Source organism: Cheilinus undulatus, linkage group 9 (assembly GCF_018320785.1).
Source record: "Cheilinus undulatus linkage group 9, ASM1832078v1, whole genome shotgun sequence".
Lineage (NCBI taxonomy): Eukaryota > Metazoa > Chordata > Actinopteri > Labriformes > Labridae > Cheilinus > Cheilinus undulatus.
Window position 1 is genome coordinate 23,920,467 of NC_054873.1, and position 119,179 is coordinate 24,039,645.

At 39.2% G+C, this 119,179-nt stretch overlaps 2 protein-coding genes across 2 annotated transcripts; one reads left to right on the forward strand and one right to left on the reverse strand.

The window, feature by feature from the left end:
* Positions 1–4,451: 4,451 nt before the first annotated feature.
* si:dkeyp-59c12.1 lies at positions 4,452–6,381 on the reverse strand. Its single transcript, XM_041796248.1, has 4 exons — positions 6,314–6,381; positions 6,174–6,227; positions 6,021–6,097; positions 4,452–5,554 (listed from the first exon to the last, which is right to left on the reverse strand). The coding sequence occupies exons 1-4, from the start codon at positions 6,360–6,362 to the stop codon at positions 5,129–5,131; spliced, it is 606 nt and encodes a 201-aa protein (XP_041652182.1). The 5' UTR covers positions 6,363–6,381; the 3' UTR covers positions 4,452–5,128.
* Positions 6,382–43,949: 37,568 nt separating this feature from the next.
* Positions 43,950–102,390, forward strand: slco3a1 (solute carrier organic anion transporter family, member 3A1). The gene is made up of 10 exons (XM_041795709.1): positions 43,950–44,622; positions 58,925–59,381; positions 90,588–90,686; positions 90,768–91,040; positions 91,781–91,945; positions 92,064–92,262; positions 96,122–96,290; positions 96,786–96,958; positions 97,049–97,113; positions 100,663–102,390. Exons 1-10 carry the CDS (start codon positions 44,470–44,472, stop codon positions 101,013–101,015), a joined length of 2,106 nt encoding a protein of 701 aa, XP_041651643.1. The 5' UTR covers positions 43,950–44,469; the 3' UTR covers positions 101,016–102,390.
* Positions 102,391–119,179: the final 16,789 nt, after the last annotated feature.

Genomic DNA, 119,179 nt, shown 5'->3' on the forward strand with positions numbered 1-119,179 from the left:
CCAGCTGCTGGGAAGCATCCCCACAGCATGATGCTGCCTCCACCGTGCTTCACAGTGGGGATGGTGTGTTTGTGGTGATGTGAAGTGTTTGGTGTCCACTAACCCTCTACTGCATAACGTTGCCCTCAGGCAACGAACCAGTTTTATTGTCATTACACTTACCCCTATAGTTTCTTGGTGTTCTTTTTTTAATATAATATCACAAGAACTAATTGTTAGCAATAATAAAAGGATTGGTAGTGGTTGTGATATTTTATAGGGGGGTGGGGCATAACTTTTTGGAGCCAAAACGGCATAGGATGTGGCGCCAGAGATCAGCAAGTTAAATACTGTTATTTCACATGATAAAATTGAAATAACTTCATAAATAAAAATATGTGCATGTGCATTAATATGTTAGGAAGTATCTTTTATTGTTTAAAGACATTTCATGATATTTTTTAGTTACCAAAAAGGAGTTTTTTGGTTCGTTGCCTGAGGGCAACATTGTGCAGTTAGGCCACTACCGTTAGAGTAATTTTGATGAAGCAGTGGTTCTCAACTCTGGCCCTGAAGACATCCCACCCTGCATGTTTAGATGCTTGTCTTCTTCATTACATCTGGACCAAATGATCAGCTTGTTTTAAATCCAATTAATAAAATAAATCAATCAAAAAGAAGCAAAAAAGGGTCCCAGGGACCGGGACTGAGAGGCACTATGTTACAGTTTTCAGAACGCTATTATTTGTGATTAGTAATTTAATAATGAGTATTTTAAATTGGTCATTAGCCAGTCAGATATTATTTTTGATATAATTGAGTTAGCTATGGTGTATGTGTAGATACCAGTGTTCTGTGAGTCCTTTTTAGAAGGCTGGAGAAGTCCTATTGTGACTCTGTATGTTTGACTGTCTTTTATAGGAGATGGTCTGTTTACATCTACCACTGCAACTGCACTGCATCCACAGCAACAGCTTTCCTTGGTTCTACACCAAATACTGTAGCAAAGACACACTGGGACTGAAACAGGTTCAAATAACACGTTATTCAGACTCACAGAATCACTTCTACTGACATGAGCAGACTAACTCCTGCATGTAAACATGCATTCAGACCTACAAAGGCATAGAAAAGTACATTTGTTTCCTCACACTAGGCTTTGCCTACTTATAAAAAAGGTAATACAGGGGTAGAGCAGGGTTAAAAACATGGAGTCTTCATGGGCGGAACCATTCTGTCCGTCACTGATAGATCTGACTCCATCTTTATAGGGAAAAGTACTGAACATGTGTATAATGCAGTTTAAGCTCTAAAAAACAAGAAACTTTACAGTTAGGTTCAGATTATCTTTTCCTTTGCCATTACATATGTAGAAGGTTAGTTAGATAATAAATATTTATTCTCTAGAGTAGTAGTATACTGTTTTAGGTGACCACAGTACTACTACTATCATATGAGTAGTATACTGTGGTATATCAATAAAAATAGTAAATGGAATGGAATAAATGCTTGATTATAGAATATATGAATATAAAATTGTTTTTTGATGTGCTGCTAGTTAAAATATAATGTAATTTATTTTATAAACTGCTTATTTGTTTTATTTTGTATATATAGTAAACCATCATGTTTTGGTACCCTTATTGCACATTGTTGCCCTGAGGCAACGAACCAAAATCTGGAGTATGGGTGGTGGTGGGAAAATTTTTTTGGTTGATCTCTCAATTAGGACCCCCAAGCTACCAAAAAGAAGGGTGAAATATTTTTTTCTCAAAAAAATAAAAAGTCATGCAATAGAGGGCTAACATCGGGCTTTGTCTTAAAAAGCACCATTTTAGTCTCATCAGACCACAAAACTTTCTTCGACTTGACCATGGAGTCTCCCACATGCCTTGGTGAGCTCCAGTCAAGTAAAAGCCGCTGTTGAAGACTGTGGTTATTTGCCACTCTATCATAGGTGTATCAGTTAGTAATAATCATCATTATTACAAATGAGGGCTGCTATATCATAGAAAAACTGGAATAATTAAATGTAGGACTTCAGTGTCACATTTTATATTCTGTAAAGACAAAGAATAACATGGTTAGCTAATGACCTTTGTGGAGCATTTAGAGCCACGTGCTGCATATTGTGACACTCAACTGATGATATGAACATAACATGTGAGGTGAGAAGCACATGCTAAGACTGCTATGCTTACTATGCATTTTCATGACACCCAGCCAGCAGTTTATATTGAATATAAAATGCTTGTAATGTAGTATTATTCCCTTTGATGATAAAAGCATATCAGTGTGCTATTTTTGAAAATCCTTGCATGCCTATCACATGTGAACAGAGTGCATCTTCTACTCAGCATGACAAGCAGTTGCCAGCAAGTGTCTGAAAGGTGTGTTTAATTTCATGGGCTATTAATTTAGATGCTTATTAATATGCTAAAGCTTTGCTTTAATCACATTAGTATGCTTACAGGTGCATTCAGCTGATAGACGATAGTAACACAACCCATCTGCTGCTTTGATGGAGCAAAGGTTCTTTGGTCCTTAATTAAACTACGCTTTGTCTTCTGTTGTTTCTCACATATAAGTGTTTATCCAGAAATGTCTCTGCTTCCCTAAAGTAACAGTCGTTACTGTAGCACCTAAATACACAAGGCACAGCAGTAGCTGTGAAGCTGGCGGCAGCTCTCACAGGTGAAACCTCTTTGTCAGGTCTCTTATGGGTCCTGTTGTGAAACGACCCAGACGGAACAGAGACTGTGACAAGAGCCTGCAGGGCTAGACTGCCCCAGTCTCACTTTGTTAACCTGTGCCTTGTTCCTGTCAGATTCCCCATTCAAAAGAAAAGAAAATGGAGGGTGCTAGCACCAGCTTACTTGCCATTTGCCCTCCCATGCTGCTTCCTTATTAGCCAGAAGACGGACATCATCCTTACACCTAATGACAGGGACCGAGAGGAGGAACAGAAGAACGGACATTTCTGTCACCTAAAACTAGAGGTCAGACCAAGTTTACTGGAGCAAGCCTGCCAAGAATGAGAGGAATTTTATCCAGAGAGGAATTCACAGACCCTCACTCAAAATGAAGATGGATCTTTTTTGCACGGTTTAAGATCGATGGAAAACAAATCAGAGAGAAGCATTTTGAAGATTAACAGTTGATATTATGTGTAAACAAACTCCTGCATTAATATTTGTTGTATTTAGTAGACATTAAGAAGCTTCTTTAACCTACACTGACTTTTTTAAAACAATCTTTACACCACAAAAAAGTTCCATATCACTTTTATCTTACAAAGCACAGTACTAAGGTAGCATTAATATGCACACAATGAAATAAGAAATGGATAATATCTACCAGAGGATCATATTGAACTTGATGAAAGTTTGTGTTCAATAATTTTCTATAACTTCTCTCATCTGGGATGAATTTTTCACCACTTTCCCTCTTTCCACAAAGCAAGTCATGACATGTGTAAACCAGCCTAGATCAGGACATCCTCACAAACTGAGTGACTGTGCAAGAAGGGGACTAGTGAGAGAGACTAAAGACACCTATGACTACTCTGAAGGAGTTACAAGCTTCAGCAGCTGAGATGGGAGAGACTCTGCATATAACAACTGCTGCCCAAGCTCTTCCCCAGTCAAAGCCCTGTGGGAGAGTGTCAAAGAGAAAGCCACTGTGGAAGAAAACTCATTAAATCTTGACCAGATTTCACCAAAAAGCATGTGGGAGACTCCATGGACAAGTGGGAGAAAGTTCTTTGGTGCTTTTTGGCCATAAGACAAGGTGCTATGTTTGGCAGACACGAAACACTGGACATAACCACACAAACACCAATCCCATAATAAAGCATAATGGTGGCAGCATCATGCCGTGGGGATGCTTCTTAGCAGCTGGCCCTGGAAGGCTTGTAAAGGTAGATGGTAAAATAAATGCAGCAAATATAGAAAAATCCTTGCAGCCAAAGGTGCATCTAATAAACTTACTTGAAGGGGGTGAATGTTTATGCCATCACTTTTTTCACTTTACATGTCTTTATTTGATTGACATTACTTTGTAGAAATCTGTTCACTTTGACATTTAGGATGTTGTTTTGTAAATGTTTGTGTAAAGTAACCTAGGAATAATCTGTGCAGAGTGGTGTGCCATGAAGTTGCAACAAAAGCCCAGCCTTATATGATTATGTAATAAGTAAGAAGACCCCACCACCACCACACACACACACACACACACAACCACACACACTCAGAACTGGTTCAGCTAAATAACCATGCATATTGCATCAGGGTCCTAGAGCATCTCTTCCACAGCCTTAATCACGTCTTTTACCAGTTATCATTCCTTTGTTACTGTGGAATTGTAGTATCCTCATGAGAATCCATTAATAATGACTTAACTGGTAAAACAAGCATTTTGACAATTTTATAGTCAGCATAAATAAAAATCAACATTTAGGCACCCTTTTATGCTTTATTAATTCCTTGAAGTCCATAGCACAATGTTAGGACAATCAATGCAATTATCAACCCATAATCAATAAACTGTACAGAGTAGAGCGCATAAATGAATACATTTGTGCTGTTTTCCTTTACAGTGTTAAGACTTCAATAAATACAAATATCTTTAAAATCTTTAATTAATGACAGGATTTAGCGTGACACTATTCTGGACATACAAAAGTCACATTTACAGAACTTTAATTTTGAACATTTTCTTGGTAATAATTTTTAGTAACAAGACTTTTATTCAGTGCATAGATTGTCTTCCATAAGAAGTTTTAGCTTGTGTCTAAACTTCCACATTTTTCATGGCAGGCTGCCAACCATAGTAAATAAGTGTCTTTATGATGAATGACACTGCAGTTTCGACTGTCTTTTGTCCTAGAAGTGCAGTGATCTTCGAAGCCTGTCACCAGAAAACATCTGCTACCATGACATTGTTTTGACTTCACGAAGCCTCATGGCTTTTTCTTCTTTGAAGTCTTTCATACGTCTCTGGAGTCTGTCACAGTGAGGCATCTTCGGCTCAAGAGTATGTGGCTCATCTGGCAGACTTTGATGTCCCGCTAGTTTTTTGCACATGCAGTTTTGCACATAACCTGTCTCATGCAGTTCAACAGAAAACTTCCTGTTCTGTCTCTGTGTGACTAAAAGGAGTCGGTCCGTCTCCTGGCAAACACTGCTGACATGCTTTTAACTATTCCCCTGAACCCGAAAGGTTTCTTCATGGTCAGTTTAGCATCCTTCATCCTTCCCACCAGCCCATGAAACATCATGAGCACGCTGTGGTAGTTCTCTGCCGCCGACACCTCGTAGAAGAGGCAGTCTGTTTTAAGAGCGAGCAGGCGGCCCTCCTCGCTCAGCACCATCCTCCTGTGGTGGAGGTCCCTTTTATTACCCACAATCACTATGGGCACTTTGTCTGCATTCAGGTAGTCTTTAGTGGACTTGATAGCTTGGATCAGCCTGCTCACAGTGTTGAAACTGGCTCGGTCACAGATGCTGTAGACAAGAACAAAGCCATCTGCCCACTGAACCTTCTTCTCAAAGAGTGACATCTCCACAGATGAGTCCTGACAGATCACACAGAGGAGGTCAACACAGAAAATCTTTCATTTCAAACAAAGCATTTTCAGACTAATGTAGTGTTTCTTTATGGCGTTGAAACAATTAACAAAAATGTAACAATTAAATCTAGAATGTTTTAATGCTTACGGTGATTATAATATAAAAGCCTGTCTAATTTGGGGATTTTGCTTGCTTTATGTGTGTTTTTTCTTTCATATGGTAAGATGTAAAACTTATTTGCCCTCCTTGGATGAACAGAGTCATCTGAGTTTGAACTTTCTTCCTACAACAGTTAAATTGCATATGCATGCATGATTATGATTTATCAGGATGTCACATTTGTCTTCTGCTTTTACTTTGTTTTCCATGGAAAATCAAAAGTTTTGATTAAAAACAAGTATTGAGAGTGTTTCTACTCTAACTTTTTTTAAGCTCTACTAGTCAGCAGAATAAACAGCATTGCATTTTTACCTCAGATATGGGAGAATCCCAAATATTGAGAGTTATTTCCCTCCCGTCCAACACAAAAGTGTGACTGTAGATAGACTCTGCAAGATAAACAGTATAGGTCATTGAAAGTAATTAAGTGAAAATGTTGAAATATTTACAGAAAGTGAGACTTACCTATATCTCCGTATTCTCCAATGAATCTCCGAGTTAAGAGGCGCACAGTCAGAGCTGAAAAAATATTTAACATGCCATGAGCAGCTGGATTTTTTTTTTCTTAAAAAAAAAAAAGAAAAAAAACATTTTTACACTCTTACCTGATTTCCCAACACTTTCAGTTCCCATCACAACAATGTTAGCATCCATGTTCAGTGCAGCAGCTGTGTGTTGCCACTCAGCTCTGCTGTGTGTGCTGCAGGCGCACAGCACTTGTTATAGGACAGGGCTCAGTGGGCGGGGAAACAAATCACTCATAGCAACAACAACAACAGCACCAGTAATTTGATTATTTCTCCCTCACGTGGTCAAGCTCATGTGTCTGTTAGGCTGTATGTCATTGCTGAGAGCTGCTGAGTGAAGAAAAAAGTGGGAAAGAAAAAAAACCTGTTGATGTCATACTGGTGCTGTATTTCACCATGTGGACACCAGTTAGGTTTGATTTCCTATGTTTGTATAGAAGTTTATTTTATGTCTTCTTAATTTCAACTGTTTTTTCTTTTGTAGGCTTTTACTTTGTTCTTTGCTTGGGACTAAACACAGCTCTTTGCATTAAGATTAAACAATGTAGATGGAAGACTGGGGTGGTGGTCCCCATTTTTTAAAGGGTAATCTGTGTTCACAGATTATTGGGGTATCACAATACTCAGCTCCCAAAAAGTTTACTCTAGGGTGCTGGGAGGAGGTCCTGGCCGATTGTTGGACCTTAAATTCAGGAGGAACAATGTGGACTCTGTCCTGGCCATGCAACAGTGGACCAGCTCTTTCTTTACCCCTGCAGGACTTTTTGAGGGTGCATTGAAATTTGATCATCCAATCCACATGTGTTTTGTGGACTTCAAGAGTCCCCCACTTCAAAAATCCCAGTACTGTGGGAGTATGGGGAGCCTTTAGGTCCCTGTATGACCAAAGTGAGAGTTGTGTTCCCATTATCTGCACAAAGTCGAACACGTTACTGGTGCATGTTGGCCTCCGCCAGGGCTGCCTCTTGTCCCAGACTCTGTTTGTGATTTTCATGGACAGGATCTCAAGTTGTGGGGGAGGTGGCTTTCAGGTTCAGGAACCTGAGAATTCCATTTCTGCTTTTTGCAGATGTTGTGGTCCTGTTGGCTTCCTCAGCTGGGGACCTCTTGCAGGCATTGGGACAGTTTGCAGCTGAGTGTGAAGTGGCTGGGATGTGGTCAGCACCTCAGAGTCCAAGGCCATGATTCTCTGCTGGAAAACAGAGGAATGCCCCCTCCGGACAGGGAGTAAGTCTTTGCCTCAGGTGAAGGAGTTTAAGTATCTTTGGGTTTTGTTCACAGGTGTGATTTAAAAGAAGCGTGAGATTGACACCAATACACCATTGAACTGTGTTGATAGACTGTGATTCCTGGAAGAGACCCTGATCCCATGCTGTGATTTCCAGTACAGAATCATGTCTGTTTTAATACAGTGCTGCCTGAGGGCTCAGAGATCACAAGTATGCAATACTCATCTTTGGTCTTGTCCCTTGGGCACAGAGATTTCTCCAGGTTCTCTGAATTTGCTGATGTGTTACGTACTGTAGATGGTGGGCTATTAAACGTCTTTGTAATTTTACATTGAGAAACATTTTCTGAAATTGTTTCATAATTTCTTAATGTAATTCGCCATGGATTGATCACCTTCTGCCCATCTTAACTTCTGAAAAACTATGCCTCTCTAAAGTGCTCTTTTTATACCCCTTTATCTATTCTTACCTGTTGCCAGTTAAGCTAATTAGATGCAAAATACTCAAAGGTTTTTCATTTGCACTACTTGCTTTTCGGGCCTTTTGTAGCCCCATCCCTAATTTTTTTAACATGTGTTGCTGCCATCAAATTTGTAGTGAGCTTATATTTTTCATGAGATTGTAAAATGTCTCAATTTCAATATCTGATATGATGCTTATGTTCTATTATAAAAAGTCCCCAAAACATGCCTGTGAAGTTTGTTTCTGAAAAAACACTCCAGTATTGGATTCCTGTATGTCGAAAAAACCCTCTGTTACAGCCCTGCTCAGAACGAGCTGTTTCTGGGTCTGTGGCTTTAAAAGTTAATGAGTTAATGGCTGACTCCGCCCCTGATTCTGCCCCTCACAGGAAATGGATGAGGCTTTATGGATGTGGCTCTCCTGATCCTCCTCTCCTCCTCTGGAAGGAGGGCAGAACTCTTGCTTCCATGCAGGGAGGGTCAATCAAACCTGGGGCAATGCTAACTCCTCACATGACATCATGAAGGGAAAATCTGAGAATGGCTTATTTCAGCACACATTTATGTAAACTGGGGCTTCACAGCAGTGCAGGGGTTAGCGCTGTTGCCTCACAGCAAGAAGGTCCCTGGTTCACTTCCCGGTCAGGCCCTTTCTGTACGGAGCTTGCAGCCCCCCCCCCCCGCATGCGCGGGCCTCCTCCAGGCACTCCGGCTTCCCCCACCAAGAACATGCTTGTTAGGTTAATTGGTGACTCTAAATTGGCTGTAGGTGTGAATGTGAGCGTACCTGTCTGTCTAAATGTCAGCCCTGCGATTGACTGGCAACCTGTCCTGGGTGTACCCCGCCTCTCTCCCATTGACAGCTGGGAAAGACTCCAGTACCCCTGACCCCAGTATGGGATAAGCGGTATAGAAAATGGATGTATGGATTTTCTGAAAACTGGAGAAAGGGAGGGATTCTTTGGGGGATTGTGGACAGGCCAGGGGCACATATTTTTGCTAGAGATGCCTGAAAAAGTGTATTTTGCATAGTATGTGACCTTTAAGTAAACTATTGCAGATAGGCTAATTAATACAGGGGACATATGGCCTCACTTGGATGGCATGGTTAGATGTGTCACACTCCAGTCAGAAGCCTTAGATGTTTTTCACAAGTTCTTTACTTGACTGTGTAGTTTATTCCAGCTTCCTCACACAGTGCTAAAACATGCTTGTTGAGTGTACTGGGACCTCTAAATTGCCTGCAGGTGCGTGTGGTTGTCTGTCTTCATGTGTTAGCCTCCTGCTGATGCTGTAACCTCTTCCACACACACCACCCAACAACCTGTGACTCTCTCCAGGATTTCCAGATAAGTATACAGTAGATAAACACAGTATAGTCAGTTTAAGAACTGCTTAACTTCACCTGTTATAATAACCTCCCCTTTTATTTTCTCACAGGGTGCTATTGCTGATTTACAATGTTCAGTCTATTATTAGACATGGTTGTTCCTGGTAATATTACATGTGTTTTTAACTATTATTACTGTCATAGTAAACATGCAGAAGAAAGTAAGATTAAGATTGATTTTTGCACAGGGCAGCCATACATTTATCTTCTTCATTGCTGTTTGTTTGTCTCCAACTCTATCTTTTTTTCCCCTCTATCCCCTTACAACTTCAACACAATTTCAGGAGATGGCTGGTTCAAGTGAGTCTAATAAGGGGTATTTCCTTATCTCTGTAATTTTCCTAATTATGTTTTATGCTGTTGTCATGGGAGATAAATGTTGGGGTCTTTGTGAATAAAGATTGCTCAATTGAGATAGTGGTTAGATAGATGACTAGAAGAATTTCTGGTCATATTACCATACAGACTTTCAGTTGAAAGGCAGCAGTGTTTTTCCATCATACCCTTGGGTAAAGTGTTTAGATGTGTTTTAGATGTGTGAAGATATTTTTAAATTTGTTAACCTGGGTTTTAGTGATTGCTGCTGTGATTCCTTTGCTCATGTTGTGGGTGGATTGTTGCTGTTTTAAATGTTAGATGCTTTTGCACCATGAGTGAAGTTATCCACTTTGATAGGGACTTCACTCCTATTGATACAGACGTCTGTTTTGCAGAACATTACCTGGCTTAGGATTTATCTCTCTACTTCGTCCATGCCAGAGGACACTCCACTCTGTCACGGATGATCAACGTGAAATGAAAAAGCCAATTAAGTATTTAAAGTTTGTTTCAGTGCGTTAATAATAATGTTGTAAATACTTAGGCTATTCACACACAAAGCAAAAGGAATTGACATTTTGTTGTGTTAAAAGTATACTTTAATGTATAATAAAAGGATATTGTGAGTGTTAAAATTAACTCTTTAAGAAAGTTAAAATTGTAATACTTTCAGAAGCGTAAATTTATTTCAGAACCTGTGCGAATTATTCAAACCCCGGGAAAGTGTTAAATTTAAAACTGGGAGTTAAAAAAAAAAAACATTGACGACTTTGCTGTAAATAAACGGCATGAATGCAGCCTCCTACCGAAGAATTATGGGCTGTTTTTCTGCATCTCTTTGAGACAAATCAGCAAATCAGTCAAATAAGCCCATTGCCCTAATCTATATTTTACCAATTTAGTCATATCAATTTTCTACTTTATCTTTCAACACAGTCCATTTAGGAAAATATTTTCCATTCTGATGCTGCAGTACCAAAGGCAACCACAAGGAGGAGGTACATTTCAATAAATTACTTCACAGCCAATCCATGTTGTTAGCAGATGACTTTACTTTGCCTCCCGGAGCCAGAAAAGGCAGAGAAGGCATGCTTGACCCTGATTGGCTGAGCAGAAGCAGACCCTCAGATAATTGGCTCGTTGTATAGTTAGACTGTAACATGAGCCTCCCCATGTGTTTGTGTGTGTGAGTGTGTGATTTGTCTTTATCCTTTCCAGCTTTAGCTACTCCTCTGTGGGATACAATTTTCTGATTTAATCTAATTACTCTCAGTAACCTGTTTTTTAGTTAGCATGTAAACACAGAGCTGCAAATAAATCTGTGTCTTAATCTCAGATCAAGTCAGGACCAATTTGAATATACACCTCCAGTAAATGTTGCTCTTTTTTCTTTTTTTCATTTACCCCTAATTTCTTACATATTATACCATCCTGCTGTAATAAAGCGAGTTCTGCAGAAACAGACCCCGCATGCCTATTTAGGTTGCTGCAGTATAACCAGATCACAGGGACTGCCTGTATCATCTTTGATATCACTTCCCCTCTGTTATCTCATGTAAATATGATTATTCTGAGGGTGGAAGCTCACAGAAGATGGGTTTTCTATTATTTGGCTGTTTCTATCCTAAAGATGGATGTTCTAGCAAAAATGTAAACACATTAGGTGAGGTTTAAGGAAAAACTTCACCCTCAGGTACTTTGTTGGAGAACAAAACAGACTTAATTGTTGGTGGAGCGTGCCTTAAGATAAATGTTATCATTATTATTTAGCTTGTAAGTTGTCGCCCATTGTACTTGAGAGTATGTCACAGTGGTTCAAAAAAGAGGAAAAAAAAGGGGGGGGGGGGGCACCTGCAGTGTTGGTGGGGCAACAGTGCACAAAAGTTGTGACACATTGAGAGGGGTCTGGCTGCAGACCGAACATCTCTGATGACCACTCTCACAGACTGTTCATCTGAGATGCCGTATAACAGAAAGGAAGTGCTGTAATATGCCGATACAATGTATTTCCAGCTTAAGATTTTTTTTTCTTTTCAATTCAACTTTGTTCATAAACAAAGTCTGGCAGTTACAGTCATGAAGTAACCACACTGCAAACACTACAGACTAATGCTGCGTTCCAGTTGTACTGGGAAGTCGGAAATTTCATGTGGAACGCCCCCTGAAGTCAGATTTCCGACTCGGAAAGTCGGACGACCCTCACCAACCCTCACCGACCATGACGTCATAATCCAAGATGACAGCGTCGTGCATCAACAGTGGTGTAAGCTGTCTTAATGTATTATTTATTAGCACTTCTGTTTTGTTTTTATGAAATTAAATACGTGGTATATGTAGTACTGTCCAACGTTTTTCTGTGGACATGGTACTATGGTGTTTGTATGTGTAAAATACCGTGTTATATGTTGTTTTCAACTGGTATAGCTAACAACAGCTAACAATGGCTAAACGTTACAACAATAGCAACAACAACATGTTTTCCGACTTGTTTACTGGAACGCTGTCAACTCGGGTGTGACGACATTCCCAGCTCCAACTTCCGACTTCCGAGGTAAATGGAACGCAGCATTAGAAACATTACAGAAATTAAACCAAGGAAAAGGTCAGAGGTCTAATCTGGGATTCAATTAAGTAGTTACACAAACAGTAGCTAGCTTTAGTTTTGTTAGCTTAGCTAAAGCTAACATAGCTACATTTGCTACGTAATTAACATTGCTATAAAAGCCAGTGTCGCTAAGTAAGCTTTAGCAACCTCAGCTTTAGCAACCATAGATAGAATATCTACGTAGCTTACATAGCTGCTATGTTAGCTTAGCTTTAGCTCTGTTAGTGACGTAGATCCATTATCTGAAGCTAAGTGAGCTTTAGTAAATATAGCTAAAACTAACTTAGCCACATAGATAACGTAGATGCATGGCTTTCATAGCTGCTTTATGCATTTGGCTTTATGTAGCTACATAGCTTTATTACCTAGTAGCTTATGTAAATAATGTAGCCACATTAGCTACATTAACTGCATTAAAATGTTTTCATGGAGGACAAGGTGTTTCCTGTAGAAGACTGTTTCAGGTTTTTAGCTTTTAACTTTTGGTATCCTAACCCTAGCTTTAACCCTAAACAGAACTTTAATCTGATTTTATTTTGAAAGATTAAGCATGCATTTCCATTCTGAGGTATAGATTAACTTAGTCTTATGTCTTAGATGAACGGCCTGCAGCCGGACTGTCTTGCATTCATTCATAATGAAATAGATATAGGTTAAGATTAAATTAAATTTATTTTGTGAATATTCCAACCAAACAAAGTTAAAAAAAAAAAAAAAAGAAAAGAAAAGAAATTTTGAACTATTAACTATTTAACAAAAGAATGTCAGTGAAAATAAACTTTACACTGAGACCATGTGTTTGAAGATATCAGTGAGCTTTTGAAGGTCTTTGCCATATCAGCCTAGAGGGCCAAGCAAGAAGGGTTTAGTTTGATCTAACTGATAGCTTTTTTTAGTTATCACCAAAATGCGCAGTACATAAAGGTCATCCATAGTGAACAGGTGTTCCGGCACAGCTTGTATGACCTTGACCTTTGACCTCCTAAATCTAATCAGTTAATCTTTGAGTCAGAGTAGAAACTTGTGCAAAGTTTAAACAAAATCTGTGTATTTGATTTGTGTTGACAAGCAAGGAATTAACATGAGGTCCACTGACCTCGACCTTTGACTGGCCTCAGCTCAGAATGAAAACTAAAATAACAAACTTATATTGAGCTATTCACAGATTCACAATTAATAGTTTCAATGTTAGCAATCATGTCACAATGCTTCCAAAGTTTCAGATTAACCGGTGGATTTATTTCCTAAGTCATCGAACAACACTGGCCTTTATCATGACTACTCTTCTGTGTGAAATTCATCACTCACATCAGAGGCGCATTGAATTTCCTGGCAAGTGAAGGTGCCACATTCATGAAAATTCATCCTGTTGCCGCAGCTGCAGGGATACCAGAGTGGTGAGAAATGCCTCTGCTCCACAAGGCAGACAATTCAGAATGACACAATCCTAAAACAAATGAATATTCTACAAAAAACCCAGAAAAGATTATATCCTTTAGTCATTTATTTTGGCTCTCTCACTGTGAGTACTTACAGAGTAATTTAGATTTTGTGCCATATTTAATTATGCAATAATCATGCCTTATTATAGTCTGTGACTCCTCTGTGCCCCGGTAAGACCCTAGATTTGTCTCGATAGATGCTGCACACTACACCTCAATCAACGCCAGTGAGTGAAAATTATGTTAAACTTCACTGCCAATTTACTGTAGTCTCCAGTAACAGAACTTATGCAAATGGGCTTCTGCACTGGTGGTGTTTGAGGACGCAGGGTTCCTCTGTCACAGTTTGTGCTCTGTAATTGATGCAAAAGCAAAGGGAACTTTAACTCCACCGAACTCTCAAACTTCATTTCCTCTCTGACCATTTCTGGCATTTTGAACACATTCAAGATTTCAGACTGAAAGACTTTTCTCAAATTGGAACAGTTTGGATTTTATTGATCATTTCCATAACTGATTTGCATTTCTCAGAGGTTTAAAGGCAAGCAGGACTTTGGAAAGAGATTCCTGGGGTTTAATCATGCATAAAGAATAATGTAATAGTGACAGTCTTTAGGTCAATACCAAACATTTTTTTACAACATTAAAATTCATATTTTCATATTAATTTAAGCTACACAACCCATCTGCACCATTCAGAGGTATGGCAGTTATATACTCTCAACAAGGCCTTTCATCAGAAGCTGTTTCACAGGAAACTGCTCCGGCTGTGTGTGCTTATGCAAATAAATCTTCTTAACAGACTTAACTCACACTCAGTGTGTGTGTGATAATTCCACATTTTTCTGTTCAGGGCTGGAATAAGGAAATAAAATGAAAACTGTCCTCTAGATAAAAGGTGTTCACTGGAAGGTCTTATTTAAATTTACTCTCCATTTGCAATTCTATTTGTAATGTGCCAGTGAAAAGAGAAGACTGGAGGAAAGGGAGGCAGCAGAGAGATGCTCAGCTAGCCAAAGATGTCTGCACAATAGATCTATATTTATGTAGGCTCATTTAAAAATATCAGACATCATGAGACACAGGGCATAAGTTAGTGATACTAACCTTGAGAAAATATTTCACCTCAGTGAGAGTCTGAAGAAGACAGCACAGTGCATTAAACCCCGATCCTCAGGGTTTCTTACTTGCATGGCTGGGACGGAAAATCGCTCCTTGTATTAATCTCTCAAACCAACACATGCATTTAGGTTTTCCTTTTCTCAGCCAAACGTCAATTTCTTCCCATCAGTTCCCATTCATGTGACAAAGATCAGTGCACATGCAGGCAAAATGTGGAATGAGGAGTTTTTTCTCAGTTCTTTTATAGACAAGGCTGCCCATTCAGGGAGATAAAGGGGAGAGCTTTTCGGGGCCCTGCTAAAATGCGGGGCCCATATAGGTCAGCAAAATCATGGTCAAATGTAAAGTTAAGCTGTGATAATTTTTTTTGTACTTCACTAATCACTCTTATCAAAGCAACAAAATATGCATTTTATTGATGTAGTTCAGTATAGACTTTTAAACACATTGAGCTAAGCTATAAGTAGCATCTGGCTTAGACTTATATCAAATCTAAGCCATCATCTTCACAAAGGACTCCAGAAAATAAAGCAGACATAAAGAGACAACTTCAATGGAAAATAATTACATTAATTGGGAAAAGAGGCAAAAAAGGCAAAAAGTAGCGAGCTGAAATGAGTGAAAAGATATAAATATTTTAGTCGTTTTGCATTATTGTATTAGTATTGGTGCTTTTTTTTCAAAATGCACATAATTTTTAGGCATTAGCAGTAAGATTGGTCTCTATTTTTCCCTATATTGCCTATACTACAACCAGGCACAAGAGATTGATTGAGATAATTTTGCTCCGTATTTTTGGGCTGTTATGTGGTCAATCACTACTTTTGATGCTTTGATGCTGGTTGGTGCAAAACACATACATAAACTTCTGTTTCGTTTTGTTTTTCAGGCAGGAAAAATTTCACGCTCCAAGAGCTTGAAGAAGAAAGTTGACACAGAAAACTGCATATTTAATCAGAACTGGACTGATGAGGAACTGTTTACCATGCATCATATTTATTCATAACAGCTGACAGGTGGAATTCTGTGAAAAAACAATTAAATGTCAAGTCATTTTTGGTGAGTCTGTTTCAATATTAATCACTTTTGGGGTTGATTTAATAGCAGCAGAGATTTAAAGCCAAAACATTCCCTTAAAACAGCAACATCTTTTTCTTCCTCCTCACATTCTCTGAATATAATTTTCTTCTGGGGGCCAGATGGAAAGCTTTAGGGGGCCTGATATTGCACCCAGTCGCTGGTTGAGTTAGGTCGTTCTTCTAGGTTCTGCGACTCTATCCACTGTCCTCCTCTCTTAAGGCATAAAAAGCACAAATATGTATATGTAAATTCATAGAGCTGCTTTTAATACCAAGAAAGTATTCTTTCATACTATTTTTATTTTTTGGTGATCTGTGGAGGGAGGAAACTACTAGGCACATTGACTTATTTAGAAACAGATGTTATGGTCACTTCCAGAAAAGCAGAAGTAAACATTCACAACCTAGCAACAATGAGCGCCAGAAGTGCTTTGAAACTGAGGCTGTGGGCATTTCTAGTGCAAAAAAATGCCACTAAAGCTTGAATATGTAACATTAAGTGAGAACCGTGTAGAATCAGCTCTACTCCCCCACCCTTCCTGTTCTTCTCCATGTTTGGGCTTCGTAGCTTCGCCCCTCTTCTCACATACCTCCTTGTGAATGTGCACGTCCGCTGAAACGAATACTGACGGTGGCAAAGCTCTTGTGGAGTGATTTTGCTCCACTTTTCCACTGAAATCAATGGCTGAATTACAGGTTAGAAAACACTTTGTCTCAGCATGAACAAATTCTACAGAGGACCGAACACTGCTAGTAACTCCGCCATTGTATTGACTTCTCACTGAGCTGAGGCACAAGCGCACCTACTACAGTGGCCAATAGGAACGCTCCCTCTGTCCTGACTGGCTGCAAGTACCAACCTCCTCATTGGCTGGAGTATCATCCTTGCTGGTTTTTCTCAAGTGAGAGTGCAGCACAAGGAGGTGTTGCAGAAGTGTGTTAGTCTTTTAGATGGCTTCAATAACAAGACCCTGACAGTTTGTGTTGTTTTTGTGGGCATGCAACACTAAAAATAAATCGCTTACTACAGCTTTAATGGACTCAGGCCCTCATTTTGCTCAAAAATGTCAACAAATGATACAGTATAGCTTTCTGCATGGCACAAGCTGGTCATTTGCAAAGTCTGGATTAAAGCTTTCTATGTGTGGGAAATTCTGTTATAATTTTAACGTTTGTGCACTAGAAGTTTTATTGTGCTCATCACATCATACTTAGCTTGTTTTCCCATTTAAACTTACTGACCCTTTGATCATAGTTGGGTTCCATAAAGTCTCTTAGCTTCTTGAGTGTCATCAATAAACAGCTGTGGTCAACCAACACCCCAAATAAAATGCCACTTTGTGGGCACTACAGCTCGCCCTTTCACCAGCTAATGGTTTAGCTGAGGATGATCAGGTCAAGCTCTGCAAACTTGGCGTTTGCAAAGCCCTCTGTCCTTCCTAACAGTTGACAAACTCAAGGCTTCATATACACAGTAGGGAAATCATTGGGTGTTGTATGGTTGGTTATGTCCATCATTTATACAATCTATACACCAGATCAATAGTGAAAAAGCTACCGATGGTTGTCCTGTCTAAAACGCTGATTAGCTTCAAACATGTGCAGTCTAAGTAAGACTGTCCAGTCTTATAACATATTTCTGTCTGATTTTTGTGAAGCAGTGACATTTTGAATAGGATTATTTGAACATTTAAATGTTGAGAACAGATCATATATATGGTACACCTGCAGACAAAGATGCCATCAGAGTCAGAGTCAAAAGCAGAACTGTTTCTTCTTCAGGGCTAATCAGTTGCTTGCAGCTGACAAAACTGAAGGCATCCATCATCAGTGGCCACTTACACACTAATGCTCTCATTAGACAGCTGTGATACAGGGCTGGAGAGGAGGGGAAGAGCAGGCCATTAGCATGTCATTTCCCAGACAGGAAGGAAGCTTTCAGGCTTGCTCCATCAGAATTATAGGATGAGGAAGAGAGACCAGGGCATGCCACTTTTTATTTTCAGAGTGAAATCAACCCCAGTTTCTCTGCCAGCATCGAGAGGAGGAATGAGTCCGCTCCAAACAAAATCCATCAGACATGTAGAGTGATTTAGAGTAATTTAAGCTTATATTAGCCTGTTTTAGTTAGCATTTATATTACAGTTATACAGTACTGATTTCATTTTGCTAAATTCCTCAATGAAAAATCATCTTGCCCAGACTGCTGCCCCCGTACAGCAGAGTTAGTCAGGCAACCATATGTTCACATGTTGCTTTCAGTTTGGTACCGTTTGACTTCAAGAAAGGTTGTGTGCTTACTCGGAAAAGTGCAGCGTGAATATTTCATGGTATAAACATGGTAAGTGGTATGTAATGGTCCCTGGAGACTCCTTCGAATTTCACATAATGTCCTCTCCATCACTCCAATGTTCCCTCTCAGTTTGTGCCCCAGGGCAGGAGAGATGCTGAATGTTTCCCACACCTATGCCCTTTTTTAAGATAATATTATAGATACAGGGCAAGAAAGCACTGACTTTTTAACTTTTTTGTTGTGTTAAGCCTCAAGAATGTTCAGATGGTCTGTAGGGAAATATATGTGGATTTTATACATCTCAGAGTAAGAACAGAAAGTTTGTTAAACACCTTAAAGAAATTTAAGACACTTGCTGAGAAACAAGCTGAGAACATGTTGGAACAAAGAGAATAGAGATGTTAATTATCTCAGTGTTTACTACATATATGACAGCATTTTAAAAAGGAATTTGCAAAAATGTATAAAGGGGTAATATGATGTTGACCAAAGAAATCATCAGCAGGTTTAAAGCTGCTGAGATATTGTTGTGTTTTAAAGTAGCTATGCAGATGGAAGGGCATCCAAGAGGAGATAAGGTGCATTTGATTACTTAACTGAGCCAAGATTTATTTGTAGCTAATCCAAGGTTTGTTAAATCCCTTATTGAACAACAAATGCTGGTGGCTAAGCAACTTAATCTCTAACATTCAGGGCTTTACACAGACATGAGAAGTATTCTGCCAGTAGGAAAAGGTACTCAGCTAAGGAGGCAAAAGCTTGCCCCTCAGCTCATTTGTTACACTTTGCACCAAAGTGAGGCACAAGTAATAACAGGGAATCTGGGTATCCTCCCCAAGAAAATTTTGAGCATCAAGCTCCTAATTGACCTATGGCTAAGTCCCGCCCTCAAACATGATGAGCCAATCACAGTGCGTATACCACTCCAATACACTCGGACATCAGCTGCCTCGACGCCCATTGAAATGAATGGGAGAAAGTCCGTTTTTGTCCAATTTTATGAGGGTTTTTTTTATATTTTAAGTTTAAAAATGGTCAAACGGTGTTCATGGGGTAAATGTGACTCCAACACAAGGTATCCTGAGAGGCTGGGCGACGGAGTGCATTTTTAACCCTTTTCTAAGCCGCATCTAAACTGAGAAAAGTGTCTTCTCTGGATTCAAGTTTTGTGGTAGACCACAACATCAACTCAACGTGGATAAAATTAACAACATCTGTTCTAAGGTAAGCCAACATCGTATTTGAGGCAACATATTGTCACTTTGCTGGAAAGAAATATAAAGTTATCTTTAACATCTCTAATGTTAGCTAAAGTTAGCCTAACGTTAGCTCCTAGCTGCGTTGTTCATTGTCTCACGTTGTTTGTTGGGAGTTCATTGGCATTTTTTGTTCTAGTTTTTGTACTTTGGTGATCATACATCATTGTTAGCTGTTGTCCAAAGGGCTCTCGTTAAACTAACATCAACATCAACATTAACTTGTCTGTAATAGCCAAGATAACAAAGGTTGGCGAACGTTATGCTGAATGAGTCAATGTAAATATACTATAGCACCATACTAATGGAGAGACACTCTTGGTAAAGATGGTAAAACGGCCATTATATTTCTGTCATATTCTGAGCCAATACCTTAACTTCAGTGGCACTTTGATGCTGATCCTCTATCTTGTGGTCTGAGATTGTAAAGGCAACGAGATGCGGTTTATCACGTTTGCACTGGGACCTGTAAATTTGGGCTTGTAACTGAAGATTTTTATCGACCCTCTCAACAATAAAATGATTAATATATCCCTCCAATGCGTAGTTTAGACCCTTTTGGTGACTTCTGGATGATATGTGATCTTTCTGTCTCTAGAAATCATCAATGGCCTCCAGTGAAATGTCTCCTACTGTGACAACTGCAATAGCGTCTGTCACTGAATGTTCATTGTTTGTCCGAGTGAGAGGAAGGGGCGTGGCTTTGCCATAGGTCAATTCCCTGCAAGCTAAGGAATATTTGAGCAACAACTTGTGGAGGGAATAAAAGGATAACATAGTTATAAACCAATTATTGACAAAAAATTCCATCTTCAGTCATGATGTTCAGAAAGGCAGTTTTTTAAAGAGTCAAAAAATCAGCCCATGATGAGGCAGAACAATCAGCAGACAGACAACTAGAGGATACGGCAAGAAACTGGGTTAAAAAGGCAGGAAAAAGTCATACACAAAGAATATGAGAGGGAAGAACACCAAGGAAACGCTATGAACTGGCAACATGAGGGGTGGACACTGGGGTTATATACATGAGCTATTAGGAGATAACGAGACACAGGTGCAGGTAATCGATGACAGGACTGAAACAGAAGATGGGAAACATGAGGAGCAGGACCTGGAAGACAGAGACAAAGATGCAAAATTACTGAACAAAACTGGAAATACAAATACAACTGAACAGATATAGAAATATGCCTTTATAAGTGACTTATGAAGCTTAGCGTCAGTTCATGCAGGACACAGAAGTCTTATGACCAACTGAGATCAGCTGATCAGCAGCTGATCCCAATTATCACCTCCCAGCTCCCAAAACCAATCCCAGCTCTTTCTCGCAACACAACGGTCCCTTTAGGTATGACGCCATTCTCAATAATCCCTGCAAGGCAATGCGCCACACTGCTGCTTAACCTCCACCCCAGCCTCCTCCTTTATAGCGTAAAGATGTTGCACTCTCATATTCAGATTCATGTTACAATGGATTCATTGCTTTTGAACTAATCTTATTGTATTCAATACGTACATATATAAATGTATCCATGTATGTGTCTTCAGCATATTAGGGTTTCTAGCCATGGGCTCCCTGGAAAGTCAAAGCATGCTACTTGACTAATCAAGTGAGCATCTTATACCCTCTTTGCTAAGTAAAAATGTATATCCACTTAGCAGTAAAAAGGTTAAATGTATGATGATAGTGTTCCTGACTGAAGATGAATTGTCACTTTGTGCATAAAACTGACTTTACTGTAAAATTGATGTGTTGTTTTCACACGGTCATTGTAAAAATGAGCGGTTTAATGTTAAATAGAGAAATGAGAATTGAGTTTACCCTTTAAATACCAGGGTTAAATAAAGACTTAGATAATAACCTCATACAAAATGTTAAATGGGTGATTTCCCACAAAAGATAGTTTTATATTTAAGTAGCTTTTTTTCTAAAGTTGCTTTGCTGCTCTCAGGTTGTTAAAATTAGTGTCATTCAAATGATATAAAATCATGATTAAATGCATGAATGGTCCATCCATCCATTTGTGATTTCGGCTATTTTGTTTGGCTTTTAATGATGAAAATGATTCAAACTGATGTGTATTTTGACAGCATTAAATCATTTCCTTTTTCTTGTGGGTCACAGCTCTTCTTAGATATGTGGAGGGGGGGCTCAATTGATAAAAGGTTGGGAACCACTGCTCTAAAAATCTTTAGCAACAAGCTTAACTGTCTAACAACATGGTGGACACCTCCACTGATGAAACTCCTGAAAACAACACAAAAAGAAGAAGCTTTGCTCAGGATTGCAGTATTTCTTTAAAAACATTGGACAAAATAAAAGTGAAAGGGCTTGCCTAACCTCAGATTTATGCAGCATTTTGATAAAATTCAGCAGTCAGGTTGGAAATATTGCTGTTTTGGTTTCCCCCATAATCTTCTAGCCCTATTTTTAGATGCAGCTGTTTTAAGCATAAAAAGATTATAAAGATTAGTTTTACAAACCCACCAAGCCCCCACCCAGAAAACCAAGCTGTTCTTCCACTTGTGTCACCCAGGGAAGGTGCACTTGCAGAATGAAGGCATAACTATTATATATATAACTGCAATGTCTGATTTAGCTGCAAAACTGAAGGGTTAAACACCCGACGACATTATGTCATTCTACCAATATACACAGGTGTAATTTGCATTTAATTGGATCACTCACCTAGGGAAATCACTGCCATTAACAGTAATGGTACATTACATTATAATGCTATGTTATGGTTTGTGGTGCAAACCATACAAAAGCTATGTGAAGTCATCTTGTTGTGGTTGTAGTGTCCAGTATAGAAGAGTTGTTTTGGCTTCACTGAGACCAAGAATACAACTGAGACTAAGAGTCACATGAATATCTTGTGCTGTGCTGGGCAGAATTTGCGAGTGAATTATCTCCTCCGCTGCATGAAATCATCTTAACTGTGGACAGCCTCCAGTGACAGAGAGCCTTTTGGATGTGGTGTCCAATTAGTCAGCTTTTCAACGTGAATTATCAGCCCACCACATGCCAAACACTGACAATCAAAATGTCAGCGACTAAAATATCTCCCTCGCAAAAGGAGCCATGAAATCTGCTGAGTGAACAGATGAAGACTGCAAAACTGCCATGATGTGACTGTGGATGGTTTCATAGTGTAGGGGTAGTGCTGGTGGCTGTTTCTCATAAAGTTGGCACATCCCTCCATGTTGATAACCCCACCCATCCTAAACAAAGCTGTTCTGTAACTTCCCCTCTCAGTCCGGAGTGGAGACATTTGATTTATGATCCTTTTCCTCTATAGCTGCCTGCTGTAGCTCAGCCATAGAAAAGAGGCTTTAATTAAAGGGGTTATAGGCCTGTGGTAATTCACATTTCATAAGAGGTCACAAAACAAAACACATACTTCTGGCTTAAGCTCTCCGTATTTAACCCCCTACTTTTCAGCAGCTGGTTTCTACTGTGCCCTTTATTTTTGCTCCAGGTGTTTTTTACCTTTTCAGTCAGGTAACTCTAAACCTGCAGTAACCTTTTTCCCTTCTTGTTGCATCAGGCCACAATTGCATGGAAATGATCCTCTGAAAATGGATTCATCTTTGTTTGCAGTTTTAAAAAGTTCTGTTCTTAGATACATTAAGATAAAACCCTGTTCCTTTCACAGAGCCTGGGTTGTAAATGTGCACAAATAACTAACACATGAACGTTTGTGTGGACAGATGATGAGGTGGGGTCACTACTGGAAAAGGCCCAGAACCTCTAAGAGGGTAAATGTCAAGAAAATGTTTACTGGATGTAAGCAGAACAAACAGAATTGGGAGTGTGCTGTTATTGTAGTCCATAGTTCATGTGCATGGCTATCGAGTGAAACAACATGTGCATGTCTCCATTTTCACAGGGTTCTCTAAATAAGCAGTTTAAATGACAATGAACACAGTGGCAGTTTTCAGTTTGCACGCAGCCTGCGTTTTTGCTCTGTTTTTTGTTCTCCACCACCTCTTTTTGAGAATACCTGCCTCTTTAGAGGCTTTTTCCTTAGTTAACCAGCTAGCTGCTGTATGCTGTATGTCCATGCTGTTTCGTGAGCTGTCAGTGTATCGGTTTCCTCCCTTGAACAGCTACCTGCTTTGTCTGACCACAACTCTCTGAGAGCAGTAGGAGGGAACAAAACATCCAAGTTTCGGGCCAGATGCTTAAACAATGAGAAGAAACTCTTTGTAAAGCACCATCTGAGGGAACCAAGAGATGTCAGTTGGTCACTGGCCTTTATTCAGTCAACTAATGCATTTTAGGCAAGGTGATGTGAGCATCATTTGGTTTTTATTTCCACTTGAAACATTGGTTGGTTGGTACCTTAGTGAGGAAAGAATCTGTTCAGTTGTTTACATTATCTAACATTACTTCCTTACCTTACACTAGAATTATAGGAGAACAAATGCATGCATCTTATCATAAAGTGATGAGATCTCTGCCCGGATCATATAAGATTTTTTTTTTTTTTTGCCATTGAGAACATTTACTCCCATCCAACACAACTTCAGTACATCATCAAACTTTCTTTATGTCCTGCTTTTGATTTAGAGACCTTGAATATGCATTTTTATATTACTGTCAAATACCAACAGTATGTTGACATTAATAAATCCACCACAATATGTAGAATTTTTGCACTGGGTTTTGATGAATACCCACTAGGGATGTAACAATATCAAAATCTCACAGTATAATACCTCCCGAACAAATCTATAGAATGTTATTTATTGCGGTATCAAAAAAATAAAAACAGTTGCATTTTGAATATTGCAATATGGCAAAAAGTTCCATAGGTGTACATTAGGCTAAAAAAACATCATTATATTTAGGCTTAAGCATTTTTACTAACCTTCTAAAACCTTCTTTGTCCATCACTAAAAATGGCTGAAGGCCTTTGGGGAGATATTGTGATCTGTTGAGCCCTCCGCTGTTGTGGGAAGAGCAAGTCTTTTGGCCTGGCTGGATTCTGGTCATCCCATCTTCACAAATGAAAAACTGCACCTCACAAGATGTTTTTACTAAGTGTTGTAGTCAAGATCACACTATCCAAGACTAAGACATGCCTGAGACCAGAGTGCATTAGGACCAAGACAAGACCAAGACTCTCAGGGGTCGAGACTGAGTTGAAACCGAGACTACAATAAGACCAAGAACATAAAAACCAATTTTAAAAATCATTGAAAGATTGAACAGTAAAAGAGTACTCTCTCTTTAATTTTAGTTTGCCTTTAAATAAATTTGACAGCAAACTGCAATATGCCTGCAACTTCTCTTTTCAAAGCAAATAACACCTGAATTTAAGCTATGTTGTTTTAGCAAGTGCTTCTCCTTATTATCACATAAATGACATTGAAGAGTTAACACATCAAAGGTGGTCTTGACCAGTATTAAGGGGAAACCAAAGTTTGATTATTCTGAGACCGAGACAAGACCGAGTAAAAAATGCTCTCAATTCCGAGACAAGACCAAAACGTGGTCACATAACCAGTCCTGGGACATAAACCGTTCTCAAGTACTATACCATTTCTATTTCATGGATTATTTTAACAGAATGAGGGAGAAAAGCAGTTAAAAGTGACTTTCCTGGTTTGCGCAGAAGCTACTTGTTAACCATTCTGGGATCAATCTATCCCAAAACGGACAGCAAGCAACAAAGGTAGGTGTAGCTAACCAGAACATCACTACTTTTTTAAATTATTATTTTGATTGTGAGCCCCTTGGTAGCAGATTGTGTGTTTAAACAATAGGCTGCATTTTTTTTTTTTTTTTTTTTTTTTTTTTTTTTTGGAGGGGGGTGTTTAAAATTAATCAATTTACAATAAAAGTGTGAAGGAACAAAACAAAAGATGTCACACAATGAAACTGAAGAGTCTTATAGCTGTCTGAGGTGTCATTTGTACCGCAAAAGACCTACAATGTAAGTTAGCAAAAAAGAGTATTGCAAAACAATCACAAGTCCACTAGTTAATTCAGTAGATCATTGAATATTGTAAGCATTTTTATACAAAGATCACATTAAAATGAAAAATATATATTCCTTGGCTCCTTTGAGGGTCTCCTAAGGGTTAAGTTTGGGCTCAGCTGTGGAGAAAATAAAATACTGCAGAGGCATGTGACTAGTGCTTAAGGTTATACAGGTTTTTTTCCTCTCACTCAATACAGAGCATACAGTAATTCTCTGTAGAGCAACTCCTCCTCTGAGTGTTAGATCTGTTTGTCTTTAGACATTTAAATGAGTAAGAACAGGATTATTTACCAATAAAAGAAGAGCAATTTGGGATATTTTCAGGAGTTGTTTGTATATTTCTGTTTGACATCTTTATGAAGTTGTAAATTAAAAAAAGCAGGTAAGGTTATGAAAGCCTAAATGGAATGAATTCTCTTTGTCCATGCCTCTTACATTATGGGGCCTCACCTGTGTTTTTCTGGCGTTGGGAGTATGCTGTTCATGTATGCAAATATTGTTTTGACAGACAAATGTGAGGCCAGTGTAACCGGTCCATGTCTAAAGTGTCTTCTTGATGCCTCCCCTGGGCGATCTTTTTTGTCTCTCTTTTGTTTCTATCATGCCCCACTTGTAACTCAAAACTTTCTGAGTGTGTTTTGTTCCCATGCTCAGCTGGTCCAAAGTGCTGCTTATTCTTTGCTGACTCTTTGTGTGTATGCAACCTAACTCGCCTTTCAGGTTTTAGCAGATTTGCATTTTTTTCCTCCTGCCAATGCATTCTGGGTCATACCCATGAAGCAGGTTGGACTGGTGTTTTAAACATCATCACAAAGATGTTCACAAAAATATGCCCTAGTTGAAGGCGTCACCTCTGCTGGGTAGAGCAGCTCCTCCTTTGAAACAAATTCTTTATCATCTCATGTTCCAGGAAAGATCATTTGGATTAAAGCTGAGTGAATAGCAGGGTCTTCAGCTTCATGAGGAACGGTTGCATCTGGAAATGAGCACATGTATTGCTCGGCTTTATTTACCCCTGGGAGGAAACTAGACCATGGGACTCTTATATGCACTATGTCTGAAAGCCTCTCCCCTGCAGCAGCAGCACAGACGGATATTACTCTATTTTAAAACCACATGCTGCCCTCTCTATTGATACCAGTGTAAAAATAGACAGCCGAGCGACTGCATGAAATGGTTTAAATGTAGAACAGACAGCGCCTCACTATATTTAGACAGGACACAATCACAAAAAGTGCCTCGTGACATTTTAGTAACTCCCTATTGAAGCTGCAAATGCCATGTCCTCACATTCGTGCAGCATTTATGAGTTCAGGAGAGCTTTGCTGATGTCTGAGGGAAAATTGACTTTGAGGTGTAATTTTTATTTCTTGTGATTCCTTACAACTGCAAGCAAAATTGAATATGGCGGTAAATATTGTAAGGCAGTTTGAGTCTGGCCTCCAAACTAATCTTTCTCTTGTCAGTGTTGTAAGAAATTAAAGATGAAAATTCTCACAGTCACAGTTGGTTATGAATCCTATGAAGTCCCACAATATGAATGGATAAATTAAACATTTATCACAGATGGCTTTTAATTACATTTCAGCAGCTGAAGAAGGAACTTAAAACTGTCTTTTTCTTGGCTTATAATGTGACTAAATATGGCTGAAGCTCTGATGCTCATAAATGGGGATCTGGAGAAATTGGCACATGCAGGAAGTATTTCTATATTTCCACTCAAAATATTCTCGCTGTGTCTGTGAGTTTTAAATAAGTGTTGTCCTCTGCAGAGGCCGCTCCCTCCAGGTGAAATCCAGGCTCAGCAGTGCTGTGCAGCTGAGTGATGCAGCGCCTGAGGCCAGACCAGCTGATCATCGGTCTGAAGGAGACAGCTCTGGGCTCAGAATGAACCAGGGAGCTGTCACTGTCTGAACATGCACAAGAATTCATGGAAAACTGGTTTCAGTCTGAGACTGCGGGAAATGAGAACTGTACAATAGTTTTTTTGCTTGTTTGGTGAATAGTAATCAGTAATGAGGCGTTGTTAGGCCTCTGATATGCAATTATTTACTTCAGTTATTGGCAGGTAAGGACCAGCAGATCTGCATAACTCCCTTCACAAATACCTTATTCAAAATTATTATATTTGTTTTCTCAGGTATGCAAATTTTAACCTAAAATCTCCTTACGTGTCTTTGCTCTCTTTAAGACTACCTTCAGTAGAAGCAACGGGGCTTTTCCACTATGACTTTAGGCATTGCTGATCCTAACCAAGCCATGCTGGTTTACTTTTCCATTGCCAGTTTGGCCGAGCCGGACTACGCCCAGCTGCACCCAGAATAGTCCTGCTCATGAGTAAGGCCAAGTGCGCCATGTTGACGTCACAGTGGTTTGTTATCATTCGGGGATGCCTTTTAGTCATGTTTAGGTAGCAACCACTGCACCAGACTTTAAAATTCCTGATGAATTACACAAAAGGAGAAACTTTGAAGAAGAAAAAATGGGTGCTTCTTCTTCTGGTGGAAAAAAAACAATTCTTACTGAAGCACTTCAGTAAGAAGCCATGTCTGGACAAATCTCCAACATGGCATCAATTATTACATCAGACATTCTAGAACTTCTTTCAAAGTGAGTCTTGATTGCTTCAGTGCAAAATGTGCCTCTTTGCAGATGATGTGGTTATGATCGTGCAAAAGAGATAGAACTCTGGAAGGCAGTGAGGTGGTGTTATAGACAAGCCTTATGGGCCCACTTGTCCATTTGGCCCACCTTAAACATTTGGAAGATGTTAGACTTTCCTTGTCATGTAACTATCTATCGGGAGAGAGAGAAAGCTGCATGTGGAAGAGAGAGGCTCAAGTCTTAACAGGTGAAAATCAGAAAACTTCTCAAGGTTTTATCACCAACTTTTTCTCATCAATATCATCTGCACTGACTATCACTGCTCCTGCTGAGAGTCATGTGGGATTTTACTAATTGATTAACATTTCTTTATGACAAGACAAAAAACATCAAATTAACAAAAGGGATGATGGGAGTTAGTGCTAAATGTTCCTCTCTGATCAGACTGTCTTTCAGTTATCTTAAATCAAAATGATTCTGATCTCAGCTTTGACAACATGCGTTAATCTTTTCCCACTGACTCTCTCTTTCTCTCTCTCCTTCTTGCTCTCTCTTTCCATGACCTAAAAAAAATATTTATTTACATTAATTATCAAAGGGAGAACATTTTCCTGCACAGAAGTTGAACAGTCCTCTGAGGATTCATTTATGCATTGTCAGTAGTAATACAGCTTACATTTTAATTCTACCTATGGTTTAAAGGCAACATACTTTACCCTTTGAGACAGGTTTATATTGGTCTCAGAGGTCCCCAAAACATGCTTGTGAAGGTAGTTGCTAAGAAAAAACTCTGGTATTGGATTTTTACATGTCTAAATATCCCTCTGTTTCAGCCCTGCTCAGAACAAGCTGTTTCTGTGTCTGTGGCTTTAAATGTTAATGAGCTGTCTGACTCCTCCCCTGACCACACCCCTCTCAGGAAATGGATGTGGCTTAATGGATGTGGCTCTCCTCAATCTCCTCTCAGCTATCAGCTGAAGGCGTAACTTTCTTCCAAGTGGAGAAGGCCAACCAAACCTGGGGGCGGTGCTAACTCCCCACATGACATCACAAAGGGAAAATCCAAGAACAGCTTGTTTCAGCTGACATTTTCTGAAAGATGGAGAAAGTAGGGAGGAAGGAAATGGATTTTTTATGATTCTCCGGGGGATTGTGGACAGGCCTGGGGCTAGAAAAGCCTGAAAAAGTGTACTTTGCATTATATGTGACCTTTAAAGCTTTGGTAGTTACCATAGTTCGGTTTCACAGGGTGACTTGGCTTGACTTCAAAGATCGAGGAAGGAGCTCTGTCATCTGGCAGGAGCCCGGAATAAAGCAGCTGCTACTTTGCATCAGAAGCAGCAAACTGAAGTGGTTTGGGAATTGAAAGATTATCTGAATGTCTGATTGGAATAAAACCCCAAGACTCAGTCTACACCATAAGAGTAATGTATCTCGTCAGGTTTGGATCCTTGGAAATCTCTGAGGAGAAGCTGTCAAAACATTCTCCAGCAAGGCACTAATTTTCTGAGTCTGCTACCCCTTCAACCTAGCCAAAGAAAAAAAACACAAGATAGTTGTTAATCACTCAGCAAAGATGAGACTAAATCCAAATCAGTCACATTGAAGAAATGAAGCTTTGCATAAGTTCAGTCAGGAAGACCATATTCCCCATGTGGGTTTAGTAGTTCATGGCTGCACTGTTTCATGCACTCCCTCCTTCTGCTCTGTCACATCATAATCAGTAGTTCACATCACCTGGTCACACCTATCCAATAGCACTGCTCCACTTCCTCATTGTTAGCCTATCAAATCATTGCTGCCCTTTTTAAATCTGGCTTTCTCCTTCATCAGTTCATTCATGGCGTGGTTCCGAGTGACCCTCCACCTCCCCATCACTGCCAAGTCTTCAAGTCCATCAACATTCATGAACAGGGCAGATACCCGTCGATCTCGTTATGTCCTTGTGGAGTTCAAGTGCCAAAGAGACTCTAACAATAATTCAATATCACATCTATGTCAACAAATATTATTCATTATCTCACATGTAAAAAAAAATGTTATCTTTAAATCAGTCACTGGTCTCTCCTGATTGAAACTCAATACAGTCATCATCAATACAGTTAAAAGTTGTCAACAAAGTACAAAACACCTGATAAAATCAGCATAATCACTGTAGCACAGTCTCATTTCAAAATCTGATAAGTTTACACCATTAGCAGAAAGTCCTCAACAGAATTCAGAATCCATCGCCATGGCAACCATTGTGGTGTAAGAGAAAGGCTGAAGATTTGCGAATGGATGCCGAGATCCAACGACAGAGGAGATGAGCTGTGAGACGATCATTTTGCTTCTTTAAACACCGTCAGCTTTGTACTGCGACTGGATTTCTTTATGTTGGCATTTCTTGGATCAGTGTTTGAGGTCAAGCAGTCATACAGAGACTAAAGCTAATCTGGACAGCTGCAGGTGAGAGACAGACACAAGGAGAGTCTGTCTTGAGCTCTTTTACTCGAGGGGAAATTTGTCTGGGACCAACTGGGTGGTGAACCATGGAGCGTCAAGATAGGAGGCAATTAGTTCAAGGAACGGTTTATGCCTCGTTTCACAGCGGTAATGTGTGCAGAAAAAATATCAAGAAAATGCTCTTAGAAGAAAATTATAGAGCTTACTCTGTGTCTGACTGAGTCTTCTCAGAAGCTGCAACAACAGATATTATGAAAACCTCTGGATTTCAACATCAAGAGGGGATGGTAAAGACATACAAAGAAAATTCTGCAGAAATTTAAATTTTGCAAAGTTAGACATTATCATTTTAAGTATTAGATTTGATTATTAAATTTTCAAGTACTTTCTTCTGTCACCATCATACAAATGTTGCTTCCTGCTTAACTACTGTAGGCAGCATGACTGTAAATACACTTAAGAAGTCAAGGTTGGTAATTATGTTATGTATCATTCCATTTTAAACACAGAAAGCAATCAAAATTTTAGAGTCATCTTTTAAATTTCAGTTTAAACGTTAAATGCTGCACTGGATACTCTGTTTTTGCAGTGTTGCAGAGTCCAAGTCATTTTTCTAACCTGGATTGCAACATCAGCTTTTCCCCATGTGGCTCAGAGTGGGCTCTTACGTTACATAATATACAACAAAGTGCACTCAGTAGAGTTCAGATCTCCTCCGGGTGTGGCTCAAGGCATGCGGGTGGAGAACGGCATCCTCATTACTCCCTCTCCCATCCCAAACACGGAGGAGCTGAATCTCCCTTATGTCTCCTGTCTGCTTAAGACAAGATAGCAGGGAGGATTTCAAAACAGAGATATGGTCATCTTTAACTCTGATTCACTGTAGAAGCAGAGGATAAATATATAAATATTAAAAAAGAAAACTAAAAAGAAAAGGGAAAACACATATTTTTTGGCTCAGTTTTGGTGCCATAAAAATGTTAAATCTCCAGTAAGTCATGAGCTGTCTTTGTTTGGTTCGTTTCTTTCTTTCTTTCTTTCTTTCTTTCTTTCTTTTGTAAAATTAATGCTCCAAAAAATAGGAAAATAATGGAAGACAATTTAATTCAGTCTGCAAGAGAACTATTGCTTGGAAGAAGCATACAGCAAAAGCTACACAGAAATGGTTTCAAGAAAACAAGGTGAATGTTCTGGAGTGGACGAATCAAAGCCCAGACCTCAATCTAGAATTTGTGGCTGGACGTGAAAGGTGCTGTTTACACCTGATCCCTGTGAAACCTGACAGATCGGAGCAGAATGGAGTAAAATTACAGTGCCCAAATGTGCAAGCCTGTTTAAATCTATACACAGACTCAGTGCTGTGATTGCAGCCAAAGATGTATCTACTGAAAACTGACTTGAAGGGGGTGAATATTTATGCATTCACTTTCTTTAGATTATATTTTATTTGCTTATTTTTATTTTGGTAGAAATATGTTCACTTTTACATTAAATAGGTTTTCTTGTTTTTGTTTTTGTCAAAAAAAAAAAAAAAAGCCAAATAAAATTGACCATGATTGCTTTATAAAAGCAGTTACAGGGTTAAACCTCCAAGGGTTGAATAGGTTTTATAGGCATTAAAACTGCCTCTATTAATTTAATTAACCCACAAAAAAACATTTCAGAAGCTGCCAAACATAATATTTATTCTTGAAGGGTCAAACTAACTAATGCTGGGCTGGTGCTATTTTGACCCAGCAGTTGAGTTATAAAACAAACCAAATTGGGTTATTTCTAACCCATCATTTTTTAGTGTGTGGTGTCCACAGCCAGAGGTGTCAAAAGTATTTACTTTAATTACTCAGGTAGAAGTATAGGTACTAGGGTTTAAAAAGACTTCTGTAGAAGTTGAAGTATCAGCTCAAGATTTTTATTCAAGTAAAAGTGTAAAAGTAGTGGTTTCAAAACTACTTAAAGTATAAAAGTAAAAGTAATGGGGGGGGGGTGTAAGGAAAATGTAAGGAGTAGAAGTAAAAAGTAGGCTGAAAAATAATTTCTCCAGTAAAGTATAGATACCCCAAATTGCTACTTAAGTAAGGTAAAGAAGTATTTGTACTTAGTTACTTGACACCTCTGTCCACAGCAGAATTTATACCATCAGTGTGTAAATGTGTGTGTGAACAGGTACAAGAAAAGCATTCTGCTAGCTCAAGTCAGACTTTAGAAATTGATGAACACAAGGCTGTTTGTAATCAGAGTAAAGGGACCAAGGTTTGCAAATAACCATCAAACAGGTATTAATGTGCATAAGGATATTAGACTGAAGGATCCAGGTGTGAAAAAATTAGCCATGGCTAGACAGAGACACACAGGCATATACAAACATACGCCACAGTATGATCCCCTTAAAGTGAAAGATGGCTCAATTTCTGTGAACATGTTCCTACTTTGGTCTGTAAACACTGTAAAAGAACAGGTAGTGCAGGCGTGTTCCCCTCAAAAGTTTAAACAGGAAAAGTTATTAAACAGCTGCAGCATTGTTTGCTCTCCCAGTAATTTCTCTCATTTCTCCCATTTCCCAGTATCTCCCAGCAGACGGGCTGGGCTCCTTTTCCACAGTCCACCCTTTTCCAAAAGCTATAAATAGCAGCTGTTTGAGAGGGCAGAACAATAGTCTGCTGCCTTTTCCATTCATACATTCCTGGCTCCGGTCCGAGGCGTTCCGCCCACTGCCTGTTACTACCTGACTCATGTCCATGCACGTCTACTCTACGTAAACAGTGGAGTGCACACTAGCACACACAAACTGGCACTTTTAACAAACTCACATATTTCTGCAGCATTTCTTCTGTGCTATTGTGGTGATAGTCAGAAGGCTCTAAATCTGATGTAATAATCTGAGTATTGAGTTATTACTTATATCTGCCAGCTAACTATGAAATAACTAAATAATGTCTTTATCTTTATTATGCTTTGAAACAGTCAGACTTCTGAGAGACAACACTAGATTAAAAACACTGCAGATCCAAGGAGAGAGTAACAGAGACTGAAAGGGAAACAAAGATGAACAAAATCATTTAAAATGATGGCCGTTTGAAAAAGGTTAGAAAAATGAAGCTGGAAGTCAGCCAGCACTCTTCTGAACATCTGCCAGGACAAACCTGTTGGCTAACACTGAAAAAAAAATGTATTTTAGAGTATTTGTTTCTTTTCCTCATTACTTGCCAGTGATACTGCAGTCAAATAAAAGGGAACAAAAATGGGCCTTTAAATGTCCCTTATATTAAAATGGCTTTACAGTTAGGAAAATGAAGATTACATGAGGCGGGGAAATTAATCTTTGGCTTTGTCAGGTAAGCTATTGTTGGATATGCCCTTTGATAAAAAGGTGTTATAAACAGGTGCATCTAAAAAAAGTAAAATATCGTGTAAAAGTTTGTTTTTTTTTCCTAGTTTATACTTCAGAAAGTTAAATTTCCATATATTCTCGATTCATCTCATTCAAACTAAAACATTTCAGGACTTTCTTTTATTTTAATGGACGGTCACAGTTTACAGTTAATGAAAATCAAAATTCAGCTATCTAGAAATATTTGAATATTGTGTAAGTCTAATTCGCAAATGTTTCCTGAGCCTTCATTTTCTCACTTTGGTTCAATACACACAACCACAATCAAGGGGAATACTGCTGTCTTGACTGTTGTCCAGAAGACAATCAATGACACAAGGAGGGTAAGCCACAGAGGGTCCTTGCTGAAAGAGCAGGCTGCTTACTTTGCTGTATCAAAGTATATTCATGGAAAGTTGACTGGAAGAGAAAAGTGCCTTTTCAAGCAAGACTCGCCCACAGACACCTGCTAACAGTGAAGCCAAAACTACCAGAAACTGGTTTGCTGACCATGGTATTACTGTGCTTGACTGACCTACCAACTGGCCTGACTTGAGCCCTACAGAGAATCTCATGAGGAAGATGAGAGACAACAGACTCAACAATACGGACAAGCTGAAGGTTGCTATCAAAGCAGCCTGGGCTTCATAACACCCCAGCAGTGCCACTGACTGACTGGCTCCATGACACGTCGCAAAGATGCAGTGATCTCCAAAAGGAGCTCCAACCAAAACTGAAGGAATAAATAAGCATAAAATTCCTGAAGGTTGGCAATTCTGTAATATAAATCTCTGTTTTGGTCTCGTATTTTGTGACATTCTGATATTTTGTGATAGTGGATTATTGATTATTGTGAGCTGTAAGCCATAATCATCAACATTTAAACCAAACATTTGTGAAATATTTCACTTTGTAATGATAAATCTAGAATACATGGAAGTTTCACTTCTTGAATTAAATCACAGCTGCTAGCCACTAGTAGCCCCTGTAGCTGTTCTAAATAACTACTGCTATGCTGCCATGTTGCTCTTTAATCTGATCTAAACAACACTGGACTGATAGCAGCTATAGCATCTCATAGGAACAGTGTAGTACAGCACTGTTTTGATCCAGAAAATAAGAAAAGTTTTCCAGAGGCTGCGTCATGTTCTATCCAACACAGGCTGTTTAATGTAGCTCTCAGACTTTGGCGAAACCAATCATCATCCTCTAGTTTTTTCAGTTAAACCTACATCAAGATGATGTGAACCCCAGCACATAGGTAGAAAAGATGATTAACATCAAGCAAATCATACCTTACATAAACTAAACAACAAAAAAGCTACATACAAAAAACAAAAAAAGAAGCTGGACCAGTATTTAAGACAAACTATTTGCCATGCAAGGATCTCTACTCATTTTTGTGTAAAGAAACTAAATGTCCTCGGCCGACAAGTTTATGCATAAGTCAATGCATAACTCTACATTCCTTGAGGGGACATGAAGTATAAAAAAGTTTCAGGGTTGATTTGTTGTTCAGGAATGAGCAGAGTGAAGTAATAGTGTCACTCTGACTGAATAATCACTCAGCATATAACTAACTTCAGTTAATGTCCTGAACACAAACTCGGGCGTCTGTGCAGCTGTTAAGTTTGGGAGTCTTTGGACAATCAGTCTTTGTATGACTGAAACAAATGTGGCCAAATCAGCATTAGATTTACATTTCTCATAGTGCTGTGCTTTTGGCTTTCAGTATTTACATACAGCTCTCAGTTGTGATATATCAGCATTCGGAGGGATTTTGGCACTCAGCACTGACTCAAGCCTATTCTGAAACTGACAGCTTGATGTTTTACGTTTTGCTTTTTTCCCCTGCAGAAGAGTAGAAAGTGTTTCTGTGTGGGAGTGAGCAGGTCTAGGGTGAGAGATTGTCTGTGATTGATGATCACTTTGCATTGGACACCTGCCAAACCTTGGTTTGAGAATAAGGGGGTTGTTGCCATGAACCACAGACCACTGTTAATTTAAGCTGTGATCATTTATACCTACCACCGTGGTTCAGGTCATTGTGGCTCTGAGGAAGTGAAAGACAGACGGTTTCAGATCCTCTGAAACCGAGTGTCAGATAGATAAAATGTAAACTGTGGAAACTACCATTTACTTTTAAGGGAAAAAGTATTTGCCCCCTTTCTGATTCCTGAGTTTTTTGCATATTTATCACACTTAAATGTTTCGGATCATCAAACCAATTTTTATATTTCGCAAAGACGACCCAAGTAAATAGAAAATGCAGTGTTTGTATGGTTATCTAATTTTTTAAGGGGGGGGGGGGGGATCCAAAACTATCTGGCCCTGTGTGAAAAAGTAATTGCCCCCTGAACCTAATAACTTGTTGTGCCACCCTTGGCAGCAACAACTGAAATCAAGCATTTGGGATAACGGTTGATCACTGTGGAGGAATTTTGGCCCACCCTTCTTCACAGAATTGTTTTAATTCAGCCATATTGGAGGGTTTTCCAGCATGAACTGCCATTGAAGGTCACACCACAGCATCTCAGTTGGCTTTAAGTCCGGACCCTGACTGGGCCACTCCAAACCCTTAATTTAGTTTTTCTTGAGCCATTCAGAGGTGGACTTGCAGGTATATTTCAGGTCATTGTCCTGCTGCATAACCCAAGAGCGCTGGAGCTTGAGGGCACATACCGATGGCCAGACGTTCGCCTTCAGGATTTTCTGGTAGACAGCAGAATTCATTGTTCCATCAATCACAGCAAGTGGTCCAAGTCCTGAAGCAGCAAAGCAGCCCCAGACCATCACACTGACACCACCATGTTTGACTGTTGGCATGATGTTCTTTTTATCAAATGCTGTTATTTTTACACCCAATGTAACAGGACTGAAACCTTCCATAAAGTTCAACTTTTGTCTCGTCAGTCCAGAGAATATTTCTCCAAAAGTCTTGGGGATCATCAAGATGTTTCTTAGAAAATGTGAGATGAGCCTTTGTGCTCATTTTGGTCAGCAGTGGTTTTGGCCTTGGAACTCTCCCATAGGTGCCATTTTTGCCAAGTGTCTTTCTTATGGTTGAGTCATGAACACTGACCTAAACTGAGGCAAGTGAGCCCTACATGGCCATGTCGTTATAGGTTCTTTTGTGACCTACTGAATGAGTCGTGGTTGCACTCTTAGAGTGATTTTGGTTGGCCGAGCACTCCCGGGAAGGTTCACCACTGTTCCTTGTTTTCTCCATTTGTGGATAATGGCTCTGACTGTGGTTTGCTGGAGTCCCAAAGCCTTGGAAATGTCTTTGTAACCTTTTCCAAACTGATAGAGTCCAATCACTTTGTTTAATCATTTGTTCTTGAATTTCTTTGGCTTGTGGCATGATGTGTTTCTTTTTGAGATCTTGTAGCCTACTTCATTTTGTCTGACAGTTTCTATTTAAGTGATTTTTTGATCAACAAATCTGGCGGTAATCAGGCCTGGGTGTGGCCAGTGAAATTGAACTCAGCTTTCCATAAACTGTGCTTAATCACAGTTAACTCATGATTTTTTAAGAGGGCAATTACTTTTTCACACAGGGCCAGAGAGGTTTGGATTCCCCCCCCCCCCTTAAAAAATTAAATAATCTTTCAAACACTGCATTTTCCATTTACTTGGGTTGTCTTTGTGAAACATAAAAACTGCTTTGATGATCCGAAACATTTAAGTGTGATAAATATGTAAAAAACTCAGGAATCAGAAAGGGGCCAAATACTTTTTCACACCACTGTAAATCCACATGTAGTCACTCAGTTGGATGTTTATCCTTTTATTGATTTTATAAATCAACCATGGTCAACCATGGGTTTTCTTTTGTTGACAAAAAAAATGTACAAAAAAACCTTTAATGATAAAACAAAAAGAGATTTCTACAAAGTAATGTAAATTAAATAAAAATATGTAAGGTAAAGTGACTGCATAAATATTCACCCCCTTCAAGTCAGTATTTAGCAGATGCACTGTTGGCTGCAATCACAGCAATGAGTCTGAGTACTGGTCTCAGTCAGGCTTGCACATCTAGACACTACAATTTTACTCCATTCTGCTTTACAAAACTGCTCAAGCTCTGTCAGGTTGCACAGGGAATGGGCGTGAACAGCCCTTTTCGTGTCTCAACATTGGATTGAGGTCTGGGCTTTGACTCGACCACTCCAGAACATTCTCCTTGTTGTCTTTAAACCATTTCTGTGTGGCTTTTGCTGTATGCTTGTCTTGAAGGCTTTTGCTGTATTGTCTTGCTGGAGAATAAATCTTCTCCCAAGTTGTAGTTCTCTTGCAGACTGAATAAGGCTTTTCCTATATTTTATCATATTCATTTTACTCTCTAAAAGCCTTCCAAGGCTGACTGCTGAGAAGCACCCCCACATCATGATGCTGCCACCACTATGCTTCACAGTAGGGATGGTTTGTTTGTGGTGATGGGCAGTGTCTGGTGTCCGCTAAACATAGCATCTTGTCTGATGTCCAGAAAGCACAATTTTAGTCTCATCAGACCAAAGAACTTTCTTCCACTTGGAGTCTCCCATGTGCCTTCTGGTGAACTCTAGTTGAGATTTAATATGAGTCCTATGCCTTGGATTTTTTTTTTATCCATACCCTGACTTATGCTCTTCATAAACATTTTCTCTGAGTTGCTTGGAGTGTTCTTTTATCTTCATGATGTAATGGTAGCCAGGAATATTAATTACCCGTTGACTGGACCTTCCAGGCACAGGTGTCTTCATACTACAATCACTCGAGTCACATTCACTGCACTCAGGTGATCCCCATTTCACTAACAGATGGATAGTTTATTGTCATTGCCGAGTAAACGACAACGAAATTTCATTTGGCAGTCTCCTGTGCAGTGGTTAGAAATTTGCAGCCCCACGTCATCCATCCCACTGGCAAGGGAGCAGGCGCCTGCTAGTTCTGAGACTACTAGCACCAATCTCAGTTGAATTAGGTCAGTCACTCTAAAGGAGGTGAACATTTATGCATTCACTTATTTTACATTATATATATTTTTATTTAATTGACATTACTTTGTAGAAATCTGTTTTGAATTTGATATTAAAGATGGTATTTGTAAATTTCTTTGTCAAAAAAGGCAAATCGTATTGACCATGATTGATTTATAAAATCAATAAAAGGTTAAAACATCCAAGGAGGTGAATATTTTTAACAGGCACCATAAATAATGAAGTCTGCAAGTAGATATATCACATGCCCTCATCCATATTTTTCATGCTTTTATGAAGCATCTGTGCTTTTTTATGACTATGTTCTAAATTCTCAAGTAATTTCAGATGTTTTGTAGTTTAATGACACCAGGCTGAGGTGTTTTGAGGCAGGCTGGTTGATCAGTGTGGATGAACGTGCTGCTCCAGCAGCTGTTTGTGGTGCTGATCAGAGGCTGTCTCAGATGACATTTTGATGTTGTTTTCCTGCATGGTGACATTAATCTTGTGTTGTGACAATGACTCCAATGGCTGAGTGTGTCTATACATGTTTATGCAAACAAGTGTGCTAGAGTATGAGTGTGTGTTTAAAGTTGTTGTGCCACTGCCTCAAATAGATAATAATAATCTGAAAAGAAGAAAGACACATCACCACCATCACCTAAATCATCTTATCAATTGTGCTGTGATAGTAAAGTGCTAAAAGTTTTTTTTTTTTTAAGTTGAATGTCACTGAGCTGTTTCCACCTCTATTTAAATGCTCTGTTTGGTTCAAAAACAGATTTCACAGTTCATGAATTACCAGCTCATCTCAGTGACCTTTAAATGTCTCGCTGCTGTTGCTGCTGTGCAGAAAATCTTTGCAGCTTTTTGCACAACATTTGTTTGTCATTCTGTTTATTTCCAAACCATCATTATCAAATTATGTGGTCGCGTTACATCACAACCACTGCAATACCTCATCCCAGACATGCTGACAGGATGAAAACCCAGCAATAAATGTTGGAAACATGCTGTGCAAACATGCCAGAACCTTCCATTACTAAACTGAAGCTCTGTTGAAGAGACAAGGAATAATGAGAATAAGGTGTTTAATTGGTTATCTGGAACATTTTCTTGGTTTAGTAATATTTTCAACAGAGTTAGATCTTCTTCCCTGCTCCTGTCCTGAACTGTCTGCTCTTCTTTCACCCGAAAAGAATTCATCCAGGGCACATGGAGCCAAAGATAAGCATTTTTCAAAGTTATGTAAGGTGTTACAGGTGAGTGTCAGTCAGAGGAAAAATACAACTGAGAAACAAAGTCATTTTTTTCAGTTAGTTGATCTTCTAAATGCAAGCAGGTCTTCAGAAAACTCTTCAATCCTTCAAGCTAAGCTTGGCCACCTGGCTGTTCAAAGATTTTATTTTTTCATGTACAATAAAATAACCTCAGGCACTAGCCTACTTTATATGGTACTTCTTCTTCTCTGGCAGTATGATAAGGTTAGCAATAGAAACTCTGTGAAGGCCCTATAGGCAAAAAAAAAAAAAAAAAAAAAAAAATCTGAGCTGGCCCCTCCAACCAGTGTCCATCATTTTTTAAAGATTACCTGACCCCAACCAAAAATACTGAGCAAAAATGTGAGCCTTAGAGTTATTTTTAGATCATGATATAGAATCTTTTCATTTCAAAGAATAAACATGCAGACCAATGAAAAAAAGTCAAAGAGCAAACATCATGGTGGAATGTTTTGTTTCATTTTATGTTATTCATGTGTATCTCTTACAGTGAAGGCTTGACTGGCAGTATCCAGTCATCTACTGTTTTAATAGTGGATGGGGCTCCTTAGGGGGTTTCCTACTAGCATTAAAAATTTGCTTGTTTTGAACCACTGCTGTCGCTAAAAGTTTTTCAGCCCTTGTGCTGGTACTTTGGGCTCCAAGCAGTTGCCTCTCCTGTGTTTTGACAGAAATCCCCTCTGGAGGTTAATCCAGAAAATCGAAATCAAAATGGTAATTTACTTTAGATTTTTCATCTCCACCAGGAAATCAAAGTCATAATCCTGGTTGAGCCATGTGTGCATCTTAAGCTTATATCATACAAACACTAACTTAACTAATTCAAGTGCAAATATTTGTCAGGTGGATCTGTCACACTCTACAGCTCACAGTATGTGGTACCTTTGCACATTCCTGTGTCATTTTAGGGAGCAGTTAAACAAGGTCTATATTTGGACTCATTGTTAATCAACCTGTTCTGTCACTTTGGTTGACCAGCATGCTGAATGTTGGGCCTTTTAAAGACTCCCTCATTGCTTCTTAGAAAAAAATCATACAGTCTTAAGATTACTTATCTATATTTTGTTGTTTAAAATACATCTTTTAACATCTCTATAGTGGTAATACCCCAAAAATCTCCTACTGAAATTGTGTGATTAATTAAAGTCCAAATTAAACAAACCATACAAATATTATTGTCATTTATTTTTATCGTTCTGTGATGTTTCATTGGTTGAGTTCTTAATTAACACTATAAATAGAAGTCTATAAGATATCTTAATCAACGTATAGGATCATGGGTAGTCATTGTTTTTAAGATTTAACCATTCATATCTTTATTAATAGAACTGTAAGAGATCTATATATACCTAAAACAATCAGTGTACTAACCCGAAAGTTGTTTGTGATCAAATAATTTAAGTAAATATTACTTTAAAAAACTAAGTTTTTTTGCATTACTTAAGTCATTTCAGTGTATTCTACTATGATAATGTGACTGTAGAGTGTACTTGTTGTTTTGAGTTGAATAAACTCAAATTTCTATTTTTTTAACTTAAACTTTGGTTTTACCTATAATATCAAATGCTTCAAGGTGTTGAATTCTGATTAGCTGGTTGAATTCAAACTTGGCTTGTTTGAAAGAAAATTGTGCAATTTCTTTGTTCAAGCATCTAAGACAGAAGCTAAGAAGACTGGTTTCTCCCTCACTTGGTTCTAAACATCTTGCACTATAAAACGCAACACCATATGACAAATCTGCAGTTTTCCCAGAATGCCGTTGGGCACTAAACCTTTATGCACTGTTTGCTGCTGCTGTCTTGGCCAGAACACTTTTGAAAAAGAGATTTTTAATCTCAAAGTGGCTTTCTCCTGGTTAAATAAAGGTTAAATAAATAAAATGCACCATGAGTAAAGTTGCTGCTTAGAATGAGTGCTGGATGGCACACTGACATTAATGAACTATCAACTATTGGTCCAGTGGGTCACTATCAGCCATTGTTACGTCCGCCAAGGAGGCTATGTGGTCGGGTAGGTTTGTTAGATTGTTTGTTAGCAACATAACTCAAAATGTTATGGATGGATTTTCATGACATTTTCAGGAAATGTCAGAAATGGCATAAGGAAGATTAGATTTTGGGACTGATCAGGATCACCGTCTGATCAGACTCTCTGAGTGCTTTCACTTCTAGTTGTAAATGGTGGCACAGTTAGTCCACCTTAGGTGAAATGATAACTTTAAAAAACTTTTACAGAGAGTACTTTCTGAGATTTTAAGTTAAATCAACTTGTGATTTTGTGCAATGGGCTTAAACTAATAAGTGTAATAATTATGCAAAGCAATTGACTTTGCAAAAGATTTTGAGTTAAATCAACTTGGCATTTAGTTTGTTGTACTTAAAAATTTAAGTTAAATTCACTCAAGTTTCATTATAAATTACTTAAATTTTTTAGGGCAACCGGTTTCCTCAAAATTTTTAAGTAAATTCAACTCATCCGGGCTTACAGTGTGGGTAAAATTTACCCTTTATTAACGTGCATTCATTTTCATTAATGGCACTGATCAGAAGCAACTTTTTAACCACAGACAATGGACAGCTAATTAACCACAGAAAGAGACCAAGATCACAGGTGAAAGATGATCTGTCACATCCAAAATTGTCTTAGGATTGATCACTCAGACCGGAATTCTCCCAAACATCAGATTCTCCTTCACTCAAAGCACTGAGAAAATCTATTGACATTTCACAAAAATTTATCTATTTTATTTCCTGTAGTATCCATGTTTAAAGCGGACATATTTTACCCTTTTAAAACAAGTTTATATGGGTGTCATAGGTCCCCAAAACACGCCTGTAAAGTATGTTGCTGAAAAAACACTCTAGTATAGGATTTTTACAAGTCCTAAAAGCCCTCTGTTTCAGCCCTTCTCAGAATGAGCCATTTGTGCCTGTGGCATTAAATGTTAATGAGCTGTCTGACTCCACCCCTGACCAGAAATGGTCAGGAAATGGATGTGGCTCTCCTCATGTTACAATGTTACAGACACTTTTATCCAAAGTTAAGAACCTGACTGGGATTTAAACCATCAATCTCCCAGACCAAAGTTAGCAGGATAGCCCACTAAGCTATCCAGCATCTCAGCTGGCAGCTGCGAGGAAAATCAGGAGAGGAAGGTGGAACTTTCTTCCAAGTGGGGAGGGCCAACCAAACCTGGGGGCGGTGCTTACTCCCCACCTGAGGTCATGAGGGGAAAATCTGAGAACGGCTTGTTTCAGCACACATTTTCTGAAAGGTGGAGAAAGAGAGGGTGGAAGGGGTACATATTTAGTTAGAAAAGCCTGAAAATTTGATTTTTGTATAATATGTCGCCTATAATATGAAGTCAGACACAATTGAAGAGCCATGGGTAAATATGGCAGTTTTGGTGTTAAAATTAGTCAAAATGCCAAAATGTTATTCATAACTGTTGTTTTGTGTTAAATGTCCGTCACAAAGTCCAAGATATTTTTTGGCAAGTTCTAAGAATCCTTCCTGTAAATTCCTTGAAAATGTGAGGGTATACAATCAACGACACAATAGTTGCAGTAGTTTATGAATTTGATTGACATGTCGAATTATTGCTAGTCTCAGCCGGTTTTAGCCCTACAGTGATCCCCACTAGCAGCTCTGAGACCCAGTAGGCCTATTATAATCATACAGCCTCTATAATCCCTGTAGGGTTATTGTGGAGAAATTACGCCTCAGAAAATTGGCAGTGAGTCACTGTAAACCACACATACACATTCACACAGAAGCGGCCCCTCAGGACTACTGTAGTGAATTTTTAAGATGTAAGTTGTACAGACTTGTGTAGCTGCTGCACAGCGCCTCCTGGGCCGTACATGTGCTCACAGAGGAGGAGAGTCACAGGGAGAGAGAGAGGTGGGAGCAGCGACAGGGTGCCGTCGTTGTCCACGAAGGACCGTGACAGTCCGGAGCGGCAGGAGTTAGAGGAGGAGGAGAAGAGGACTGTTAGCAGACTCCTCTGCCCACACCTCAAACACAAAACCTCCCCCGCTACGGAAACATGCGATGTGACAGAGATTTGCGCGTCCGTGCTTCACTTGTGCCTTTGCAAACACCTTCAGGGAGTTCACATGTTCACGCGCGTCGACGAGGAGGTCATGTTTAGGCGCAGATGAGCGGCAGAGCCTCGCGGAGTTTGGATGTTTGTTTCCTAGCTTTGAGGACATTTTTCTTAAAGAAGCGGGAGAAAACAGTGACGAAAGGAGTACCGCGAATGTAGTCTTCAGGGGGAAAGCGAAACACTGTAGCCTACCAGGCAGTGTCTTCCTGCGGTCAGCCTCCTCCTCCTGTGAGTCTATGTTTTGTGTCTCGTAGTGAGTGCGTGGTGAAAGTCAAGGGAGGATGCAGGTGAAGAAGCACTCGGACCGGAGCAGCGGGGACATGCTGGGGGGAGACGGCCCCCGTAAAAACTCTTCATGCTTCTCAAATATCAAGATATTCTTGATATCGGAATGCGCCCTCATGTTGGCACAGGGGACCGTCGGAGCATACCTGGTGAGTGCAACACAAGCCGAACTCATGCAGGACACCTAAACACTCAGCCTGCACTGAGGCTGACACGCTGCTGCTCACCATAGGGCGCATTTACGACTTATTGAATTCAGTGTTGTATTCAGTTGGTTTTACATATGGGATTTTGCGTTGCTTTGCACGCTTTTGTCCAAACTACACAAAACAGAGCAATGGCCGGACATGGAAACCTCTGGGCACAGTCAAGAGATTTCATGCTGCTCAGCTGCCCTGTGATTGTTTAGTTGTACCAAACTATCCTGCAACTGTGTACGATTATGTCTACATTATATATCATGCATCAGACTGTGCCCACTATTAATCACTCAGGCAGCATTAACCAAAGGGCAATCTTTAAGCTCTGCTCAGCAGTAATAATAATAGTTTTATTATGTTAAAAAGGGCAGTAATAAGCTGATTTCACCAAAAAGTCATTCAAGGTCAAGCCCTCAAAATCTTTCCAGTATGAAAGTTTGAGTCATCCTTTCACTTTTACTATTACTCACTCTCATAACTAATCAGATCAGACAGAGAAAGGCATTGAAGAAGTCTTATCCTCTTTGAAAGCTCAATTTTGTCTTTTTGTGATGCATTTGCAAAGAAAATAAAACAATTCTCCACTCTTACAGTGTATCTAATATAGTAAAAAAAATACTCAAAGTGGCCAGAAATATTCCTCAAAGTGTGCCAGAGGAGCTCCACAGCCTCAGGCATCCACTGTGAACATTTCTACATAAGCAATGTTTATTCTCCAGGAATCACACAGCTCACTTGCAAATCATAGACTAACCCCCCTGAATGCCTTGGCCATATTAGGAGTGGAACATCTTATCTCCTCTGTTAGTGGACCTGCTGAGCATCAAGCACCCTGCAGCTCACGGTCAGTTCCCAAGACAAAGGCAGTCTTCCTCTTATATTCTGATGAACCAAGAAATGATCAGTTTTGCTTTTTTATGTTTTTTTAACAGTCTGAATACTAAACCTCAGGTGAGGCTACACAAACACGTAAAGCTTTCTGACCCGCTTCTGTTCGTCAACACAGCACTGCTAATTTCCATAGGCAGCTCATTAGGTACCTGCTTCAGCTCCAGACTGCTCCACCAACATGAGCTGCTGCAATACCTCTGATTGGATGATGGGGCTTAAGAGTGTTTGCTGGCAGTGAAGGGACAAAACTCACCTTTCATCATGGCTCCCTCGCTTTGTGTGAGCTGCTTATAGCACAGGACACTTATCCACATTGTCCTGATTTAGCAGCGTGACTCTAGGCGAGCAGACAGGAGCCACAGATTTGAGTTTGATATCATTGATAGCTGATTCATGAAGGGCTTTTTTGGTTCTCAGAAGTTCTTTTGCTACTGAAACAGCTTCTGTTTTTATTCTAGTGAGCACAAACTGCGTGTGTGGTTACACATTTGCTGCTCAAGTAAATAATTTTCTCTGTGATTTCAGCAATCTGACTTTTATGTCTAATTATTAACATTTGAGCTCCCACTAGTGATAATTTTTATAACTGATTATTGTCATGATTGCTTAAATTACTGGCATATCATTTATCTGTTTCTAAGAATGGGTGTAAAAAAAGTCGCACATTCACAGATCCTGGGTTGACATCTTTGAGTTTTGTCTTGACCAGCTAAAAATCTAACAAAGAAATATGACAAAGCGAAGCACTACACCCTTATATTTGACAAAATGGGGGCTAAGTAATGTTTTAAACTATAAACTTTTAAATTAGGAATGAACAAAATTATTATCTAATAATGCACAAACTATAAAAAATCAAATTAATCTCAAAATTTTCAATGTTCATGCCTTTTCACCACACAAAAATAAATAAATAAATAAAAATATTGAAATAATTGTGTTTTAAAGTGCTTTTTTGTAAAGGAGCAGACCTGAAGCTGTGTCCGTTCAGACATCAGCCGCTACCAGAGTGATAACTTACTGTGATCTAGTTCATACCAACATATTTTGACCAATTACAAAGCTACGTTTTTACCTATGTAAACATTTAATTTTCATCTGATAATGATGTATGTATAGCATTCCCTTGTGCTTTTCTGCAGCTTTCATCAGTTTTTAATTGTGTGACCCCTTTATCTTGAGCACTGGGAGCATCTATTTGTCACTTCGTTGAAATCAGTACCTGAGGGTCTGTGCTCTTTTACTTCAGTAACACTTCCTTGATAGGAATCAAATCTGACACTCTGAGCTTGAGCTGTGAAATTCAACTAACACCTGAACCTGAACTGTGATCATCTCAGCTTCAGAAAACCTGTCAAACTGTGCTAACACTGCATCACACATTGTTAGAAGGAGAGAGACACCCAAGTTCTTCAACTGCACATTTTTCATCCTTTTTAAAAACAAACTAAACCTCAGTATCAGCTCTGTGATAACTGAAATATATGCATTTGTTTGTTTAGTTCCTTTTTACCAGTTGTGATTAGGGTTTTGCGTGTGAAATGATTCTGTTTGATTTCATAATAAGAGAACGGAAATCTCCAGCAACACTTGTAATTTAGAGAACAACTTTAGTAGACCGACACGTTTCAGCATGTAGCCTTCGTCAAGGTCATCCATGGGATCTATTGGATGACCATGATGAAGGCTACATGCCGAAACTGTCGGTCTAATAAAGTTGTTCTCTAAACTACAAGTGTTGCTGGAGCTGTCTGTTCTCTTCAGGACTCTCTCCATCCTCCATGCACCTTAGAAGTTGGTGAAGTTGTGCCAGAGTTACCCACTTCAGCTCTCATGTGCTCATGTGCTTGTATTAACAGAGTACCTGTCGTCATTTACCCCTGAGGAGGGTGATTAAATTTTAAATGTCTTAATGAAAATGGCACAGCCATGTCAGCACCTTCAGCTTAATGTGACAAAAATATAAGATGTGAATAGGAACACCCTGATTGACTGGGAAACAACCGAAATCGCACTATTTTTATTTAAATTATGTGATGAAAATATCAGAAATAATACACGGAGGTATGATCTGATCACCTGGTTAAGCTGCTGTTGCTGCTATGATAAAATACACCAACTTTTGTTTTAAATTTCTTCCAAAAAAATCAATCCAGTGTTGAATTCCTTGTTGAAAGCAGCAGATTAAAGCTTTTTTTTAACCTTTTTTTCTTTTTGGCTTATTTGCCTTTATGAGATAGGACAGCTGAAGAGAGACAGGAGATATGGGGGAAAGGCGTCAAACATGCACCGTGATCAGGAATTGATCCTGCGCTCAGTTTTAGGCTAACTCTCATGAGCTGTTAGCTGACATAATGTACTGTGTGATGCATTTAAGGTCCACTTTGTAAAAAGTCTATGAGGCAAAGAGGAAAGTCCTAATGATTTATTCAACTTCAAGAAAAGGATAGTTTGGTTCTTGATGAGAAACTTGATTAAATACAGTTAACCTGGCAAAGCAGATTATTAGCCGCATTCTTTGTTTGCTGTAAGGTGGATCCATCTTGCAAAGTTTTATATATTGTACATCCCTCGTCCTGAGTCTTCTTGCTTTTTATGTTTTTAATAGGGATGCACAATATTGGATTTTTGATGATATCCCATATGCAGATATTTACAGATTCATTATAGCCGATACAATATTTAAAGATGCTTTTTGGATGAGAAATTTAAGTCATTTTGGACACACTTTAAGGTTTGAGGATGACCAAGGAAACAAACTTTAGTACTTAAAAAACATTCCAGAGTTTAAAGAATGAGGATAAATAAAGAAAAAGACTTAAACTGACTAATTTATTAGTATATACGGACAAAGTTTACAGTTGATATAGGCTATGCTGAAATATACGGGCAATGTATTGGATGTAAATATCAACAGAAATTTTGATATCTGCGGGTACCGATATTTGCCTTTTTAAGCTAATAACTGCAGACGCCGATACTAGACCGATAAAATCGTGCATACCTACTATGTAACTGTTTGCTCTGTTTTGCCTTTTAAATAGGCCTTATAATTTGTTGCTGTCTTTTTATAATTGCATTAATGAATTCAAACAAATTAACATGTGATTCATGAATCATCACATTGTCTAGTTCAGTTGTCCTTACTATAGGGCTTTGGTTCCCAACCTGGGGTTCAGTCCCATAAGGTGGGCATCAGTGATTTCAGAGGGGACATGAGGCTTTGTCTGCTGGTTGTCAAAATTCGGTTTACACATTTTAACTAAAATCAGTGTACCATACTGGATAGTGCATACAAGGCCTTCTGGTAGTGACAAGTGTGTATTGGCCTGTTTTACTGGAAACCATTTAAAATGTAAGTATAACCCCCGGCTCAGAGCTAACTCAGCCCATTACCGTAATTCAAAAAGTGCACAGAAAGTGGGCAGTTGGGTACTGAGAGGAGGGAGGGAGAAAGGATGGGGTTTTCCAGTTGAGGCGGGAGTGACAGTGATGTGCCCTTGTCAGAGCGAGACACAGACAGAGTCCCACAGCACTGCTGCCTCATAGCGATCTTTTAAAGTGGAGTAATTTTCCCCTCTAGAGTCCCCCTGATGCAGGCTATAGTGTGGTGGCGGACCGTGGTGCCTCTGAGCACTACCTGTTCGGGTTGTTTGCTTCAGCAGCGGCGTTGCTACAGCCGGAGCTCTCAGAGCCGAAGCAGTGCAAGAGAGGATGGGAGTGGTCTCTGAATGGGAGAGTCAGTTAGAGGCGGTAACGTTTTACCTTTTAAATAGAGTTTGTGATGTAGAGGTCAGTTTCTACGTCACATAAGCTCAACCTTTACAGAAAAGATTTTTCAAGGTAGATGTCTGTTTGAGCTAATTAAAAGCTGTAAAATCCAGATTTTTATTATGAAATTATCAAATTACAGGCAGTATAGGACGGTTTAGATTCCGTTTTGGCTTAGCACGTATCGTTGGGCGGAAGTTATGAAGTGGCCTTATTTTCCACCGATAAATACACCACCCCCTGGCGTGCATAGAGCCCATTGCTATCTTGGAGGTTTTATATTGCTCTGTTTAACAGAGTAAAGGAAAACAGAATGACCAACCGCTAAACCAGCTGCTATTTCCTAACAGCAAATATGAGTGTTATCAGCTGATCTCACTCATAGGTGATTGGTATCGGCTGCAAGAATAAAAAACTGATCGATGCATCAATAGAAATGAATTAAGTTGGCAGATGTGCTGAAAATGACAGCATATGAAGATAATACAACTTAAAGGTATAACATGATAGAGGCAGTTTGTCAAAGACATCATTACATAACTCTTTAAAAAGCTGGATTCAGATCCATTGAGGAACCTCTTGCTAACCTTCAGTTAACCTTCAGCCAGTTACACTTCATAAATCTGATTTAAAATGTTTCTAAGTAGCCAAGGTTTCAAGTATGAACAGCTGCTGTGCCGTTTCAGCACTTTCCTGTCAGAGCTGAACCTCAGTGAGCTTAAGTGTCAGCACTGAGCTGCTTTTCTTTGCTTGCTGATGGTACAGACACTGTCAGAGCGTCCTGACAGAAAGTCTGTGAAAATTGTGATTCCTCATACTCAAACAACACTGCTTCATTCAGTTCACTGATTGGATGTCGCACATGACATGGTTTGTTTTGTTGCCATGCAACAGATTAAACATTTCCACAGTGTAAGAACATGTGGCTGTGACTAGAAGCTCAATTTTTCCTGTATAATTTATTCTGTGTGTAATCCTCCTGGAGCGGGGCTTGTTAGCTCGGACGTGTTGAACCTGGAGACATGGGTTTAACTCCTGCAGAGTTGTTTTTTTTTTTTTTCACTGCTGAGCTTGGAGCTGAGGCTGTCACTCACTCTGTCGCTCAGGCTTTCTGATACAGGACTGGATGTGATTGGATGAAGGTAGGGCTGCCTCTCGCAGTGTTTCTGTCCGTGTACCGCTGGGGCTACAGTGTCGGCTTGTTGGCGTTGTTTCTAAGAACTGGATGAGACCACAGTGTGATCAGATGCCGGCCGGGCGGAGCCAGCCAGGCGTCCAGTTTGTGAGAAAGAGCCAGCCAAGGGGCAGAGATGTCATGACTCATTCTGGAGTTTTCTGTCCACTTAACTTTGGCAAAGCGCTGGAGCACAAACCGCTCCCAACAATCATCCTCCCCACGCTTTGATGTGGAATGAAGGAGTTGCTGCAGATGTGTTCAGAGCAGCTGCAAGAAAAACCTGCTGTCACTTCTGCTTCCTAAAAGCCACAGAGGACAGGCTCTGTCCAACTGTAATGACAGAACAAACAGACACAAACATGTTTATGTAGTTAATAATGATATTTCCTGTACTCACCTGATGTTGAATAAATCACCTCTTAAAGCTCTAAAGACTATAACACCGTAACATGGTGTGATCAGATAGATTAAGGTATGTACTGAATTAGCATTTTTACATCATGTCTTAATAACAGTCGTTACTAAGGTTGGAGGGCCCAGACATTTTTTTCATCTCAGATCAGAAAGAAGTTGCTACCAGAGCCGAACATCTTCACTTGGCTCACAGTTCGATTTTATTACAATTATCAAGATATCATCATGCGTCACAATTTGTCACAGTTTATCGAGACGGACTTCATACCTCACTTATAAACTAAGGGTTATCTTATGGCTAAATAACATCAAATAATAACAATAAAACTTACAAGAAATACTCTTTAGTTTGTAAAAGGTTAGAATTTAAAAATTACATTACAGACAGCTTTTTAAAAGGCACTATAAACTAAACAACCTCATTTTTTAAAAAATACACGTAAAATAACAGTTTTTTTTTATTAATCTTTAGTGAGCTAGTATTCAGAATATTTTTGTAACAAATTTTAATTTAACAGCTTTATCACCTATCTTCTCCCTTCCCTCACTCTCATACACCTCCTATTTAGTGAGAGAAATTGGTTTTAGAAAAAATGACACTTGAATGTCTGCATGATGTGTAGAGTGTAACATCTCTGCTGTGAAAAATTGTATTAACTGGTATTTCATTAAAGAAACCTTTGAAAATTGCATCAGCCCTTTTGCAGTTTAATGTAAATTTTGATTAATTGCTTAGCCTTGCTTAAAACTAGTGTAACTTTAAAGGAACGTTGCTGGTAAATTGATCATATTAGTTCATTTATTTTCCATGTCATCCTATGGTAGCTGCACTTCACAGATTTGTGTTCTGACTTTTAGTAATGTTAGGCATTACTGCATTAGGATCTTGATGACACTGAGACATACAAGACATGCTGGTTTTGACCCCCAAAGGCCAGTTAGTTTGTCCAGTTTCAGGGCTCCATGCTGAATCACATCAAAGTTCTACATACGGCTGTGCTGCCATCTGCCCACAAAGGTCACTGCTGAGCAAATCACTCCCTCTCTTGTTAATCCGAGCAGTTTCAGTGCCCACACTCTGGTCCAGTGTTGGTACCAGTTGTGTCTGGGCTGACGCATCCGTTTAGGAGCCAGTGCCTTCATCCTGCACCTTCCGATGATGTCACATAAACTGTTGCCTACAGCAATTCCACGTGGACAAACCACAATGTGGCAGAGTTGATAAATAAATCTTTGGAGCCATACCTTTAACCTATCAGCCGGGCTTGCTTTGTCATTACGCCCTCATTCAATGCTGCAATGCTGCATTTGTGTGTGGCATGGAAAATCGCCTACACATCCATTCTCTCACAGTCACATGGATGCGTTTGGGTACCGAAATATGATGCTGTTTGATTTTACATGAACCAATACTCGGTAGTGTCGGCGGAAATCAGTCAGTACCTGTAAAAGTGCAGAATTTGGTACCTATCCCTACTTCAAACCAGACACACAGAGGGTTGAGCCTTAAAAGGGCCAAGTAATCCACTGTTGATTTATCCAGTATACAGGTGTGAAATTGCAGTTCTCCCGTGATCTTGTGCCTTCTTGTCTCAAGCTGCTCAGGGCAGTGCTGTGTTGCACAGCCCTCTAGACATGCCTCTAGTTTGCAAGGTCGCTTGCCTTTGATCAGAGCAAAACCGTCAGCACAGCCGGTGTATGAGAAAATTATGGGTAAATTAAGCACAGAATACATCCTTGATCCTGGCACTGAAGGAAGAGGCATGCTTCAGCTCGGTATTGTTGCTCATACACATGCACAAGCACAGGCACAGGTACTCTATATGCTTTGTATAATCAAAGCAAATCAGTACTCTGTCTTTTATTACAAAGAAAACCAGGTGTGTTAGAGGGCTGTATTTGACCAAAATGGCTCAAAACAAGGCCAAAATTGATTAAAGTTATGGTTACGTTCTGTGTTTTTCTCCATGGTGCTGACTCTGAGACTGACTTCTTGTAAACTAAGCCACAGGTGGGCCGTATAATAACATGATGATATAGCCTACGTATCAGAGGCTATGTCATGTTCTGTGCTCAGGCCTGGAGCAATGTCAGTGCAGGTCAGTCGTGCTTCAGCACAGTATTGTCAGGCATCTGGGGCTTGTGTGAATCTGCCGAAAAAAACTACAAAATGAAAAATAAAAATAGAAAAGAAGCCTTTGTAAAGATAATTTGGTGCTTAATGCATGGTCCTTGATTTAGTTTTAAAAGTGAGTGTTTAGATGAGATTAACTGCTTGTTTTCTTGGACCATAGTAAATGTAAAATTGAAGTCTCAATTATGTCTAGTTGCACAGGAAAAGAGAATACTTGTAATCACTTCCACGTTCAGCCCTGAAGCACCAGGAATAGCTTTTTCCTGTTTAAACACACCCTGATCCAAACCCACTGTGTACATTAAATTTGGAATAATTGAACTTTGGATGGAAAATTTTCCACAAGCAGATTCTTGCTGAGATGAAGTCACTTTCCTCTTAAGGGGATGTTTGTGTTGGCAGGATCTCTTTTTTTTTCAGGGCTCAATCAAAACTCCTTAACAGAACTGGCTGGGGAATGGAAAATTGTGATGCCCTTTCAAGGATGCTTTGGGACAGATCTGAAAATAGCCTCAGTAACTTCAAATGTGACAATGTGGTTCTCATGGCACAGAGAGACCGTTCCCACATAGCATAAGCAAACACAGCCATGTTTGGCTGCACAACAGATTCATTTAAAATCTTTGAATGTCTAAAACAGTAATGAACTTATTGAACTTCTGCTTCTTTGTAATCAAATCTCTGACCACTGACAGTTAAACAATAAGCTTGGCAATTATTTTAGTGTGTGTGAAAGTTAGTGGTAGCATCACAGTTACTGTATGTGGATGACAGCTGCTGAAAGAGAAAGAAGATTGTGATGAGTCTTTTTCTATAGACCCACACATGTAAATGTTGCTGCACCCAGCTAATCAGAAACAGAGCTCTGTTTCCAGGGAGGAGCCTCAGTACGGGACATCTGAAGAGCTTGTTATTCAAGATATTCCACTGGAAAGGCAAAGTATGTGTAATGCTAGAGCAATGCATAATTCCTGAAAGGGATTTTCCAAAAGAATTCAACGTAGCTACTGTTTACAATTAATATAATTGTGCCATTCAAATATCTTTTTTTCATAATAATATCTGATCAAATGACTCTAGCATTCAGCCTAAAGATAAAATCTCGTATTTTTTCATTTAAAAAATAGTGTAGGTTCTAAATTGATTTACTTTCCCATCAAAAGAGAGGGTTCTAATGAAAAAAAATACTCAAAAAACAGTTTTGCTATTATTTTAAAAAATAAAATTTAACAGAAGTAAACTGAATTTCCCCTTTTGAGGTTTTAGTGTAAGCTGTCAACTTGTCTGTAAAAGTGAGCTGTGTAGTTTCAGGAGAGTATTAAGTATATGAGAATCATAGGGAACCATATTGTATTTTATTGTATCAGATATTTATATTAAGTACAAAGTTTACATTTTTTATTTATTATTTATTCATTTAAACTAGAGTTTCTGCTAGACTTTGCTTTAACATTATTTTGCTGCATTAACAGCAGCAAAACGCATACATTTTAAATTCTGTGATACATTGATACATATAAGTCTGCACTAAACGGGACTGATGACACATTTTTATTTCCAAACCTGACCCAAAACTGAAACAGTAGAAACCAAGCCAACAGTAAACTTGAATAATTATTACCCTGTTATTAAAAACTGGTAGACACATACACTTGATTAGATCCTGGAAATGACTGCACAAAGACTTTCTCTTATTTTTCTTTGTGTAAGTGGTTTAAAGTATCCAAATGAAAGCTGCAAGCTTTTCCTTACACACGCAGTCAGTCACACTATACGTCTACGTTAAACTCATAAACAACAACAGTTAGTTTCACATTAGCACCGTTAGCCTGAGCACTTTGACCGCTACCATAGCTTAGCAGCTTACAACAGCCAAATACCATCCTCCACCAACAACAATGAAGCATTCAAACATAACTCCCCAGTGCTCTGTTAACTGGACGCTGCATTAAAACTCTGCATTTCAAATGAAAAACGAGTCTTACCGTCAGTTGTCCAATATCAGTCCTCATGATGATATAACTGTAACCTCTGCTAAAACTGTAAATCCAACCATCATGGTTTATTTGGACTAGTCCCAAAAAGACAAAAGCTTCACAGCAGATAGCCCGGTCCAGTCCTCCTCTCATTGATGGCTTATCCAAGACTGCTTCTGCTAATTAGCCAGGACATCCCGAGCGATCTTAACCAGCTATGAGGAGGAGAGATGGAGCCCTCGCTATCAGCTCCAAGTGGTCCATGCCGTTCTGCACGATGTGATCCTGTGTTGACTACAATCCAGCTTTATCTGAAGATTGGTCATTGGTAGATTTATCAAAGTTCGCCTTTCTCTATCTGCTGTTGCATCGGTGTTTCAGCCGCTCAGCCATATAGTTCCCTTTGTTTCAGCCTCTTCATTACTCGCAGCGATGACTAACTCAAAAGCCTTTGGTTAACCAGGAAAACCTCCCTTAGATTAAAATTCTGCTTTCCGAGGAAGTTCTGGTCAAACTTTCCCTTATTGGTATATAGTATCCAGCAGCTGAGAACACTCAGAGATAGGCTTGGTTTGACATCATTCACGTCATCTTGCATACATACACAACTTAATTAGCCATGTGCTTGCTGTCTGAGGAGATAAACAACCCCAGCACCGCAGGACAGTAGGTGTAGTAAGATTAGGCTACTTTCAGTTTATATTAAAGGATTCTCGCAATATCTTCCAGGTTACACAAAATAAAATATGCAAGCATTCAGTATTTAATTATCTGGTCGTTGGCATGTTTTCTGGTGGACATTTTGGCCGTAATAATTTTATCTGCCGAACATCCGCTTTTGAAACCGGCCAATAAGCGGCAAATGCCTGCTAATGGAAACTCAGATATTAACCGTTCTAACATACAAACAGTCACTCAATGTATAAGGTAGAACAGGAGCATGATAGAAATAGGCAGTATTGCCCTTTTTATTGTCAGTATTATCTGCTTTTGTAGTTATGCATGATATTGTTGCAGGATATTAGTATCTGTAGATATTACCCTAAAAGGTAAATTATTGGTATCGACAGATGTGGAAATTTCTGCCAATATTTACAACCGATATTTGGCTATAAAATCTGCCTATATCAGTTGTAAATATTGGCTGTGTAAAAAGGTAAGTAAGTGGAGTTTTCTGCTGGACCAACAGATCAACATCTACGTCTTTTTTGATGATCATCTTTCCTTACATATGAAGTAATGGTTCTGAACTGGTGGATCCTGACTCCAAAAAAAGTGTTTCCAGTGGGTCGTGAATGTGTGCAGGAAGAAAATATGCAGCAAAAAGTGTGTGTTTATAAAGCTGTAAGTAGAACATCTGTACATTTTTTGTGGAGGAGGTGGTTCTTGTGATGACGAGTAAAATTATTTTTTCTCTAGACTTTATTTCCTTTTCCAAAAATCAAAAGAATGCATTATATTCCTTGAGAAATTGAAAATATTTCCTTGGTGTCTTGGGAAAAATGGAGTGAAATAGGATCATTGCAAACTTGCTCTTCTGTAATGATGTGCGTTTAAAAACATGTTTCTTTTGTCCTGTCTCTTATATATATCCGACTTGGTTTGACTGAATCCCTACATATTTAAAGTGACACTAAAAAATGCAGAATCAGAACCCGGTGATCTGGATTTTAATATTGTGTTTAATTTAATTTATTGTACAAATTGTACCAATCGAGGATCAGCAGGCTTTGTATGTTTTCCTGTATGCAGGGAAAACAGTTTGAGAGGAGAGCAAAAAACAAATACTGTAGAAGGCAATCTACTACAATGATGTCCTGATCGGCTGTAACTTAACCATTTTTTTGCTTTAAAAACAGATATCTTTACGGAAATTAAGTTAAAAATTCATCCTAGGTCACAAAATTTCAACACAAATAAACAGTCTGCTTGATTCTGCTCTATGAATACCAATCAGCATTTAGGTTTCCTGACTTCCTGTAAAAGGATCAGAAATGAGTAATCTGACCTCCATTCAACAAAGTACATAAAAAAAATCTTTCCTTCTCCTTTGAACTAGCCGAGCAAAGCATGCTCTGAAAATATTACAAATCTAAAAAATGTGTCGCATTCAATTGACTTCAACCTTTTCAGCTATATTTTCTTTTATTTTTATTTAACCTTTATTTGACCAGATAAAGACCCATTAAGATAAAGCGGCAACCTCCGGTCCTAAAAAATGATGCCAATGCGGAAAAAAATTGCAATATGGCGAGTGTCCATTGAGGCTGGCTGCAGGAACACTGTCTGAACACCTGTTAAACAGCCAGTTTTTACCCTAGAAGTAAACTGGTTTACAGCCTGGTTTAAAAGACCAAACATGTCTCAGTAGCTAATGTCTTAATGTGCTCTCACTGTACAGGGGATGAATTTTTTTGTACCACAATCCTTTTGATTATATTTAGGGAAAACCTCACTGCGGACTGATTGGCGCATCTCATTTGCTTGACAGATAGCTCGACAGGCAGAGGCTAAGTTTCTGTCAGCCAGAATGCTAGCTAGCTAGCTGATAGGAGTGGGAAGGCCGTTAGGTTGATCCAAAGTTTGGTTGAGACAGCGATTTCAATATGGAAGCTGCTGCGGATTGGCTTCAAGAGCTGTCTGAGTCCGCCTATTGTAAGCATACGGCTGATGTCATACAGTGTTTGTCCAATTCTTTCTTCAGTCTATGACTGAGGTCGAGATCTCTTTCACAAGGGTGACCTGGCCAAGAGGTTAGCAGCACACATCATAATAATACACATCCAAGAGACAGATAATAAACAATATGTTAAAACAGACAATAAGCAAGAGGAATCCTGTTGCAAAAAGACATTTGGGAGGTGGTAGCAGTTACTTGAGACTATGTGGGATAAATGATGCCAATCATTATGATGTTTTCTGAAATTGCCCTGGCAGGAAATCCACAAACATGTTGGTAACATATTTTAAGTCCTTTTTAGATGTACTACAGTGTACATATATATATATATATATATTTAGTTAGTTAGATGGAATAGCACTGATGAGCAAATAATTTATAAAAAAATTCTGACTGCAAGCAAAAAAAGCTATGACAAGGAAATGGTTCAGACATCCACCATTAATGAATGGATATACATTATATATGAAGTATATGCAAAGGAGCGGCTGCCATTTTCCCTGCAAGTCCAAAAGGAAAGATTTTACAGAATCTGGAGCAAATGGACTGAGTATGTCAAACCCATAAAGCAGAATTCACTTAATTTTATAGAGTTAAAAGATAGGAACATCGTGTTATACTTCTCTGTAACCTCAACCCAAGTGAAGCCTCTGTGTCGCTTTCTTTTTACAGTTAAACTGTGACTCACAGGAAACAGACCAGCAGATGGTGATCCTGGGATGTACCTGCCTCTTAAATTGATATTTGAACAGTAAATACAGTGAAACAAAAATAAGGGGCTTCCTGAGAGCTGGTTTATGCTAACTGCTGGCCTCAACAGGATTACTATAAGAGTCAGGGGCAGCTATCATCATTAGACAATTGCCAGTTGGGTTTCCAGATTAGATTGACCTAAACCAGTAAAATCAGGTTGAGTTAAGTAACAGTTTAACTTACCTGAACATTGCTGAACTGTTTAGATTGTGTGTACAATTTAATGATATCAAATCACAATAAGAGTCGAGGTAAAATGACTATGTGTAACAGCCAATCCAGTTACCGTACAATCAGAATGTGGATTAATGAGAAGCAGCAAAATTACTGATGATTATCTAAATAAAAAATCCTGTTATCAGTCAGTCAGTCAGTTAGTGACCCTCCTTCCTCACATCTTTGTTTTGTGTTTGAGCTCTATTGTGATGATTTTGTGTTTTTACTGTTTGTTTCAGGTGAGTGTGCTGACCACCCTGGAGCGGCGGTTCAACCTGCAGAGTGCTGACGTGGGAGTGATAGCCAGCAGCTTTGAGATAGGAAACCTGGCCCTTATCCTGTTTGTCAGCTACTTTGGGGCCAAAGCACATCGGCCCCGTCTGATTGGCTGCGGTGGAATCGTCATGGCACTTGGGGCTCTTCTCTCAGCCCTGCCTGAGTTTCTGACTAATCAATATGAGATTGGGGAATTGTGGAGGACTGACGTGGGTCGGGATGTTTGCTCCAACATCAGCAGCAGTGCCGCTCAGCGTGCTGAGGAGGCTGTATGCGCCAATAAGGCCAACACTAACATGATGTATCTGCTGCTCATTGGGGCCCAGGTCCTGCTGGGGATTGGGGCCACACCTGTGCAGCCTCTGGGCGTGTCCTACATTGATGATCACGTGAAGAAGAAAGACTCCTCTCTATATATAGGTGAGCTATTTTCAACTTTATGAACAAAATGTAAAAAAATAGATAATGTTTCATCAGTTTTCAAAGAAACCACTTAGGAGAGATTTTAGGATCTTTGGCTGGATTAAATAACACTTTGAAATAATCAGAGTTCACAGAAACAGAGGATTATCAGACTGGAAAATTAGAAATGTCTTTCCTGCTGCACACTAATTTCCCAAGGCAGCTGAAGCTGGTACATCAGAAAGTCAACCATGTTTGTTCATCAGCATCAGGGATATTGTTTAGATAAGTTGAGTCAACACAGTCTCTGTGTGTGCTCTTCTGCTGCACACCAGCTGTCTTTGTCACAAGCACGGGCCTGTTCACATGAGTGCCAGGTGAGCAGATCTTCAGCTTTTTAATCTCCATTACGGCACTCACAGGCCAGCGAAGGGTTAAATGTCTCTGCTTCGCTCAATCCTCTCTCAAAGGCGAGATGCTGCTGATGTGGCTCTTTGAGGTTTAAAGGTGTATTAAAAGTGCTTTCTGTGCAAACTTGTGAACACACAATGGCTGTTTAGGGATATGTATTTGCTGCCATATGTATAATTTGCAGTGTTAGTATACAAAAGGTAGCTCTAATAATAGGCTGGGAGGCTGTTTACTCTGGGTGGAGCTTTTGCTGTGAACCACCCAGTGATGTTAATGTGTTAATACTCATAAAAAGATCAACACTTTTAAAGGAAAAGTGAGACATTTTGGGGACTGTGCATTTAATAATTGCAGAGAGTTGCATGGTAAATTTGAGGCTGAAACTGCAGTAGCTAAGTTTTGCACCTGATGCCAGATGCCCTTGTAGTTTTAAGTTCTCTATTTCTCTCCTGCAAAGTGTGTCAAGCTGCTTCTGACGGCGACATATTTTGTGATGTGGGTGGTGTAGGTGTCACAAAAAAATAACACAGCTACAGATGTGTGATCATGGACTTTAAACAAACAAGTCATGAGTTAAAACACACACAAAGCCCCAGACAGACTGACAGAGACGCTACACATAGTGAAAACACTTGCTGTATGTTGCTTTTAATGCCCATTAAACTTGGAGAAGTAAGAACACACAAATGGGTGGCGGTTGACTTGTTACCTAGCTGGCCTTTGGTGCCGTTGCAAAACATAGTGATGACTGGACTCAGCCTGAGCTGTTTTCTGTCACAGTTCTGCATTGTGTGTGCTCTCCAACACAGTGTATGCATTCAAACCAGTGATAACGGTGTTTCAAAAATCTATTGCATGGCAGAAACCTTACTAATGATGGTATTGATACTGGTTAACCATTGATTTAAACTTCCCAAGTGTAATTTTGGAGTTACACTTCCTCTTGTGGGACTAATAAAGGAACATCTTATCTTATGTTATCTTAATTTTAACTCCAAGTTAAATAATTAATCATGTTGATCTATCAGTGTTTTTTTTCTCATTTGAGAACCGTTGACCTTTGCTCCATCCACCACTATTTTAAATCTGCTGGGGAAATGTGGGTGGATTTTCCCGACATGCCCTTGGGCATAGTGTTTAGATGTGTTTAGATATGTTTGGAAGTTGTCTGAAGTACAGTAATCACTGCTGGGGTTCCTCATGTTTGTGAAGTCTTTTTTGTGTTGTTTTTATGGTAGTCCCTTTTGCACCATGACTGAAGTTATCCACCTGGTTAGAGTTCCCTCTTGTGAAAATAAAGAAGTGTAAGGTACGGGGGAAGGCTGTCATCAAAAACACTACCTGTCTTTGAGTTTGGGCCTCTCTTATACCCCTGCCAGAGCACTCTCTGCTTCGTCAAAGGTGTTTTACAGCATACCCGCCTATCAATACACAGTGTTTGGTCAAAGTTGCATGTCTGGTATTTTATGTTATCAATAGGTTTGTGGGGAAGATATTTGGATGGGAGGGAGGAAGTACAGTAGTTATACACAATATTCTATATGCACTGAAGTAAACTATAATGCACTTATATTCATACACCAGAGTTGAGTTCGTTTTTACTTTTGGAAGGTGCTGCTTGGTCCAGAAGTGCTGTAAGGGTCTTCTTTAGCTCACTAATAAACAATTTCAAGCTTGTGTTTTGATCCAAGCAAAATCAACAGTATCCCAGAAGTATTTATTAGCAGGAGTAGTGCTTATGCTAACAGACTGCTAGCTTATGAAACATATTTACTAGCAGGTATGAGAGGGTATAAGTGTTGGCAGATTGCTTTTGTTTAAAAAGGGATTGACCCTTTTCTCACAATGTAGAACTATTCAGGCACAGTAATAATGTTTATGTACGTTTAATTTTATTGGTTATAGCAGTAAAGATGATAGCTGCTGATGTACCCCTGTGTTTCCTTGTTTTGACATGGTGGGTCTGCCTGTTTGCTCTGCAGACTGCCACATCAGCCTTTGAAGGAGTTGATGGGATGTGTCTGCGTTGTGCATGCTGTTTGTTATCAGTGTGGAGCAGAGACAATGAGAGTGTGAATAGAGGATGAGTTCAGGCTGACACACGCCCCTCTCTCTCTGCAGCATGCTGTGTGGCTGCCTTTTGTCACTGAAATACAGATGTGACCTGCCAACAAAGACAGCAGGTTGCTATGTAATCTTAAACCCCATACTGATTTCCTTAATGGTTGTTCATTTGTGTTTATTTTTCCTGAACATGAGCATGTTTTATTTTTTTTACAAAAGCTGCCAAGCTTTGTTCGAAAACAATGCAAGGCCACAAAAGCCTTTGACATTTTGGCTCTGACAAGGTGGTTAGCTAGCAGTTTGCTGTGGTCAGTTGACTGTGAGTGATTGAAGTTTGGCAGGCATAGGTAGGGGAGATTTGGTTCTGTCCTCCTCTGATAAGCTGTGAGGAGAGTTGGAGGAAAAACAAGCGGTGAGCAGCGAGGAACAATGTGGTATTGAGTCGCACTCAGCTGATCGTCCTAATCCGTCTGCTGCAGGCCTGTCATGTGCCCCTAGCTGCATGAATGGAGGAGATTGTGTGAAACTCTGTGAGATTTCCTTTCACATACTGATAATGTATTTTGATTATTCGCCAGTTTACGTCAACAAGTTAACATTGTTCCAGCTGTGACAGGAAGTTTTGTTCCAGAACACTTGTCGCCAGCGTGATGTATGCTAAATATTTCCTGGGTGTGGCCTTATCTCAATGCATATTCTACTTTTATAAGCATTTATTTTATAATACTGTGAAGTGTGCTTACATGTGCATTTACCTTGCACTAACACAAGGTTATGTAATGATGAGACAAGTGTATCTTTACTGTTAAATTTTCAAAACACTAAGATTCATCAACCTGTCTTCTCTAAGTAGAATATTACAGGAAGAATTTAGGAGTATTTTGAAGAGATACTTGATTGAAGAAAAGAGTAAAACACCTTTCAAATCTGAGACAGGAAACATTACCCTGACATATCTTTCATAACTCTTGTGCTATGCTCCACTATAAACAAGTAAAACTTCCTCTGCTAATGCTGCATGCTCATTTTCACATTGCCAGATTACAAGTGTTGATCAATGTTCTGTTTTGCATGTCAACTCTTTCACAAGACTTTTTCATTCACTCATTGAAAGGCAGGAAGGACAGAGAGCAATACATTTCCTTCATTATGATTTCTTTATTTACCTTATTTATTGGATATGGTATAATATTGAGTTCAGCCTAACATGAAGACATCATGATTGACTCTGACTCATGGCACCTGACGCTGCATGTAATTAAAGGGTGCCTGTCTCTGTTGCCGGTGAACTTTTTCACCCGATGATGTGTTATTGTTAAAATTAGAGCCTGAGCTAAAAGGCCAGGTGAAAACTGTGCGCCTTTGATGGAGGAAAGTCCCGCTCTCAAAGAGCAGGGCAGAGCAGTGAGAGCAGAGCTGAGAGGCCTGGAGACAAGCCATAATTACAGAGTGAGGCAGGAATGCCAACCAGCCAGCCGTGAGGTGGGTCTGAGTGGGCCGGGCAGCACATGCATACCACACAGGCCTGTGAAAAACAACTCCTCCAGAGGCTTTGACGGCCTGCTTTAACTGTGTGTGCTGCAGCAGCAGACTTGGCTTACTGCTGTTTAAACAGCTGTAAAACGCTCAGCAAAAAGTCTGTTGCGACTCTTTCAGGAGCGTTGTGTCCCTGTCTTGAAAGGGTATGTTCACTGTCACAAGTTTCAGGAGCTTTCACTGCTAATGGTGCAAGTTCTTCTGAGAAAGGAGTACTTGAATGCTGTCAGTGCTGCTGACTAACTTTAAACACAACAAATATAAACACATGTATCTCATGAGGATCATGTTGTTTTGCCTCTCTGGTTTGTACGTAGGCACTGGGCTGTGGCCAAAGGAAATAAATATGATTGGACAGATCGCATCAACAGGATCTCTATTCCCACTGCTCTATGACCTTTCACTATCCACGGCTAATTCTGGCTCTTCCCACAGGACCCCCGCCTGCATAAATATACTGTACAGGACACACACACAGAAGGTTTTAGAGCTGCTGTCTTTGTACAGCACAAACTCCACCCAGCTGCGACCCAGGGTTCGAAAGCTTTGAATTAAATACAATGTTCAAAATGTACTGTCTGTGCTATAGTGTACAAATGATGCCATTAATTCATCAGTGCCACTCCTCTTTATGTGCAATCACAAAGATTTAGACTTTGCCTGATGTGTAATTTAGGAGATATAATCATATTCTGAGATGGAGGAAATGAAAAGTGGCTTTTTTTTGAAGTGGCAAGTTTTTTTTTTCAGCCACAGTATCCATACTGTATCTGCTATGTAAGCTATGCATGCTGTGCTTACCAGCAGTTCAGTGCCTAAACATAGGCGCCATGGTGCTTTACATTTAACTCCAGTGTCAGCATGTCTACATGGGGTAATGCAAGTACAACAGTATCGATGTAGCACAAATGTACAGCTGATGATAAAGGGGATTTTACTGGTTTTCTCCGCTTATTCTCGCAATAAGGTTTTTTGTTTGTTCCTCTACAAAGTCAGAGAAAGTATTAGCATAAAACCCAGTAAAATTTGATTATCTTGGACGACATTTGCATGAAGCAGTAACAGCAGATGTCTGTCACTGACTGACAGGCAACAGCCATCTACTCAGCACAAAAAGAGCCACAGACTTTGCACAGCACTCTTTAGCAATTTAGTTTGTTCTCTGGAAATGAAACATCCTGTTTTGTGTGGTTGTTGATCTTCTTATACAAGATACCAGACAAGCCTTCAAAGGCTAACAGCTGATATTTCTGTGGCTAGTTTGTTAAAAAAAGTGAGCTGTGGACTTTCCTTGTGGCTTCCCTCCATCTCTTCTGTGATACAGTTGAACCAAAATGATTTTTCTCAGCCAATCAGTGGAGCTCAGTCAACATCACAGAAAGTGACATCACACCATCTGACCAGTCAGCAGTGGCCCAGAGTGTCTCAAACTTCCTGTCTCCCACAGAACTCCAAAAATGCAGTTTTCCACCTCTTTGCCCCAAACAAATGACCCTGAAATCATTACTGACCATGATAAGCTGATGAAACTCACATTATAAAGGTGAATAGTAGTGATAAATGGTATTGTGGTTTTGTTTGCATAGGATTTCCCACAATTGGTGAAATTTTAGCATGAAAAAATGGAGGTACCATATTTGGACATACACCCTTTTGTCTGTCTATATGAAGACAACTCACCTAGCAACCATACTAAGGGTATTCTCTTGGCCAACAATTCATTATAACGTAGGATAATAGTAATTTATAATAATGTTGAACTCAAGACCACACTACCCAAGATTTACCTGAGACCAGAGTGCCCCAAGACTTTTGGGGGTCAAGATTGAGTCAAGGCCAAGGCCAAGACAAGACCAAGACCATAAAAATCAATTTTAAAAAACATGATGAACAGATAAAGAGCATTCTATCTTTAATCTTAGTTTTCTTTTTAATACATTTCAGAGGTGAAAACAAGGTTTCTGCAACTATCTCAAAGCACAGCATGCAAAAATCTCAAATCTTAACAAATTTGTTCAACAACTTCTTTTAAAAACTAAATTCTTGTATGTCTTTAAAAGCCACAGACAAGTCTGGAATTATTTTAAATATTTGAAAATGAGAAGTTTATCTAGATTTGTCAGGTGAATGGGGCCTAAAGTAAGTGTTCAGAGGTATTTCTGACTAGAAAAAAGTTGAGCTGATGTTTTTGCAGGTGTAGCTGTTTGTTGTTTTAGTAAGTGCTTCTCCTTAATATCACATTATTAAAGTCAAATAAGAGCGACATTTTTGACATTTAATATTTGTGATGTGTTTTTAGATTTTCTTTTGGAATTAAGGAAATTAATGGAATAAATAGTGAAATATATGTAATTTCAGGCTTTTTAACAACAGTGTAACAGTTTTATTAGACTTAAATGGCATAAATCAGTTTTTATTTTTAATGTAAGCATTATCACTGCTAAAATTCCCTTAGTTATTCAATATTTGTGATTATTATAGTTGTCTTATATATTAAATAACACAGGTGGTACTACCATTACTTATATTATCCTGAGACTAGTTATCTCTTTCCTCTAAAAGAGGTCAAAATCTAAAGGCAACCCCACCATATCTTGCAAAATGAATATTTAATATTTAAATAACTTATTGAGGTGAAAATAAATACGCGCTAGAATCTATATGTTTATTTTTCCATCAACATTTTGTTATGCATACATTTTAGATTTTTTTTAATTACCATAAAAGGGCATGTAATAATAAATGGTCACTTCATTAACCTTAATTTTCACCATTATAATGACAAAAGTATATGTAAGGGACAAAAGTTATAAAAAGGGAATGTAAACCACTTATATTCTAGGGCTTAAATTTTGAATTTCCAAGTATTTCAATGAGTACCCACCAAAGGGTTAAACAACTGAAATACAAACCTGCCTATGTCTGCTTATAGTTCTATAAGATACTAAATGTCATGCTTCCTATTATTGAACACCACTGCTGATAAAAACCTGTCTTAAGGTTGTAAACTGCAGATTGTTTATACTGTGTCTCCCTGCTGGGTGAGCTGTCAGTCAAGAACTTCAGCCTGCCCAGTTATTGAAGGACTGATGATGTTCCAGGTTCCTCCTGTATTTCACAACTGAATAGTAATTAATAGTATCATTATTAAAAACATTGTATGTAGCATTTACCTGCTTAAAGGGATGTAATGTTTTCAGTTTGACCCATCAGCGTCATGCACCAAAGACAGCCAGCATTGCTGGTATGCAGCAGTGCAAAAGTATGAAGTGTCTGTGAGTTTTAATGGCAAACACAAGCCTGGCAGAGGGAAACAGACATGGTCACTCTTCTCATTCAGTTGCTATCTCCAGCAGCCAAACTGCCAAACAAGGAATGACAGACTAGCTGTTAGAAAATACAAAGGCCCTTTTTTCACTGGCCTGAAACAAGATAGCTGCTTCTACCTGGAGAACAGAATTTGCCTTTCATATCTCTTTATTTTTGCTGCCAACCACTTGTTTAGTTTTCATCTTTCAGGACTCAGCTCTGTCCTTAACTACAGCTACTTAAATTTCTTCAGACCTAAATATTCTGTCATTTATTTCCATTTTCTTCTGTTTAACTCAGCTCTGCAGGGATAAATTAAGCTCCATGTTTGTTAGGGAATAAAATGATTGCAGAGTCGTGGAGAAAAATGTCTCAAAGGGATCCTCGAGAGTCTTGTCAACATTCCTGCTAAAATGCTCTGACTCCAAACACTTGCTGCGGTAGGGCGTTTATATAAGCTACTTAAACTCAGCGCATGTTAATGTCATCTTGAAGGATTAGATTCTAAATGGGTTTCTCCATCCTTGCCATAAGCTGCATGCTGGGTTTGCCTAGCAACCCCAGTATGTTTTATCTCAAGATGATAAACGGGCAGTGCGGTAAATGTTCATCAGCCAGCCACTGCTCCTCTGCATCACTGTAATGAACTGTGTGACAGGAAGCTCAACAGTCTGCTGTGCTACCAGCTGAACAACTCACACATGCTCACTGTATTTTAACCTGCAGGCCATACCCTGCTTGATTACCCTGGACCCCGGTCCACGAGGGGAGAGAAGGCAGCAAACATGAGATAATCTGGTGTCCAACTGGTCAACAGCATGCAGCTGCTGTCTCAAAGCTAATCACTAATTATCCCTGATACTCTGAGTATCATATAGAGGAGTCAGAAAGGAACTGAGCTGGCATAATGCTGAGCAGAAGGAGACTGCACACTTCACAAATCCTTGGGTTTGGTAAATGGAGAGTCAGTGAAATTGATTATTGGCTGCAGGAGTTTTAGTTTAAAGACCATTTTAGCAGAGGAAGAAATATTGTTCAAATGTGTTGCCCCCTGTTTAAAAATGAAGCAAAACATATGGAGCCAATTCATACACATCAGTAATGTTCAGTGTGTCAGGAGCTGCTGAAAGCAGATTTCAGAAAGTGATAGTCAACGGCTCTTTTTACAGTTGTGATTTCAATCTGATGGGAGGAGGCTGAGGTGGAAATCAGTCTGATGGTGTTAAATGGACCTCAAATGGGTGTGAGCCTGCCAGGGGGTTGATTTTTTTTACATTTGCAGATATCTGTCATCTGTCAGGTTGTGTAGTAGCCATGTCATCTGGCTGCTCGTCTGTACTGAATCACCTCCCCCCGTCAATCTGCTGTTTGTGTCGGATAGTATTGCAGTGACATTGTTATTACAGCGTGTTTGCTGGATGTACAGTCCTGCACGGTAGATGTCTGGCTAGTCATAAAGATCCCAAGGATTCAGTAAATCCCCCAATTTTGTTCTGGTTTTAAAAGCTTAACTGTAGCAGAAGGGGAAACAGCTTAACATTTGTGATGTGCTTTAAATTTTTATTGTGCTGTGGTATGCATTAAATTATATAACAGGGAGAAATAGACTCTTACTTTGAGTGAAGGGTACCCAAGCCAAAAATAGTAACTAAAGCTAAAAACCTTGAGGTTTAACATTTGTTCTGACTCAGTTTGACTGGTGAAACCACACTCCATATTTATTACAATAGCGATCCATATCATTTTGGTTTATTTCACGGCTATTTGACAAACTGTAAAACAGCTGACAGCCGATCAATATCAGCCTTCAGTCAGGGAACATTTTGTGTGCATACTTTTATCCACAGAGTTCTGGTGTGTGGGGTGTAAGAGCCAGAAGAAAACATAAATTATGTATTTTTGGGACCCAAAATAATGAAACGCAAAAAACCCTGTACATGATCAGTCATCAGCATGGATGCTAAAGTTGATTGTATTATAGTTACTGTTCATGGTGTTCTCTGAAAATGTGGCAAAATCTTCGATTAACTCTCTAGTATCATAATGGACATTTATTGTCTATTTGAGTCATTTTTACTTTTTATTTTGCCATCAACTATGTTATATGTATGGTAGGATTTTCTGTTAGAAGCTTTTTTTATTGTTAAATATTGAAAATTCCAACTTTATTTTTCCTAAACTTAGCCAAAACTGCAAGGAAATTTGTGTTTGGTAGATTATTTCTTTGTCGTAACAATGCTTCCTGGCAATAAATCTTCTACCATTGAAGAGCTTGTCTATTTCTTTTTTAAATGGGGCCATATTAGTAAGGAACATGCATTTCTGGGATGAGCAGCAGAGCTGAGTATGTGGGTTGCGCCCATGAAAAATCTGCCAAATCTTCTCTGCCAATGCCAAACAGCTTATTTGCTGTTGCTATTGACTCTTGTTCTGAGCTTCTAATCCCCCCAGGTGCTGACAATCAGGTGCCAGAATGGCTCCTGTTTTGTTCTGCAATGAGTCCAGATTCTGCAGTTGGGTCATAGGGTCAAAGTGTGGAGAAGACACAGAGAACATTACACCAATTGCTGCACAGTTGGAGTAACATCTTTGGTCTGCCAGTAGTCCTCAGCTCAACCCCACTGAACACTTGTAGGGTCAGCCTGAGTGTGCTGTTCGTGCCAGAATGACTGACACAACAACATTGACCTACTTGTGACAAATGCTGGTTGAAGAATGGGATGCCATCCCACAGCAGTGTACCACCAGGCTGGTGATTAGCATGAGGAGGAGGTGCCAGGCTTTTGTGGCTGTGTATGGTTCTTCCACATTGTACTGAGGCTTCTGTTTGGTAAATGAATTATTGTTGAAATACCATTATGTCTTTTTCTTCAGACTTTAATCATTCAATTCATCAAACAAATCAGTAAAAGAATAAGCTGTTTGGCATTGGCAGAGAAGATTTAAGAAATTTTTCATGGGCACAACCCACATACTCAGCTCTGCTGCTCATCCCAGAGATGCATTTTCCTTACAAATGTGGCACCATTTAAAGAGAAATAAACTGGCTTTCCAACAAAGGATGATTTATTGCCAGGAAGCATTGTTTACTTTTTGTGCTAAGCTTACTTAAAATTACTATGTATCAACATTATTTGATAACTTCTTTGTCGTGAATCTTTTAGTAAATTTTAGTCCTTTTGATTACTGCCAAATTTGTAAACATTTTCAGGATGTAACACTTTAGATTTGATTCTCAACTGGTGTTTGGACCCAAAAGTGGGTCTTGAAGCCATTTTCTCTGAGTCATGGATGTGCGCCATGTACAACAATATGTAGCATAAAGTCTCTTATGGGTTTTATTTGAAGGAAATGTCTCCATCTCCTTGTTTCAACACATCCTTTGTTCCACCTCAGGTCCAAACTGGCACATTTTTCATTCAAAAAACATCAAGACAAAAAAACACTGAGAAAAAAAAACAGGTGTTTGTGAAAAAACTTGAAATATTTGAGTTGGAAAAAGTTTATATTTTGACTTTACAAATTTAAAAAAAATCATGGTTATAAAGTTAGATATTTACAACAATATGCAGTGATTCATTGATAAGGAAGAGGTGGTTGGTCCTGACTTTGGACCAGTTGATAACCACTGCCTTAGATGACTATTTGATTACATGATTTAATTACTGATGTTTTTATGGAAGGAAAGAAAGAACAAAAATTTGTTATTTTGATTATAATAAATGATGGGGGGGCATTATTTCTTAAATTCTTGGATATTTCAAAGATTAGCTTCAAATTATTAGTTTTCGTGCAGCGTCAGATTTGAAATTCACTTTACATCAAGGCCATTAAGGATGAAAATGTCCACTTCCAACAGCTGCAAAAACACTCCAGAATATTTTTTGGGTTAAATCTGTCAATAAACTTCCGTCCTGATTAAAACTACTAAATATGTGTCTTTGAATGCTAGTATGATAACACGATGTCCCTGTTTTATGTAAGACCGCAGGGTTGATCAGAGTAAAACCAAGATGGATCAAATTGTGACCTTTACTGGCTTTTTTACTGCTTATTTGAAGTTTGACCCTTTTTAGAAGACCGGGTCTGCAAGTCTGGTCTGATGAACCTTCATCATTCAGCTGGACCATGAGGGATCAGGGAAAACTGAAGTTTGAACACAAGGAAATGGGTCAGAACTCTGCAGGAAATGGATCAGTGTTGGAAAACAGACATGAGATCCTCAGGCAGTCTCACCAGAGCCGTATGTTGAAGCTGCCTTCTTGTGCCACAAGCACTTTTTCTCTCTTTTTTTTCTACCAGGTCGCCATCTGCAGAAGCCTGAGAGCTACTCTGTGTGGCATCCTGCTGCATTGTATGTTATTTCTGGTCCAAACATGCCTGTTGCACCTTTTTCCCTCCATCCTGAATCCCAGTGGCCTCAGTAAACCTCCCGACGCCAACATGCAGCCTCCTCTCAGCAATCTGGGTCAGGCTCTGTCACTGCTGATTAAAAAGGGGATTTTTGTGTCATCTACTGGGGGAGGAGCGAGGGGATAAGAGGTGGGAGGAGACGGATCATAAACACGGCAGCATCAGCAAGCCGTTGCCACAGAAACGGGCAGTTTGTTGGGCTGTTTTTACTATTGGATTGAGATGCTCAGTCCTTCCTCTGCAGCTGTCACTCTGCTTAGCCTCATCTGTAAACTACAACAAAACATCCAGGGAGTGGGGGCTGCTTCCTGTAAAGGATATATACACTTCTCTACTTTTAAATATCAGCACATTAAGTGTATGGTGAATCCTGACCTTGGACAAGGTCTCGGCTCAGGAAATAGAGATTCACGCTGCGCTTGTGGTTTTACCACAAATCCCAAGCCTCATTGATTGAGTGGTGTGTAAGTGGTTGCTCTCTGGGCTCCTAGGATTACTCAGAAGCATGTTCAGCACTTAATCCTCATATCACTGATGGCAGAGAGGGAGGGATAACAGAGCCTAATTAAATGGACTCTGATCAATAGTCGGGCAGTCATTATAATTAACTGTTTGATTCAGTCAACTCTTAATTGCTCAGCTCGAAAAGTAAGGTGAAACATTTCCTCTTCAGACTTTTATCTGATGCATTTCTTCTTCTTGTTTCTTCTGATGAAACATTAGTCAGAGTTGTAGTTCATGTTCATATTCCGATACAGTGCCTAAAAAAATTCGGTCACCCCTGTATGTTTTAGGATTTCATACATTTTTTCAATAATATTTCATATTTATGGGGTGGAATAAAATATCGATTTAGCAAAATGTTTTCTTTTTTATTTGTGTGATCCAATTAGTTTATCACTGGTGCGAAATGCTCATATTTTTGAAGAATTTCCTGGTAATTTCTTTTATGTGTCAGTACTTCATGACTCTTCAGGATAGGGCATATTACATGAATAAGGATAATGTGAACAAAGTTAATAGACCGAAGAATTTTACTGCAGGCCAGGATAAAAGAAGAGGACAGTGGGGTAGTGCCGGACAACAGTGAAAAAAGTTTAAGTTTGTGCACTGAATACATTCATTGATCCTGAGTTTTTTATATTCTTCATTTAACCAGATAACGTGCATCATTACTTAAAACATACCATATTGTATGGTATCATTTGCTACCCTGTGCCTCACTAATTTTAATATTAGAAATCCACTGTCTGATCGTTCGGTTTCAAAACTTTTTAACTTCTCAGTCTCGTTTTTCTCCTCCATACCCACATCTGGCCTTCCTCATCAATCCTCCTCTTCCTCAGGATGCAGAACATTTGTCTGTAATCGCTGGAAGACATGGTGCACAATTGCTCATATACTTGTCACACATTCCTAGAAAAAGAGGTTAAAACAGGATTTTGGCATCTCCATCCTAATAATTAGGATGAGCCACCTGCTGAAGAAGCTGCAACCAGCTGCTGTCAGAGAGTCCCGGACCTCTCTACGCTCCTCGTCTTCAATAGAGCAGCTGTGGCTCTCCAGCAGAGAGAGAGGGACGCACACTTGCTCTGGGCTCTTGCCCTTTCTCCTCCATGCCTTCATCCTACCACACAACTGCCCAACAATGGAGAGCGTGGGCCGCTACGTCTCAGCTCCAAGAAAACATCTGAAGCAGGATTACAAACAGATAACTGTGGCAGAGCGGAAAGACAAGGCTTTGCTCTGTTACAGTAACTCAAACACCACTGTCCTTCTGTGTCTCCATCCTGTACTGACCTGGTGTTCAGAGTCTGACTGAATGCTCTGTGCATTCAGCATCACGAGTCCCCTGTCTGAGAGCATGTCCAGTATGCTTATGTAATGTTATGGCATAAAAAGACCATCATATTATTGTAAATACAGTGAAACCTTCATTACCATAATATTAAAAATGTTGGCCTTGCACAGAAAAAACACCCGACAGCACTGATTTTTCCTGAATTTCTGAACGTCTGGTTTCTGGTTCCATAAAGACCCTTTCATTAATGATGAATGTGGATTTAACTTTTAATGACATGACAGAAAACAAATGGACTTGAGTTAGAGCTTAGTAATACTCATGTCATTTGGGTTAATGAGGGATTTTACTGCTTCTTGGAATAGTGTGATCACACAGGTTAATTGGACTCAAAGATTAAGTGACTTTGTGTCAGGTTAAAGTAGCCTAATGCCATCGACCTGTGAGGAGGGGGGAGATTGTGATGCAAGAAGAGGAGAAAGTATCGTACAAGTTTTAAAAAAGTATGAACCAAGAAGCAGGGAAAGAAACACTTTAGGTGGTGTCCAGTTTTTAATGCTGTTAAACCTTCACCAATTTTCCTGAGTTGTATTGTCATGATTTAAAACCATATCATACAAGAGGCAGTTTCGACCAAGCCCTTGCCAGCGTGCAGGCCGTGCACTCTGTACATGTTTGATTCAACCTTTGAGGAAAAGCCTCTTTTTTCCCAAGCCAAAAAAAACAACACTTAGTGTTTACCACTAAGTGGAGCTGGAAGTTGTTTGTAGACACTGTGAAACCGAGTTGCATAAGGACAGGTGGTCCTCTCCTTCTCTGCTGCCTTTGTTTCGCTCTCTTGCTCAGAAATTGTTTTAAATGTAATAATGAGAAAGGATTTGATAAAGTTAATTTTCACTATGTGCTTAACGAACACCTGGCTGTGTCCAGTCTACTTGCATTAACGTCATGCATTGGCTTTGTGGTAGAAGCTTGTTATGCTGCTCTGACAGGATGATCTGGTATTTTGATGGTTTCAAACCATTAAAAAAAAGGCTTAACGTGGGTGCAACAATGTCAATCTCCATCTTGCTGTTAGTTCAACTTTAAAGCATTTTATTTCATTTCTGATCACGATTTACCCCTAAAATGAAGAATGAAAGCTTTTTTAAACTTCAGGTTGTGCTGGGCAGTGCCTGTAACAGTTTGACCCCATCAGAGACCATTTAACATAGAGCCATCAAGTGAAGCCTAAGTATCAGTCTGAGTCCCTTTTGCTTTTTTTCATTTGTAAAATCTGGCCTGCTTCATTTACAGGAGTTCTGTTGTCACTTTTATCACAGCTTCAAACACAGGCAGTAGTCTTGGTCTTAAGCCGGTTATTTTAAAATCCCACTGTCACTTTTATGACTGTTTTTGTTTAATTTTTATTTTTATACTTAAGGGTAACTGGCTTCCTGTTTGAATGCACACCTGCTTTTATTTTGAGGGAAAATAAGGACCTTGGGAGAGATCATAGTAAATGACGTGAACTTAGCCATGGAAAAAAGAACTTGTTATTGACTAAGAACAGGAGAAAGAGAAGCGGGAAAAAAGTAAATGTTGCTAACATCAGTTACAGATAACTTTTGACTTGTCCACTGAGGTAAGTGTTTTAAAGTAAAATGAGACATTAAGGGCTAGTGGTTTACATCACTGTGGCTGCAGGGAGACATTACAGGAACTTCAGCAAAGAGTGCTGAAAGGGACAATAAAGCATGTAATTAATTCCATTAAAGAAACAACAGTCAACTAGCTACAAACATTAATTACATCACAATTAATGCATTAATGCTGACAGTCCTAATATACAACCAACACAAAACAATCAGCAAATGTAAAATTTAAATAATTTTGACATGCCATCTGTACTTTAAAGTTTCTCATAAAACTGATGTATTGTTAAAATCTTTGGTTGTTGTTTCAACAGATTGAAGTATGATTTTTTTCATTTTTGAAAGGGTTTAAATATCCATATTGTCTCTCTTCAGCTATCCTACAATGAGGGCAAAAGCCCAAAAATATTCTCAAAGTATTGATAATAGTAATCCAATCGCAATTGCAAAATCAGGCTTTTCAACTGCAAAATCAAATAAAAAGCTACAATTATACAGTATTTATATTAATGGTACTTGAAAGGTGTACAAAAATGCCTACAGAAGGTCATTAAACTTACAATAATGCCACTGTTGCACTTAAAAGTACTGTTACTTAAAAAAAAAACAAAGGGAAAAATTCTTTTTTGAAGGTAATTTATTTGAAGGCAGTACTGTAAAAACTAGAGGTTTTTACTTTTTTTTTTCAATATTAGTATGCTTTGAGTTGAGAAATACACACTTCAAACACTTCTGCATTTTGATACCAAACAAGTACAGAGCAAAAACTGACGTATTGATATTTAAGTGTTAAACATTTCAGGGTTGATTTAACTCCCAAAGTGTTTTTTTACTCCATTCAGAGTTAAATGGTCTTCACTTAGTTGACAGTGTTGGTCTTTCAGTGTTAGTCCAACTTTGTAGAGTCAGTTGGTCTAGCCTCTGTCCACTGCCATTATTAATCTAGTGGATATTTTCCCATCATGCCTGAGCAGAGTGTTTGGATGTGTTTTAGTTGTGTTTCTATGTGTTTATGTGTATTTAGATGTGTTTGGATGTTGCACAGTTATCACTGCTGGGATTCCTTCGCTCATGTTTCTGGTGGATTGTTGTTTTTGATGGTTGAATCTTTTGCACCATGAGTGAAGCTATCCACCATGTTAGTGAATTTTGCCAATGGGAATGGGTGAAGCAGAAGCAGAAGTGATGGGCTGTTCTTCATCAAGGGTGTAGCCTGGCTGAGAGTTAGTCACTTAACTTAATTTGGACCACAAGACACTATTGCATGCCATGGGTAATCAACATCAGGTGGCAATCCCAGTCAAGTGTGTGAAATGTATTGTAAGATTTCAAGAATTGATAATGTAGACATTTTAAATTTACACTAAAAAGACAGGAAATGACATTTTTTACAAGTAGACTTTGAATGTGATAAATGTTATAGATAATATTATAAGTTTTGAAAATGTATTTAACTCAGTCAGAGTCTATGACAGTTAAATACATAGGGAACAGTTGTGCCATTTACAGAAATACTGACAGTTTTATAAAGAATCAATTTTTCACTCCCAGTTTCACTTTTCAAAAAGAGTTAGATCAGCAATCTGTAGTGTGGACCCAATTAAACACTGTAAAAGTGTCAGTATTAACTCTGACAGTTTTACTTTAAGTACGCTGATTTTGATTTGTAGATCATGATACCATTTATGTATTATATGGTATTTGCAATAAAAAGAATTGGAAGATTGTCCAATATACAGTGCCTTGCAAAAGGGCCAGATAGGTTTGGATTTTTTTCCCCTTAATAAATAAAATCATAATTTACAAACTAGATTTTGTATTAACTTGGATTTGTTAATGTCTTTGTGAGATATTAAAATTGGTTTGATGATTTGAAACATTTAAGTGTGATCAATATGCAAAAAAAAATTAAATAAATAAATAAAAAATCAGAAATCGGAAAGGGAGCTAATACTTGTTCATGGTACTGTAGTTGCAATCAGACATTATTACTGAATCGTCCAGCACTGGTGGGTTGCCAGCTTGTGAATAAAGGTGATTTTAATGTGTCATTAAAATGAGTCAAAGTTACTAACAGGCTTCCTGGTGATCTTATCCATCTAAATAAGAAATGTGATCAAAGTTGCTTCTTCTGAGACATTTTGCTGTACAGTTCAGTGTGACCTTGAACTCGTCAATATTGAAATAAAGGCAAACTTAGCAGAAGGGAAAGTATTTCCCATATAGCTCCTCTGAAGTGATTTTCATGATTGGAGTGTAGGCAGCAGGAAAAGAACTTAGAGATAGAAACAGGCCGGCAGGTGCATCTACAGAAAGGCAGGTCTGCTGGCAGGCAGGTCAAGGTTTGTGTGACAAAGACTTGAAAAGCAGAGAAGACAGAAACAAACCACAGCTAGGATTAACTGGCAAACAAAGAAATTGTAGGGTATCAAATGAGGCTGGTGAAATGAAGACAGGTGAGCAGGTGGGTGGACAAGGTCAGGCTCTAAAGGACTGATGAGACGTGGACTCAGGTGTATTGATGGGTGAACAAGGGGTGTCTGTTGAAGAGGTGGACTAGCACAGAAGGGTCTCAGAGAGCATAAGGAGACTTATGATCAGGATTTTAAATCTTTTATTTCATGTTCTTGTCATGTTTTCACTGGTGTTGTACTGTGACACACTAACGTTCTACTTTGCCGCTTGCTTCCCAGTTACAAAAATTCACACATTTCTCCAGGGACATTAATGTTTTTTGGACAGAGTTTGTAAAGTTTAAAGAGATGATTGTTGGAAAAGAAAATATAGGTGACTTTGCAGTACCTGATCAAAAAAAAAAAAAAAGCTGACATTGCTTGTTAATTGTTTTGGATCTCCATAAACCTGGCATTCCTTGACGTTCCTATCAACATTAAAGTCTCTGGAGTAAACATTCACACTGAAATTCGCTGTTTATGATTGAAAATAAGGAGATGAATACTGTGAATTTCCCTTCAGGGATTAATAAAGTATGACTTTACTTTGACTCTCATAGAGTGGTTTAGGAGACTTATTTTAAAACTACTGCAGTAGGATTTTTTGTATTTCCACAAAGCCTGATCACTTTCTTTCCTCTGCTTTTATAATCAACATTTAAGAGAAGCCCTTCGATATATATCCTCTTAAAGAAAAACACAGGAAATGTGTCATGCACTCTAATTAACCAAATATCAGATCTGATTACATGAAAGAGAGATGGATATTTTAGATTAATAAAGCATGCATTTCCATGACAGGGATTCGGTGTATCTCTTTATATGAAACCTTTTTCCCCTCACATCCTGCTGCAGTGTGCTTTACTTAAGTGATTTTTTTTTCTCTGTATTGTCGTCCAAAGAGTCATGGGATGTGGCAGCTTAGCTTTCTCAGCCTCTGAATTATGAAATAGGACAGAGATCTGTTGGGGACTAAAGATCAGCATTCAGCATTAAAGTTTTTTTTTTTTTTTTTTTAATCCTTTGATATAACACCCATCACATTAATGTAATTAAACTACGTAAAATGTAAACAGAAGGACTGCGTCTTTACATTTCTATTGTTTGGGTTTTGTTTTGTTTTGTTTTTTTTTTTTTCTTTTTTTCAAAATAGAAGTTTTCAACGTGTGGGTTTGGACTCCCTGGGGGGGGCGCACTAAAAGAGGGCTGCCAGATGCCTTCCAAAAAGCAAATAGTATTTTAAATTTTTTTCAAATTGTTTATTTTACACCTTTTTGAAAAAAAAAATGCACGGCATAGAATAAGTACAGTGTAGATTAAAACATGATGATTTGTTGTTAAAAATGTAAGTCTGCACCCAACTATTCTTAAATATGGATAATTGTGTCCATCTATTCTTCAACCACCTTAACCCTTGAAAGCCAATTGTATCATATTTAATATGAGATTTTGTAAGACCTCAATCTAATCAGCATGATCAATAATTTCCTTAAAACATTTTGTGTACAATCTGATTAATGCTAAAAATGTCCCCCAGTGGATTATTAGCTGCCAAAAAATGCCCTGAAAATCAAATGTGATACAAAAAATAACGTATGTGAAATGTTATGGCAATTTTTTTTTTTTTCTGATTTATTGGAAGGTTTAATAAACACCTCAGTTCCAAAAAATGAGAATTTTCTGGCTGTTATTTGAGATGTCAGGCTTAACGGGGATAGAAAAGCATCATTCAAGATAGCTAAACCATCTGATGTTTGCGAGTTTGCAATGGTGAAAAAAAAGTGTTGAAAATGATCATGATAATGACTCATTGCAACTCTAAATCAAAGGCTGTATTTATTTTGATTTTGCATTTTTTTCCCAAATGTCTTTCCCCACTCTCTTTGATCATTTAAAGCAAAGTTAATCTCAGTATTTGAGCCTCGGAACTTCTTCTTTTGTTTTGTTCCTTAAACTGCTTCTGATATAATTTAGTTGTATTTGTCTCATATTGACGGTAAAAGTTCTGTATTGTGACAGTGCTGTTAGAAAGCAGACTGACAGGGCGTTTCGGTCGTGTGTAAATGGATGTTGCATTTTGTGTCTAGTCATAGATGACGATGTGATAAAACATAATCTGCAAGCACAATAGGCTCAGTGATTGTCACCTGGTCCCCCAGAAACATAAAAAAAATCTTATTACCAGCAGTCTGGACTCATCACAGACCGGTGTCTGACAGGCCTCTGACATGTGGCAGCGAATCCTTCAGGGAGACCCTGCATTGACCTCACGTTTAGGTCTTGACCTCTGGGGGGGTCTTAGACCGAGCCCGGCTTAATGTGAAAGGGTGTCGAGGGGAAGAGAGCTGCTGCACAGCTACAGAAACACCCGTTGCTCTGCAGTAACCCTGCTGCTCATCCTCAGGGTCAGAATGCTAATAGTTTTAAACGTGCCCTTAAGCTGCACTTTTTATACAGCCACCATATGGCATCAGTGAAACCGCTCTAACACTCATCTGCTGGAGTGAGAGTTTGAAGTTAACAAGGCGATAAGACGCTATTTTGATATCAGATCACAGCCGGACCTGAGTGCAGGGCAGGTTTCAAATTTTAGATGTTTTGACGTAAGCGGAAGTCAAAGTAGGATGATCCTGATGTAATGGCATTTGAATCTGAGTCGAGAGCCGACTTTAAGCTTTGGCTTGTTATTTAGGTCAGAGCTGTTCAGAGCCAACAGGGTTACTAAAGGGTATATCTGACCAACCAGCCATCTCACTGATTTCTCCCCAGTTATAAATCAAAGCAGTGACATCAAGCTCAGAATAAAAAAAAATATTGTCTTCAACTATACCTTTTAAAAGATGTAGAGCTTTTAAAAAAGCATGTAGCAGTGTGCTTGATGTTTTTGGATACTGACTGGATCATAGTAAAAAAGGTTAAAAAAGTATATTTGCAGAAAATATTACAGAAATTGAAAAAAAAATAGATGCACTTTAAAGAATAAAGATAAAAACACATGAAATAAAAAATGTATGTCTTATGAGATATATGAAGCATATTAATTCATCAGATTTAACACACACTGATAGGATACATGGCTCCACAGGAGACTTGAAGTATTTTCAGCCTTCCTGCCGTCAACGTGAATAATGTGCTTCTTGACAGGTGATGTTGACACTGATACTGAAAGCCACTCAGGTGGGCCGTGGCTTCAGTGCTGCTGTCTGATGCTGTTAGTTCATACTTAAGGCTCAACAAAGACTTCCTAATATCATCCTTATTTCATCAAAACACACTTCACCTCATAGGCAACTTTTGCAAACTTTGACCTGTTTGTTATTAATCCTGTAAACTAGCCTGAGTTTTCATAACACCTTCATCGTCCATGTCTGACTCTAGGATTTTGGGTCATACTTAACAGAATTTAAAGTCAGTGGTAAGAGGATTTAATCCTTTAAATTGACTCGTTTCCTGGCAGTAAGTTTGTTTTTGTTCACAGGTCACATCTTGAGTGTCAACCAAATGTCAGGCAGTCAGTTAGCAAGAGAGTGGAGGATTACAGCATTAGTAGCGTCCAAAAATAGGAGAGGAAGTGCTGCTTCAGTGAGATATTCTGTGAGAAATGTAAGATAAGAATTTCGACAGTTCCCCTCAGAGTGCCTGAAGACAAGCGACTTTGAGATTTGGATCAGATGTGACAGCAAAAACGAAGGCCAGAAAAATAAGCAGTAAAGTGAAACTTTGGAAATGAGGGATTTGATTTCTTCTTTTGTTTCTTTTTGCAGCAAAATAGGGTTTGCAGTGATCGTATGCGTAGCATGATGCAGATAAATTGATCACTAAAACCATGCCAGGTAACATCATGCAGGTACAGTAAGTGTTCAGTCTCACTGTGTTATTAGCGGCTAGTCATTTCAAAGCCACAGATTACGTAACAGCATGTTTGGTTTGCCTCTTTCTTATGAGTGAAGTTTGAAGACGTGACACCTAATAAGGTGTTTTTACGGTGCATGACTGCTGCATGTTGTGAATCATGAAAACTAGGCACATCTGACGTATGTCTTTTCAACCCTGTGTGTTGGCAGTTGAAAAGTCCCTGTATAATCATGACTAAATGATTTACTGTTAACCCTACCACTGAGACCACAGTGGTATGAGCTAGCTATAAAAAAATACTTGCTGAAGTTGTACCAGCGCACAGGCAACTAGCACATTTATTTTTGGAGTTCAAACAGCTGATATGGGTTGTTTACTAGCAGATCAGTCACTATCATTTTCATAGTTTTGGGGATTTGCACACCGATATGACAATGCTGTATGAGGAAACAGGGCAAATTAAGCACTTTTTCATTAATGCATAATCTTACATGTGTGCATAGAATTCATCTATGTATCATAGCTTAAGTTCGCTATTGAAAATGGCTCCTGCAGCAAGTGTTTTTAGCTTTTCCATGTAAATACCAACTGGAGATGCACTTAGTGTGAAAATATATATAGCAGGGCCTTTGTTAGCAGAAGTGGAGAATGGCTGACCCGGACAGGGGATGTCGTTGGTAGGTGGAAAGAATACTTTGAGGAGGTCCTGAACCCGTCTATCACGTCTTCCTCCCAGGAGGCAGAGCCTGATGATCCGGGGGAAGACTCGTCTATATCCTTGTCTGAGGTCGCTGTTGGGCTGTCATGGCTGACACACCTCTTCAACATTGCGTGGAAGACTGGGACAGTACCTGTGGGGTGGCAGACCAGGGTGGCGGTTCACATTTTCAAACAGGGGGAACAGATGGAGTGCTCAGTTATTGGGGTATCACACTACTCAGCCTCTCAGGGAAAGTTCACTATAAGGTGCTGGAAAGGAGGCTCTGGCCGATTGTCTGACCTGGAATTCAGTAGGAACAATGTGGATTCCGCCCTAGCCATGGGACAGTGGACCAACTCTTTTCCCTTGCAGGGCTCCTTGAGGGGGCATGGGAGTTTTCTCATCCAGTCTACATTTGTTTTGTGGATTTGGAGAAGGCTTATGACCATGTCCCTTTGGGGGGTAATGTGGGGGGTACTGTGGGAGTATGGGGTCCCAGAGCCCCTGCTGCGAGCCATCAGGTCCCTGTATAACCAAAGTGAGAGTTGTGTCCACATCCTAGGTATTAAGTCAGACACGTTCCCGGTGCGTGTTGGCCTCCTCTGGGGCTGCCCCTTGTCTATGATTCTGTTTGTGATTTTCATGGACAGGGTCTCAAGGTGCAACCAGGGACAGGAGGGCTTTCGGTTGGGTGACCTCAGAATTCCATCTCTGCTTTTGCAGATGATGTGGTTCTGTTGGTCTCGTCGGTTGGAGACTTCCAGCATGCAATGGGGCGGAGCGGTCAGGATGAGGTTCAGCACCTCTAAGTCTGAGGCCATGGTTCTCTGCTGGAAAATGGTGGGTTGTTCCCTCCGGGTGGGGAAGGGTGTCTTTGCTCCAAGTAACAATCTAACATTCAGGGGCAATAGGTCAAAAACAAGCAGTGATGCTTTTCTTCATTTGTTAATTGCTGTCCAAGTCCACAAACAACAGAGCAGTAGGTATGATGTTATTGTGCAGTTGTTGTTCAGCTTCTGTACATGATGTTATATTTCAACAGAGGAAACCAGAGGAAGTGTTTCCAGGAAGCAGACAGGCGGATGTTAGGTGAGGTTGTAAGAGTGGAGGTGTTCTTGCTTGGATCCTTTGTATTTCTGTTGTAGTGAGTGATACCACTTGACGTCAGTGGATATTGAGAAAATGGCCTGTTCTCAGTCTGTAGCCTGCTGGAGTGTCTCTCCAGAGTCTCTTCAAAGTGTCTTTACTTTTCTACACGGAGGATGTTATGACCCAGGCTTTTGTCTGAAAGCTCTTTAAATCAAACAGTCTTCAAACTTTATGGTCCCTTTAAATACAGTAGAATCTTGAAGTCTTCTGTCTGCTATGAGCAGTTCTCCCATCGGACAAGTTTGGTCCTGTTTTCAGCTGACCTTTTGACATCCGCTTGTCCTCAGGCCCCAGAGGGAGTGAGCAGACACATTGGCTCTTGGATTTATATATCAGTGATTGTTTAGCTCACTCTCAGTTTCAGTCTGGCCCCTTGTGAAAGTGGCACAAGCTGTTGTTTGGCCTCAAACATCCCACTATGCTCTTATTTAGCTCAGAGGATTACTGAACCAACTTGAGCAGGATTAATGGTGAAGGAGAAGGAATCCCTTTTGTAAAGTGAGATAGGGAAGTAAACCGAGGATGCTGCAGGCGTGATATATCTGACATTTCGATTTCCATGAGCTGTTCATGCTCACGCTGTCCTGTTTATAATCTCAATCTCCTGGGTTAGAGAGTTTAAAGTAACTAAATTTTGCAGCTAGGAGTTTTTTAAGTGCTCATTATCTGCATATCTGTGTTGAACAGCTTAAAATCTGCCTATTTCAACTGGCTCAGCCTAAATCCAGAGCTGATTTTATTCATAGCCACTGTTATCATCACTCCTGTGGTGGCTAAATCTTTGCTTAATATTACAAAAGTAAGAAAGAGTTGCCTGTAGTCCATCACGTACTTCTGTGAAAAATGCTGTCAAAGTGTGAAGTTAACAGCATGACATCAACATCCCTTCATTTCTGCAGAAGTGTGAAAAAATGACTGATGTACTGTTTGCACAAGATAAGCCTACATTAAACTCACTGCTGCTTTGAAGGGAATGCGTGGGCATTTTAAATTTAATATTTATTTTAAGTCAACTTTCCAAATGGACTGCGTAGGATACAGGATGTGTCTGTGGGTTAATTAATATCCGGAAAAGGACGAGGCTCAGGGACAGCAGCTTTTCCTGCCTTTTCTGTTGGTCTCTAAACAAATCAGAGGGAGACAAAAGCACGAGAGCCGAGCTTTGTAATTGAATTACACATGACATGCTCCCCTGGGACTGTAATTCACAGGATACTAAAAGGCTCAGCAGAACTACAACATGAACAAATTAGTTTGTTTTGTACTTATCTCCTAACAGGACCGCTGCAAGGGAAAAGGGATTTGGAGGCAGTTTGGAGAAGTAGAGTATTACAAAGATTACCCCGGCTGTGGTTGTGTATCGTCCTTCATGGAGATTTAATGTGCTTTACTTAGGTTTTTTTTATGTTCTGCCTTTTTTTTGTCTTCATCTTAATCCTCTCAGGACAAAGATGAAATATAGGCTTTGTAAATTTGTAAAGCAATTGTCTTTTTATCATTGACCTGAAAGCAGTGGTCAGTGAGAAATGAGATGAAAACCAGACATAAAAGCAGCACTAAGGTGGATGGGAATAGAGGTTTATTTCAAAAAGTAGCCAAGAGGTTTATGGATTCTTCCATAAAACATTCAAAATCAGACCTGAATGTACTAATATCCTCTCCAGGGCTCTCATTCATCAACACTGCGTATGTACAGATATGATTTAGGCTATTGATGCTTGGTCTGGGATTGCTTCATTTAAAAACACTCAATATTTTTGTCTAGTTTGAAAAAGTCGTGTTAGCTAATTGATGTTAAATGCTTTGAAAATGCAGTTATGACAGGTGTTTGAAAACAGTGCCATTTTTTTATCTTGTCTTATTAGATGAACTGGCAAAAAACAGCTCTGCAGGGAGCGAGTTATAACAGAGCATGCTGGTCTGTTTGGTTCAGCTTGTTCTGTTGATTATTAATCCCAGAGAGAGCTAATGGTGCTGAAAATATTTGGAGTTTTATATCAAACCTGTTCGTCTAGATTTCTGAAAGTTTTTCTTCTCTGATCCAACAGAATTTACAGCAATTGTCACCTTCTTCCACGCAGCATGTTTTTTCTTAGTAACTCCCCCAGGAGAATCTATCCTTACCGTTCAAAGGGAGGTGTGTTGATACCACATATGGTTTATAGGAAGTTCTTCTCAATGTGGATGCCTCCAAACATGCATGAGCCTGCTGGTTAACCCTTTAAATCCTATCCTGTTGAAGCACACTTTGCATGACCATAATTGCATGACTGTTTGTGGTATCGGAAAAAAAACGTTTCTGAAAGCTGAGAAATTGTGCTTCACAGCCAGCATGTGGTTATTACAGTAATTTCCCCTTTTCTCACTAAGATTCTAGCGTAAAGTTCCCCCATTTTTTTGTGTTTTTTCATTTTAAACTGTCAAAGCACTCTTAACATGCAGTAAAATGTGTTTTATCCATGTTAAGTATTTTTCCGTCGTCAAGTTATGATTATAAGGTTTTTCTCCGTTTTTTAAACTTGTTCGGCCTGGAGCTCCTCGTTTTAGCTGTCTACAGTCTCATCTACAAACCGGAAGTCCCAACATGCAGTAAAATGTAATAACTGCCATATATTAAAAGTTCTAAGTATTGTGGAAAAATAGGCAAAAGCACGTACTCACAGGACATTTTCTGGGCCTTTATGGTTAAAATGAGAAAAGAGTCCAAATTCTCTGGTTTTAAAGGCTTAAGACCATGTTGGATTTGATCCAGGACCACCCCTGGCCAAAGACCCTAAGCAGACTCTGATATGAGCCCCCAAACACTACCACCACTATTGCCCCAACATACTCACTTGACAATTCTCGAAAGTATCTTAAAATACCTGAAATAATTAAAGGATATATTACTACAATAATATTGAATACAAAGTCTTTGCAATTTAGCCCGAGTTAATTGAATATAATGGGTAAAATAATGGGTGAATTTACAGGACAGACGTGATGAAAGTTTCTGTGCAGCAAGTATGAGGAGAAAGGGAGAGCGAGAGGACAGTGCGCACCCTTCATTGATCACGGATGGCACCGACCTCCAAAAATAGATATCGGTTAATTTACTTGTGTGTGACGGCCAGGTAAAGTTTAAGTTTGGTCAACATTGTACATACGCTACCTGGATCATATTTAACATACAGACGCTGGACTGATGTGCAGCGAAAGAGAGCAATGGAGAATATGCTGCGTTACGTTCAGGTGAAACTCCTAAAGGAGGACAAATAAGCGTCCGGCTTGAGGCTGCGCCGGACGCCAGACAAGGCATTGAAATTCCGGACTGTCAGGCCAAAAGCCGGATGTATGGCCACCCTAGCTGTTCATGAAAAACCCAAATTAAATTTGAGAGACCCTTAAGGCAGGTATGACACATGCTTGCAGTTTCCTTCCTATGTTCCAGTCCTGGCTATGCTACCTGGCTAATGGCTTTGGCCATGATTTCACTTTATAACCATGGAAGGAGGGTTTAGCTTCCCAGCCAGCTTAGGTTTCAATGAACATCATACAGCACAAGAAAATTAAGCTTGGAAAAGAGCAGGAATTGAAAAAAGATAGCCAAGAAAGTTAAAAACACAAATCTTGCTGAGCATCTGCTAGCTTACTGGCTATTTCCCCCCCTTTTTATGAGCTAAAACTGTCAGGCTACAGCTTCGTACGAGATGAAATGTGCTTCAACCTACAGTTTGAGTAAGACTTTTAGTATCAACTGTTTGGCAAGTAAAAATGAGTGAAAGTGCACTGCAGTAATGTTTTTGTTGCTAAGTTTGACTGAAGATCTGTTACGTGATGGTGCTAGCTTAATCCCATTGTGAGAGACTCAACTTGGTGCGTGCTATTTCTTTTCTGGCTTTAATCTTTACACAAAAGAGGAAGAAAAAAGTTATTTATTCAATTCTTTCATGTGAGGCTTATCATCCCTTGCTTCATGTGCAGAAGCAGCAGATTGATAAGACGGCACGCTCCCTCATAGATTAGCTATCTTTTCCATATGTGAGATTCGTGCTGTGGGACAATGTTATCATCAAGGAGACAGAGTTTCTTAGTGCATTGGGAGCGCCACGGGCTCGAGGTAGGAACATTTATCCTCTCAGTGGTCGTGGTCTCGTGGGCTCGCTGAGCTATCATCCCCTGGAAGGTGATTTCACTAACTGAATTTCCTCTTTCAGGCTTCCTGTGGTGAAACCAATTGTGATGTTGTTGCTATGATAAGACAACACATTTAGTTTCTAAGGAAACACTTGAAACCAAGAGTGCACAGGCCTCATTTGCAACACCACAGGCAAAATGTTCACATAGCGACTGCAGACCTCCCTCATGAAATTGCTGTTAAACTGCACGGTTTCATTGGTCTCAAGCCACAACGACTACTTCCTGTGTGCTGGTACTGTATGTTTGTGATTGTGACTGCCTCCGTCTGTGTATGTTAGAGCTGCCGCCACTATTAATTTTTTCAATATTGGATTTTAAATTTCAAAGTAGCAGAGGAAATAAGCATGGTGTTTGCGTTACTCTCTTTAAACCACAACTAGCTGATGGAAGAGGTAAAAAAGAAAGTCATGCTCTAGCACCTCACAGACTGCGCATTTCCGTGCTTGTCCAACTGTCAACCACAAAATGTTTCAGTTATGAGAAAGAAAGGGTCCCGTCAAGCATTACTTTTCTTTGTCTCTCTCCTCATCTTGCCTAAATGAGCCCACATAGTGGCAGCGAGCCTTGCCAAGCAAATCTGTGAGCCATTTCCATTATGTGCAGAGTAAACTACGATGTGAATGAGGCTACAATCGTGTGAACGTGTTGACTCCCCTCCTATGTGGGTGGTCAGAGCAGGAAGCAGACTGTGCATTCAGCCTCTGCTCTAGTGGAGACATATGAAGCTTAGTCACAGTTTCCATGCTTGTTTGTTAAGTGGCTGCTCCTGGCATCCAAACAACATCTTATTGCAGATGCCGTGCTGATAGCAGCGATGTCCAGGCCAACAGGCAGCCAGTAAAGAGGATGTCTGTGATTCTGCAGGGCCACAAGAGGGAGGCAAAAAATTATGTTATTTCATTTTAGTTTGACGTTAATTCGAAGCTAAGATTCCCATTTTGGTCAGGCACAAAGGAAGATCTGGCCTGTTTCAGAGTGCTATATTCAGGCCAGCTCTCCATCCTGTAGTGTAATAACACCACACATCACAGGACACACAGCCAGGGAGAAATTTGTCCCCCAAATTGAGCTTTGAATCGTCATTATCAGCCTGTAGTCTGAGTCACAGTGCCAGACTCCGGCCCTGCTGACAACGCTCTAATGAGGATTTGGACCACATTTCATCTCCAGCTGTACGCCACAGCACACTGGGACAAAACAACTGGTTTCTGTAGTCAGGTGTCTTCCTCACAGAGAGTGCTTGTGTCTGTTTGCTCACTGCGTTAACCTGCCAGGAGGCTAAGCCACGTGATTGTAATAAGTGCAGTCACACACTGTGTTGCCACTGTGGCTGCACTTGCCTTGTGGTTCAAACTGGTTGATTTGATCTTTTATGTCAGCCCGAAATGTTTCCCTGTTTGTTGTCTCAATTCAAAGAGTACAATCTGGAAAAGGCAGAGCAGAAATGAAGCAAAAATGTACCCTTATGTCATCTTGTTGCTTTGCACTTCTCGAAAAATAGTGATTTTCAAAACTTTTTTTGACTTTATGAATTCATTGGCACTGTACAAGCCATCCTGTGCTTGAGCATATATATTTATTTATTTATAGTAAAACTTTACAGACCCACCCGAGCAGCAAATACTACTTTATCTCTAGAGAAAACACGATGCATTCAGAAAGTATTTGGACCCCTTTCATGTTGACATTTTTCTTATGTTGCAGCTTCAAGTCACAGTCGAAGGAAATCATATTTATTCTCATTAATCTACACTCAGTGCCCCATCATGACAAAGGGAAAACAGAATTTTAGAAATGTTTGCAAATTTATTACAGTTAAAATGAAAAACTGAAATATCACAGTGACACTAGTATTTGGACCCTTTGCAAAAACACTTGAATTTTAGCTCAGATTCCTCCCATTTCTCTTGATCTTTGCCGAGATGTTTCAGCACCTTTATTAGAGTCCACCTGTGGCCACCATAATTCTCAAATGGAAGAAATCTGGCACAATCGAGACTCCTCCAAGAGCTGGTAGCTTGGCACAAAGTAGTCAAGAGAGGTGACCAAGGACCTGATAGCCACTCTGACTGAGCTCCAAAGATCCTGTGTGGAGCCCATGTGAAAGCCAGGGGGGCTTTTATGTGTTTTATCTGGCAAGCGTAAAAATTACTTTGGAACCTGAAACATTGGTTCTCAGCTGGAACCAAAAAAATTGTTGGTTCTTCCTCACAAACCATGACATCATCAGTTGGCATGTCGTAGTCTAAGTTGTGAAGACGAGCAGAAAATGGAGTCTGCAGAGGGGACAAAATGTTTGGTGTTGGTCTGGGCACGGACAGAATTCCAGGTGAAGCCGGAGAGCCGTACAAGGAAGAGCAAGTTATTTACCGAACTGCCGAGCTTGCAGTTAATCAGTGGGATCCACCATTTTGCCAGTTTTGTGTTAACGTCCGCCTGAGTAATGCAGAGAAACGTCCTCCTGTCTTGGTTCTGTTTAAACTGGTGTAAACGTGGACTGGTTCGCCAGAAGGCACCAAGATTCTGAGACTCCAGAACGGAGCCAAAACCAGAACCATGTCTGTCTTAAAGCACTATCAGAGTGACCTTAGGGTTCTTGGTCACCTTTCTTACTAAGGCCCTTCTCCCTTGCTCAGTTTAGTCGGGCAACCAGCTTTTGGAGGAGACCTGGTTGTGCCAGGCTTCAAGAATTGTGGGGTCCACAGGTGGACTTCATTCAAGGTGTAGAGATATCTCAGCAAAGACAGAAATGGAAGTAACCAGAGCTAAGTTACAACTACTGAGTGCTGAGGAGTCCTGCGTGTAGATTTATAAGAATAAGAATGTGTTTTTTCCTACTGTACCATCAAGATGTAACATAAGAAGGATGAAAAAGTTAAGGGGGTCTGAATACTTTCTGAATTTCTTTTTTTTTTTTATAAAAAATCAAGCAGTGTTTGTTAACCTGAGGGTGAATCCCTTTCAAACAACTGCCTCTAGGGTTTAGTCACTGAGAGAAACTTAAAACATACTTTTTTCTGCATCCGCTATATCACAAGAAGTCCCAGCCATAATCATTTCTTCAGCAAAGCCCCCAGGAATATGGAAAAGGTAATGTTTTACCAGGGAACATTTAAAAGATATTCACAAGCAGGGAAAGGGAGGTATCATTTAAATAGAAATTTAATTTAATGTAGCCTGCAGTCTGTGCAACTCTTAAAAGAAGGTGCATCTCAGTCTGTGATGTAATTCTTAGTTTAAGATTAAGAATATGTTAGAGTTTTGTAAAATTAAAATACTGTTACAAACAATTATTAATGGACCAGTATGAAATAGAGGAACTTCATAAGTAATTCTAGAAAATAATACATAAATAACTACAGAGAAGAAAAAAAAAGTGTTTAGTTATTTCTGTTTTTTGTTTTTTCTATTTTTGTTCATATAGTATGTATACAGCATATTTTGTGTTGTTTTCTTTATAGATGGACATACTTGTGGTGCATCTAGGTGCTGAGAGAGACTATTATGTTGAAGATCGATAATGATCAGATCAAATCAAATAGAAGAGATTAACAGATAAACACAAAGATTATTTTAGGATTTCTGCAACCTTTAGTGCAATTTTCATTGCTGTTGAAACAAAACCTGCCTTTATTTTCCTTACTGCCTTTCAGGCCTACTCCTAATTTAAACAGAAATAGGCAAACTTAGCATTAAAGTTTCTGTTCTTTTCCTCTGCAGGTATCCTTTTTTCCACTCTAGTGTTCGGGCCTGCCTGTGGCTTCATCCTCGGCTCCCTCTGCACTAAGTTCTACGTGGATGCCATCTTCATCAACACCAGTGAGTTTTCTGCACTGTTTTATTATTTAAATGTGTCTCTATGTGCATGTGCTGCACTGACGGTGCTGTTTCTCTCCTCAGGTCAGCTGCACATCACTCCAGACCACCCTCGGTGGATCGGAGCCTGGTGGGCGGGCTTCCTCCTGTGTGGTGCCTTACTCTTTTGCTCCGCTATCCTGATGTTTGGTTTCCCTCAGTCTCTGCCAACAAAGGAAAGAGAGGACGGGGCTGAGAGTGAGCAAGTTATGCTTCCTCCTTCTCTCAATTCAGACTTTGAGACTCCAAAGTCCAGCAACGGGCTCATACGCAACCACGAGCCTGCCAACAGCCCCACCTGCTGTCAGCAGCTGAGGGGTGAGTGTGCAGGATCCAGTGCTGAATTACAGACTGAAATTGCAACACAAAAAATGTATTCTATTTATGTTCAGGTATTTTAAAAACCCCACACATATTTATCTATTTATTCTTTTTTAATTTTGTATATATCTGTGTTGGGATTAGAATGGTAAAACATGTTTTCTTTTTTTTCTTTTTTTTTTTTTACTGCAGTGTGTACTTTGTTAGGATTTAGTCGCACTAAAGGCATCATTATATTTTATATGATTGCACCAGCTGTGTAGTTTTTTAGCAGCATTCCATAATGCCTTGTGTAGATGGAGGAAAAATGCCCTTGCATATTGTATGAACCTTAATACAAGTTTTATAGTAAAAATACTTCTGTTTTGGGGGCTCAGGTAGCCTAGTGGTTATGTCTGCATGCCACATGTACAGAAGCTGTTTTTACAAAGCATGGGGTCTGGGTTTAAATCTGGTCAGTGGTGCTTTTCCAGCTTTTTATACCCCAGTTTACAATTTATATCCACTGTCTCCCAAATAAAGGCATTAAAGCCTAAAATTACACCTTGAAAAATGCTTCCATCTACAGAAGAGTGGAAAACAGGAAAAGGCTTTCAAACATCATCTCGTTTTTACTATTTCTGAGATTTATCAGCTGAAAAAATATGAAAAAAGCCACAAACATAACAGACATAACAAACATAACAGAGTCCTGTCTACTCATGCTCAATAATGACCATTCTGTGTTTCTTCTGTAGTGATCCCCAAGGTCACCAAACACCTCCTGTCCAATCCTGTGTTCACCTGCATCATCCTGGCAGCCTGTATGGAGATTGCCGTCGTAGCTGGCTTTGCAGCCTTTCTGGGGAAATACCTCGAGCAGCAGTTCAACCTCACCACCACCTCAGCAAACCAGCTACTAGGTCTGTCTGCACACACACACAAACCCAGAACACCTGAAAACACCTGAAAATTAAAGTTGCGTTTTTTTTTTGTTTGTTTGTTTGTTTTGTTTTGTTTTTCAAATATTGTGTTTTAAAGGTATGACAGCCATTCCCTGTGCATGTCTGGGGATCTTCATGGGCGGTCTCCTGGTAAAGAAGCTGAACCTGTCGGCACTCGGGGCCATCCGCATGGCCATGTTGGTCAACCTGATCTCCACGGCATGCTACGTCTCCTTCCTGTTCCTAGGCTGCGACACGGGTCCTGTGGCTGGTGTGACGGTCGCATATGGCAATGAGTAAGAGGAAACATATTGCAGCCCAATGTATTTTGCTAAGTTTAAGGCAGAAGAGAAGATGTTCAGTGAAAAAGAGAAAAGTATTCACTTTAATTTTAAATCCTCATTTAGTGGAACTTAGTAAAATAAGGGTATATTTACATTAGCTTTCACAAATAGACATTTCTTCTTTTATAGCAGGGTTTTGGAAGTCACGGAGTTAAACATCCAATATTTTGTAACTTTGTTGGATAAAGAGACTTTTACCACAGCCCTTCAATAATGAGAGCACGGCAAGTCAGTGGCATTAAGTAGTGTGTTTGAGAAAGTGAAACTTCCAGGATGATGGTTTTATTATGGCATTTTTACCCAGTATCTCTGGTTTTAGGGCAGAGTCAATTCTCTGGACAGATTGTTTCATAACATTGCAGCAATCACATGAAACATAAGATGAGCAAGGTCAGAGTATTATTTGTGAGATCAGATAAAATATTGATTTTTTTATGTCATATACTAAGACGTAGCAGAGAAAGCTAGACGAAAGGTTGAAAACACTGAAATGCTGACCATATGCAATTATAAAGTATTGTATACCCCAGGCCATTAGAGTGAGATTTTATACCATTAAACACTTTGCAAAGATTGGAGTCCTATCAAAAGAGCACAGTTATTCTAATAAATAAATCTGCGCAGTAACTCTGTTGCCAAGGTTACAGGACTTTATCTGAGGTGAACAGCCGAGGATCTAAATGTGAAAATAAAAATTCTTATCAGCACCACCGCCGGTCATTGGGGCACAGAGCGTTCACTTTTTATTCAAACAACTTTGTGTCATCATATTGAGTCTATAAAAAGATTTTCTATTCCGAGAGGGGCCTTGTGGTGCTCAGAGCTGAACACTGAATGCAAATATAAGATTGAACATACACTCGATACTTCTGAAGGTTATGAGATACATTCTTTAAATCAGTGATACTCAACGCGTGGCTCTTTTGCTGATGATTTGTGGCTCTTTATGTCTTAATTTAAAATATTATTTCCATAGAAAACCATTAAAAAGGGCATGTTTGACCTGTGAAATTATCCATTGCAAGTCACATTAATCAGTTTATTTCTCACACTTATAGAGCTGGCTTTAATTTTCAACCAATTATTTTTTGTCTGTATATTTCCATTGCCCTTATTTGCAATTCTTTGCCTCTTTTTTCAACATTTTTTGGTCACTTTAATCCATTTTACTGCTTTAAGCCCACTTTTGCCACAATTTACCCATTTTTATACTACCATTATCCTGTTTTTGCCATTTTTCACCCTGCTTTTTTGCCACTTTTCACCCTTTTAAGCTGCATTTTGCTATTAAATGTTACCCACCCCATTTATAACACCCTTTGCTGCTTTTTTCCCATTTTTCCCACCTTTTGCTGCTTTTTGCCTGTTTTAGTAACTTTTCACCTATTTTTTGCCTTTTTTGCCACAACTGACCATTTTTGCCCCCTGTAATTCATTTTTTGTCACTTCTCATACATTTTTGCCACGTAAGGCCTTTTTATCCAGTTGATGCTGTTAGACTTTTGCGGCTGTTCTTTTATTGGCAGAAGGACAAAGAGAGGATTAGTTCAGCTTAAATGGTCATTGACCTAAAGTTTATTAAAGATTACATATAAAGTTACAAATGTCATATCACCTATCAGTGTGTCTTCACCCTCGCTCTGCGCAGAGTTAGGGAAAAAAGTGAGCTCCCAGAGAAGAAAGCCCCTGAGCACACAGAATTGTCTCCCTTTAACCCTTTAGAGGAGGATCCTACAGCCCTTCCTGGAAAGGAGGAGTCCTGTGAATTTCTTCTGTGTTTTTTCTGTGTTAAATGCCTCATTTTTCAATTGTATGATCAGTTCACCGAGCTGACCTAAACCTTCACATCTTAGGCATAACACTATCTCTTACAGTGCATTTGTGTTGTAGCCTTAGCAATATTTTACAATGCCTACTTTGACCCTTTTCACCAATTTTTGCTGCTTTTTGATCATTTAACATTGAACTTATTTTTACCATTTTTACCTATCTTTGTCACTTTTCACCACTTAGGTTGTGTGTTGCTCTTGCAAACTTATTTTTCAACAATTCGGCTCTTTGGTTGATCGAGGTTGAGTTACACTGCTTTAAATGATACTTAAATTTAATATAATGAAATAGCATCTGGTGTTTCCATTGAGTTGTCTAAACTGTTAAATATTTTCAGATATGACTGCCTACACTGATGGTTTTTTTTCCAAAATATCAACTTTCTTTTTTTATTTTTTTCTTTATAAAATGTAACTTCCTTTTTCCTTTTTTTTCATTTGGAAACAAACCAAAACTTCTAATCATGTTAACAATCTGAACTACTTATAGAAAAGAAGATAAGCAATCTACTCAGTGGGAGCAGCATTGATTTCCTGCCCAAATAGATCTGTATAACTATCTTTAAAAGAAAAGCTTAGAACTTGTGTTATTTATTTACACTTTTTACATTCATTGATAAGTAATATACTTCTGTTGTGTTCTACCAAGCAGCACAGTTTAGCTCAGAACAGTTGAGAGGAGTCTGGCTGCAGACCATATATCTAAGATGCTGTCTCTTTTAGAAGGGGAAAAAGGCAAAAACTTTTGAAATAAAATTGGATTAAACTTCAGTTTAGGGTAAGGCAAACCACACATCACTAGGGCTTGAAAAGTATCTTAAATTTAATGTCATTTTAATCTAACTAGTACCCCAGAAGGTTTGTTTGCATAATAGCATGTAACTGTTTCCTTTATAAGCATGTTTATGATTAAATGAGGGAGACAAGCTACTCAGCTAAGTACTAAACTTGGCATGTTTTGTTTTGTCTATGGTTACCACTGTCACACAGGAAGTGAAGGTTATTTTGACCTATCAACAGACTGCAGCCTATTTAGCTCCACTTTTTAATGTCAGATAGATACATGGATACCCAGAAAAGTTGGATTAGTTGTTTTAATACCAGACTGCTTAGTAGAAACGCAGCTTTAGTTGCACTTTTCACAACAAGGATCAGGATTAGACTATCCTAATATCAAAAATTATACATCTGAGCTGAGGGAGGGCAGGCACTAAATAAAGGGGCAATGACTGCTTCCTTATGTATTAAATTATCACTGGATTGCACAATTAAATTCACTTGTGAAGGGAGCACAGATAGTTGAGTGGTTTAAGGCCCTACCCATGTATGCGGGTGGCCTGGGTTCGAATCCGACCTGTGGCCCTTTACCGCATGTCTCTCCCCACTCTCTTCCCTGTTTCCAAGTCTATCCACTGTCCTTCCTCCATCAAATAAATGCATGAAAAGGCCCAAAAATAAATCTCAAATTCACTTGTGATTTGCAATGCATGTAAGTGTTAGTGAGCCTTCAGATCAGTGTTTCTTTTCCTGTACTGTTTAAGTTTACTGCACAAAAATGTCTGTGGATGCAGTTAAACAGCTTGCATCTCTTGCAGAGTCCTGTGTTTTAATAGCAGCCTGCAGTAAATGAATACTTCAGTGGTTTTGGCACTTTGTGCTGCAGAGCATAAAAAGAATTAGTGTTACAGTACTTCTTTATCGTGTACACAATTTCCATGTTTTTTCAGTGTGAAAGCATAGCTCAGAGCAGATAGTGATCCTGTAGAAGCACTGACATCATACCAGGTTTTCTCTACAACTTGATTTTGTAACCTTAACCTGTGCAGTTTCCATGGGGATATTAAAAGAAAGCCAGAGAGCCATGGTATCAATGAGAAAGGGCAGCGAGTGTTCCTTCAATCTAGATCTAGAAATATTGGTAGATCTAGTTATTACTTCCAGCAGGAAAGAACACTGAGGTTTCTGTCTGTGTCTCTGTTCAGGACTCTGAGGGAAGGGGAGAAACCAGTAGCTCAGTGCATCAGTCAGTGCAACTGCTCCACTTCCTCCATCAGCCCTGTGTGTGGAGCCAACGGAATCACCTACCTGTCTGCCTGCTTTGCTGGCTGCACCCAGTCAGGAAGATCTCAGATCTCATCCTCCATCTCTCAGGTCTTTATACTAACTCTACTAGCCTGATTTCACTATGCATGTGAACAAACTTAGTGTCAAAATTAGAATCTCAGTCTCAGCAGGGATTAATAAACAGCATTATTGGACAGCTTGTAAAAAAATGTCGACATTTCATTGTGCTTTCATCAGCTTTGACACATCAGCCAATCAAGTTTAACTGGGGTTATTTCTTGATCAGATGCACTGATCTGCAGATTAAAGTCTTCTATATTCAAATCACATGCAGAGAGTATTTCTCTCCCCTCAGCAGCACAGAATATCTCTATTACTGCCGTCTCACTGCAGCAGGTTTAGGCAGCAATCTTGTGCAGATATAAAGCATAGATCACTCATTTCTTGGCACTGACGGCAGGTTTCCCTACACATTTTAAAAACATTCAGACCTAAAGTTTTAACATGTTTTCCTGTATTGATAATGATTTGTTATCGTTCATATAGCTCTTGAATGAACCCTTTCATGTTTCCTCTCCACAGAATCTAACAGGATGTTCTTGTGTTTCTGCTGGGAGTGAATTCACCACTGCAACTCCGGGAAAATGTCCGATGCCAGGCTGCCAGGAGGCTTTCCTCATCTTCCTGTGTGTGATCTGTGCCTGCAGCCTGGTCGGAGCCATGGCCCAGACTCCCTCTGTTATCATCCTGATCAGGCATGTTTTGAATATAAATGCATTAACGTTTTTGTGTAGGTCAGTGCATTGAAACAGTATAATGTAATATTCTTTCTGCTTCTCCCAAAGGACGGTGAGCCCTGAACTGAAATCCTACGCACTTGGAGTGTTGTTTCTTTTGCTGCGTCTCCTTGGTAAGATCTATGAAAACTCTTCATCAGTGAAAACATTGATTGTAGAGTTTTATACAAGTAATTTAGTAGCAAAAAGGTTTTACAGTACTTGAAGTGGACATTATGTTTTATCTAAACTAGGGGTGCAGCAGTTCACAGAGCTCATATTTAAATTCTTACCCCCAGTTTTGGAGTCAGTTCAGTTTGAATTTGATTCAACAGGAATAAAGCAACAAATCCACTTACCTAGGTTTCTCCAATTTATTCAGAAATTTAAAGTTTGTGTCATCTACTGTTTTTAGAACTACCTCCAATAGTTTTTACTGCCTGTTGTATAAAACAAAAAAGAGAGCAAAACAAAACAAAATGAAAATGGTGAAAAATGAAAACAGCACAGAAATGAGTGTCTTCTGATTCTGCTTTTTTGAGCAGTTTATCGTATTTATGATCATCTTGTGAGTCTGTGAGATTATTATGTACCTCTTATTAGGTCATAATGATCACTCAAGCTACAGTTATGGCTCAATTAGGATATTTAAGTGCAGTAGACCACCTGTGCTCAATCTCCTCTCAGATGGAGCAGTGAAAGACTGGCTGTGCTCTCCACCCAAAGTTTTCCTACAAAACTGATCCAGAGAAGCTGATTGGTCTTCCTCATGTACACCTTTGGTTGTTTTTCCTGCATCTTTTTCTACTTTATTTCCTGTTTAATAGCAGTTAGCAGTAAGCTGTGAGGATGAAGTCATGTATGACTGCCTTTTTCCTCTCTCAGATGTATTCAAACTGTCCAAACTGTAACAGTACAAATTAGTGCTGTCAATTGATTAAAAAAATTGGTCATGATTAGTCACAGCATTTCTTTAGTTTTAGTAATTTTTAGATTTTTAAACGTTCTTAATATCTTGTTTATTTTCATTATTTTAACTTTATGTACAGCACTTTGAAAGCGCTTTTTACTAAGAATGTATTTTCATTATTATTATTATCTATAAATTCACATTTAAAATACTACCATTTACTTGCATTTTTAGTTGAGATAAATTAGTACAGGTATGGTGTTTAAATGAAGAAATATTAAACAAACTAGAGTTTTTAAACTTATTGGTGGTTCCTAAATCAGAGTGTCTTAATTCAATGAGCAATAATATTTATAAACTGCAAACAAGCCCAGAAGACAAACACATCAGGTACAAAATAACTTCAGCTATAAAGTGAATGATCAGGTGTGCTGTTACCCTGTGGTAGCTGAAGTTGCGGACTGAAGTCCAGTGGTCTCTCCTCAGTGTAATAAATGTAGCTCGGGCCAGCTGCTCCACTTTAGTTAACTTTTTAGCCGTCAAAAAGTTCATAGATTCTTGTGACTGTAGTTCTCCTAGGTGTTCTGTGGTACGGTACTTCAGACTCGTTGTACTTTCGTGTAAAGACAGTTCATCACCACGGTATTTACACTCAACTTTTGTTTCATCCAGACTTTCATTAGGCAGCTTTTTAAATCAAAATTTGACGTGAAGCAGACCTGGGTCTGTCTCCTTACTCATCCCTGCTGGCTGCGTTTGACCCGCCTTCAACCTTTTCACATCAGGGATGTAAACATCCACGCAGGAGGACTTCAGGAGGAAGTTGTGGTCAAACTTAGACATGATTAAACTGTGTTATTATCTTTTTTAACACGTTAAGCTTTCCAGATTAATCACAAGCGTTAATGCGTTTATTAACAGGCCTTAGTACAAATACAAATACCATTACAGGTCTTATCTAAACTAACTCTGTTTAAGAGAAGTATGCAGGGTTTTTTTTGTTTTGGTTTGGTTTTTTTTTACTATTTTAAAAATAACACCTCTTCTATTATTTATGTTGACAGATCAAATTCTAGATAAAATCTAGAATAGATATCTGATTCAAAGAAATACCCAGTGTTATTCTGCTATCCCTTTCTTGACTTAATCTTGAACGGTGTCATGCTAAATGCTAAATATCTTCTTTGGTGTTGGGACAGGCTATTTTCATGCTGATTTTAGTAATGATTGGCACTTCTGGAAAATCCCCTTCACTGTCTTGTGAAGTTGACTGGCTGCAGGGAGGACTGTAGCTGCATATCTGTAATACATACACAAGACTTGTGCAAATCGACTTATTCAGGTCAATACCAGCAAATATAAATACTGATCAAAAGGTTAGATTCCTTCAACAGTAGTTCTACATGACTTCTTTAACGTAGTGTGTAGTTGTAGACTAATCATATAGCCTAAATTTAATGAGGTAGTCACTGAGATCAACATACAGATATTCATCAAAATACTGGAGAGTGAGAGAGAAAGAAAGCACATCATATAAACTCTTTAGTACATATCTAAATACAATGACAAAACATAATAAAAGAAGATCTTTAATAAAGGAAAAAACATAATGTAACAAAAGTACACCTGTAGGACTTAAATATTTAGCCACACCTAGTAATTATGGAATTCAGGCATTTCAACCAGACTAGTTGCCATAATTGTATAAAATCAAGCACCTAGCCATGCAGTCTCCATTTGCAAACATTTGGGAAACAAAATGGATCATTCTGAAGACCTCAGTGACTTCAAGCATGTTACTGTTATAAGCCACCTTTGAAATAAGACAATTCAACTGTTGACTAGTTTTTGTGCCACAGTCAACTGGAAGTGATATTATTAGAATGTGGAAGCATTTAGGAACAACAGCCACGAAGCAGAAGGCCACATAAAATCACAGAGCAGGGTCAATGAATTCTTTGTTGGACAATGCTATGCCTACAACACTGTGGCAACGGTTTAGGCAAGGCCCTTTTCTATTCTATGACTGTGCCCCAGTGCACAACGCAGGGACTATAGAGACATAGTTTGATGAGTTCGATGTGGAAGAACTTGACTGGCTTGCACAGAGCCCTCAATCCCATTGAGCACCTTTGGGATGAACTGGAACAGAGTTTGCAAGCCAAGACTTCTCTTCCAAGATCAATGACTGACCTCATATATGTTTTACAGAATGAATGAGTTTTCTTGAAGGTGCAACATTATGTCATCCTGTACTGCTACATGGTGTTTGCCGGTGTTTCGTGCGACTGCTTTGACATGCTTTGTATTGTTTAGGAGGGGGGTGGGGTGAGTGTTTGCAAAGTGAGGCACAAGTTGTGCCACCCTTTAGTGATCCCCCTGAACACAGTATTTTAGTCAGATTCATTCAATATCCACGATTTCCGCGATAAATAGTAGATTCCGTTTTTATTGGCCAGTTCCACGATTCTGTCCGTGATTTCATTAACGCGGAAATCATAAGGCCCTAATTATACAGGCCACATTGTTGTGGCTTAAGCTGTCTTTTTTTTGTCTGATAGGTAGTTGAAGTCAAACAGGCAAATCTGTGGTTCAAATTTGAAAATAATAAAGAAAAATCAGTTAGAGTTTGGGTACATTTTGTATACATCAGGTCAAGCCCCATCATTGATTTCATTTACACCCAAATTTCATGCATGATAGTTTTTCCTGATCTGAGTAGTTTTGTGGACTCTGCTGGTTTTGGTCTTCATTCTGTGTTTTTGTCTCACAGGCTTCATACCCCCTCCTCTGATCTTCGGTGCTGGGATTGACTCCACCTGCCGCTTCTGGAGCACAGACTGTGGCGACAAGGGTGCTTGTCTGCTGTATGACAATGCAAAGTACAGGCACCTATACGTGAGCCTTGCCATCATTTTGAAGGGTGTGGCTTTCCTCCTCTACACCACTACCTGGTATTGTTTACGCAGGAACTACAAGAAGTACATCAAAAGTCACGAGGGTCACCTGACACCCACAGAGTTTTACCCATCGCTAACGGAAGGCCCCAAAATAGTGGACAGGACAAAATTTATATATAACCTAGAGGACCATGAGTTTTGTGAAAATATGGAGTCAGTTTTATAGTCATTATAGAGGAAAAGGACAAAAAGAACATTTACACTATCTCAAAGGAATATTTGACGATTTTTCTCTTGAAAAGAAGATTTTTTATGATAAAGGCAATCTATTTAAGGCTTTGTTCAGGTCAAAGGGGGAGTTGCTCCATGTTTTTGGCAAACTTTCAAAGGGGTCCATTTAGTCATTTTCTGATGTGTGGAGTTGCCCGTGAACTCCTGTGTTGACTCTGGTGTTCTAGACATCTACAGCACTGATTCGCTCAGTCCTAGCTGATTGTTAGCGAGTGGACATGATGTTACTTCAACTGTAGCTGCCATATTGTTTTAGGTCTGTCATGATTCCAGTGGATTGTTTGAAAAATTATGATTTCTTTTCAGTCAGTGCACTGTGTGTTCTGTCTGTCACTTGTTCAGAAATGAGATTTTTATCATTAAAAAAGTCTTGGTGGTTCCTCTGTTACTCATATTTAAAGTTGCCAAGTGTTTACAAACCAATACTGTAGTATTATGTAAATGCAGGAAGGTTCCGTATAAAAAGAGAACAGAATACCCAATCTGGGTTGTAATAGTGGCCTATAGATGTTTTTAAATGTCCAAAAATCAAATAACTTTAAACCAGATGTTTCTATGTCAGGATACGTTCGTTCTCTTGCTGGATAACAGGCACTGTTATTAATACTGTTTAGACTAGACTGTGAAGTCTTGTCTCATAGGTGAAAATGTGCAATTTGTGTCTGAGACGTCCATGTTTTTGACTAGTCTTTGTGTCAGACAGCAGGTTTCTTTGTCAGTTTGTTTCATTTCTATGTTTGTTTTACATCTGCAGAGTTTATTCAGCCTAATATGTCTTAATAAGGATTAATAGGGATTATTCAAAGAAGAATGCTTGTCGTATTTCCTTTGGCTTTTGCACAAAGAAGAAAATTAGTAATATTTGTATGTTTGGAATTCAAGTAAAAAGAAAAGAGGAGTAATATATTTGTTCTATTAGGGCCCAGGATGTTATATTAGATTGTATTTGAGAAGGCCATATAAATGATATATAATCTAATTATTTGAGATGTGTATGTTTGATGTCACAGAAGATTTGGGACAATTCATAGAAATGAAAGTAGTTTGTTCAATTAAAGAACAGATTGTCTTTAAACTAGGCCTGTAATATTAAGACACTAGTTAGTCAAAGGAACAGGAAGCTCTGTGTGTTAAACAGCATCAAGAACCCACTGGATTTATTTCTATGAAGAAATCTTTGATACAGCACACGTGTCCTGTTACTTCACTGATATCTCTGCAGTTTTGACATTGTCCCTTTTCTTACACTTTTTGTATGGCAATATATGGTTTATTTTACTCTGGAAATAAATTATTTTTCAGAAAACAAACTCACTGTGAGTGTCTTTGAAGTCCTTTTGGTTTGTATTTGCATTTTAAAGAGCTGCTTTGTCTTTTGTTTGCTTTTATTTCATTCTCATAAACAAAAGAACTGAGACCCAATGCTCGACTTTCACAACCCATGAAATTGAAAGACAAAAAAAAAAAAAACAATCCAATTCAAAAGGGACAATTACATGCATAGACAAAAAAAGTAGCTGAATGAAAGAACAGGAAGGAGGGTGTGCATGCATGAAAGCTTGACAAAATATAAAAACACAAACCATTAATCTCTTCCCTTGTTATCATGCCTTCCCCAGTGATTTTATCAAAAACTTATTTTACACATCATACACATTTAAGTCAAAACATGGGAGTTTTTACTAATTGCAAAAATATTTCTCTTATACAAAGGAACCTAAATTAATTACTTCTGTTTTCTTATCATTGACTGCATTGTGATCCTATCATTAGCTATGTTGCCCCACAACACAAGTTTCTGGTTTCATTCCATGTTTGTTAGGGTCTTTCCGTGTGAATTCTGCATGCTCTCCTCACGCGTGCGTGGGTTTTCTCCAGGTTCTCGAATGTCCTTCCACAGTCCAAAGATATGCTTATTAGGATAACTGGTGACTCTAAAATTTGGGTTCTTGGGCTGGTTTGGAGCCAGTGCTTTGCCAAGCACCAATTCTTTGGTTTTCTGTAGCCAGAGATCTGTCTCTAGGCCAGAAAACTGGTTACAGAATGGAACCAACTATTTGTTGGACCCCAGGGAAGAAAGGGTTGACATTAGGGCCTTCAAGCTTACATCTGTGGCTAGGGGTGGTATTGATAATAAGGCAAGGCAAGTTTATCTGTAAAGCACATTTTAGCAACAAGGCAATTCAAAGTGCTTCACACAGGACATTAAAATACAATGACAAAGGGAAAAAGAAACACAGTGGAAACATTTTAAACGAAACATGTAAAAAGGGATAAAAACAGGAAAAAAAAAAACCACAAAAGATAAAAAGAGATATTAAAGTAAAAGTTACAGTGCAGAGTTGGAGTGAAAATAGAAAATTTAAAAAGTGATACAGTATTTTCGTCAAAGGCAGCAGTGAACAGGTGTGTCTTCAACCTTGATGTAAAAGAGCTCAGACCTGATGTTTTCTGGGAGTTTGTTCCAGATATATGGAGCTTAGAAACTGAACGCTGATTCTCCATGTTTAGTTCTGACTCTAGGGACACAGAGCAGACCTGCACCAGATGACCTGAGCGGTCTGGATGGTTCATACTGGACTAGGTCTCTGATGTATTTTGGGCCTAAACTATTCAATGCTTTATAAGCTAACAGGAGTATCTTAAAGTCTATTCTCTGAGAGACAGGGAGCCAGAGTAAAGACCTCAGAACAGGAGTGTATTGGTCCACTCTCTTGGCCTTAGTGAGGACTCGAGCAGCAGCATTTTGAATCAGCTGCAGCTGTCTGATTGACTTTTTAGGCATACTAGTAAAGATACTGTTACAGTAGTCAACTCGACTACAGATAAATGCATGGACCAGTTTTTCAAGGTCTTGCTGTGTTATTAGTCCCTTAACCCTAGAAATATTCTTGGGGTGATAATAAGCTGACTTTGTAATTGTTTTTATGTTTTTCTTAAAATTCCGGTCTGAATCCATGACAACACCCAGATTTCTGGCCTGGTCTGAGATTTTTAACTGAAGTGACTGGAGCTTCATGCTAATTTTTAGAGATTCCTCCTTGGGTCCAAAAACAACTACTTCAGTTTTTTTTTCTATTTAACTATTTCAATTTAACAAAAAGAAAATTATGACACATCCACTCAGTAATTTGTTCCATGCATTTTCCCAGTGCTTGTATGGAGCCATGGTCACCTGGGGACATTGGATTGTAAAGCTGTGTGTCATCTGCATAGTTATGGTCGTTTATTTTGTTGTTTTCTATGATCTGAGCAAGTGGAAGCATGTAGGTGTTAAACAGAAGAGGCCCCAGGATGGAGCCTTGGGGGACCACACATGTAATTTTGGTCTGCTCGGATTTAAAGTTACCAATTGACACTAAATAATCCCAGTTCTTTAAGTAGGATGCAGTAAAAGCAAGTAAGAGTAAGTAAAAGCACTGTTTAGAGTTGTGCTTGGCTTTGGAGGAGACTGCAAAGGTGAAAATGGGCATAAAAACAAAACAGAAGTGGCATGAGGAGGTGATAAGCCACAAAAGCATTGTCAAACAAAAAGAGAAAAAAAATGACGTTGGTGTTTAGTTATGTATTTATAATTTTTTTTCTGTTTAAAATATCGTAGTTTATGGAGGTCTCCTAATTTGTTTGTGCTGCTGCACAAGATGGCAGTGTAGAGTGTAGACAGCAAGTGAGTGCAACATACACCAGGTGGGCAGCATGCTGCTTAACTATATTAGCAGGTAGGAGCTGCAGAGAGAAGCAGCAGCAGAAAGAGAGCAGATCAGAGGAGACATCAGACGCTATCGGTCAAGTGTATTTGTTTAATTTAATTGTTAAAGTAAACAAAAAGTTAACTTTATTTGCATGCATTGAACTATCTTCTTTCAGTGCAATGTCAGGCAGTATGCAACCCTTTGTGTATGGCAGGCACTATTTTGTTTGTTTGAGGAAAATTAGGTTAAGTATTGTAAATCACTGAAGATTACTTTCATTTAATTTGGTGTGAATTTAGTTTATATTGCTTGAAATACTGTCAGTGGATAGTGGATTTAATTTTTAAAACATTATTAAACAATAGACAAACAAATAAATTAAATGCCAATAAATGTGCATTTAGATTTAGGCTATTGAAGTATTTTGTGTGAAATGGCTTAAAATGATCACATTGGTTAAATCTAACTTAATACTTAGTTACTTAGTTACTTAGTTTATTAGTTAAAATAAAGATGACGTAACAAATGCATTCCTGGTGTAACTGTCAAAATTTAAATAAGTATATATGCCTGAAATAAATCTGAGTGATCTAAAAAGATTTACTTAAGTTAATTATTTGATTGGATTTAACTTAATCTATTAACTTAAATGCTATTTAGTTAAACAGAGTTATGCAGATTTAGTTCAACAGAAAATTATGATTTAATCAAGGACTAAACATTAAAAATGAGATTTTTTTTTGTTTTTTTTTACCATCCACTCTTAAGGTGCTTTCACACCTATGTCATTTGGTCCAGACTTTCGTACTTTTCAGTTTGATCTGAACCTAAATGGCAGGTATGAAACCTTTCCCTGGACCATGGTGTGGCCCAAACAGCCAGACCTTGGTTTGACCAAAAGAGGTAGTCTTGGTCCAGACCAAACTCAACCACAGTTCTGGTTCATGCCCAGTGTGAAAGCATTACTTGAAAGGTTCAGACTGCCATATCAATGACAGGAAATTGTGGCATGACAACCGGAAAAAGGAAATCCAACACCAAAACAAAATAAGCCACAGAAGCACATTGAAGGAAGAGATGTTTGGGCTGACAATGTTGTTAGGGGCCAACTGGAAAAAACGTATAAGTACGGAAACTTTCCAACTGTTTTTGAAGAGGATAAAAGACAATACGAGAGGGCAGAAGAAGAGTGCAACCTGAAGATAAAGAAATTGCGGCAGGAGTATATAAAGGTGCAAAAGCTCTGATAAACGGTGCTTATACTAAACACTCAAATCACCAACTCTCCCAAGTCAGCATTGCCATGGCTCAAAAGTTTGTATACTGTCTTTCTTTTACTGTCCGTGGCAATAAAGTTGTTGTCTAAAAGATGTTGGCACAGTTGGCTGAAGCAAATCAGCAATAATGTGATGGTGGAAATGACTTTTTCATTCATTTTTTTCTACATACAAGCTAAACACATTATTCAACGGCTGACGTCAGATAGAGCTTAGCAGAAGTACAAGCAGGAAGACCGTTTCTTCTTCAGTAATTTGTCACCATTCGCTCATATCTCTCCTTCCATTCTTCTCTCTTCCCACTCTGGTGATCAGCTAATTACGGGCGTTCGCTCTTCACGTACTAATCAGATTTGTTTTACCAATCATCATGCACCTGTCACATTTGAAATCTGTCATCCTCTGTTTCCGAGTCAGCCCATCATTTCACTGTGGCTGCTGCAACCCTCCTCCACCCCAGCCACCTCCATTCAGTTTACCAGCATCTAGTCCAGATCTTCATAGGACTACTACTCATCTCATCCCATCCCTCCAAGCCCACCAGTGTCTAGAAGTCATCATGATGGAGTCTAATTGCCAAAACATTGCATTTCTCTTTCATCAAAATTTGTCAAATAAATTATTGTTAAACTTGTATTAAGTCTGTCTTAACAGAACTAACCAATCAATGTAAACCATAGAGACACACAACCCATGTAGGTTGATGACGATATGTCATGTAACCAATTTTACCAAATATACACAATGTAACAAAAACATGAACCTTGGTCCGGACTTTCAGGTGTGAAAACACCCTTAGCTATCCAGATCATTAGCATTCTAATAGGTGACAGTCAATCCATGTTTGAGCGGAGAAAGCCTGTAAGAGGAAAGGTTAAACATCAACAACCTTTAGTCCAGTTGCCACAACTAGATGAAGCTTTGGATCATTGAAATTAAAACCATGAATAAAGTTTCTGCAAAAAAACAAACAAAAAAAATGGACATTTTCGGGTCACAGGTGGCCTACTGGCTTAGGCCCCGTCCACACGGTAACGAATTCAGGTGTATACGCAAAAGTTTTTTGTCGGATCGGCGTTTCATCTTTCTTGAAATGATTAACGTCACATATAGCGTAGCTCTCTTATGGGTCCGACCAAAACAACAATGGCTGAATGCAGGGTTGCGTTCATGCTGCACTGGATTTTATAGCAAAATTTGATGCTCATATACCACCACCGGGAAACGCATACACCATATGTTCTTAAAGCCAATGTGGAGAACAACCAGAAGGGCAACTAGCAGAAAGTTTGTGTCAGTTTTCTGTGATCTTCTTCTCTTGTTTGGCCAATGTCTGTGGCAGCGTTACAGGCTCGGCATAAAATAAATAAAAATAAATCAGAAAAAAAAGGGACAATTTCATCAGCTCGGGTAAAAATGATTCCACTGGAATCTAAATCTTTATGAGTAAATAATCTGCTTACACATAATCATATTGATTTACATATGTCTTCCTGAAACCTGGCTGTATTAGGATGCTTCATTTGCATCATCTTCCAGGGACTTCACTGGAAACACAGACAACAGTCAACCACAAGAACCAATTTATTAGTAAGAAGTCCTTGGAACGTAAAGTTCTTGATACTTTTGGTCAAAAAGCACCTCAGGTCAGCCTTGTGATCAACTAGGGTCCAGTCCAGGCTGTACCTTACCTCTGGAATCTTTCCCCCACATCCCTGAATGGGATAATGAATGGACGCTTGTCTACAACAGGCCCCTGTTCTACTGACTGCATAAAACCAGCATATATTCACTTTAGGATGCATATCCTGTACTTGAACCCTTTGATAAACTGTATCTACTGTATGTAAGGACATAACTTATTATTAACCTTTTAACAGGGTCCATAAAGAGCATGAAGTTTCAGCTGTCAGTCTTCACGGTTCATCACATACTCTCACTATTACACTAAGTGCTCACTCAGTAAGACGTAAAGTATGGAGCTGAGATTTAATGGACCACACAAGCACGGAGGGTTCTCATATTTTGATTTGCACAGCAGATTTGAGGCTCTCTACTTTCGCTTTTAGACTTTTGCTTTCAGTCATTTTTCATAATGGAGCCATGCTGAGTTCCAGAAGCTGTAGAATAATTTACCATACAAATAGTAAATGAAGTAGACAGAAATGCAAATGTATGAGAGAGACAGAACAAGAGATCCTGTCTGCTTTCAGATGTTTTTGGGTCTTTAAAAAAGATTACCTCTGGGTTTCTCAGAGGTTGGATTTTTTTTTAACTTACAGTATACTGAATGTTGCTTTTCTGTGTATAGTTTTATACATATACAGTATGCACATAAATAATGCAAAGTTGTAAAAATGGGTTAAAATTGTCACACAAAAAAAGGGGAAAAAACAACAAAAGTGGGTCTAAACTTTAAAGTGGCCAAACAATGAGTGAAAAGAAGCAAAAATTGGTTAAAAGTGGTACAAGAAGTAGAAAAAGGAGCATTCTGTGTCCAACTTTTGGGTCCCAACCCACCAGCTGAGAACCACTGCCCTAGACAACACTAGTGGGTTCCTGGCTCTTGCTGCCCATCAGCAAACATTCTTGGGATGGGGAGCTAGTGAGGGGCCATGTGATAGGGTAAGAAACATAGGAGCCTGGGCCTGTTGAAGGCTGCAATGTAGAAGAAAGTAAAGGCAGGTGGGAGATGATGTAACTTATCAGTAGTGCACACTGGCATAATTGAGGTTAGGGGTCTCCTAACAGAGTGCTTACCCTTTCATTACAGCTCAAGCATCTTTTATTTTATATTCCAGTGCGAGACAGGATGACAGCTCTTCAAGCCAGATGCTGATGTGTTTTTGAATACAGAGCAATCAGACGCTTGGCATGAATTGAGTAGGACTTTGGTTTACTGGACACACTATCCAGCTCTTTAGAAAACAAAAAATTATAATTCAAAAGAAAATGTCTGACACAGAGGGAGGCTGTGCAAAGACATGAATTGGATTAAAATGAATAAATTGCCTGATTTTTGCACCTTATACCAGCTACAGCTGTGAGATCAACCAAGGACGATGATGCTACAGTGTCGAGGCGTTGGATAGACACAGTGCAATCACAGAGTATTCAGACCCCCTTCACTTTTTCAGTTTTGCTATGTTGTAGCCTGATGCTACAGTCAACACTACTTTCTTTTGCACTGTAACTCAGAAAGTTTTTCTGAATCCTGTTGGGATAAATGGCAGTTTTTTGTCTATCATGTTTTCTGAATGTCATAATGGCCTGAATCACTTATAAGAAAAGCCGTTTGTTCATTTTATTCAAGCTGTGAGGCATTATGAAAACAGCAATGAGGGCGTTTTTTGTTTTTTTCTATTTTTTTAATTGACGTGCAGTGAAACATCACAAAACAGAAGAAACACCACTTATCAGGGCTAACATAAGGGGGGAAAAGAGGAGAGCTTTCATAGGCTCAGCCAAATGGGGGCCCATGGAGGTCAGAAAAATCCTGGTCCATTGTAAAGCTAATCTGTGATAACCATATTTTATATTCAACTGAATTATAACCACTCTCATTAAGCAATTTTTTATTTATGTTGTAATACAGTGTAGCTTTTTCCAAATGTAAACCCATTTTCTTAAGACAGAATTGCCCCCTTTTTGGTAATGTTAATGATGAAGATGAGCACATTGAACTAAACCATTAGGAAAGTAATATCAGACATCAGAAATTCAGACCTTTGGACTGTTTTCTGGCTACAGTGTTAATAGCCCAAAGTCCTCATTGTTGTTATTGAATGAAAAGGAAAGATGTAACCCTCCAGCTTATACTTCTAATTTCAATTTAACAGATAATTTCACTTACTTAGGTGTGAATTTAAATCCTGACATGGAAAAAGTTGTCCAAATTAATTACGATCCCATTTTAGAGTCAGTTCATAAATCAGTTGAAAGACGGTCTACTATGCCAGTTTCTCTGATTGGAAGAATTGATATACTTAGAATGATGGTCCTTCCTAAATTACAGTACCTGTTCCAAAACTTACCTTTACCTCTGTCCACCTGTTACTTCACTAAACTAAAGAAAGTATGCTCCAACTTTATCTGGTGTAATAAACACCACAGGTTACATCTTACATTGCTGTACTTCCCGTATGAAAGAGGGGGGCTTAAACTCCAAACTTCCAGTGGTATTACCGGGCAGCACAGCTGCATACCATGATGTATTACTTTTCCTCTGAGCCTACCCCAGCACACGTAGATATTGAATCCTCCTCACTTAGACCACAAACATCACGAAACGCATATTCATACTCTGCAAATATTTAAAAGCTGGAAGAAAAAACATCCAACTTATTTGTGTTAAATATGATCGACGTTTGGTATAGCATTAAAAAATCTATGGGAGGACAGCTCCTCAATATCTCGCTTTAGTCCAATCTGGGGTAATGACAATTTTGAATCAGGCAAAAGGACCAGGGTTTCCATCTCTGGTCAAATAGAGGTCTAGATAAAACTGGTGATTTATTTCTGGGTGACAATCTAATGTCATCTGAACAGCTACATCTAAAATATGACCTTTCAAACAGCCACTTCTTCAAATACTTACAGGTAAGAAGCTTTAGTGCTGCTTATTGTAATCAGTTACTGACTCTTCTTCCTCTAAATGATTTGGAACAACTTGTCTCTGAGAGCTGCCAGAAAAAAGGCTATATTTCAGCATTTTATGTTATGCTAGTTTTTTAAGGCATCTGAATCCAGTATTGACCAGCAGGAGTCTTGGAAGATAGAAATTCAGGAGGATATTTCTTTGGATGACTAGGCTGTAGTTTGTATTGAGGCAAAAATGGGATGAAAGTCACAAAAATAGGTTGAAAGAGGCAAAAAAAATGGGATAAAGCTGGAAATATGGGTTAAGAAATGAAAACAGCTAAAATGGGTGATAAAATTGGTAAAAAAGTGGTTAAAAAGTGCCACAAAAGAGGCAAAAATGTGTGGTTTAAGTAGTGAAAAGTGGTTCAAAGAAGAAAAAAAATGGACTAAAAGTGGCAAAGTGGGTGAAAACAGTGATGGAAAAGGGTTAAAAAGTGGCTGATAGTTTAGAAAGTTATGATATTACTAATCCAACACACTTGATGTGATTGCATTGATGTCATCATTATGTCACATCTGGGGAGGGCCTCTTCACTGAGATTTTCAGAGGCCCAGCCAAATCTGTGGGCAGGCTTGCTACTCATCCCATTCAGAGTCACGGGGAGCGGGAGCCTATCCCAGCTGTCACTGTGTGAGAGGAGGGATTTACCCTGGCCTGGACTGGTCGCCACTCAATCTCCATCCATCCATATTCTATACCGCTTGTCCCATTGGGGGTCACAGGGGGGCTGAAGCCTATCCAAGCTGTCGTTGGGCGAGAGGCAGGGTACACCCTATACTGGTCACCAGTCAATCACAGGGCTGACATGTAAAGACAGACAACCAGGCATGCTCAAATTCACTCCTACGGCCAATTTAGATGATCAGTTAACCTAATGAGAATGTTTTTGGTGGTGGGAGGAAGCCAGAGTACCTGGAGAGAACCCGTGCATGCACGGCGAGAACATGCAAAATCTGCACAGAAAGGCCCTGACCGGGAGGCGAACTAGGGACCCTCTTGCTGTGAGGCAACAGCGCTAACCCCTGCGGCACCGTGCAGCCCACCAATCACAGGGCTGACATATAAAGACAAACAACCAGGCACACTCACACTTACAGCCAATTTATAGTCACCAGTTAACCAAACAAGCATGTTTTTGCAGCCCGCCGTGCAGCCTCGCAGGTCTCATGTACAAAAGAAATGTTTCAAGGCAACAATAAAAGCAACAAAGAAGTGCGGCCTCTCATTTTCTGAAGAAATGCCAAAACGCTGTGAGTGTAAATCATTCATCATCACTGTAGCTGCACATGCTCTTCACTGACAGACTGTTTTTGCTAACAAACCCAGAATTACATTGGGGTAAGAAGTGGCAACCAAATCAGCTCCCTTGCACATATACAGAAACTTTTCCCTGCAACATTTTGCCAATATTGAAAGTGAACTACAGAACAAATGAGAGCTGACATTTCTTTGTGGAGCCACCACATTCCCAAAAATCAGCCAATTAGAGTGTGACCCGAGTCGGTCACAGCGGTGCAGAGTCAGGGCAGTTTGATGTAGCGTGTGTTGGCAGTGTGAGAGACCGTTCAGAGAAACTTGTGCTAGAAAATTTTAGATGATTTGAAGAAAAAAAGGGTGAAGCATGTTCAGCAGTTGAGCTAAGGTAACACTTCTGCAAAGCATTTTAGCTTGAAAACAACTTGAAAAACTGCAAATGTTAATCTCACTGGATGATTGTAGCCAATGTAAATTCTGGCTAAAACAGGAAGTTATGGAGGTAAAATGCCATATTTATTATTGTAAACATGACAAATTCTTTAAAAATAAGACAGTGAAGTGTGTTTTTTCTTAGGTATTTGTAAAATCTAATAATAGCTCAATGACACCCTTCTTTAAGACAAAAAAGCGCTGTGGTGTGTCAACAGCATGACTATCAGCAGCATCTGCCTCCGAGAACAACAGTCTCTGATACACACCTCACTCCTGATGCTCGTCACTTCAAAGACACGTAAAATGCAACTCGGAGACTCGGGGAAAAACGTCCTCGCTCAAAGTCAAATCAGAAAAAAGCCACCTAGCTGAAAATAGAAGCTGCTGTGGGCGAGAGAGAGAGTTCTCTCTTTCATTTAGGAGGCGTCAATTAGCCTAATGGGGGCTTCAGGAAGACGAACTGTTACACAACATCTCAAGAGGGGGAAAATAACACAGTAAATCCTCAGTGGATAGCGTTGACTTATGTCTAAGTGAATCAAAGAATGTAAATTTAGTGGAGTGGCTGAGTCTAGCCTGCTGACATTTCCACTTTCACGCTTGGGTGCTGATTTTCAACAATAATATCTGCAGACGTTGAATGCAGAAGTGCAATTTTACAATTTATGTGACTATTTGCACACAGGACGCACAGTTAAAATAATGAATTAGCATTGGACAGCATTAGATATTATTACCAGTGTAAACATAATTAGGAGACTTGTCATTATGTGCACTCACAGGGCTCCAGCTGCACTTTTCACTCTATGTAAATGAGCCTTTTATCCAGACACAATTCAGTAGTTAATATATGCATGAAATCTTTAAGCAGACGGACCCAACACTTTGCATTTACTCTGACAAATTAAGGCTGGATTTAAAATTAAACTCCAACGGGCTGCGTGTTACCCATGGGCTCTGCTTTCATGTATGTTAAAACAAAAGTCTGCAAATAATGATAAAGTCAGTCTTTATGGCACATGATTATCTGAGAAACCTAAAATTTATTCTTCTCCTATACCTATTTATGGAGAACTGGTGTAGCAGTAGCTTTATTATATTAATTACACTGATGGCTTCGAGTGCAGCTAATATAGCCGATGTAATCAAAACAGCCACTATGCACAAGTTTCTGCAACTTATAGATAATTAAAATGTTAACATGCTCACTCAGGACTTCATCATGGCTAAATTAAGAAGCAGATTGTGAACTCAAAAGTAAATTGTTCCTCTGGTCTTTGCAGCAGCTCCAAATTTATCGTGAATGGGCTGGAGGTGAAGCAAACATCCAAGCAGGGAACTGCAGCCAGAAGTGTTAACAAAGATTTATGGCCAGATGCATTTCTTTTTCTTACATCAGCAGTCCTGTCATTTTTGTATGAGAAAAAAATCCCTCAGCCATGAAAAAATAGAGAAATATAAGTTCTGAAAACAGTTATGTTTTTTCTTCAATGAAGGCAAAAGTTAACATTCTCAAACATTTATGAAGATGTGGGAATATCTCTGAATTAGAATGTGATATTCACCTCAGCCTGTCTTTGGAATGAAACTGCTCTACCACCTTAGGGGGTACTCAAACCTTCTGTACTGGAGAGCCAAAATGCTGATATAACCCCTTGACCAGGTGGTCAACTCTGTCTGATGTTTGTCAACTCTGTCTGATGTTTGTCAACTCTGTCTGATGTTTGTCAACTCTGTCAGATGTTTGTCAACTCTGTCAGATGTTTGTCAACTCTGTCTGATGTTTGTCAACTCTGTCAGATGTTTGTCAACTTTGTCAGATGTTTGTCAACTCCATCAGATGTTTGTCAACTCTGTCAGATGTTTGTCAACTCTGTCTGATGTTTGTCAACTCTGTCAGATGTTTGTCAACTTTGTCAGATGTTTGTCAACTCCATCAGATGTTTGTCAACTCTGTCAGATGTTTGTCAACTCTGTCAGATGTTTGTCAACTCTGTCTGATGTTTGTCAACTTTGTCAGATGTTTGTCAACTCCATCAGATGTTTGTCAACTCTGTCAGATGTTTGTCAACTCTGTCTGATGTTTGTCAACTCTGTCAGATGTTTGTCAACTCTGTCAGATGTTTGGCAACTTTGTCAGATGTTTGGCAACTCCATCAGATGTTTGTCAACTCCGTCTGATGTTTGTCAACTCCGTCTGATGTTTGTCAACTCTGTCAGATGTTTGTCAACTCTGTCAGATGTTTGGCAACTCCATCAGATGTTTGTCAACTCTGTCAGATGTTTGTCAACTGTCAGATGTTCTTTAACTCTGTCAAAAGTTCACCAATTCTTTCAGATGTTTGCCAACTACACCAAATTTTCATTATTTACCTCTGATGTTTGTCACCTATGTCAGATGTTTTCAACTCCATTAAATGTTTGTCAACTTCATCAGATGTTAGTCGACTTTGACAGATTTTGATCAGATGTTCATCAACTCAGTCAGAAGTTATTTCAAAAAATTATTACTGTCTATCACTATCAAATATCAAAAAAACCTGACTTTCATTATGAGTTAATAAGATGACAGGTACAGTTAAGTCTGTCTGATGGACAAAATTCAAGATATGATGGGAAAAGTCTTGCTTTGGTAAAATGTTGAATTAAGTATCTGCTCCTTCACACAATTACTAGTTGAGCCTACATAAATATCCACTTTAAATTAACGCACTTAAACATTTGTACCAAGTCACATTGGAAGCTCTTTTATCCCTTTTCTCAAGAATCAGTGATATTTATCTTGCATGTCATCTCTTGTGCACAACTGATTGAAATACAGACAGAAAATAAAAGTTGACAATTAAATTTGACATTTAAAGCCTATTCTAAAAGTGTGGAAAGCAAACTGATTGATGTGAATTGCAATGGATCATTTCTGAGGTCAAATTTCCCTGTTTAAGATGTTCTGGAGGGGCTGTTTTTCAAGTAAGGCTTAAAAAAACACAAATCAACCCAAAAGAGCCACATGTGGCTCAAGAGCCAAACTCTCAGTATCACTTCTAAACCTTTACCAATTTATAGGAGCTTATTCATTGTCTTTCTTTGATTTCCTTTTAGTACAATTAATTGTCCAATAAGTCACATTACTAGTGTGACATTAAAATGTAAAACTCCTAGGGTGTTACATATCCAGCTGATCTGACATTTCAGTGACTGAATTGACTGAGGTTGCACCCAGCAGGCAGCTGGCAGCTCCCATTTGTTACTCAAAGCTGCCACTACCCTAATTATATCTTTAGCCTTAAACTTTTTAAATCAAGGAAGTTTTTCAAAACTTTAACTCCTGTATTGTTTTCAAACATACACAATCTGGCTATAGAGACCAAAATCCTCTTTGTACAGGACTATAGACATGTTTGTTGACTGTACAACTGGGGCTTCAGTGAATTTGGGAACTACATCTATTTACTGGAATTTTAACCCTGGAGGTTACTGTTTGATTTGTTTATAAGAGAAAATGCAAAGAATGCACATTGACCAGATTTTAGCATCAGAATTTTTCTAGTTTTCATGTGAAATATGCACAACATTCTTTGGTGTTTCATTGGCAGCACACAGGAAAAGTGTCCATGTGGAGGATGACAGCTGAAATACAACCCTGGAACCCATCTGCAGTCATTTGAAGACAAACTAGCTTTAAGTGACATCTTTGAACACATATCTACTTTCAAGTGCAGCTAACAACTCTGCTGCCTCTTCTCAAGTTGCCAGCCAGACAGTAAACAAATTCAACCTTCAGAAAATGTTACACAAACAGCTGGCCATCACCCCAGAGGGTACATCCTGGTCAGAAAATAGTCAGTGGGTGCCAAGAGTATCCCTTGGATAAATTGTGAAAACTCAAGTATGTTAGAATACTGACAAACAGGCATCAATTATAGCTCTTGTGAGGAGTTTTAACTGGCTTTGACCTATTAAAGCAAACAAGTAAAGACAAAGCATCCATTTACTTTATCACTTTGTCATTTTCCACCAATTTGGCTGACATGGAGGCAATTAATATCACAAAATACAAAGACCTCATATGACAATGAACAAATGACGATGTACAAGAGTCTGAGGCTTACAACTTTTTAGTGTGTAGCTTGGGCAGGGAAAGCAGCATTGGATGAATGCTGTCTACCTTTAGCTCAGGTGAGTGTTTGCTTCAGAATCACTTTTTTATATTGTATTTAAACGGCTTCAAAACAGCTGCAGAGCAAACTCTGCTCTAATGAGTGGTATCATATGTTTCTGGAAATACTGCTTCTCTGGTCTGCAATTCTTTAGATTTATGTAAGCTATATTAGGTTGCTAAATCAGTGGTGCAGTGCAGGGTGTATGCAGGTATCTATTACTCTGCATAGTATACCCACTTCTTCATCCCCTCTGATGATCATAATTCAGAAGTATAATGTCTATTTGTTTCCTAGGATGGAGAACTTTTAACCCACTGTAGTCTGTAGAAAGTTGTAGAAATGTTTAAGTTTAGACTAGGCAACACGAAACACAGGAGAAAACACAGGAGAAAAACGTTTTCACACCAGTTTTAACGGTACAATTCTTTATTTTCTAACTCGGTTCTAAAAAGTGTTTGCCTCAATCACTGTGAGGGGAAAAAACATGGTCTGTTAACATTAAAAGTGACTACAGGGTTGATGTCTAAAAGGAAAAGAAAATGGATGGATCATTATACATTATGGCAGAATTTCGACGACCCTGCCAGTGAAAATGACAGACAACAAGAAAGTGTTGTGAAACCTCTGGACTCAGGCCAGGTGTACACTGTGGGATTTTCAGACTCAAATTTTGAGTCACACAACTCACCTGGAAGTTGCACCGGGATCATTCATGATTTGTCATGCAGTGTACAGAGCGACACGACAGCTGACAAAAAAACAAACCAAGGCCCCACCAGCTACTCCCGACTGTGCAGATGGATTATGGTATATTTGAAATACTGGTTGCACGACCGCACACACTCCCACAGAAGAATCCCCAATTTTGGTGCATGTTTTCCTGTCAGTCGCCATCTTTAATCACCATGAAAACAGCAGGAAAGCCTTTCTGACGTGCTCCACCCTCCATAACAAAGGGGAAGAAATGACCGGGAAATAGGCCTGCCTGTGGACCTTCAGCTGACATGAATGGGGATGCTGTGTGTCTGAGAGGGAAAGATGATGAGAGCAGTTTTGTTTCTGTTTGTAGCTTTTTGAAGCGTTAAAATGAGAACAGACTATTTGCTACTCATTCATCATTCTCTACTCATTCATATCTCTCCCTTCTTCTATTCTTTCTCTCTTCCTGGCTCAGGTGATCAGCTGATTATGGGTGTTCACTCTCTTTAGTACGAAGCTAATCAGATTCTGCCTGAATCACGCACCTGTCATATTCAAATCTGTCAACCTTTCTTTCACAGTTTGTTGTTTAAATGTGCACGCTGCAACCCTCCTCCACCTCAGCCACCTCTATCTGCATCTCCCATCAACGCCACGACAAGTGTTGGTATCCCTTCCCTGACTCATTCCTGTCAGCCTCACTACAACCTCTAGTACATGAAATCATCACGATGGAGTCTAATTGCAACAGGCATTGCACATTTCTCTTTTATCAAAATTTGTCAGATAAGTTATTGTTTAACTTATATTAAGTTCTTCTTGATTCAAATGACTTTAACTTTCAATTGTGAGACTTTTCAATGAAAACGCCACTGACATTCATCATGATAATAATAATAATAATAATAATATCTGGAATTTATATAGCATCTTTCAAGAAACCCAAGGACGCTTTACAAGAAACACATAAGACATGAACAAACTATGTGATGGGTAGGATGGGTGTGAGGGGTGGTTTAGTGAAGACTGTAGGCTGTGGTGAACAGGTTGGTGCTTGAGACATTTTTTGAAAATGTCCAGAGATGGAGCGCTACGGATGTCTGCAGGCAGAGTGTTCCAGAGGGTGGGGGCTGCAGCACTGAAGGCTCTGTCTCCAAGGGTTCGGAGTTTGGTTTTGGGTATGGAAAGTAGGCCAGTGTCTGAAGACCGAAGGTCGCGGGATAGTGTGTATGGATTGAGGAGATCAGAAAGGTACTGAGGAGCCAGGGCATGGAGAGATTTGTATCTGAGGAGGAGGATTTTGTAGTTGATGCGGGACTTGATCGGGAGCCAGTGAAGGTGGATGAGGATCGGACTGATGTGTTGCCAGAGTCTAGTGCGGGTGAGGACTCTAGCAGCAGGGTTTTGGATGTACTGAAGCCTGTCCAGGGTTTTGCTGGGTACCCCAGACAGGACTCCATTACAGTAGTCCAAGCGGGAGGTTATGAAGGAGTGAATGAGTGTTTCTGCCACAGGGTCAGGAAGTGAAGGTCTGAGTCTGGAGATGTTCATCACAGTCTATCCCAACTTAACTAGTGTGAGCACTTGTCATGCAGATCCAACAGATCATATAGTAACCATCAGATTGTATAGTGTGAGCACATTAAACGTGCACAATGATCATGAATCATAAACAAAACAGTTGCACCATGTGAGCTGATTTTCCATCACAACAGTTAAAGTTGACTGGAAACCATGAAGTGTATGAGAGAGGTCAGGCTGCAGACTGTACATTTCTGATGACCACTCTCACAGACCAGTCGTCTGGTGTAGCTCAGAAAGTGCCATAAAAAGTATTCACAGTTTCAGATAATTTTTAATTCAACTGTATTCATAGAGTATGGCAGTTATATTCATGAATTTCCCAAACTGCAAACATTACAACTGAGAAACATGTTATA

Coding starts and splice junctions, on each gene's coding strand:
- slco3a1 (XM_041795709.1), top strand. CDS start 44,470: ATGCAGGTGAAGAAGCACTCGGACCGGAGCAGCGGGGACATGCTGGGG. Junction 92,263..96,121: donor ACGGTCGCATATGGCAATGA/GTAAGAGGAAAC, acceptor GTCTCTGTTCAG/GACTCTGAGGGAAGGGGAGA. Junction 96,291..96,785: donor TCTCATCCTCCATCTCTCAG/GTCTTTATACTA, acceptor TCCTCTCCACAG/AATCTAACAGGATGTTCTTG.
- si:dkeyp-59c12.1 (XM_041796248.1), bottom strand. CDS start 6,362: ATGGATGCTAACATTGTTGTGATGGGAACTGAAAGTGTTGGGAAATCA. Junction 6,098..6,173: donor TGGAGAATACGGAGATATAG/GTAAGTCTCACT, acceptor TTTATCTTGCAG/AGTCTATCTACAGTCACACT. Junction 5,555..6,020: donor GGGATTCTCCCATATCTGAG/GTAAAAATGCAA, acceptor GTGATCTGTCAG/GACTCATCTGTGGAGATGTC.